Source organism: Gopherus evgoodei, chromosome 9, assembly GCF_007399415.2.
Source record: "Gopherus evgoodei ecotype Sinaloan lineage chromosome 9, rGopEvg1_v1.p, whole genome shotgun sequence".
Classification (NCBI taxonomy): Eukaryota; Metazoa; Chordata; order Testudines; family Testudinidae; genus Gopherus; species Gopherus evgoodei.
The window spans coordinates 64,375,689-64,519,074 of record NC_044330.1 but is presented as its reverse complement, the minus strand read 5'-3'; the positions used below and the strand labels follow the sequence as shown (position 1 = coordinate 64,519,074).

The window sequence follows — 143,386 nt, the reverse complement described above, 5'->3', positions numbered from 1 at the left end:
GTGCATTTCCATAAACAGGGATGTGGTACAGCCCTGTAGGCAAAAAGCAACTGCTGCAACACTAGGTTCCAATCATTGGAGTATTCATTTACAAATTTACGTATCATGGCCCCCAAAGTTTCATTAAACCTCTCCACCAGGCCATTGGTTTGATGGTGGTAAGGGGTGGCAACCAAGTGATTCACTCCATGAGCTTCCCACAGATCTTTCATGGTCTCTGCCTGGAAATTAGTTCCTGAATCTGTAAGGATATCAGAGGGCCAACCTACCCTGGCAAAAATGTCTCTTAAGGCCTGGCACACACTTTTAGCCCTGGTTTTGCTTAGAGCTACTGCTTCCGGCCATCGGGTAGCAAAGTCCACGAAAGTCAGTAAGTACTGCTTTCCTCTGGGGGTCTTTTTTGGGAAAGGACCCAGAATATCCACAGTTATTCGCTGAAATGGGACCTCAATTATGGGGAGTGGCTGGAGAGGGGCTTTGACCTGGAGTTGGGGCTTTCCCACTATTTGGCATACCTCACAAGACCGGACATAATTAGCAACGTCTTTGCCCATTCCCTCCCAGTGGAAGGACTTCCCCAACCTGTCTTTGTTTCTGTTCACCCTAGCATGGCCACTGGGATGGTCATGGGCTAAGTTTAAGAGTTTTCCCCTATATTTAATTGGAACTACCAACTGTTTTTGAGGATGCCAGTCTTCCTGGTATCCACCAGAAAGAGTTTCCTTGTATAAAAGTCCTTGTTCTACAACAAACCGGGATCGATTAGAAGAGCTGAGAGGTGGTGGGGTGCTCCGTGCTGCCGCCCAAGCTTTCTGAAGGCTGTCATCTGCTTCCTGCTCAGTCTGGAACTGTTCCCTTGAGGCTGGAGACAGCAGTTCCTCCTTACACTGTGGACTTGGGCTTGGTCCCTCTGGAAGCGATGTAGGTGATGGGGTTGTGTTTGTTGATGGTGAACCACTTTCCACTGGTGCACTATGTGATATTTCAGGCTCTGGCTGAGCCTCTTGGGTATGGTTGTCTGCTGCTTCTGCCAGTTCAGGCCCACTGGCGCCCTCAGGCATTGGGGTTGAAGATGGGTTTGCAAGCTCTGGCGTCAGTGCTGGCCGCTTTTCCAGTTCCTGGTCTGGGACTGGAGGCACTGTGGCTGTTTCAGTTGTTGGCATGGGATCCGGGTCCACTACCTCTGTCTGGGTCTCTGATAACACAGACAGGGCCCCTGTGGATGGCTCAGGAACAGGAATGGGTCTGGAAGCTTGCCTGGTTTGGCTATGTGTAACCGTTCCCACTCTCTTGGCCCGCTTCACTTGGTTGGCCAAGTCTTCCCCTAGCAGCATGGGGATGGGATAATTGTCATAGACTGCAAAAGTCCACATTCCTGACCAGCCTTTGTACTGGACAGGCAGTTCAGCCATAGGCAAGTCTACAGCTTGTGACATGAAGGGGTAAACTGTCAATTGGGCCTCTGGGTTGATTAATTTGGGGTCGATGAAGGATTGGTGAATAGCTGATACTTGTGCCCCCGTGTCTCTCCACGCAGTAACCTTCTTTCTGCCCACTCTCAAAATTTCCCTTCGCTCCAAGGGTATTTGAGAGGCATCTGGGCCTGGGGATCTTTGATGTGATGGTGTAATGAACTGTACTCAGTTGGGGTTCTTGGGGCAATTGGCCTTTATATGTCCCAGTTCGTTACATTTAAAACATCGCCCAGCTGACTGGTCACTGGGCCGAGGTGGGTTGCTGGAGATTGGTGAGGTGGGACAATAGGGTGTCTGGCGCTTTCCTTGGGTTGTAGGTGGGGTCTTGGGTTGCCCTAGGTGATAGGGTTTATTTTCGGTTTGCCCCCTGTGATATTCTCTCCCCTTGCTAGTAGCTTTTTTCTTTTCTGCCACTTCCATCCATTTGGCTCCAATCTCCCCGCCTCAGTTACAGTTTTGGGTTTCCCATCTAGGATGTACCTTTCTGTTTCCTCAGGAACACCCTCTAAGAACTGTTCCATTTGCATTAGGAGGGACAGCTCTTCCAGAGATTTAACATTTGCTCCTGATATCCAGGCATTCCAATTCTTTCCAACGTGATAGGCATGTCGGGTAAATGACACATCTGGTTTCCACCTTAGGGCTCTGACCGCCGATGGGCATGCTCAGGTGTTAGCCACATTCTGATTCTGGCCTTGGTTTGAAAAAGTTCATTTTTTTGTCCTTCCAGACCCAGGAACATGATACAGTTCTGCAATGACCTAGAATCCTACTTTTGCCATCTCCGACTCAAAGAATACTTCCAACACACTTCTGAACAACACACTAACCCACAGAATCCTTCCTACCAAAGCTATAATAAAAAGGATTCTGCATGGACTCCTCCTGAGGGTCAAAACAATAGACTGGACTTCTACATAGATTGCTTCCGTCAACGTGCACAAGCTGAAATTGTGGAAAAGCAGCATCACTTGCCCCATAACCTAAGCCGTGCTGAACACAATGCCATCAACAGCCTCAGGAACAACTCTGACATCGTAATCAAGCAGGCTGACAAAGGAGGTGCTGTCGTCATCATGAACAGGTCGTAATATTAACAAGAGGCTGCTAGGCAGCTCTCTAACTCCACATTCTACAAGCCATTACCCTCTGATCCCACTGAGGATTACCAAAAGAAACTACATCATCTGTTCAAAAAACTCCCTGAGAAAGCACAGGAACAGATCTGTGCAGACACATGCCTAGAACCCTGACCAGGTGTATTCTATTTGCTACCCAAGATCCATAAACCTGGAAATCCTGGACGCCCCATCATCTCAAGCATTGGTACCTTAACAGCAGGATTGTCTGGCATGTGGACTCTCTGCTCAGGCCTTATGCTACCAGCACTCCCAGCTATCTTCAAGACACCACTGACTTCCTGAGGAAACTACAATCCATCAGTGATCTTCCAGAAAACACCATCTTGGCCACTATGGAGATAGAAGCCCTCTACACCAATATTCCACACAAAGATGGATTACAAACCATCAAGAATAATATCCCTGATAATATCACAGCTAACCTAGTGGCTGAACTTTGTGATTTTGTCCTCATTCACAACTATTTCACATTTGGGGACAATATATACCTTCTAGTCAGTAGCACTGCTATGGGTACCCTCATGGCCCCACTGTATGCCAACATCTTTATGGCTGACTTAGAACAACGCTTCCTTAGCTCTCGTTCCCTAACACCCCTACTCTATTTGCGCTACATTGATGACATCTTCATCATCTGGACTTATGGAAAAGAAGCCCTCGAGGAATTCCACTATGATTTTAACAATTTCCATCCCACCATCAACCTCAGCCTAAATCAATCCACACAAGCGGTCCATTTCCTAAACACTACTGTACTAATAAGTGATGGTCACATAAACACCACCCTATACCGGAAACCCACTGACTGCTATACTTACCTACATGCCTCCAGCTTCCATCCAGGACACACCACACGATCCATTGTCTACAGTCGAGCTCTAAGATACAATCGTATTTGCTTCAGTCTCTCAAACAGAGATAAATACCTACAAGTTCTCTATCAAGCATTCTTAAAATTACAATACCCACCTGCTGAAGTAAAAAAACAGATTGACAGAGCCAGAAGCCACCTACTACAGGACAGGCCCAACAAAGAAAATAACAGAACGCCACTAGCTGTCACCTACAGCCCCCAACTAAAACCTCTTCAGCGCATCATCAAGGATCTACAACCTATCCTTAAAGATGATCCCTAACTCTCACAGATCCTGGGAGACAGGCCAGTCCTCGCTTATAGACAGCCTCCCAACCTGAAACAAATACTCACCAGCAGCTGCACACCATACAACATAAACATTAACTTAGGAACCTATCCTTGCAACAAAGCCTGATGCTAGCTCTGTCCACATATCGATTCAAGTGACACCATCATAGGACCTAATCACATCAGCCATGCCATCAGGGGTTCGTTCACGTGCACATCTACCAAAGTGATATATGCCATCATGTGCCAGCAATGCCCTTCTGCCATGTACATTGGCCAAACTGGACGGTCTCTTTGCAAAAGAATAAATGGACACAAATCTGACATCAGGAATCATAACATTCAAAAACCAGTGGGAGAACACTTCAACCTCTCTAACCACTCAGTGACAGACTTGAAGGTGGCAGTTTTGCAACAAAAAAAACTTCAAAAACAGACTCCAAAGAGAGACTGCTGAACTCGAATTAATATGCAAATTAGACACAATTAACTCAGGCCTTAACAGAGACTGGGAATGGCTGGATCATTACACTAATTGAATCTATTTCCCTATGTTAAGTTCTCCTCATACCTTCTATAGGTCATCTTAATTATCACTTCAAAAGTTTTTTTTCCCCTGCTGATGATAGCTCATCTCAATTATAGACTCATAGACTCATAGACTTTAGGGTCAGAAGGGTCCAATATGATAATCTAGTCTGATCTCCTGCACAAAGCAGGCCACAGAATCCTACCCATCCACTTCTATAACAAACACCTAACCTATGTCTGAGTTATTGAAGTCTTCAAATTGTGGTTTGAAGACCTCAAGCTGCAGAGAATCCACGAGCAAGTGACCCATGCCTCTTTTAGAGGTGCACGATGGATGCGTCTCTAAATTCCTGTGGAATGGATCCCTGCTCCCAGAAGGACTGAAACGGCTCAGTGAGTTTCCGTAGCAGCATGGGTCCACCGACTTTGTACACTTCTGCTGGTACGGCATCTGACCCTGGAGTTTTGCCACTTGACAGCTGGTTGATGGCTTTCTTCACTTCGTCCTCTTCTGGTGAAGCATCCATGGAGTCATTGACTGTAACCTGGGGCATCTTGTCAATGGCCTCATCATTGATGACTGAGGGGCAGCTGAGAACTGCTTCAAAATGTTCAGCCCATCTCTGGAGAATCTGCGGCTTTTCTGTAAGGAGCACAGTGCCATCAGAGTTCAGAAGGGGAAAGCTCCCAGAAGACTGTGGACCATAGAGTGTATTGAGGGCTTCATAGAACTGCTCATAGTCGTTTCTGTCTGCGTAGGCCTGTATTTCATCTGCTTTGGTGCTCAGCCACAAGTCCTGCATTTTGTGCAGTCGGTTCTGTACTGTTCTGCGAGCGTTGATAAAGGCGGTCTTCTTTGCCACTGAGGATGGATCGTTCTGATATGCACGATGCAGGCGGTGCTTCTCAGCAAGTAAGGCTTGGATTTCTGCATCATTTTCATCAAACCAGTCTTGCCACCTGCATGTGGAGGACCCCAGTACTTTCGATGGAGCTGTATGGACAGCGTTGCGGAATCGCTCCCAATCTTTCTCAGCGTCATCCTCAATATGAAGATCAGGAAGCTCATTCTCTAGGTCTTCTGCTAGATTTTCAGTGATGCGGCTGTTCTTCAGCTTCGACACGTTGATCCTTAAGAGAGCCTTACAGCCTTGTGGTCGTCTCTTCAGTATGATACAGAGCTTCATTTTAGATACTATGAGCCTGTGATCCATCCAACAGTCAGCATCACACATAGCTTTTGTAACCCTGACATTTTGTCTGTCCCTTTTCCTGATGATGACATGGTCGATCAGATGCCAGTGCTTGGAACGGGGATGCATCCACAAAGCCCTGTTACGAGTAGGGAGGCGGAAGACCATATTGGTGATCAGAAGGTCATGTGCTGCACAAGTTTTCAGCAGTAACAGGCCATTGCTGTTATATTTTTCCACTCCATTTTTTCCAATGACTCCTTCCCAGGCTGCGGCATCGCATCCGACTCTTGCATTAAAATCGTCAAGCAGGATCAGCTTGTCTGTGCAGTGCACTGATGATAGCAGAGCATCTAGTTCTTCATAGAATTTATCCTTCACATACTCTGGGTTGGTCACTGTGGGAGCGTATGCGCTGATTGAAGTAGCTTGTTTTCCTTTTTGAAGTGGAAGCTACATTGTCATGAGACGATCATTCACACCCTTGGGAGGACTGGCAAGTTTCCCAACAAGATGATTCTTGATGGTGAAGCCAACTCCAGATTCGCGATGCTCATCACCACTGCAGCCACTCCAGAAGAATGTATAGCCTCCGCCTGACTCGGACAGCAGTCCTTCATTAGCAAGGCGAGTTTTGCTAAGGGCTGCAATGTCAATGTTGTAGCGTGCGAGCTCTCTGGCAACAAGTGCTGTTCTCCTCTCCGGTCTGTTTGTTGTGATGTTGTCCAGTAGCGTGTGCACATTCCATGTGCCAATGGTGATCGGTGTCACTCTAAGTTTTGTTTTTGTTCAACTGCTTTTATAGGATCCTCGCCAGCTGCGCTATGCTAACCAAGATAAGGTGAAGCAGGCAATGTTTAGGACACCTTTTCTAGCCTCCTCCTCATTTTATGGAGGTGAGCAGTGCAATCTTGAATAGGGCTGCTCAGTCGCTCAAGAAGACGCCAAGCTCTACTGCTGCTTCGGTCAGTGAGGAACGACCATTATACCTGAGCCGACTGTGTGCAGGTCTGTGGCTACAGCTCCCAGTGTATCCACACCTTCTGCTTCATCACTCGCCCAGCGCTACAGGACTTGATATGATGTGATATGATATGATGTCGAGACTTGCGTGTAAATTGGATTAAAGTGAAGGAGAGTTGTGTGACGTCAACCTCACTCTCTCTTCCAAGTTTCTATCTGTATCCAGTGGCAGGACAAGAGTCAAGATGGCTGGAGACAGGGCAGGGTGCGGTGGATGACCAGGACGCCTACGTGGCTTGTCATGCTCTTGAGCGTTCCACAACGCTTGCTATCACTGCCTTCCTGACCATTGAACCAGGTTTCCTCAGTCAGCCGGATCTAGCCTTCGCATGCAATGGGTAGACAGGCCCTAACTCACTGAGGGTCTCAGACTCATCGGCTACCCTCACCTGGTTTAGCCCGTCAGTCGAGATTGTTTCTGGGATGTGGCCGCTGTCTCATGCTGACAGCTACTTGGAGCCACAGGTGAGAGCTGGGTGTCAAGTGGGGACCAAAGTGGATGAGCTACTCCTAGGAATATGACTGCTCCCCTATCAGAGGTACTACCCCTCCCTGACAACCCCATACACCCCCATTATTGACATAATCTGTAACTGTATAGATCACCATTGTGACCACTGTTCTATATTTGCAGCCAATATTGTAAAAAGGTTGTCATGTAAGGGGTCTATGGAGAGGTTATGATTGGCTGATTATAACGATGCTATCTCTAGATGCGTATCATTTTTGTAGTTGAAGTTATGAATATTGACACTATGCTGTCTGTGTTTCAAACTTGTGCTATGCTTCCGGGGAACACCTGTCATAAACAGATAGTTAAGGGTTAATGTCTCTTTTACCTGTAAAGGGTTAACAAACGGAACCAAACACATGACCAGGGGACCAATCAGGAGACAAGATACTTTCAAATCTCGGTGGAGGAAAGCCTTTGTTTGTGTTTTTTGGGTTTTGCTTTGTTCTCTCTGGGCTCTGAAAGTGACCACACGTACCTACAGGCTCTCTAATCTTCTATTCCAATTTTGTGAGTATAGAAGGGCGGTATAGTCTTTTTATTTGTTTTCCTTTATTTGCAAATGTGTAGTTTGCTGGAAGTATTTTTAAATTGTACTCTGCTGGGGGGGGGGGAAGGCTTCTTTCTAGTTTCTATAAGCTGAAAGACCCTGTAACTTTTTACCATCTAAATTGCAGAGAGAAACTTTTACCTTTTTTCTTTATTTTTATTAAAAGCTTTGCTTTAAGACCTGTCTGATTTTTTTCTCCTAGTTAAGGCTCAAAGGAACTGAGTCTGTGTACACCAGGGCATTGGTGGGGAGAAGAGAAAGAGAGCAGGGGGGAGAAGGGAAAAGTGAATTTCCTCTTTGTTTTAAATTCATGGAGTTTGAATCTGGATTGGCTCTGAGTGAAGGGAAAAGAGGAGGGGGGAAGGTATCATTCCTCTGTGTGGTGATTCAAGGAGGCTGAATCACGGTGATCTCCTAGTGTACCCAGGGTGGAAAGGAGCTGGGAGGAAGAAAGGAGGGGGAAAGGAAATGGTTTATTCCCCTTTGTTGTGAGACTCAAAGAATTTGGGTCTTGGGGTCCCCAGGGAAGGTTTTGGGGGAGACCAGAGTTTATCAGGCACTCTACTCTAAGTCCTGATTGGTGGCAGAACTAAAGGATCTAAGCTGGTAATTAAGCTTAGGGGAATTCATGCTAGTACCCATATTTTTGACGCTAAGGTTCAGAATTGGGAATTATATTATGACAACACCCCAGAGAAGTTGGTGTCAGTTCTGCCTAGCTTGCTTGATGCCCCATTAAAGGACCATCAGCTATACAATCAACCCATCGAGAGAAGGCAGATACGCCTTGTGACTCAGCAAGGTATGCAGGGACCTGCTTATGGACAGAACTCTAAGGTTTTTCTATACCATGTGCTGGATAGAGTGTCCTTGGGACAAAGAAAGCAAAGACCACATGGCAAGAGACTATAAAAGGCTCATGCCTTGTCTCCATTACTGCTTCATTCCCCTGGAGGGACTTTGCTACAAACTGAAGCTCTCTACAAAGGACTGAATGACCCATCTCAGCATTGGATGGACTCCAGAGACTTGATTTGAACCTGCAGAGTTTGCAGCGGAAGCTGTGCGGCTCTGTTCACGATGGCCAAGAAACGTCAGGTAATTGTTGCCCTCTGTAACTTCCGTGGGAGCCCAGCACAGACAATCTGGAGAAAGCAGTGGAAGCTATGCGGCTCTGTTCGCTGTGGCTGAGAAACAGAAAATGGTTAGCTGAAAGAGTAGATAGAAAGAGGTGAGGACATTCGAAGTGTATTCAACATATCAGGAGACAGGCAGTGCACCGTGCTTCACTGCCTGCTGGCAGCATGGTGTCTGCCGTAGCTTTCATGGAGGGAGGAATGAGTGACAGCACACATCCAGAAACATCCCTGAGAATATTTTTGCCCTATCATGCACTGGAGCTTAACCCACAATTCCAATGGGTGGCAGAGACTGTGGGAACTGTGGGATGGCTACTACAGTGCAATGCTAGCCTCGGTATTGTGGACGAACTCCCCCGAATTCATGTGCTTTAGTGGGGACACATAATGTCGAATGTATGAACTCAATTCAGGAAATTTGAATAAAATAACGTCAAATTAATTTCGTACTGTAGATGTACCCTTAGAGCTCTCAGCACCAGCTGCCTTTGCTCTAGAGCCCAGAGCAGGAAAGGTGTGCTGGGCTCCAGCCTGGGACTCTTCCTCCCTCCTGCCTAGCCCTGACTATGAAGCCTGGCCCTGATACTCCTTCCTTTAAGTGCCATGTGGGCAAGAGGAAGAGCATGGCAGCTGCAGGTACAAGGACCAAATTGTGAGCATCACGTGAAGCAGCAAGAAACACAACCATCAGATCAACCCACATGAATCACTGGCCAGACTGATAAATGCTAGGGCTCCAGCCTATTGAACAGCTAGACCAAAGCCCTAGCAGGTGTCAGTCACCCAGCAGGAAGGAGAAAACTTATTCTGGTGCACCTAGGAACAGGGAAATCAAGCATACTTAGCTCCAAGGCTTTACAGCAAGCCAGCACAGCCCCAGGAAGTCCCACTGAGATTTGAACTCAGATTGCAGGATTCAGATCCCTGAGTACTGCCCATTACACCATGGAGCTACAGTGACTGCAAGACTCCTCTGCGACCCTCAGCTGGTTGGTTTGCACTCTGCTCTCATTATTTCCCCCTCAGGACTCTCTCTCCTTCTGCATCTCTGCTGCTCTCCTCCCCTAGACATTGAACCCAGCCCTTGCTGCTGCCAACACCAACTGGCAGAAGGGCCTATAAGTCCCCTGCCTGAGGGGAGGCCAATGCATATGGTTGGCCATAAGCAATATGATATTTTCTATCTTATTCTCTATCCCTTTCTTAATGATTTCCAAGATTCTCTTTGCTTTTTTGACCGTCGCTGCACACTGAGTTTTCAGAGAACTATCCGCAGTGACTCCAAGATCTCTCTTGAGTGGCAACAACTATTTTTGGCCTGGTCATTTTATATGTATAGTTGGGATTATGTTTTCCAGAGTGCATCACTTTGCATTTATCAACAAATCTGCCATTTTGTTGCCCTTTCACCCAGTTTTGTGAGCTCTTTTTGTAACTCTTTGCAGGCTACTTTGGACTTAACTTTCCTGAGTAGTTTTGGAGCATCTGCAAACTTAGCCAACTTGCTGTTTACCCCTTTTTCCAGATCATTTATGAATATGTTGAATAGTACTTGTCCCAGACCCCCTGGGGGACACCACTATTTACCTCTCTCCATTTTGAAAACTGACCATTTATTCCTACCTTTTACCCAGTTATTTATCCATGAGAGGACCTTCCCTCTCATCCCATGAGAGTGTAATAGAGCAGAATAGGGCTTCCTTGGGAGGGGGAGTGAATTGACAATATATCAGGGGGTTGTGCACATTTATTGTCCTGGTGAAAAAGTGTGTCTGATACTCAGTCTTTACTGCTCCTGCCAGCTGTGACTACTGAGGACATTTTCCTTCTCCACTCCAGGTCTCTCTTCTGCTAGATTCTCAAAAAGTCAGGTTGCCCTGCAGACTATGGCAGAGCAGTTTGGTAATAGGCTGCAGGACTCACCACATAAGAATGAAGCTGCTGTAGCACCTTGACTGACCATGGGCCAAATCCTGCAGCCCTGGCAGCCCAGGATAACCTCTCACTGATGACAATGGTTATTGAGCCTTTGTAACTAGCTGCTGGTACCTGTGGTTTCAGATATTAATTAAAATGGTGGCAAACACAGCTGCTGCAGTCCCATCACCACAGCTGGAAGGGAGAAGAGGAAAAACTCCCTAAAGTGCTGGGAGCAGCACTGAGAAAAGGAAGTTTGTCAGTGAGATCAGTAGCAATAACTATGAAATGAAGGAGTGCTTTCTCCTCTGTGCTGACATGGTTAAATTGTGTTACCTTACTGTGAGATAAAGCTTTAAAATATCCTGCCCTAATTTCAGGATGGGTCTGTAACCATAATTGGTGTCTGTGGGAAGTAGCCTCTAGATAGTGATCTTTAGGCAGAACTGGCTGAAGAGCCTTCCTACTCACCAGGAGATCCTGGCTTGACCTGCTAGTTCTTCCTTGCTGAACCTAGTTTGTCTGTTAGGCTCTTTTTTTTTTTTTAATTTCTTCTCATGAAAAGAAAAGACCTCACTGCACAATCTTTGTAAGTGCTTGTTCAAGACACAGAGAACCTTCCTTGCAGCTAAGTCTTGGAAACTGTTAAGTGGTAAATCTGGAGCTGATGGAAAGGTTACCATGACTCAGAGTTGAGCTGAAGTTGCTGTGTTTGAAAAACAGAGCACTAATCAGTATCTGATCACAGCAGCTGATGGGAGAAGCACATGTTAGAAGCCCTCTGTCAGCTCAGCTTTGGCTTTCTGTGTACTGAGCCAGCCTGCTCAAGGTCTGCAAGTTTTGAGGGAAATCGGGAACATTTTTACTTTGGAATTTGAAGGTGATTTCTGGGACCATCAAGTGGAATGGTTGCAAATAAGTTCTTGGGGCAGTCACCATGGCTTAACTGGCTAAAGCACCTGTCTTGTAAACAGGAGATTGTGGGTTCAGTTTCCTGTGGTGCCTTGTTTTATAGCTTTTATCTTCTCTGCTCACATTTTCCTGTGTCTTCCTCGGAAACAGAAGAGACCTCCCTTGACAATCCAAGTAATTGCTTGTGAAGGAAAAGGCTTCTTTCCAGCAAAGCGTCGGAGAGAATCAAATCCTCAGTCTGGAGTTGATGAGAAGGCTATTGGCATTGGCAAGGAGGATGCTTTGATAGCAATTGCTGTGAAAAAGAGCCTGTGTCATGCGTCCATGCAGTTCACTGGGGATATCTATGCACAGAGTCCATTCTAGAGGGCTCTCTGCAGGGCTTGCAGGAAATGGAGAATTACTGTCCTTTCACCATTCATGTTATTATTGACAAAAAATGGAGCAGTTAGTGGAGAAGTCCCAGAGCGTGGCACCATGGCAGAGCTTGCCAAGAGAGCTGCTGGATAAAAAGCAGATTCAGGATCCAGCATCCAATGCTGCCTTGCTGAACATATGTCCTCTTGTCCCCTTTTGGTCAATCTTTTTTGTTAATGGAGAAGCCCAACTGGCTAGCTACACAAATGCTTGCAAAAGAAACGGGTCTTTTTGCTGACAACTATCAAAAGGAGGCTTTGGATAAACATGGAAACAAGGTCAAGGTCACTGTAACTCATCTTGCACGTGCAGCTGTTGAAGCTACAAGGCAGAGCACTAAGCACAGTATTACCACGGCTGGTCACAGCAGGGTCTCTTTGTGGTGGGATCGGCGGGGTACAATCCCAAACTGTGGAACTGCTCTGTCCTCTTCTCTCTCCAGCCTGGGCTGTGTCTTACAATGCTGCACTAGTAACAAGCAGCAAACCCCCTCCATGTGCTGTGATCACTCAGCCAACAACCTGCAGCAATGCACCCAACTAAGTTGCATGAATGCTCTATAAGCCACTCCTCAATTATACATAGAGAGACACCAGCATATCTCCCCAGCCCTCAGCCTTGCACCTCAGAAATGTACCATCTTATACTGCCCAAAACCTCTTGAAAAGTGCAAGCTCATTAATTAATTCACCACTTCCTCAAAAAGAAAGTGAACATGAACCAGCCTTTTTAATCTGAGCAGCTTTCCCAAGAACTTTGGACAATTTCACAAGTAAGTATAAAACATTAAAACAAGTTTATTAACTACAGAAAGATAGATTTTAAGTGATTATAAATGTTAGGCAGAGAGGTCACAGTTGGTTACATAACAAATGAAAATAGAATCCCAGTGTGTCATTCTATACCTTTAGGGGAGTGGGCTGTAATCCCCATATTCCTCATTTTCATATAATTGTGATCTTACACATAGAGTATGACTTGTAAGGTATCAGGGGAAAGGATATGATCTGCTGAAAGTCATTTCTCTACCCATATACGTATACCATTCATGCACATGAAGTTACGAGAATTGTACAGTATGGTTGTCACTATGCTGTAAATTGGGGGAATGAGCCATCACCTGCATGAGGCCACACACAGGGAATTGCTCAACCTTGCTTGGAGAGACGCAGTGATGCTCACCTGACTGTGAAGAGGGCCACAAAGCCAATGGGGAAGAAGGGACATGATAAAAGGAGAAACATTCTTTATGCTTTATCTCTCTCTTCTGCCTCCACCTACAGACACCACCACACCAAGCGACTGAAGCGCTGATCAAAGGGGAGAGCCTGGCTGAAAAGCAACCAGCCAGCCTGTGGGGAGAAGCATCTAGGTTTGTAAGGGCATTGAAAGAGTTAAGATCAGCTTAGAACGTGTTTTGCTTTTGTTTCACAAAAACAGCTAGGAGTCCGGTGACACCTTAAGGACTAACAGATTCATTTGGGCATAAGCGTTCATGGATCAAAAGTTCACTTCCCCAGATGCATGGGGTGAGAATTGCAGATAGAGACATAGATATATATTGGAACATGACATGAAGGGAGTTACCTTACAAGGGGAGAACAAGTGTTGAAGGCCAATTCAGTCAGGGTGGATGTGGTTCACTCCCAATAATTGATGGGGAGGTGTCAATACCAAGAGTGGGGAAATTGCTTTTGTAGTGAGCCAGCCATTCCCAGTCCCTGTTCAAGCTCAAGTTAATTGTGTTAAGTTTGCAAATAAATCGTAACTCTGCAGATTCTCTTTGAAGTCTGTTTTTGAAAGGCTCCTTTTAAATGGTAATGAATGTGAATATGTGAATGTGTTAGTGAATGTGCATCTGTGCAAGTCCCATATGATCTAGTGGCCAGGGTTCCTGGTTTTCATGCAAGTGGGCTGGGTTCAATTCCCAGTGTGGGAATAGCCCAGAGTTTTTGCTCAGAGGGGAGGCAGGAAATGAAAGGAATGAGATGGGATCCTGGCAGCAGGGGAGTTGGACAGTGTTCGGAGGTGATCTGAGAAGTGGGGGTGGGAGCAGTAGCGTAGCTGGCAGTATTCAGCAGAAGCAGCCACTTCCTGACAGGCGTGGAAGCGGCACCTGCTGGCCGGCACTGCCCACCACATGGCCGGAGGAGCCGCAGGGCAGCAGGCTGGCATGGAAGCCACGTCTGCCGTCCAGCACTGCCCGCCACACGGCCGGAGGAGCCGCAGGGCAGCAGGCTGGCATGGAAGCTGCGCATGCCTGCTGGTGCAGGCACAGGCAAGCAATGGGACAGAAGCCGGGAACAGGCAGCAGCGCAATAGGGAAGGTGTGTGTGGGGTGTCTGGTCTGAGGGTGTGGCCAGAGGAGGAGACAAGGGGAGGTGCCTTTTTTATGTTTTTTGCTCCCCCTATGCTGAAAACCTGGCTATGCCACTGGGTGGGGGGCAGAGGTCTGAGGGAAGATCAGGGAAGGAACCCAGCTGGGTGGGAAGTTGACACTCTGGAGAGCACAGTTCTGGCATGGAGAGTGGGAAGACTGACTCTGTCCTTCTAAACTCACCACTGGCAGACTCGGCAGGACTGGAAGAATTACGTGTTTGTTGGTAAATGTCAATTTCTGTGTAAACACACAGCCCAAGGGCAAAATATTTCCATCGATAATAATCAAAATTGACAGATGGGCAAAGTAAGAAACATGCTGCTTGAGAACGTGTCCTGTTCTAATCCTATGGGGTCCCTTCTGCCTTAGGCACCACCATGTGGGCATTTCATTTCCCTCCCCATTTTCACACAGAGACACAATTTCCTTTTCATGGATCCATGAACAGCAAAACCTCCCTATGTCTCTTGTCTGAGCCAGGGCATTCGATTCCATTGAAACCTTCTCTCCTGGCAATGGTCAAACAGAGGGAATGCGTCCACCTTCCTCCCCTGTCAGTGAGATATTCCCTCTCCTCTTCACGCTGCTGTTGTTATTCCATGAGTCATCAAAGATTGAATAAAAAGCTGAGTTTGCTCCAGGGTGAGGAAAGAAAGGAGCCACCAACTCCCTGAAAAATCTCAGTGCCCAGAGAAAACCTGCCCCTGTTATTGGACTCACAGAGGTGCTGGCGATACGACGGGAAAAGAAACTGTCTGAATTGTCAAGACAGGGAATGAACAATCTACAGTGACATCATTAACCACAAACACACTTTAATCATGCTCCAGCCAGTAGGGAAATGGGCAGGAATTTTTGCTGTTCAGCCATGGCCACATGTACAGAGCTGCACAGCAGTGACTGTGCTGGGGAAGCTGGTCTGAGCAAACTATTGGAAATGACCCTTCAGTGAGAACAGAGCCATAGTGTAGAAAAGCCCCTATGTTAAGTGGTTGTGACTGAGGGCTTAGCAAGCTGGGCTAGAAAACCATGGGGGTCTTTCTGTGGAGGTTTGATTCTTCACAGCTAGGCAAGGCTGGTGTGTGGTGTCTCCATGGCTGCACTTTCAGTGTCTGATCACCCACAGTGCCTCAGGCAGCCAAGTCTAGACGTATTCAGAGACTAAAGACAAGTCAACATTTCAAACAGTGAGTCTATGTTGCTGCAGCTCAGTAATGGAGATGGTCTGTGCCAGGGTTTCTCAAACTTCCTTTCACTGCAACCCTCTTCTGCTAAAAAACTTACTGCATAGCCCTGGAAAGAGGGACCAAGCACCAAGCCCCTCCAAACTGGGGGTGGGGTGGGCAGGGAGCCAAAGCCTGAGCCCCGCCCCTGTTGGGGGAAGGCAAAACCAAAGCTTGAGGGATTCAGCCCTGGGTGGTGGGGCTCAGATTTTTGGTTTCAGCCTCAGGCCCAAACAAGTCTAACGCCAGCCGTGGTGACCCCATTAAAACAGGGTCACGACCCACTTTGGGGTCCTGACCCACAGCTTGAGAACCACTGCTCTATGCTGAGGGGAGAGAGGTTTCCTGTGGGTGTAGTCAATCTACTTCCCAGGAGGTGGCAGCTATGTCAGTAGGAGAAGCTATATCAGTGGGTTTGCAAGCTGTGGTGTTTACCACATTTATGAAGTTTAATCAAACCCCATTTTTAAAACCACCTGTGGTCTGCAAACAGCAAAGGAGCTGATGAAGCAGGGTCTGTCCGTCAAAGTCCTGGAGATCATGATTCCATTCTGTTGTGATAGGAGTATAGCTCAGTGGTAGAGTGGTTAACTGCAGATCAAGTGGCCCTTGGTTGGAGCCAAGTGCCCTATTATAACCTTCTTTCATTTAAAAAAAAAAGAAAAACATTTTTATTTCCATTCTCCATTATGTTCAGGAGCTCCACTATACAGGGGTGCTTAATATGAATGTAAACACTGAAGATTTCACTGTCCAAATGCATAAAAACCTAGCAAACCTGTCCATCAGCTGAAATCACTTTCAATCCTCTAAGTGTCTAGTTTATGTTTTCACCAATTAAACAAAGGTATCAAAGGAATGTACATTTGCAGATCCCTCTTCTCCAGGGCTGTGGTGTGCAGAAGACCAAGAATCACATCCAGTTGGGATTCAGGAGTCTGATAAGTAAAGGCAACTTGGTGCAGGCTAAAGTCACCAGCACTTTGGCTCCTTCACATTCAGCCAGCAGCTGGGCCCCCAGGACAAGGCATGAGAAGAAGACAGTGGATGTGAGCAGGAAAATAGCCACCAAGGAGCTGGCTAAAGCTGTCAAGATCCCCAGGAAGGTCACCATGGCCATCTCTAGAATGTGGTTGTGGAGATTAATGGAAGGAGGAGGCACACGTCAGAGCCCTAGGGGGGCTCCCGTCAGAGCCTTAGTGTGATTCTGGGTGATTGCTACTTCCCACTACCCAACACAGATGGAATGAGGTTGAGTAGTGTTTGCAAAAGAGAAATTAAACAACTAATTATTCCTCCAGTTTTTAATGACTTACGACTATAAAGGCAACACAGACAGAAGAAGAAAAACAGAATTAAAGACCAACACTGAGTGAGGATTAATACAAATGGCAAGTTAAACTGGAAACAAGCACAAGTCCAAGTAATATTATGCATTAACTGCCTGTTCCTATAAGTGCACATATAAAAGGTAAATAATATTGAAAATAGTCACAAGCACATGCAACGTTACTATTACTGATTGCCCAGCAACTTTACATGTACTGTAACCACCCCCAACAAATACAATTCTATATGTAATACTAATACACTGATTCACTATATTTTACTAATCTTAACTTACCTATAACCTTATATAACAACTTATAAACTTTGATTTATTTTTATGATGAACTTGATGGTAACTTATACTGAAGACAATCACAGCGACTTGTAAAGCTATTATGGTTTATAAACTACTAGCTTCACCAGTGAAGGACATAAATCAACACCATGCAGAGGTCAAGCAGAGATTTATTACACACAGTGCTGGTGGAGTGTCACCTTGCTTGTTAGGCTCAGAGACACTGTCAATCAATTGATTAAAATAGAATATATAGATTTTCCATGGGCAGGGGAAAGTAATGGGTAGGCAGTTCTACACCCCAGGATAAGTTTTGCAGCAAGACAAGATAAGCACATTAGCCAGTGGTTAACAGGTTACATAATGTCTCCGCCCATGGTCTCAAGTTAGCAAGTTAACATTTAATGAATACTTTGATAAAATGTTATTAGTATAAAATATCTATGTTGAATTCTGATTTGGGGTCCACAGGAATGGAGCAACTCCTTTGAGTGTCCAACAGGTACATTCCTAGGGGTTAAAGCAAAGAAACAGTGAAAGTATATGACAATAAAGATTGTTTTCTGTGTATCTAAAGACAAGGCATTGGTCCCTAGGAAGGGAGGTGGAAGGATGCCATATCTAATATCGACATGCCAACTTCTCATAAACTCAAGGTTGGATCTGTGGGAAGAATGTTCCCTACAGAAGAAACTGACACAGTAGGAACAGGGATTCTTTATTCAATCTGCAACTCTGAATAAGACACAATTCTTTAGTTCTTAGCTCCAACACCTGGCAATTTGCTGACCAGGCCTATCTTAGCAAGCAAGGCTTTCTGTTTACCCCAGCTTTCTCTTAGCTGATGACGATTTGCTAGGCCTCTGGTCCCTTGACCATACTCTCATCCACAGCTGGGATGGGTCATTCAGTTCTTTGTATAGAGCTTCAGTTTGTAGCAAAGTCCCTCCAGAGGAATGAAGCAGGATTGAAGACAAGATGGAGATGAGACATCAGCCCTTTATAGTCTCTTGCCATGTGGTCTTTGCTTTTTTTGTCCCGTGGCATAGAAAAAACTGAGTTCTGTCCATAGGCAGGTCCTGCATACTTTGCTGAGGCACAAGGCATATCTACGTTCTCTCAATGGGTCGATTGTATAGCTGGTGGTCCTTAATGGGCCATCAAGCAGGCTAGGCAGAATTGATAGCAACTTGTCTGGCTGGGGTGTTCCCCGGAAGCATAGCACAAGTTTGAAATATGGACAGCATAGAGCCAATTTTCATAACGTCAACTACAAGAATGATACATATCTAGAAATAGCATCATTATAATCAGCCAATCAGAACCTCTCCATACACCCCTTACAAGACAACCTTTCTACCATATTGACTGCAAATATAGAACAGTGGTGGTAATGGTGATCTATACAGTTACAGATTATGTCAATAAGGTCACAGGAAGTGGCACGGTATAAGTGAGACTGATACTGGAATACTGCCTCCAGTTTTGGTGTCCTCATTTGAAAAAGATGTTGTGAAATTGGAGCTGGGACAGTAAAGAGCCACCAAATGTTCTGAGGACTGGAGAAAAATGCCTTCTAGTGAGCTACTGAAAGAGCTCAACCTGTTTAGCTTATCAAAAGAAGATTGAAAGGTGACTTCACTGAAGTGTTGAAGAGCCTTAATGGAGAGAAAATAATGGGTATGAGAGGTCTCTTTAATCTAGCAGAGAAAGGCATAACAAGAGCCAATGACTGGAAGGTGAAAAGAGACAAATTCATATTACAAATAAGACACAAATAGTCAACAGAGAGGATGATTCACCACAGAAACAAGTTACCAAGGAAAGTGGTGGATTTGCCATCTCCTGGTGTCATTTAATGAAAATTAGATACCTTTGTGGAAAGTGTTTGCTCCAAAAGTAGCTATTGTGTCATACAGGAGGCCTGTGATATGCAGTGGGTCAGATTAGATACTCTAATGGTCTCTTCTGGCCATAAAATTGACTAATTTCTGAAAAACTGAGTGTAGCATTGGGATCAGCATCTGATGTGTTACTGTCTAGCCTGCTTGCTTCCTAGAAAGAACGCTCCTTGAGTGGGGTGATCCACAGGGAATAGCTCAAACCTCCAAAGTGCCTGGCCAGGGGCAGGACATTAGCACAGCAAGGGAGGGATGTGGCAGTGACATCACAAAGGCCTTTTGCAGGACCTCAGACTATTGGTCAAAGGTGGTGTGGAAGTGGTGACCTCACATACAGATGCTGACATCAGCCAGGCAGGATAGGGGCGAGGGGTCGGGGAAACCTCAGAGACCCCTGTGGCTTTGCTTCAGCAAGTCTCCTTCTCCAGGTCTCTCTTTGAGGACTGAGAGAGTATTCGGGTTCATGTACTTGAGCGCCAGGAGGAACCTTTTTTGAGTTTTCCCCTTCCCTTTTAGAGATTTTACTAGAAAACAGCCGTCCCTGTTTAGAAGGTAAGAGCCTCCTCGAGGTTTGAAACCTGTTCAGTCTGATCCATTTGATGACAGTTGAATTCTAGGCATGGAAAACATGAGCTTAAGGAGGCCAAATTTTATTCTGCACCTGGGATTTTGTCCCATAGAATCACTGGGGACATTAGAGTTTGCCCTTTTTGTTTCACCTTTTCCTCCATCAATTCCTCCATCCCTTCTCTTTGTCTTTTCCTTCTTTTGTCCTTTCCCTTGTTCCCCTCCCTGTCCCTTTCCCTTGTTCCCCTCCCAACAGCAGGAGCGAGGTGTGTGTCTGTGTTGCGGGGGAGTGCTCTGCAGCTCCCACTGTGGGAGGTCCACCCAAAAATGTGAGGCTGAAATAGTGCTCAGGCAGTGATCCCACCAGTGACCTGGGCCATCCTTTGGGCTCTTACTGACAGGGAGGAGACTCAGCTCATTGTTCTTCTCTTTTGAAACCAAGTAAATAAGTTATAACCAGTCATATGTTTGATGAATTTTGCTGCTTCTCTGCATTAATTTTCTCTGAGCAGTTCATGATTCTTTCTAATATTGCAGTTCTCCTAAAATACTTGCTGAATAATTACTGTGCACTGTTGTTGGTCTGGAGCTCATCTGAGAGCACTTTATTCAGGTCATTCAGTGTCTGAAATTCAAGATCTGATGGTTAGTTTGAAAATCAGGGCTTTTGGGTCCTATTCCCAACTCTGCCACTGGCTGGCTGTGTGACCTAAGACAAGTCAATTCTCCTTTCTCAGCCTTAGCTTCTCCCTCCTTCAAGTATGGATAATAATGATCTGCTCCTACCTACCTCAACACACTGACCCCTCCCCAACACACACACTGTCTCTCCCCACACACAAACACACTCTCTACCCCACCACGCACACAGAAGTTGAATAGCAGCTGGCAATCTAGTAGGATGCCCATAGAACAATGGGATAGAGAAACCTGCATCATGTGATGCTGTACCAGCCTGTGAGGCATTGCAAACCCTTCCCAAAGCACCCTGCAGCCAGTTGAACAGTGAGATAGTTACCCACAGTGCACTGCACTCTGTGGCCATCCGAGAGCTGCTAACGTGGATGTGCTCTGGTGACACAAAGGGCATAGGGTGGACATTCAATAGCTGTTTAATTAAAACACTTTAACTAAAGCAGCAATGTGAGGGGGTTGGTGGCTCCTTTCTTTCCTCACCCTGGAGTAAGCTCAGCTTTTTATTCCATCCTTGATGTTTCATGGAATAACAACAAACAACTGAAGAAAGACGTGGACAGGGTGGGTCTCAAGGGAGGGGCAGAAGTTCGAGCAGTGGGCAGGGCAGGTCTTACGGGAGGTGTCTGTCATAAACAGATAAGTAAGAGTTAATAGAACAAAACTGCTTCATATCTCTCTTGCCTGGAAAGGGTTAACAAGAACAGTGAGCCTGGCTGTCACCTGACCAGAGGACCAATCAGAGGACAGGATACTTTCAAATCTTGAGGGAGGGAAGTTTTTGTGCTGTGCTGTTAGTTTTGGTTGTTGGTCACTCTGGGGGCTCAGAGGGATCAGACAGTGCAACCAGGTTTCTCTCCAATCTCTCCAATACAGGCTCTTATAAGGTCAGACTAGTGAGTACTAGGTAGATAAGGCGAGTTAGGCTTATGTTGTTTTTCTTTATTTGCAAATGTGTATTTGGCTGAAAGGAGTTCAAATTGGTATTTTGCTGAAAAGATTTTAATTTGTACTTGTATACTTAGGCTGGGAGGGTGTTCCCAGTGTCTATAGCTGAAAGACTCTGTACCTATTCCATTTTTTTTTAATTTACAAAGATAATTTTTACTGTTTTTTCTTTCTTTAATTAAAAGCTTTTCTTGTTTAAGAACCTGATTTTTTTTTTTTTTTTTTTTTTTTGGTGTGAGACCGCAGGGGACTGGGTCTGGATTCACCAGGGAATTGGTGGGGAGAAAGGAGGGAAGAGGGAGAGAGAGGCTGATTTCTCTCTGTGCCAGGATTACTTTCTCTCAGGAAGAGTCTGGGAGGGGGAAAGAGAAGGAGGGAGGAAGGTGAATTGTCCTCTCTGTTTTGTGATTCAAGGAGTTTGACTCACACAGTGATCTTCCAGGGTAACCCAGGGAGGGGAAGCCTGGGAGAGGCAATGGTGAGGGAAAGGGTTTACTTTCCTTGTGTTAAGATCCAGAGGGACTGGGTCTTGGGGGTCCCCGGGCAAGGTTTTGGGGGGACCAGAGTGTACCAGGCACTGGAATTCCTGGTTGGTGGCAGCACTACAGGTTCTAAGCTGGTAATTGAGCTTAGAGGAATTCATGCTGGTAGCCCATCTTTTGGACGCTAAGGTTCAGAGTTGGGAATTGTACCATGACAGAGTCAGAGAGGTGGGTGCAGTGGGCAGGGGAGGTCTCGGGGGAGGGGCAGAGAGGTGAGAGAAGTGGGCAGGATGGGTCTCAGGGGAGGGGCACAGACATGCAAGTAGTGGGTAGGGAGGGGCAGAGAGGTGCGAGTGGTGAACAGGGTGGGTCTCAAGGGTGGGGCAGGGAGGTGTGTATTGTGGGCAGGGTGGGTTGCAGGGACGGGTCAGAGAGGTGTGGCTGGTGGTTAGTGGGCAGACTTTGTTGTAGGGGGTGGAGAGGCATAAGCAGCAGGCAGAAAGGCCTTTTGGTAGGGGATGGAGAGATGCGAGGTGGCTTTGGAGGAGGAGAGGAGCGAGTGAAAGGTGGACCGGCAGGCCTCAGCCAAAGAGGAAGAGCGGGAGTGGGAAGTGGCCAAACAGGAGCAAGGGGGGAGCACAGGTGGGGCCTTAGAGAGAGGAGAAAGAGTGGAGGGGGGGCAATGCTATGGTCTGAGCACTAATGCCCCCCCACTTCTAGGGAGCTTCCAGTGATCATGCTCAGCATCCCCAAATGCAAGAGTCATGGGCCACCTATTCTCTGGATCTTCACTAACCAAGCCCCTCCCCAAGCTATGTTGATGGGAGTAGCCCTTCTGTTGACACAGCGCTATCTACACCAGATTAAGGTTGACATAACTGCATTGCTTAGGGAGGTAAATTTTTCACACTCCTGAGTAATATAGTTACACTGATCTAATTTTGTAGTGTAGACCTGTCCAAAGAACCTTGGGAGTAAACCTTCACCTGCTCCTCTGCTTTACAGAATCCAAACACAAGCAAAGCTTGTCAGGCCCAGATGGAGGTTGGCAGAGAGCCAGGTGTGTGCAGAAACAAGCCTTTCAGCAACTGTAGGCACTGTGGCTTAGCTGGCTAAGACCACTGTTGTGTAAACAGGAGATCCTGGGTTCAAGTTCCAGTGGTACCTTACTGAGTTGCTTTTGGGGCACTTGCTACAGGCTGCTGTCAGAGGATAAGATTCAGAGCTAGATGGATCTGTGGTCTAGCCCAGTGTGGTTTTTCTTATGGTTTAAATTACACTCACAGGCACTGATAATAGAGTTACTGAAAGTTTGGGAGTTAGGAGCGGGTAGGTCAGTGGTCCAGTCCACTCACAGCTGTCCCCCTCTCTTTGGGACAGGGGCAGGTCTGAGCTCTCACACCAAATGCTCATTGTGGCTACCAGAATCTGTGAGCAGCTTGTTTAGTTTATGCCGAGGGTTGAGTCCTGCTTTGTGCACCGTGTGTGAGAATGAAAATCCTACACCGCCCTTGGAAATAAAAAAAGCAGCAGGACGTGTTATTGTCCCTGCCCCAAAGCAGACAGACCAATGGAGAAATGCCACGAGTCCAGGGTAATACTTCACTGCGGTTTTACCATTTCCACTTGCTAAACTCCCTCCAAAACTTCTGGGCTCCTAGAGCAGGGTACTGAACCTGAACCGAGACACGGACACTGCAACTTTACTCCAGGCCAAGCTGCGTGATCCTGATTAATATGACATGGGCCAGCCAAGGATGTTCATTGAACTGGAGACATAGCCTAATGTTATGTCTACACTGTGATTAAAACACCCAGGGCACCTGTCTCAAAGCCCAGGTAAGTTGACTCAGGCTTATGGGACTTGGGCTGCAAGACTATAAAATTACAGTGCAGACATATGGACTTCAGTCCAATCTCTGAGACCCCACAAGGGGTGAGGGTTTCTGAATCCAGGCTTCAGTGTGAACACAAATATCTACACCACAGTTTTTAGCCCCTCAGCTTTAGCTCCATGAGCCCATGTTAGATGACCCAGGCCAGCCCTGCTGCCATTTTTATCCCAGGAGAGATGGACTCTAAGGATACGTCTCCATTGCAATGGAAGCCCAGGTGTGGCACGATGTGCTCAAAGCAGCACCTGGAAGCCCCATATTCACCACTCTCATATAATGATGACATGGTTTGTACAAAGTCTGCCTTGTGAGGTATCATTTCAAAAGTCTTGATCTGTTGAACATTAATATCTTGTTGCATTGTGTGGGAAGTTATGAAGTTTTGCTCTCTGTGCGTTACTGAAATATGTTATGAGGTTGGGAAATGCCCCCCACCAGCCTTTCGGGTGCAAAAATGGAGGAGCCAGACTCACTGCTGGCCCATTAAAGGGATTCACACTCCCAAGAACTATCCCAGGAACCGTATACAATGCAGACTTCACCGATATAGCACAGCAACAATGGACACTGCTTGACTCACATGGTAGTAAAGGAGCTTTCTAGCAAGCTGGAAGAAACTATGAAAGAGGAGTAGAGACATCATGACTTGGCCTCTCTCCTCAGCCACTCAACAGCTGGAAAAACATCTGGAGGACAAAGACTGGACTGAACTGACTCAGAAATCAGAAGAGAATAATAATAATACATTCAAATCAAAGTCCCCAAACAGACTAGTATTGGTTTTTCAGCAGAAAAATTTCAGTTTGGGGAATTTTGTTTTCTCAGTCAGACTTTGTCAAGGGAAGCAGGGAGAAAATGTTTGAGTTGCCTCCTTCAGAACAGCGTGGCCTAGACACTATCTCTGGTTCACTGTTGTGGCCTTGTTCAGGATGGGGGTATTTTAATTATTTGGGGAGGTCCCAGGGTGTTTGGGGGAGATTATGGGGTTGTTACCTTTTGAGATAAAAACTAAGAAATACAGGACTAGAGAATTTTTTAAGAAAACTGGGATTTAGATATTTTATTTAAAGCAAGAGGGGTTGGAGTTTCTGACAAGGCTTTTGTTAGCAAGAAGCAACATTTTTTGGTCTGTCATTGTGCCAAATGGGAGATGGTTGTTTATAAAGGCAGGGTGAAGATTAAATGCATCCAGTGAGGATGAGATTTGAACCCACAAGTGCAGAGCACGATTGATTAGTACTCCATCACCTTAACCACTCAGTCACCTCACCTGAGCTATCAGGAAAGGGACAGGAGGTGTAATCTAAGGCCAGCAGAGTTAGGGACAATATGGACTTTTTAAATATTAAGCAGAAGCAGGGTCTGAATGAGCACTCCCCTCACGTCTAGAGAGGAGATGTGGGAAAGACCTCAGGAACAGACTGTGTTTGCATAGACACACCTACTCTGCCTAGCTATGCAGCATGATGGGGCCATTTCCCCAAAATGACCAGTTTTAGCTGGTGGCGGGTTACAAATCACTTTAGGATTGAGTGGAATGAAATGTTATTATTCTTCCTGCATGAGTGAAGGGCAGCAGAACATAACTAGTCAGTCCTGATGGAGGAGTAGGTGGGTGAGGAATAGCTTTTATTGGACTGCAGAGGAGTGATTGAGAAAGTCACCCTAAACCACTGGTCCCCAAACATTTCACACTGTGCCCTCTTATCCATGGCTGTAGACCCTTGGAAGCCACAGTCAAAAACCGAGGCTGGGAGTGGGGCTGTTGCTTGCTGAAAAGAGGGTGCAGACAGGGGTAAGGAGGTCAAGGCCAAGCTGGGAGCCAGAGGCCCAGGTTGAGGGTGGGGTTGGGGAAGAGCTGGGACAGAGTGGGGCTGAGTGGTGCTACCTCAATGGGGGCTGGCTCAGGTCCTAAGGTGCTCCCATGAATGTTCCTCTGTGGCCTCCTAGGAGTCATGCCCCATATTTTGGGGACCATTGAACCCTACTTGCTAATCAGGAGCTAGTGATGCCAAAGCCTAGGGAAATGGAGAACAAGTGCGGGGCCCCCAGCACTGGAACCATGTGAAGGGGCTGCAGGAGAGGGGCAATGGCTGGTGGCACAGGGAATTAAGGGCTAAGTGGGAACAGGAAGGGGTAGGAGTTAGGGGTGAAGGAGGTGCAAGGTGTGGAAGTGCAGGAGCTAGCAGTAAAGGGGAAGTGGGGATCATCCAGGGGCAATGGGGAAGTGCCAAAATACAAGCTTTGCCCAGGGCACCATTTCCCCTAATGCTGGTCTGAGCAAACAATTGGAAATGACCATTCAGTGAGAACAGAACCATAGTGTAGAAAAGCCCCTTTGTTAAGTGGTTGTGGCTGAGTGCTTACGGAGCTGGGTTAGAAAGCAGCAGGCATCTTTCTGTGGAGGTTTGATTCTTGCCTGCTAGGCAAGGCTGGCATGTGGTGTCTTCATGGCTATACTTTCAGTGTCTGATCACCCAGGGAGCCAAGTCTAGACATATTCAGAGGCTCTATGCCAGGGTTTCTTAAAGTTCCTTTCACTACAATCCTCTTCTGCCCAAAAAAAAACTTAGTACATGGCCCTGGAAAGAGAGACCAAGCCCCTCCAGTTAGTTAAACAAAAGTTAAAAGGTACAGTGACTAAAGTGAAATCCCTGCAGGCTGCATGGGTGCTTTTTAAAGACACCATAAAAGAGGCCTAACTTCAATGTATACCCCAAATTAAGAAACACAGTAAAAGAACTGAAAAAGAGCCACCGTGGCTTAACAACCATGTAAAAGAAGCAGTGAGAGAGAAAAAGATGTCCTTTAAAAAGTGGAAGTCAAATCCTAGTGAGGCAAATAGAAGGGAGCATAAATGCTGCCAAATTAAGTGCAAGAGTGTAATAAGAAAAGCCAAAGAGGAGTTTGAAGAACGGCTAGCCAAAAACTCCAAAGATAATAACAAAATGTTTTTTAAGTAAATCAGAAGCACGAAGACTGCTAAACAACAAGTGGGGTTCCTTGATGATCGAGATACAAATGGAGCGCTTAAAGATGATAAAGTCATTGCGGAGAAACTAAATGGATTCTTTGCTTCAGTCTTCACGGCTGAGGATGTTAGGGAGATTCTCAAACTTGAGCCGGCTTTTGTAGGTGACAAATCTGAGGAACTGTCACAGATTGAAGTGTCACTAGAGGAGGTTTTGGAATTAATTGATAAACTCAACATTAACAAGTCACCGGGACAGATGGCATTCACCCAAGAGTTCTGCAAGAACTCAGACTTGAAGTTGTGAAACTATTAACTAAGGTTTGTAACCTGTCCTTTAAATCGGCTTCGGTGCCCAATGACTGGAAGTTAGCTAATGTAACGCCAATATTTAAAAAAGGGCTCTAGAGGTGATCCCGGCAATTACAGACCGGTAAGTCTAATGTCGGTACCAGGCAAATTAGTCGAAACAATAGTTAAGAATAAAATTGTCAGACACATAGAAAAACATAAACTGTTGAGCAATATTCAGCATGGTTTCTGTAAAGGGAAATCCTGTCTTACTAATCTATTAGAGTTCTTTGAAGGGGTCAACAAACATGTGGACAAAGGGATCCAGTGGTTATAGCATACTTAGATTTCCAGAAAGCCTTTGACAAGATCCCTCACCAAAGGCTCTTACATAAATTAAGCTGTCATGGGATAAAAGGAAAGGTCCTTTCATGGATTGAGAACTGGTTAAAACACAGGGAACAAGGGGTAGGGATTAATGGTAAATTCTCAGAATGGAGATGGATAACTAGTGGTGTTACCCAACGGTCAGTCCGAGGACCAATCCTATTCAATTTATTCATAAATGATCTGGAGAAAGGGGTAAACAGTGTGGTGGCAAAGTTTGCAGATGATACTAAACTGCTCAAGATAGTTAAGAACAAAGCAGATTGTGAAGAACTTAAAAAAGATTAAACAAAACTAAGTGATTGGTAACAAAATGGCAAATAAAATTTAATGTGGATAAATGTAAAGTAATGCACATTGGAAAATATAACCCTAACTATACATGCAATATGATGGGGCCTAATTTAGCTACAACGAGTCAGGAAAAAGATCTTGGAGTCATCATGGATAGTTCTCTGAAGATGTCCACGCAGTGTGCAGAGGCAGTCAAAAAAGCAAACAGGATGTTAGGAATAATTAAAAAGGGGATAGAGAATAAGACTGAGAATATATTATTGCCCTTATATAAATCCATGGTACCCCCCACATCTCGAATACTGTGTACAGATGTGGTCTCCTCACCTCAAAAAAGATATTTTAGCACTAGAAAAGGTTCAGAAAAGGGCAACTAAAATGATTAGGGGTTTGGAGAGGGTCCCATGTGAGGAAAGATTAAAGAGGCTAGGACTCTTCAGCTTGGAAAAGAGGAAACTAAGGGGAGATATGATAGAGATATATAAAATCATGAGTGATGTTGAGAAAGTGGATAAGGAAAAGTTATTTTCTTATTCTCATAATACAAGAACTAGGGGTCACCAAATGAAATTAATAGGGAGCAGGTTTAAAACAAATAAAAGGAAGTTCTTCTTCACACAGTGCACAGTCAGCTTGTGGAACTCCTTGCCTGAGGAGGTTGTGAAGGCTAGGACTATAACAGCGATTAAAAGAAAACTGGATAAATTCATGGAGGTTAAGTCCATAAATGGCTATTAGCCAGGATGGGTAAGGAGTGGTGTCCTTAGCCTTTGTTTGTCAGAGGGTGGAGATGGATGGCAGGAGAGAGATCACTTGATCATTGCCTGTTAGGTTCAATCCCTCTGGGGCACCTGGCATTGGCCACTGTTGGCAGACAGATACTGAGCTAGATGGACCTTTGGTCTGACCCATTACGGCTGCTCTTATGTTCTCCACACTGAGCAGAGGGAGGAGAGACAAAGCCTGAGCCCTGCCCCAGTTGGGAGAGGGCAAAACCAGAGCTTGAGGGATTCAGCCCTGGGTGGTGGGGATCAGACTTTTGGCTTCAGTCCCAGGCCCCAACAAGTCTAATGCCAGCCCTGGCAACCCCATTTAAACAGGGCTATGACCCACTTTGGGATCCTGATTCACAGTTTGAGAACCACCGCTCTATGCTGATGGCAGATAGTTTTCCTGTGGGTGTAGTTAATCCACTTCCCAAGAGGTGACAGCTATGTCAGTGGTGTGAAAGCTGGCTGACCCCCCTTAATAGATTACAAAAGGCCAGTAGGTGGGGGGGGGGGGAAGTAAGTACTGCTCATGGACACAGTAACTTGCATTTTTGCACTATCTCTTTTCCTCTGCCTCAAGGCAGGAAGATCCTGCTCCTAACCAGATAGTTCTACTTAGATAAGGGAAACATGAGACTTTACACTTACCAATCAAGTATTAACACGCAAGGGTCTTTGTCTGAATGTGTATAAAAGGTTTGTGAAATTTGTGTAAGACAGAGTTTTTTGTACCAAGGTACAGGCTCTCCTTTTTCTGCAGAATAAAGCATTTTTCCTTATCCCTGTCAGGCTGTTAATTGGCTCTCAGCTAGGCAGACCCGATATTTCGGTAACAGTGGGAGAAGCTATATCAGTGGGTGTGCAAGCTGTGGTGTTCACCACATTTAAGAAATTTAATGAAACCCCATTTTTAAAACCACCGGTGGTCTAGGAATGGCAAAGGAGCTTGATGAAGCAGGGTCTGTCCTTCAAAGTCCTGGAGATCACAATTCTATACTCCTGTTGTCATAAGGGTATAGCTCAGTAATAGCATGCTTAACTACAGCTCAAGTGGCCCTTGGTTCAAACCCAAGTGTTCTTTTAAAAAAAGGAAAACATTTTCATTTCCATTCTCCATTATGTTCAGGAGCTCCACTATACAGGGATGCTTGAAATGGATGTAAACACTGAAGATTTCACTGTCCAAATGCATAAAAACCTAGAAAAGCTGTCCATCAGCTGAAATCAGTTCCAATCCTCTAAGTGTCTAGTTTATGTTTTCATCAATTAAACAAAGGTATCATATAAATGTACATTTGCAGATCCCTCTTCTCCAGGAGCTGTGCTATGCAGAAGAACAAGAACCACATCCAGCTGCAGTTCAGGACTCTGATGACCAAAGAGCCAACAAATGTTCTGAGGGCTGGAGAAAAATGCCTTCTAGTGAACTATTGAATGAGCTCAGCCGGTTTCGCTTATCAAAAGAAGATTGAAAGGTGACTTCACTGAAGTCTTCAAGGGCCTTAATGGAGAGAAACGATTGTGTATTAAAGGGCTCTTTAATCTAGCAGAGAAAGGCATAACAAGACCCAATGGCTGGAAGGTGAAAAGAGACAAATTCATATTACAAATAAGACACAAATATTCAACAGCGAGGATGATTCACCGCAGGAACAATGTACCAAGGAAAGCAATGGATTCTCCATCTCCTGATGTCATTTAATGAAGACTAGATGCCTTTCTGGAATGTGTTTGCCCCAAAAGTAGCTATCGTGTGACACAGGAGGCCTGTGATATGCAGGGGGTCAGATTAGATGTTCAAATGGTGTCTTCTGGATATAAAGTTGACTAATTTCTGAAAAACTGAGTGTAGGATTGGGAGCAGTGTCTGATATTTTCCTGTCTAGCCGGCTTGCTTTCTAGAATGAATGTTCCTTGAGTGGGGTGACCCACAGGGAGTAGCTCAAACCTCCATAGTGCCTGGCCAGGGGCAGAACATTAACCAAGCAAGGGAGGGGTGTGGCAGTAACATCACAAAGGCCTTTTGCAGGACCTCATACTATTGGTTAAAGGTGGTGGGGAGGTGGTGACCTCACAGAGAGATGCTGATATCAGCCAGGCAGGACAAGGACAAGGGGCCAGGGAAACCTCAGAGACCCCTGTGGCTTTGCTTCAGCAAGTCTCCTTCTTGAGGTCTCTCTTTGAGGAATGAGAGAGTATTCGGGTTCACGTACTTGAGCGCCAGGAGGAACCTCTTTCAAATTTTCCCCTTCCCTTTTCCTGATTTTACTAGGAAACAACTGTCCCTGTTTGGAAAGTAAGAGCCTCAGCGAGGTTTGAAACTGTTCAGTCTGATCCTTCTGATGACAGTTGAATTCTAGGCATGGAAAACACGAGCTTAAGGAGGCCGAATTTTATTCTGCACCTGGGATTTTGTCCCTTAAAATCACTGGGGACATTAGGGTTTGTCCTTTTTGTTTCACCTTTTCCTTCATCCCTCCCTCCCTCCTTTCTCTTTGTCTCTTGCTTCTTTTGTCCTTTCGTCTGTTCCTCTCCCAACACCAGGAGGGAGGTGTGTGTGTGTGTGTGTGTGTGTGTGTGTGTGTGTGTGTGTGTGTGTGTGTGTGTGTGTGTGTGTGTGTGTGTGTGTTGCAGGGGAGTGCTCAGCAGCTCCCACTGTGGGAGGTCCACCCAAAAATGTGGAGCTGAAATAATGCTCGGGCAGTGATCCCCACCCGTGACCTAGGCCATCCTTTCGACTCTCTGGTGAGAACCCTCAGCCTCCCGTCCTCAGTCTCTACCCTGATTGGCTGAGCAAGGGGTTATTGACAGGGAGGAGGCTCAGGTCCTTGTTGTTCTCTTTGAAGACTGAGTAAATAAGTCATAACCAGTCAAATGTTTGATGAATTTTGCTGCTTGTCTGCATTAATTGTCTCTGAGCAGTTCATGATTCTCTCTAACATTGCAGTTCTCCTCAAATACTTGCTGAATAATTACTGTGCACTGTTTTTGGTCTGGAGCTCATCTGAGAGCACTTTGTTCAGGTCATTCAACGTCTGAAATTCAAGATCTGATGGTTAGTTTGAAAATCAGGGCTCTTGGATCCTATTCTCAACCCTGCCACTGGCTGGCTGTGTGACCTAAGACAAGTCAATTCTCCTTTCTCAGCCTTAGCTTCTCCCTCTTTCAAGTAGGGATAAGAATGATCCTCTTCTACCTACCTCACGGTGGGTGGAGGATGGGGATCCATTATAGAATGTCATTAGGAGTAGTGCGTAATATGATGTGTCCTATTACATTTTCTCAGAGCTGATTATGACATAATAGAATAACTGAAAAAGTCTTTTTTGTTTGTATTTTTTTATTTTGAAATTAAGAGCAGCAATGACTTAGCTCAGACCGAAGCATCTTATCTAATTTTTGAGATCTAAGGGTATGTCTACACTACGGGATTATTCTGATTTTACATGAACCGGTTTTGTAAAACAGATTGTATAAAGTCGAGTGCACATGGCCACACTAAGCACATTAATTCAGCGGTGTGCATCCATGGTCCAAGGTTAGCGTCAATTTCTGCAGCATTGCACTATGGGTAGCTATTCTGTAGCTATCCCATAGTTCCTGCAGTCTCCCTCGCCCCTGGGAATTCTGGGTTGAGATCCCAGTGCCTGATGGGGCAAAAATCATTGGTGCGGGTGGTTCTGGGTAAATGTCATCACTCATTCCTTCCTGTGGAAAAACAATGGCAGACAATCATTTTGTGCCGTTTTTCCCTTGATTGCCCTGGCAGACGCCATAGCACGGCAACCATGGTGCCCGTTCAGCGGTTTTTGTTTTACTGTCACTGTATGTGTACTGGATGCCGCTAACAGAGGCATTACTGCAGTGCTACACAGCAGCATTTGTTTGCTTTTGCATGGTAGCAGAGATGGTTACCAGTTGTTTTGTGCTATCTGCTGTTGTTGTTAATTAGCAGTAAGATGATGGTTATCGGTCATTTTGTACTGTCTGCTGCTATCATGGGTGCTCCTAGCTGGGGGCACAAAGGCAAAAGTGGGGATGATTCCCTGAGTCAATTTCTCCTTTATGGTTTCTAAAAATAGTCAGTCCTGCCTAAAATATGGGGTAATTGTATTAGAAAACTGGTGTATCAGAGAGCACAGCTGCTTTGTGTCAGATCCTGCAAAAAATGAGGAGCTGCATGCCGTTCATGGGGGGTACCCCTATAACAAACCCACCCATTGCTTCCCTTCTCCCCCAACCTTCCTGGGCTACTGTGGCAGTGTCCCCTCCATTTGTGTCATGAAGTTATAAAGAATGTAGGAATAAGAAACAGTGACTTGTTAGTGAGATAAAATGAGAGGGAGGCAGCCTCCCGCTGCTATGACAGTCCAGGCAGGACATTAAGCGGTGCAGAGGAGAGGAGCCCAGCATCCCACTGCTATGATAGTCCAGGGAATACAGAATCTTTTCTTTACACAGGAAAGGAAAGGGGCTGATGGAGCTCAGGCCCCAGTTGCTATGATGAGGACAGTTACCAGCTGTTGTGTGCCATCTACTGGGAATGACCAGAAATCTTTCCTATTTTTACCCAGGCACCCCTGGCCAACCTCACCTGAGACCAACCAGAAGCACTCACAGGCTGATGGTGATAATGGATAGCAGTCATATTGTACCATCTGCCACCAGGGAGAGGAGAGGAGCAGACACTGTTCTTTACTACCACAGCATCGCGTCTACCAGCAGCATGTAGTAGACATAGGGTGACATTGAAAAAAAGTCAAGATACGATTTCTTTCCCTTTTCTTTCACGTGGGGGGGGAGGGAGTAAATTGACGAGCTATACCCTGAACCACACCGGACAATGTGTTTGAACCTACAGGCACTGGGAGCTCAGCCAAGAATGCAAATACTTTTCGGAGATTGCTGTGGACTGTGGGATAGCTGGAGTCCTCAGTACCCCTTCCCTCCCTCCATGAGTGTCCATTTGATTCTTTGGCTTTCCATTACACTTGTCACGCAGCACTGTGTAGCCTGGAGATTTTTTTCAAAAGCTTTGGCATTTCGTCTTCTGTAATGGAGCACTACTAGAACAGATTCATATCCTCATACAGGGATCAGATCCAGTATCTCCCGTACGGTCCACGCTGGAGCTCTTTTTGGATTTGGGACTGCATCACCACCCGTGCTGATCAGAGCTCCACACTGGGCAAACAGGAAATGAAATTCAAAAGTTTGCGGGGCTTTTCCTGTTTACCTGGCCACTGCATCCGAGATCAGATTGCTGTCCAGAGTGGTCACAGTGGTGCACTGTGGGATACCGCACAGAGGCCAATACCGTCGATTTGCAGCCACACTAACTCTAATTCGATATGGTAATACCGATTTCAGCACTACTCCTCTCGTTGAGGAGAAGTACAGAAACCGATTTAAAGAGCCCTTTATATTGATACAAAGGGCCTCGTAGTGTGGACGGGTGTGCCGTTAAATTGGTTTAACACTGCTAAAATCGGTTTAAATACGTAGTGTAGACCAGGCCTAAGTTTCTCCCCTTTGTGTGCGAAGAGACAATTTATGACACTCTGACAAACAGGAGATGCTTTTGTTTTGCAACAAAATATTTTTGCAAAGAACTTTCATCTCACTTGTTTTAATTTCGAGAAACAAACTGGTTTAGTCTGAAGGGGATTTTCTGACAGAAATGGTTTCAATGAAATTTCCCCACCATCTTGATTCCTGGGCTCTATCCCTGCCTCTGGGGGGTTTGCTGTTTGTTAGAACAGGAGTCAGAACTGGTGGCTTCTCTTTCTGGCTCTGCCACCGCCTTACTGTGTAGGCCCTTGGGTAGGTCACTTCCCTTCTCTGGACCTCATACTCCTCCCTATCTGTCCAATGGGAACAGGGACAATTCTCGAACTCTGGGCAGTCGTGAGCCTGAGTGAGATAAGGGGCATTAAAGCCCTCTGTGAAGGAGAAAGGGGAGTTTCAGGGTGTTTAGCACCAAGGAATTCTAAAGTTTGCTAAAATGTCTAATCTGTGGAAACAAGAAATGGTTGGGGCCAAACTTTTTAACCACTGCCTTTTTTAAAGCCCATTCAGAGATGTGAGTCTCTGTCTCTTAGGTACCTGGGGTTCTTTGCCAGCAGGAGAGAAGAGGTTCATGCCTCTGTTTTTGTGGCCTTAACAAACCAGGTGTTGTGCCCCAGTTCTCGTCTGAGATCCCTGAAAAAGAACATCTTCCCATCCATGAACAAGACAGGAGCTATCTTTAAAAGGGGAACAAAGAGATACCTGGGACTTGCAGACTAGCTAGCCTCACTTCCACAGTTGGAGAGATACTGGAATACATTCTTAAACACTCAGTTTGTCAGCAGCACCTACAGGATACTTTGGTTCTTAGGACTAGTGAGCATAGATTTGTCAAGAATAAATCATTCCAAACCAATCCTTTTTCCTTCTTTGGCAGTGTTCAGGGCCTAGTGGAGGTGGATAAACAGTAGATGGGATCTAGCTCGGTGTTACTAAGGCTTTTGACAGAGTCCCTTAGGACAGTCTCACAAGCAAATGAGGGAAATGAGGTCTAGATGCATTCAGTGTGATGTGGGTGCAGAGCTGGTTGAAAGCCCAAATTCCAAGAGCCCTTCTCCATGTTTGGCTATCCAATAGAGAGGGTGTACCTGTTGGATTCGGCAGGGATCAGTCCGGGGTCTGGTACTATTCAATACTTTCATTACTGATTTGGAAGATGGAATGGAGAGCATGCTTCTAAAATTTGCAAATGTCACCAAGCACTTTGGAGCACAGGATTGGAATTCAAAACGCCTTTAACAAATTGGAGAATTGGTCTTCTTGAGCCAAACTCCATGGCTGGGCCCCTCTCTCTAGACTGGGATGAAGTGAAACCCCAGAGCCAAACACTCCTCTTCCTGGATGGTGCGCTCTGCCGTTGGATGGTCAGATGCTGCTTAGCACTGTCACAGCAGCATTGGCTGGGGGATTCTCCCAGCACTTTCCAATAGCGGGAAAGTGTTAAATCCCCAGCAATGGAACTCAGGAGTCTTGACTCCCAGTCCCCTGGTCCAGTGACTCCAGCGGAGCACAATCCCTCTCAAAGGCAGGGGGAGCGGCCATGAGGGCCTGCTTGTGATTGCCAGCTGTGGGAGGGAGTGTGCAGCACTGGTTAGCGAAGGGGCCTGGAAAAAAGGACTGCTGGGTCCCATCCATCCTTCTGACACTTGGTGTGACCCTAAGCCAGTAGCTTCCCCTCCCCAGGCCTGTTTCTCATCAGTAGGATTGAGGTTGCAGTTCCGACAGCCTAGGGGGGTTGGGAGGCTTCAGGAATGTGTGCAAAGTGCTGGGATTTCAGGATCCTGGAGGGGCTGTCACCCCCGCACTAGGGTGACGTTCTGCACCCCCTGCAGATGGCCACGTTTCTCCTTTCCCTGGCAATAAGACAGACTCTTGTTTTCCCAGTCAGCTGATCACCCAGTGTCATCACTCTGCCTGCTGGCTGGGCAGGGTAACTCCTCAGGTCACCACCCCCTTCTCCAGCCTGCCTTGGGCTTGGAGAGTGAGGAAAAGGGCGAGAGATGACACTGAACATCCTCCATCCATCGCTCCGTCACCAAAGCAAGTGAGTGGCATTAGGGTTCCTCGATGGCATTCCCTGTCTGTCTGGGGAGAGGCAGAAAGAGGGGAAGAGAATTTCTCCCAAAGGACATTGGATTTTCAAACAGCCCCCAGGAGTCTCTCACTCTCAGACCGGGGAGGGGCTTCTCCAGAGCCATTTCCAGTGTGTATGGCAAGGTCCCAGCAATGGGGCTCCCAGCCCTTCCCTTGTGGGAGACTGTTCCCCAGGCTGAGAGTCTCTGAGCTGGGAAATGAGGGAGTCTTTTCCTTGCTATGCCTAGGGACTTTGAAGTGGGGAATGGTTTCCCAGGAGAAGTCCAGACTCCTAGGTTCTGTTCCTTCTCTAGCCTGAGCGAGGGGAGGGGGAGGTGTGAGTGTGTCCAGGGCTGGCAGGAGGGAACTGCTTGTCCAAAGTGACCAATGATCTTTGTGACTGATCCCAGTGCTCAGAAAGGACAAGACTCCCCGGTTCTTGCAGCCCCAGTGATGAGGAGGGGGAACGTTGAGGGGGAGCAGATCATGCAATGAACTTCTGCCAGTGTGTGTAGCCTGCACTCCCTACACCCCTGTGAGGGGAGGAGGAGCTGCTCTGGCTGGGGCAGGGATGGGGAGGGACCAAACAGGCTGGTTAGTGAGAGGCTGCCTTGACCCCAGACTCACGCCTGCTTCCCGCTCGGTTCCAGGATGGCCAGGCTCCTGAGGATGTTCAGGAAGAAGGCTCTGCAGGTGGCCCGAAAGCCTTAGGGAAGCAGCTGCCATCTTCCCCAGGAGCGGGGAAGGAGCTCCCAGCCGGGCCAGGAGGTGGAAGTGCCCAGCCTTCTGCAAGAGGAAACCTGCTCCCGGCGCAGGCACCGAGGTGGGAGAGGCACCGGCCAGGCCAAAATGGAGCTGGGCCAGGATGTGGCTGGGCAGGCAGGACTCAGCCCAGGAGCAGAAATGGGCAGGGTGGCTCCGGGGCTTGTTGTGTGGGCAGCAGTGGCCCCAGGAGCCCAGCACTGATTTCCAGCAGGAGGCATCACCCTGCCCAGTCAGTGGGGACCTTCCAGTCTTCCCAGGATAGGATGTGGAGGATCACTCTGCCAGCCCCAGCAGCTCGACCCGCTCCCTATGGGACAGCAGCGTGGCCAACAAACGCTTCTGCTTTGTTCCAGGTGAGGAGCCAGGCTGGGCTCAGGGAGGGGTCAGGAGGGGGCTGTGAACACCCCAGGCCCAGGCCCTCGAGCAATGCTATGGGGGTGGGTCCCCAGCTCAGGCGTCTGGCCTGAGCCACTGAACCCAGTGACACTAGGTGCTGCTACTTTAGTTCTTAGTGCTCCATTGGGCGGGGGGTGGGAGGCACCTCACAGGGAGTCTAGGACAGTGTGGAGGGGTCTCTTTGCTATGGACTCCTGAAAGAGTTGAGGGCTGGCGACACTGAGGCTACTTGGAATCAAATACATTTGAGATACAAGTACATAGCCCATATTCAGAACTTCAAATACAAAAATGGTACACACATACAGCTGGCATAATTATAACCAGCAAATCATAACCTTGTCATAGATGCCTCACATGCCAACCTTTGTACAATATTTGCTGCACATATATAACAGTGGTGGCAACAATGATCTCTATGGTCCCAGTTCATATTAATAACGTCACAGAAGGCTATAGAGAAGTGGGAGGGAGGCTTCTTCCAGCCGGCGTGTCTCGTCTGTTTCTCCCCTGCTGCTTGGGCCGAGGTGGGAAGGGAGTGAAACGTGCCAGGCTGAAGGTTTTGCACTCGGCCTTGAGGATTAAGCCCGACCCCCCGGCATGGCTAGGTCGGGGTTGTCCTGGGCTCTGTGGGGGGAGGGCTCAGCTGGGAGAAGGGGCAGACAAGGGGATTTTGTCTCTGATAGATAAGGACTTTGTCAGTGGGAAGCTGTAGGTCATGTGCTGGGGGTGACAGTGGGCTCTGAGCTGGGGCAGCAGCAGCAGGAGAGCAACGTGTGTGTGTGTGTGGGGGGGTGGAATTCACTTGGTAAAAATGAACCTGCCATGCTGCCTCCTCTGCTGCAGCAAAAGCCTCTCGTTTATCTCCTCAACTCCCCTCCATGAAAATCTCCACCCTTCCCCTGGCACTGAGAGACTCCTTCACTCCCATGGAGATTTGTAATTGTTCTGACTCTTCCTTGGCCTTGTCCAAATAGTTTTCCCAGAAAAATGATCAAGGACATTTCAAATGAAAAAACAAAACAAACCAGAGAAACCCCCACCACACAGTTTGGGTCTGAATTTTTCTACTGAAATTTGAAGACAATAAAACTCATCCCTCTGTTGGCCAGAAACCAAAGCTAGACCTCCCCCACTGTAGCTGTGACTTCTGCTACCAAACCACCAATGCTCTGACTCCTCTTGTGAGACATTTCTCTGCACAATACTGCTGCTAATCCAGTTACTGACTCCAGGAAACATTTTCCTTAGCCTGGTTCAGTGTGTCACTGGTTTCTCTAGCAAAGATCAGTCCCTGGCCCTGTGGTCCAGACATCCTCATTCACATCAAGCTTCTAGTTAAGAATCATTTCCCATTCCCGCTCTTTGGAAAGGGAGACTTTTAAATGCACTCTCTGTGCGACTGCACATGGCTAAGCAAAGAGAACAAACCCAAATCCTGCTTTGGGAGCCAGGTTTGCGGTGCGAATTCTGTAGTTCAGATGACTTCAAGCCTGGAGACTGTGATTCTTTAACAGTTTCTCTGGCAGTGGGGCAATTTTGTGCTTGCAGCTGTGATGGCTGAGTGGTTAAGGCGTTGGAGTTAAAATCCAATAGGGTTCCCCTGCGCAGGTTTGAATCCTGCTCACAGCAAGGCCTGTGTTTTAGCCAGTCTCTCACCCGGGCAATACCTCTGTAGAACCCCGAGACACACTCAATTCTCTCCCCACTCCAAGTAAATCCTGTTCTGCTCCTTTCATAGAGATCCCTGGGACACCAGCTCATGCTGTGTCCCTGAGGTGTCAGGCACACTCTCAGCACCTGAAGCCTTTGCCACTCACCTGGTGTCCCATAGATTAGCCATAGCCCTGGTTCTGCTCCTCTCTCTAGAGTGTGAAAGGAGCCAAGTCAGCGACCCCATGGGAACTATGGGGCTGCAGAACCAACAGAGAAAAAATAGGTGCTCAGCACCCACTGGCAGTCAGCTTCCCCCACCCCCACTACAGGCCTTGCTGACAAGGTCCTCCTCTTCCCCTTCAGCACCTCCCACTTGCCAGTGATCAGCTGTTCAGTGGAGTGCAGGAGGCACTGGGTGGGGAGGGTTAGGAGCAGGGACTGGAAGATGTGGGGGAGGGAGAGGAAGGAGCAGACTGGGAAGAGATGGGACAGGGGTGGAGGCTTGGGGGAAGGGGTGGGGTGGGGTGGGGTGGGGGCAGGGCCTGGGGAGGAAAGGGGAGATTTGTCCCAGACCCTGGATCCCTTTAGGGCCGACCCTGAAGAGAAATGCTGACTATCACAGTGACAATTAAACTGACCAGCATTGTGGGGGAGACAGAGGGAGATCCGCACTCATCAGGTCTGTTCTCTCCCCCAAGGTGAGCCAGACACTGCTCTCTCCTGGCTGTCTCTAGCAGCTGGACTCCAAGGAGCCATTTCCCCACAAAGAAGTGCATTGAGTGCCCCTGTGGTGCTGGGGGGGTGGGGCTGGCACTGCTGCTGCCTGTGGGGCTGGCAGGGGGGCTGATGTCTTCACAGACTCTCTGCTGCCGAGCCGGAGGGGGCACTTGGGACCTTACCAGACTGGCTCAGAGAAGATGGGCGGTTGACAGAGCAATACAGATGCTCTTCAGAGCACGGAGGAGCATCTACACATGCAGCCAGGCAATGAGCATTTCCCACAGCCTGGAGCCAAGAGAGAGGCAGCAGCTGCTGTTCCAGCTCCTCGGGGACAGGCCCTGTCAGTCAACAACCACGTCTTACTCAGCACAGTTAAGAGTGTCGGGTTCCTGTGGTGGGGGTGTTGAGCAGCCGTTCGTTTTCCTGTTCGCACTTTTCTGCAGTGTTAAAATCGGGGAGGGGAGGCAGAAGCCTCACTTCCCTCCCAAAATGATGCCCAGTGGGGGAAACCAGGACAACAGAGTGGGACGGCAAGTGGTGGCCAGACTGTCACTGCCAGGGTCTAGTCTAGCTCAGGGTCCAGCTCAACTTCCCTCCCTGTGCCACTGGCCCCCAGTCTCTTTCCACCACTAGGTCAAACCAGGCACTAGGGCAGGAAGAGGGTGAGGAAGCAAGTCAAGCTGAGCAAGGCAGGCAAAAGCAGTCTTGTCTTCATGGGCCGCTCACAATGACATCCTTTTTGAGTGCAACTGCTGCAAAAACCTCCTGGAAAGAGAAGCAGCAGGCCAAAATCACCCCATAAAGTAGCTCAGTTGGGAGAGCTTTAGACTGAAGATCTAAAGCTCTTTGGTTCAAGCCCAGGCTTTAGTAGGCCCTTTTATCTCTCTTTGTGCAGGCGTGGCTTGTTTTCTGGGAGCACAGGGGTCCATGCACCCAAGGTGAGTCCCTGAGCTTTAGCTTTGCAGTAGGAAAAGATACTGTGGGCTTCTGCCCCTAGTTGCCTGGCCTGACCTTTAACAATGAGGGACAGGAGCTGTCTCTCCTACATGAGCTATTGGTGGACCCAATATGGCAGGAAGAGAGTGAAGCAGGGTGCCCCTCAGGAATGGTGCCAGAGGGCTGCTGGGCATTGACAGGCAGGAATAGGGGATGAAAACTCCTCTGTGAATCTGAGTGAGGCCAGTGCCCTGGAAGGGGCATCTGTGAAAATGGCTGTGTGGAAGGTGGAAGGGATTTGGGGGCCCAGAAGGAGGGGCTTGATGTTCAGTTCCTTGGAGCAGCTGGACTTGGACATGGTGGGTGTTCAGGAAATGCACATTAACAACTCTAAGGTAGCTTGATGGGCATAGGGTGATTGGTGGAAGAGCCCATCTCTCTGGTCCTCCAGACCAGTGAAGAATGATGGGGTTAGAGTCTTGTTCTTCACATTCATGGTGTGAGTACAGAAGGGGCTGGAGCTCCGACCAGGAGGGCATTACTGCTGGGCTTTGTGCTCTGCAGCACTGGTTATGGCTATATTAGTGTGTATGGTCCCCAGTTAAGGCACAAAAGGAAAGTTCTATGGAAGGAGATGGCTCCTTTCCTCTAGACCTCACAGTGTTTGGTGTCGGGGGTAGGGGCAGGATTTCAATTGTTGCACCTGCCTGAGGACTGCTGGTCCTGTTTTCCCAACCATCAGAGGAAACTCTTCTATGATGAGCACTACCTGGCACAGGTCTGTAGCGAGGTCGGCTTAGAGAACGTGTTTCTCTGTAGTGAAACCAGTGGAGGGCAAGCGGTAGCCTCCTATTGCTCTGACCCGAGCTCACACCAGCCACAGAGGGGATACATCTTTCTGCGGGGAAGCCCAGGAGTCACACTGACCGGATTTACATGAAGGAGAGCATATCCACAGCCCAGTGTAGGGTAATGCTAATGGACTGTTCGGATCACGCAGCTCTCACCATGCGATCAATGTGGGTGTAAGAGGAGTCAGGATGAGCTCTACCCTGACATCTGGTGGTGAATTATGGGGGGTGTGGAAAGGAATTTCAGGTATTTGGATTGGCACACCCACCCCACCTAGCATAGCCCACGGCAGCCTGGGATGGTTATTTTGACAGTTCTGGGATCCCCAATTTCTTTGTTATTAGGGCAGGAGAAATAAAGTGTTGTCACCCTGATTATGTGAATGAGGAACTATGAAACTGCTTTATGACAGAGATGTCTCACCATCAAATAAGTAGCACTTGCTAAACAAGGGACTTGGGTACCCAAACCCAGTGAAATGAGAGTGAGGGGTCTGTCTGTGCCCTTCCTTCTGGGCTACCAATTGTGCATTCTTTTCTCTCTTTATTATTGAAGAGCCGAACTAATTTTGAATCTATTAGGATTCTATCTAGAAATTGCTGAGCTGAATTCATGTTGGGCCAATGGTGCACCAGCACTGGAGCTACCCTACTACGAGGTGAAATCACTAAAAGCGCTAAGCTTACTGAGCTGAGATCACTGAGTGCTGTGTTAACTAGTGGGGGAGCCTCATAGATCTGTCACTAAGTGGCTGGCAGAGCAGAGCATGTTGGAGCAGCCCATGGAACAGTGAGTGGAGTGGAACGGTTTGTAGGAGCATCTCACGGGTTGGCTGGAGGAGCAGCACAGCTGGTGGAGTGGAGCTGGTCGTGGTGGAGGCTACAGCAGAACTCCAGGGAAAGGCGGAGCAGTTGGCCCTGGACCACATAAGATGCCCCTTAACACCCTGGGTTTACCCCCCCCCCCACCATTTCCACCAAGGGTGTGGGGGGGTAAAACTCTGCAGATAAACTTTTGAACTCTGGGGTGGCACTGACCAGAGACTTTCAGGTTGTTGGACTTTGGAGTAATTGGACTTAAGACCCTAAGGGGGAAAGGACATTGCCAAACGTACTGGGAGGTGGGTTTTTTGCTTATGGTTTGTGTTATAATCCTGTTTGTGGTGTTTCTCCAACGTGATGCCACATTGTTTCCCTCCTTTATTAAAAGGATTTTGCTACACTCAGACTCTGTGCTTGGGAGTGGGAAAGTATTGCCTCCTAGAGGTGCCTGGGGGGGTGGGGGTTAGTAATTGTCCCAGGTCACTGGGTGGGGACTCGAGCCAGTTTTCCATTGTGTTGTTGATATGGAACCCCTGGATACTGAACCTGGCCCTTGTTGCTGCCAACTCAGAGGGGCAGAAGGGTTACATGGGCAATTCCCTGACCCATGGCAGAAGATATTGGAAGCTGAACATCCAGATCTTGCAAGATAAAGGAGCAGGGGGGTGAGGCCTGGCGGTATTGGCAGAATGGGAAAGTATCAGAGAGTTCTATGGCAACCAGGGGGATTGGTGGGAGTTGGTGAGGGAGGAGTTGGCAGCTTTGTTTCAGCAGTCGGGGAAACACCACAACATTAAAGAAACCAATGGTGCCAAGTTCTGCAGCATCATCTGTGAGATTTCCACAAGAGCATCCAGGCTGAAGAACCAGTCAGTGCGTGACTGTAAGACCGGATCAAGCAACAGCTGCCCGAGTTCCAAGAGACGAGGCTGCAGCTGGCTGATTTGAGTGGAAGCACTGAGTGAAGGGAGAGGTGGCCTCCCCTGACATTTTTGCAGCCTGCAGGGAATGGAGACAAAGCAGGGAGATGCAGGGACTCAGGGTAGGACCCCTCAGATCTGATAGTGCAGGACTATAGTCACTGGCTGGAGGAGGAGAGAGAGTCCTGCGAGAGGAAGCCACTGCTGGAAAGCAATAAGTGCAGAGTGCAAACCAGCCAGCTGAGAGTCACAGGGGTCTAGAAAATGAAATAGCAGTAGGTCCCATGGTGTAACAGGCAGCACTCAGGACTTTGACTCCTGGTATCTGAGTTCAAATGTCAGTGAGACCTCCTGTAGATATGTTAGTTTGCTGCAAAGCCTTGCGGCTCAATGTGTTTGGCTACCCTCATGCTGGGTGACTGATGCCCACTGGAGATAGGTCTTTGGTCTGGCTGGTTCAATGGTCGGGTGGCTATAGGCTGGAGTCTCAGAACTTAACACTCTGGCTAGAGATTCCTGCGGGTTGACGATATGGTTGTTTCTCACTGCTTCACCTGAAGTCCCCAACTTTGGTCCCTGCAACTGCCACACTCTTCCTCTTGCCCACATGGCATTTAAAGGAAGGAGTGCCAGGACCAGGCTTCATAGTCAGGGCTAGGCAAGAGGGAGGAAGAGTCTCAGGCTGGAGCCCAGCACTCCTCTCCTCCTCTGGGCACCTAAAGCAGAGGTGGCTGGTGCTCACAGCTCCAAGGGAAGGCTTAAAAGCCACAGATCAACCGAGGGCAGGGCAAGAGAGGGGAGAACCATGCCTATGTGTGGCCAGCAGACAGCCACAGAGACACTTGGCCAGCCTGCTCCCTGCTCCCTGCCATGCCGAACCCACACTTAAGGACACCCACAGACCAGCATTCATTCTGCGACCAGCTTCACAAGGTGGTTGGAAAGCAGGTGGGGCCTCTGACCGTTCCCATTCAAGGGGCTCCTTTTGGCAGTTGGGCAGGAGATATTTCCCCCAAGAGGCTTTTTCCCAGCTGCTGAGAAGCACAGAAGTACCCGGTGTTAGCTCTTGCACTGAAAAGGGTTAATATGTTTAGGCGGCCTGGCTAGCTCAGCTGGCAGCACCTCTGGCTCTTACTCTGAAGGTTGAAGTTACAATTCCCTGTCTGGGTGCTTGAGGCTCCTCTTCAACAATACAACACATAATCTGCTTAATCCCCCTACCCAGTAACCTGGGGAAAGTAGCCCTGGCCACTGGGTGCCTCTAAGAGGCGATACTCTCCCCATTCACAACCATTGAGTGTAGAAAAGAAACTTTAATAAAAAGGAGGAAAATCACCTTGTATTAACTTGGGAAAACACCACAATCAGGATTCATAACACAACACTAAGAGCAAAACACCCGTCCCACAGCATACTGGGCAGTGGCCTTTTGCCTTGGACTCTTAAATCCAGACACCAAAAGCTCTTTGGGTGTGCCCCTTCTTTCACTGCACCTCACCCACAGCTGCTGTCCTGGGTCAGTGAAAATGCAGAGTTCACCTCTCACCTCCTGGGGGAAAAGCCCCTTTCTCCCTCCGCTGTCTGGCCACATTGCCGGCCACTTGCCGTTCCACCCTTTCACCACTCTGCTGGCCACCCTCTCTCCTCTGGGATGTCTTGTGGTCCCACCAGGAGCAGCACAGGCTCACTAAAAGTAGCGGCCACCAGAGCCCAAACAGTAGCTCCATCCCTTCCACTCGCAGACACCCCTGCACCACCCCTTCTCCTCAAGGCCCTGCTCCTGTGCTGCCTCTTCCCCCAAGACCGTGCCTCCCGCTCACTGCTCTCTACCCCCTCGCCCTTACAGTCATTACAAAGTGGTAAGGCAGAGCCCTCCCATTTTTAAAAGCCCTGGGATGTTGTTCCCCCCATGTTCAGGCACCCTTGGTGCCCTGCATTTCACGCAGCTCTCACTGATTTCAGCTGTTAGTGAGGGAGCCTCACTGCTAGCGCAGACTCGGCAGTTTCTTGCATGAGAGACACTGTCCCAAAGCAGGACTAATGCTTAGACCTGGTTATCAGTGATTTCAGATCTGTTGGTCTGTGGCAAGACTCTGCAGTGAGTCTCAGTCAGCTCTGTTATTACACAGGGAAGAACAAAAGGGTCAAATGGTGCTTGGAACCCTTAAGAAGAATCCATCCCACCAAGTGCCAACACTTGTCGCTACCTGCTCTCAACCCCACTGAGAATGTTTTGGGGTCACTCCTCGCCCTTATCAACCTAGGGATTTTAGAAAAGCACAATTAAGAGGTGCTCCAGTGGTGCAATTGGTTAGCGCCTATGTCCTAAACAGATGGTTAAGGGTTAATGTCTCTTTTACCTGTAAAGGGTTAAGAAGCTCAGTGAACCTGGATGACACCTGACCAGAGGACCAATGGGGGGACAAGGTACTTTCAAATCTTGGTGGAGGAAGTCTTTGTTTGTGCTGCTTTTTTTGTTCATTGTTCGCTCTTGGGGCTAAGAGGGACCAGACGTACACCCAGACTTTCCCAATCTTTCTGAATCAGCTTTTCATGTTTCAAAATTGTAAGTATAGCCAGGCAAGGTGGATCAGTCTTATGTTTGTTTTCTTTCAACTTGTGAATGTTTTTCCTTTTGCTGGAAGGATTTTTACCTTTGTTTGCTGTAACTCTGAATCTAAGGCTGCAGGGAGGGTGGGGAGAGGTCCCTTTAGTCTATATGAATCTGAATGCCCTGTAAGTATTTTCCATCCTGATTTTACAGAGATAAATTTTACCTTTTCTTTCTTTAATTAAAAGCTTTCTTTTTAAGAACCTGATTGATTTTCCTTGTTTTAGAATCCAAAGGATTGAGTCTAAACTCACCAGGGATTGGTGGGGGGAAAAGGAAGGAGGGAGGGTTAATTCCTCGTTTGTTTAAGATCCAAGGCATTTGGATCGGTGTGAAGCTTCCCAAGGCAACCCAGGGAGGGGAAAGTCTTGTGGGGTGGGGAAAGGAGGGGGGATGGTTTATTTCTCCTTGTTTTAAGACCCAAGGGGTTTGGGTCTTGGGTTCCCCAGGGAAGGTTTTGGGGGAACAGAAGTGTGCCAAACATGATATTTTTGGCTGGTGGCAGTGTACCACATTTAAGCTAGTAATTAAGCTTAAAAGTGATCATGCAGGTCCCCACTTTTTGGATGCTAAAGTTCAAAGTGGGGGAAAAAACCTTGAGAGCCTAGTACTATTAGGGCAGTGCTGAGAGGAGCTATGTTGAGGTTGTGAGTTTAAGCCTCACCTGGAGCCCTGGTTTTCATTAACCAAGTGGCATCACCCGCTCATTTGGCCCTGTGGAATGTAGAATTCCAGCCCTGGGACACTGAGGAGGAGAGCAGCCAAAAATGTCCCCTTCAACTATTACCTCCTCTCCAGAGCACAGGACAGAATCTACAATCCTTTCTCCCTCACCAGCTCCTGTGCCAGGATCCCTCAAGGAGAGCCTGGAGTCCTGCCCATGGCATCTGTACTATTGATAAAGACTAAGTGACAGGGACAAAACACTCAAATCCCGCCTGGTGTGGGGAGCCAGGTTTGCTCTTCAAATTCTGTCATTGGTACATTTCCAGGCCTGGGAATGTCCCACAACAGCATTTAATGGGAAGCTGCCTGCAGAACAGTGACACTGCACAGAGCTCCTGTAGGGGAGGAGTGGGAATTAGTAACATTTGGAGGATCGTTTGGGATATGAGCCTTTGCTGACAAGGTTTGTCTCTGTTCATATTTCACCTTCAGGTGTTATGTTGAGGGATCTTTAGTATATTTCTGTGAGGTTAATAACTATCTCAACTTTATTTACTCAATTTAAAAATAGGTCTCACTTGATTTTTGCGTCTCCCTGTGAAACTACAACTGACACGTGTGGCTTGCTACAGGGGGTCATGATGTTAAAGTTGGGGAATTCAGTTTCTGTACTTCTGGGGGAGGTGTTGCTTTTTTACAGCTGACTCACTGCCAGGCATACCAGGCTGTTAGCTGCACCCACTGTCCTTGCCAGAGGCCCCTGCTGAACCCTGGGCGGCTGCACTGCCGTGCCGGGGTGACTCTGCAGGGGGAGAAGCTGCTGTGGAGCAATGTAGAGCAGGTGCAGGAAGGAGACGGGGTCACTTCACATTCTGAACTGCACAATTTTCCAGATTTGGGAATGGAATCATAGATTCATAGACTAAAGGTCAGAAGGGACCATTATGATCATCTAGTCTGACCTATTGCACAATGCAGGCCACAGAATCTCCCCCACTCACTCCTGTAACAAACCCCTGACCTATGTCTGAGCTATTGAAGTCCTCAAATTGTGATTTAAAGACCTCAAGGTGTAGGGAATCCTCCAGCAAGTGATCCAAGCCCCACGCTGCAGAGGAAGGCAAATGTCTGAGAAGAATCCTAAGGGGAAGGTGAATGCAGGGCTATGACACTGGAGATGCCTAGACCTCCAATGGGGGCAGCATGGAAATTAATAATGGGATGATCATTTGCCAAATTAGCCACCACTGACAAGATTTGTCTCTGTTCCAATTTCACGCTATGGTGTTAGTTAGAGGAATCAGTACAGATTTTTACTATATAAATTAAACACTTAATTTTATTTAACCAAGCCAAAAACTTAGTGTCACTTATTTTTTCTCTGTCCTAGCAAGTATGAATTGAATTTTGTGACTTTCTGGAAAGTGCAGCGAGAGTAAATGTGGGGAATTCAGCTTCTGTGTTTGTGAGTTGATGTTTTTCTTTCACAGGTCAGTAGCTGCATTGAAATACCAAGAGGGAAATAAGGGCTGATGTACGCTGGGCACTTAACTGGCAGAGTGATGTCTCTCAGGGTGTGAAATTCCCCCCCAAACCCAGAGAGTTAAGGTGACCTAAGCCCTGCTTAGATAGTGCTAAAGAAAAGGAAGAATTGTTCTGTCAACGTAGCTATTACAGGAATGAGAAAAACCCTCCAGTCGCTGTCTGCTCCAGAGTGCTATAGCAGCGCCACAGCAGCATTTTAAGTATAGACAGAGTAAAACTAGATCTGGCTCCAGTTCACACTGTGAATGATCAGGTATTAAGACTACAATAATAACAATAACAGCAGCACAGTGCTTGCATAGCTGGCAGGATTTGAACCTGTGCAGGGAGACCCCAATAGATTTCTAGCTCATTGCCTCAACCACTCAACCACAACTACTTGACATACACCTTTTTCACTACACAATGATTCTGTTCTCACTGAATTGTCACTTCCAATTGTTTGCTCAGACCAGCTTCCCCAGCACACTGATGGCTGTGCATCAGTGTAAGTGTGTCCTTGGCTGAACAGCAAGAATTCCTGCCCATTTCCCTTCTGGCTGGAGCACAATGAGAGTGTGTTTGTGTGAACGACATTGCTGTAGATTGTTGTTCATTCCCCACTCTGACAATTCAGACAGTCCTTTTACTAGTCAAATCTCCAGCACATCATTTCAATAGCAGGGGACAGGATTTCTCTGGGTCACTGAAATATTTCAGGGAACTGGTGCATGATCTCAGCCTTGTATTCCACTCTTGATGTTTCATGGACTAACAGCAGCAGCAGAAAGAAAGAACTGAGCCAATATCTCCCTGGCAGGGATGCAGGTGCCACGTCCCCTCTGTCTGCCCATTGCCATTGCAGGAGAGAAGGGTTCACCGGAATCGAATGCCCTGGTTCAGAAAAGAGACACAGAAAGATTTTGCTGTTCATGGATCTGTGCAAAGGAAATTTTGTCTCTGTGAAACTGAGGTCGGAAATGAAACATCCATATGGTGGCCCAATGCTCTAGGGAATGTGGGTGAAGGACTCGGGCTGAGAAATGATTTAACAGGGGTTTGTTTCAATTTATTGCTCTGATTAAAAGCTATGGCTAAAAGGCAGCCATTGCTGTTAGTACTTGTACCTGTGTAGGGACACCCCAGTGGGTGTCAAGTCCATTGTCTTCACCAGAGGCTGTTGATTATTTTATGAAGGTACAAATTTCTTGGTCAAGGCCTAGACGCCAGAAAAAACAATACACTGCTGATAAGAAGAAATACATGAAAAGATTTTGCAGCCACCATGGGCATAACTATGATGTGTTGTGTTTCACTCTTTATATCTGACACCACTTACTTTCCCTTTAGCCTTGTAGTTGACCAAGGGCAAAGCTAAACATCTCCTCAGATGCCAGAGAGTGTCTATGTTCATTCCTGCGAGCTACACAGGGGGTTGATGTTGCTGCTTTCAATTCTCTGGCTCTGCCGGGATAAGGAACAATTCAGGCTGACACTGAACTGAAGGAGGAAGATCAGTTTTTGACAGGGAGAGGGACGCCTCCTCTTAAAGGTGTTTGTCTGGCTGGCAGTCCTGGTTCCCAAATCTTGCCATGGGGCTCCAGCAGTTTTGGGACTGGGTCACTCCCTTGGCCCCACCTGCCACCCCCAGGCGCTCCAGCAGTGCAGCAGAACTGAGCAACATCTGCCTGCTTGCTCCAGTGGCTGCCGGCCCCTCCCAAAGTCTGCACGCCCTCCTTCCACACAGCCCAGCCCCCCAACTCCTTCCCAGAGCCTGCACGCCCATCCCTCCTCCTGTTCCCCCTATCCCCTGCCCCAGCCCAGAGCCTACACCCAGCACCCAAACTCCCAGAGCCATAACAAGGAATTCTTGTGCCTGAGGCAAGGGCCGGCTCCAGGCTCTTTGACGGCAGGTCCCTGAGTCCCTGTCGGAGGGAAGGACCTGCTGCCCAATTGCCGCAGCCGCTTCATTCATCCTTCGGCGGCAATTCGGCAGTGAGTCCCTGAGTCCCTCTCAGAGAGAAGGACCCACTGCTGAATTGCTGCCGAAGAAGCAGCAGCGGTAGAGCTGCCACCGAAGCGCCGCTGATCGTGATAGAGCTGCGCCCCTCCACTTTGCACGCCCAAGGCTAGTGCCTCATTTGCCTCGCCCTTGTTACAGTGCTGCAAGCTCCATCCCAGAGCCTGCACCCCAGAACCCCTCCGCCACCCAAACTCCCTCCCACAGCCTGCACCCCAGAACCCCTCCCCCACCCAAACTCCCTCCCACAGCCTGCACCCCAGAACCCCTCCCCCACCCAAACTCCCTCCCAGAACCTGCACCCCTGAATCCCTCCCCTACCCAAACTCCATCCCAGAGCCTGCACCCCAGAACCCCTCCCCCACCCAAACTCCCTCCCAGAGACTAGCCTCCCCCTCCCCCACCCAAACTCCTTCCCAGAGACCAGCCTCTCACCCATCCCCCACCCAAACTCCTTCCCAGAGACCAGCCTCTCACCTCTCCCCCACCCAAACTCCTTCCCAGAGACCAGCCTCACCCCTCCCCCACCCAAACTCCCTCCCAGAGCCTGCACCCCTGAACCCCTCCCCCACCCAAACTCCATCCCAGAGCCTGCACCCCAGAACCGCTCCCCCACCCAAACTCTTTCCCAGAGACCAGCCTGTCACCCCTCCCCCACCCAAAGTCCATCCCACAGCCTGCACCCCAGAACCTCTCCCCCACCCAAACTCCTTCCCAGAGACCAGCCTCTCATCCTTTCTGCACCCAAACTCCCCCCAGAGCCTGCATCCCTCCTGCACCCCAGTCCCTAGCCCCAGCCCAGGTCCTGCACCCTAGACCTCCTCCCCACACCCAACCTCCCTCCCAGAGCCTTAGGCAGGTGAGAGGCAGAGTTTTGAGGGGTGGGTTCTGGACAGTATGAGTGACATTATCGGCCCACTAGGAGGATTGGAGGACTGGCACTGCCCTAAGGTAAACTGAAGTTGAGACCCTGCTTTAAGGGATTGGAGCAATGCTGGAGAGACTGACAGGCAGGGAGCTGGGGAGCCGTGTGTGCTCCAAGGAGAGTTGTTGTTGTGCTCTGGTGACACAGAGCGGGGGTGGGGAGTTTGTAAGCTGTGGTGTTTGTATAGAGAAAGTTTAGTAACCCCTGGGTTCAAAACTGTTCCTGCTCTGGGCTATACATGACACTCTTTGTTGTGAGTATAGATCAGTAGGTGAATGTTTCCCTGCAGGATAATAGGCTCCTAGTTCCAATCCAAGAGATTCCCTTGAAAAACTTTTTCAAATGAAAATCGATTTCCAGACCCATCTCCAGTATGTTCAGGAGTTTGCTGAATGGGGGCGGAGGGCTTGAAATGAATTTAAACACTCAGTATTTTCCTGTGCAAATGAATAAAGACCTAGCAGAGCTGCCCAGCAGCTGAAATCAGTTCCAGTCCTCGGCGTCTCTAAGAGGGACACTCTGTATCTGAGGCTTGTGGGACACCTCTGTGGTGATGACAAGTGAAAAAATGCTGGATTCAATGAAAGATGAGACCATAGGAGGGGAAAGTGAACGGCAGCACCACACAGGGTCATAACACTGGGACACGGGGCTTCACTGTCACTGCCACTGTGTTTTCCATCATTTATATCCTAAGGAACACACCCTCCCCCCCAATACACTGTCACACACAACCTTCTCCCCTGGAGCCCAATCCAACCCTCCCCCTCTCCCACACACACTCCATGGGACACAGCCTCTTGGTGACTCACTCAGATGGGGCTTGTCTCTGCATCTGCCCAATAAGGGAGCAGAGAGCCGAAAGGGCCACAGGAGACCAATGGAAATAGGTAGGAATAGAAAAGACTTCCCCTCCCTTGAGTCCCGTTAATCTCACTCGTGGGACGTTCCAGCACCGGGTGGGCCTCAAAGCACCAACCTTCCCCTCAGCAATGGAAGGGGGAAACCAGCTCCATCACACAGAAAGAGGCTCCCTGCCTCTGCTGCTGCCATCCTGCAGCCTTAAATATCAATTTGTTTTAGCTAATGCAACCCTCCCACCCCTCTAATCCATCCATGAAACAGGACAACAAAGCACTGAATGTGCAATGGGTTAGTGCACAGCATTTGCAAAGCAGTGCTGAGTGGAGTGAGGTTGAGAGCTCAAACCTCATGTAAAGCACTACTTTTCTTTAAGCAAATGGCTTCTGCCAATCATTTTGCCCTGCAGAAAATACAATTCCAGCTCAGAAGACACCAAGGTCCCCTTGCTCTACAGAGAGCAGGGCAGATTCCACAGATCTACCAGGCTTTGTGCTCCACCAGCCACCTGTGTCAGGAGAGGTCAAGCAGAGCCCAGAGCACTGCCCCTGACTCCCCCTCAATCTTTGCTCCCCAAACCACCTTTGTGCTCACCCTCTTTGCTGTGAGACTCAAACCCTGCCTGGATTTCTGTATGTTGGTGTGTTTTTTGCCTGTCGTGTTGATGTGCATGTGAGTCCTGTGTGATTTTGGTGGATGCCTGGCATAGTTTTGTGTGCGCTGGTGTGTGTATGATTTTTGCATACAGATTGTTTTTTCCTAAGTATTCTTTTGGTATGTGGTTTTTGTGCTTTCTTGTTGTGTGCTTTTGCTGTACTTTTTGGTGTGGATTTGTTCTTTCTATGTTTTGTGTGGCTTTCCCTTATGTGTGTATGGCTCTGTGTGCTGTGTGGGTTTGTGTGTGTGTGTGAGGGGTTGTTTATGTCCATGTGGGCCTGTGCAGTCTGGGGAAGGGGCACCGGGCACCTGGAAAGAGACACTGGAGAGAGGCTGTCGGAGGCTGACTGGGTGCTTGGGCTGTTTGTCAGGTTGGGTTTGGAACCAGGTCTTGGAACTTTTCTTTTCTGGAAATGTTGCTGTCCTCACCCTAGAGCTCACACTGGTGGCTCTTGTTATCTAGAGGTGGGAGGGGAAGGGACCGAAAGAGGAATTGAGGTGCAGGGTGGGTGCTGCAGTGGTTGGTGGTTGCTGGTGGGAGTGACATGAGCTGCTTGAGAAGAGGGGTGGTACCAGCTATTGTCGGTCTGCCTTGTGTTTTCTGACAGACTCGTATCCTATTGGGTGGTCACTAGGTGACATTGTCTGACAACGATGCTGAGTGGAGCCATCAGGGCCTTGTGCGCTCAGAGTGCGGCATACACCCGAGAGAAGCAGATCAAGGCCAGGCCGCCGCCAGTTCCCGCTTCCAGGAGGAGGAACTGAGACTGCAGGAGCGGTGCCGCCTCCTGCCTAGTGAGAAGGTGCAGCCTTGGGTGTGTTCACAGGGCGCATCCGCTTGCATGCAATGCTGTTTTCTGTCTGTCACGAGGTGACAGTTTCTCACCAGCTGGCAGCCAATGGGCTGTCGCTGGGTGATGGTTGGTGCCCAAGCTGGCAGCCAATAGGCTGTCACTGCCTGGGGTGGTGCTGCTGTTGGCCAGGGCTGGATGGGGAGTTGGGATCTGGGTCAGGGGGTGCCTGGCTCAGAGCTGGGGGTCAGGCAGGGCTGTCCTTATTCTTTTAGTAACCAATGTTTTTACATACCCTTTTTACCCTTGGTAATTTCACTTTGTACTTTAATTTTTTTTATGTCCATCCTTTTATTCCCACCAACAGATAAACCTCGTGTCTCATGCATATTTTGCCTTTATATGTGCCCTTACAACCTAAAGATGTTTCCCTGTTAACAGACGGGCATTTCTTGACCTCTGCCCTTCTGCAACATCGGTTTCTGTAAATACATTTAAAATGCTTGTTAATCCTTTTCTGCCTAATGCAGTATTTTCTTTTTTGTAACACAATACACAACAATGCTAACAACAAGACAAACAACACAAGCCAAATTGCAAAACATAAAACACAAAACACAATCTTTGGTGCGACAGTAGATCCATGGTCTTCTGGGTTGCTCTTCAGCTGGTACCAGCTTTTCCTGATTTTCTAAAAGACAAAAAGAACGTGTTTCTACCCCTTCTAGGGTGGCAAAGTATTGCTTAAAATAGCCCTTCCTTTTACAAATATCCTTGCTGATTGCAAGCAAAACAGAGGAATTACCTCCACACTTCCTTGTGGTTTTGTTCTATAGGCAGGCCAGGTTTCAATGGCTCCCACCTTTTAAGGGTTTAGGGGAAATTATCCCACTGGTCAGTTATTACATTCATGAGGTGGTGTGCCTCAGTTTTTCTTCTTATGTAGCAGACCAAGTTTGTAATGTTTTTTTCTGCTGTGCTAAGCTTTAGGTTTATGGGAATAGCTGAGAAGCATCATTACCATCTGACCTTAAAGTTTTTTTCCCCAAATCATACACACTATATATTGTTACAGGGGTACTTATTAACATTAAAGTTATCCCAATGTTTAATATTAATGTCAAATCTATTAAAAGTATCAGGTTATACCCAGTGGTGAGCTGGAGCTGGTTCTCACCAGTTCACAGGAACTGGTTGTTAAATTTAGAAGTCCTTTTAGAACCGGTTGTTCCAGGACAACTGGTTCTATAAGGGCTTTATTTAACAGAAGCTCTGGCACTCCAGCTCAGCCCCAGCTCACTTCCTCCTCCTCTCCTGAATGCTCTGCCCCCCTTCTCCTTCCCCTCCCCTGCTTCTCGCAAATCAGATGTTCACAGGAAGCCTGAAACAAGCAGCAGGTGCAGGTAAGCTGGGCCACGGGGGGAGCAGAGGTGCAGCCGGCTTAGCAGCTCCCTCCAGCCTTGTGCCCCTGGCAGAGTGCCCCAGCCCAAGCCCAGTCCTGGCCCAGCCGAGTACCCCTGGCTCTGGCCCAGTGGCTATCTGCGGCACCGGTGTTGGGTCCCAGCCCCAAGGCTCCAGCCCAGCCCGGCCCCCATGGCACCGGCGCTGGGGCTGGCCCCGTGGTTGCAGCTCCTGGCCTGGCCCGGCTCATGCCCTGCGGCGCCGGTGCTGGGTCCTGGCCCTGTAGCTCTGGCCTGACCCCTGTGGCACCAATGCTGGGTCCCGACCCTGCGGCTTTGGCCCAGCCCAGCCCCCACTGCGCTGGTGCTGGTCCTTGCCCTGCAATTGCGGCTCCTGGCCTGGTCCGGCTCAGGCCCCGCAGCACCAATGCTGGTGCTGATCCCGGCCAAACGGCTCCAGGCAGTGTGGTAAGGGGGCAGGGAGAGGGAGAGGGTGTAGGAAGAGGGCAGGGGAGTTTGGGGGTTGTGGGGGGGTGGATGGGGTGGGGCGGTCAGAAGGCAGGAAACAGGGGGATTGAATGGTGGCAAGGGTCCTGGTGGGGGCAGTCAGGAAGGAGCAGGGATTGGATGGGGTGTGGGGGGCAGTCATGGGCAGGGATTCCATGGGTGGTCAGGGGACAAGGAGAAGGGGTGGTTGGATGGGACAGAAGTCCTGGGGGGCAATCAGGAATGAGAGGCGTGGTTGGATGGGGCAGCAGGGGGTAGTCAGGGGATAGGGAAGGGAGATGGATGGGGCAGAGGTCCCAGGGGGCATCAAGGAACGTGGGGGGTTGGATGGGGTAGAAGTCCGGGGGAGTGGCCAGGACCCCCTTGTGGGGAGAGGAGGAGGAGGGAACCTGTTGTTAATATTTTGTCAGTTCATCACTGGTTATACCAACCCTTTTCTTTAGGCAATTTGGTTTTGGGGCCAGTGTGTTCAATGTTCTCTTGAAATTTTGCACAGGCTTTTTAATTTATAGGGATAGTTGGGATTATATTTTCCAATGTGCATTACTTTGCACTTATCAGCACCGACGTTCATCTGCCATTTGGTTGTCCCATCACCCAGTTTTGTGAGATCTCTTTATGGCTCTTTGCAGTCTGCCTGGGACTTAACTATCTTGAGCAATTTTGTATCCTCTGCAAATTTTGCCACCTCACTGTTTACCCCTTTCCCCAGATCATTTACGAATGAGTTGAAGAGTACTGCTTCCAGTACAGACACCTGAGGATAAGAGAAGGAAGATCCTCTTCTGACACTGGCAGACCAGGGGCCAGCTCATGCCACGGTCCCTAGGCCTTACTGAAAAGTGACAAACGCAGGGCTGGAAACTAGTCTTGCTCACCTGTTTGTTAGTGTTGTTAAAACAGGCCTTAGATTTATAAAATGTGTTTAGTGTTCAGAGTATATGACAAGCTCATGAGTTGCTGCATGCATTATTCTCTCCTATAATAGCTGTAGCCCATGTTGTAAGGTAATATATAAGCGTTGGCACTAAAGCTGTAACCCCCCTTGCTGCCACCCCGCCAGCAGTTGGGAGAGAAGCATTACCAAGTGTGAAATGCGAGTTCACCAGAAGACGTGTCATCTCCTTTCCAACAAGAGAAGGCCCTGACTGAGACATCAGACAAACCACTGCAGATCATCCCTGGACAAAAGAATTGGTTGATTGCTCTCCCTCACACACCCACGAGGGGGCAGAGACCTGCACAAACACTTGCCCCCATCAGTTTGAGCTCTGGGGGAATGGAATAAAACTCCCTTTCAGGAAGAAACTGTTGTCCCCCCGATGCTGCTTGGACTTCACGCCTTAGACGGCATGCCTTGTAAGCATAAGCAAGGGATCCAGGCTATTTGGCTAGGGTTAGCCCTAAAGGACATACAGAGCTTGCGTGTTACAGCAGCTTCTACTACACCTGGGTGGCAAGATAGAGTCAGGGTGCCCAAGGGGGCTGTCTGTGACTCCATGTTAAGGCTGTTCTAGTGCCTGAGGAAATCACACTTGATACTTGGTGGGTGAGATCAAAGTGTGGCCGTGGAGCCCACGGCCTGCCAGCCCCAGGAGCCGGGGGCTCCTGCTCTCTGGGGCTCTGGCTGCACTAGAAAGGTAAGTTTCTAGCTTGCCTGGTTCAGAAAACTGGAAGGGAAAGAAAGAGAACCCACATTACATTGTTTAAAAAAGAATCCTCATGATTTGTAAGCCACTGTTGTGATTTGGGGGTTTTCCAATAGTGAGGGTGGCAACAATGAAAAGTTAAGGGTTATTATTTAGCATTTAGATTACAGTAGGTTTGGGGGAAAAAATCAGGATTGGGGCCCCTGTGTGCCAGGTGCAGCACGACACCTAGTGCCTTGTCTTGATCTTACGAACCAAGATACATAGAATGTAGGCTGGGTGGGGAGAAGTCTGTGTAACTCATGCAGTTGTTGATATACACGTAACCTCAAATATTACTAACCCCCCCCAAAAAAAAAACAAAAACAAAAAAACCCAACCATCTCCCCAACAGACCCAGAGTCTGGAAAGCATTTGTCCCTCATACTGTTGAAAAGACTCACAGCAAAAAGGGAGGAGTCCAGCTTCTTAAATAATTCTCTAGCAAGACAAAGTAGAGCCTCTCACATTTAGAGAATCATGAAACACTTCCAAGAAATTGTAACTGTATTGTTTATCATAAAGAAACAAAAACACTAAAGACACCAGATTTTTCTGTTACTTCAAAAAAAATGTGCTTGAAAGAAATACCATTACAGTTCAACTTTTACTCTGTTTTTCACACCAGAAGGTTCTCCCCTAAAGAAGATACAACTTTCCTGGAGACATTGCAATACCAGGTCAATGCACAGAGCAGACAAAGCAAGTTTCTGTTCTAACCCCACCCCATTTCAAAAATCAAGCTAATATACAGTCCTCACATCAAGGACATACCAGATATTAAACTAAGAAGACCAGACACAACACTTTGATATTAGCTCTAAGGAGCCAAAAAGCAATACTGACACTCTACCCCACACACACACACACCCCTGCACCCACCCATTTCTACCTCACCAGGATGAGCTCCCAGAAATGCAAGAAACACCATAATTAGGGAACTCTACATGAGAATCATTTCCCCGGAATGACTCCAGTAGAAGAATTCAAAGCAAGAACCCTTAACACACAATTCTGTTCAAAGACAGGCAAGTCTTGCAGATGCCTTCCTCTCGCTGGTTTCTCCTCTATACTCCTCATTTCCATAAAGCCACCCACTGACCTGTGACTACCAATCTCTCACTGATAACTTTTACAGCAAACCAGGGCAAAGAAAGCCTATGCAAGCGCTATTCTGCAGCCCCGATGCTCTTTTCTGCTCCTTCCCACACAACCATCTCAAGCATACAGTCAATTGCATCAAAGCAATTCCTCACTATTTGGGGCATTGGTGCCCCTTAGTCCCTCTGAGGTGATCGGCTGGTTCCTTCTGGCCTTAAATGCTAGGGATCTGACTAAAAGGGCCACAACCTTCCTTCTCTTCTGCTCCTATGAACTATCCCTCCTCTGGGCAAAACGTTTACCGTTTCCTAAGTTAAAACACTGGTGTTCTCCCAACAGGAAAGGGATGGACAATTTCTCTTCTGTGGGGAGACGAGGGAAACCACGCAAACTCCTTCTGGAAGGTATATTAAGGAGGGCGGGGTAAGAACCCTCATGGACTAGATTAAGAAAGCAGCTCTTTAACTGACCTTCCAACAATGACTAACTAAAATCTGCAAGAGCAGCCTTTCAACTCAGGGGCCCAATAATAAGCTGTTGCTAATAACTAACCGAAGAGTTATAAATGACTCCAAACCATACACTCTTAGGACAAACCAAACGTTAACACAAACAACAACGTGTTCTTCTTCGAGTGATTGCTCACATCCATTCCAGTTAGGTGTGCGCGCCGCGCGTGCACGTTTGTCGGAAACTTTTTACCCTAGCAACTCCAGTGGGCCGGCAGGTTGCCCCCTGGAGTGGCGCCGCCATGGCGCCCAATATATATCCCTGCCGGCCCGCCCGCTCCTCAGTTCCTTCTTACCGCCGTGTCGGTCGTTGGAACTGTGGAGCGCGGCATAGCTGTCCTCCACGTCCCTAGCTCTCCTAGTTATCTATCGTTATCTATCGTTATCTCTAGTTTCATTATAGTTGTTAATTAGTTTGTTAAGTTGATAGTTAAGTTAATTAGTTGTAAAGTACTTCTTCGCCGGGGGCTTAGCCCTTCCCAGCACCCGGCACCGGGCTCATGCCTGGTTCGCCGGGCTTCAAGCAGTGTGCGGCCTGCAAGAAGCCCATGCCTACCAGCGATCCCCACGAAGCGTGCCTGAAGTGCCTCGGGGAATCGCACAGATCCGACAAGTGCCGCATCTGTAAGGCCTTTAAGCCGAGGACAAAGAAGGAGAGGGATCAAAGGCTCCGAACTCTCCTAATGGAGGCGGCACTTGACCCGACGGCTTCGCAGGCCGTGGTATCGGCACCGGCACCGGATCGCTCCGGCACCGAGAAGACTCCTCGGCACCGACCCTCTCCGGCACTGGAGCCAGAGCCAAGGCCGTCGAAGTCTAATACTCCGGCCAGGCAGACCCGGCTAGAGCGCCCGGCCTCGACATCGGCCGCGGCGCCGCCGGCACCGTCAGCACCGTTGACTCCGGGCCCGGCGGGTCCGTTGAGTCCGGTGCCGCCGAGCTCCCCCATGAGATCTGGGGTTGAGATAGTGGTCCCGTCCACACTGGAGACCTTCGCCTCGGCTCGGGACCTTATTGCCCTGACTGAGCCTACTCGGCTGCCACCCCCGGTACCTCCGGTGCGGGTCGTGTCCAGAGGCAAGCCCATGATGTCGGCACCGCCCAGAGACAGTCGTTCCCGATCCAGGTCCCGACGTCTTGGGCGCTCCAGGTCCCGACGCCGCTCGCAGTCCCGGCACCGCTCCCCTCAGCGGTACCGGTCGCACTCGCGGCACCGGTCGGCATCGAGACGGTCGCGGTCAGGCTCCAGTCGACACCGGCACCGCGACTCCAGGAGCAGGTCCCGACGCTACTCGCCGCACCGGTCGACCTCCCGGCACCGAGCTGGTGGCAGGTCCCGGTCCCGGTCTCGCTCGACCTCCCGGCACCGAGCTGGTGGCAGGTCCCGGTCGACCTCCCAGCACCGAGCTGGTAGCAGGTCCCGGCACCGAAGCGGCGCCCGGCACCGAAGCGGCGCCCGGCACCGATCAGGATCACGGCACCGTGACAGATCCCGGTCCCGGTCCCGATCCCGGCACCGATATGACTCCCGGCACCGGTCCCCGGCACTGAGACGATCCTCCGTGCCGGCCCGCGCAGACCCGTACCATCCAGAGTCGGCCCCACCGTGGCCCTCGAGACAGCCGTCCGTATCCTCCCAGACGGACAGCGGCTATGCGCTGGGCACCGACCGGCAGGCGGCGCTGTTTGGTGATCCGCCGCTGCAGGACCAAGGCCCACAACAGTGGGGATTCTGGACACCCTGGGCGTACCATCAGGCCCAGGGCCCCCAGCAGCTCCCTGCTAGGCCGGCGACTGCGGAGCGTAGGGCCCCGGAAGCCTCGTTGTCTCGCCCCCCTCCCTCCCCGGAAGGGGAGGAAGGGTCCAAGCAGCAGGACTCCGCTGTGGCTCCGGAGGCAGAGGCGAGGGCTGAGGAAGACCCTCAGTTAGACACTCTCGTGCCGAGGGTCTCATCATCCTCCTCCCCAGATGAGGCGGTGGCGGGTACCTCCTCCAACAGTCCCCCCCCGCTGGATCTCAGGGCTCACCAAGACCTCCTCAGGCGATTGGCTCAAAATCTGAGTCTGCAGGCGGAGGAGGTCTCGGAGATAGAGGATCCAATTGTAACCATCATCTCTTCTGATGCTCCCACCAGGGTCGCCCTGCCCTTTATACGAACCATCCAGGCCAACGCCAACACCATCTGGCAGTCTCCGGCCTCCATCCCTCCGACAGCAAAAGGCGTCGAGAGGAAGTACATGGCCCCTTCTAGGGGATACGAATATCTCCATGTACACCCGACTCCGTGTTCACTGGTGGTTCAATCAGTGAACGATAGGGAGCGTCATGGCCAGGAGGCTCCAGCCCCCAAATCAAGAGAGGCCAGGCGGATGGACCTCCTTGGCCGTAAGGTGTATTCGGCTGGGGCGCTGCAGCTCAGGGTCTCCAACCAGCAGGCCCTGCTGAGCAGATATGCCTTTGATTCCTGGGTGGCAGTGGACAAATTTAAGGAGCTGCTGCCACAGGATGCTCGCCAAGAGTTTACGGCCATCTTGGACGAAGGCAAGAAGGTCGCACGCACGGCCTTGCAAGCCTCCTTGGACGCTGCGGACTTGGCTGCCCGTACCCTTGCGTCAGGAGTTACGATGCGTCGCATCTCCTGGCTGCAGATTTCCGGCCTTCCGCCGGAGCTACAGCATACTATACAGGACCTTCCTTTCGAAGCCCAGGGCCTGTTTTCTGACAAAACAGACCCGAGACTCAAGAGTCTGAAAGATAACCGAGTCGTTATGCGGTCCCTCGGGATGCACACTCCCGTGACACAGCGTAGACCCTTCCGGCCGCAACAACAACAACAACAACAACGCAGGCCGTTTTCCCAGTTCCGCCAGCGGCAGGACCTTTACAGGCGCCGCGGCAGGAACGGGAGGCGCAGGCAGTCGGGGAACCAAGGGGGGCAGAACCAAGGCTCCTCAAAACCCCCGCCTGGTCCTAAGCCTTCATTTTGAAGGTGCGCTCGAGGGCGCAGTAACAGTTTCCCCTATGGATCCTTCCCCCCCGTTTTCCAACCGCCTTTCGTTTTTCCTCCCGGCGTGGTCCCAAATAACATCGGACCGCTGGGTCTTAAGCGTGGTGCAGACGGGATACCGCCTGCAGTTTGTTTCGTTTTCTCCTTCCCGCCCTCCTTCCTCGTCCCTCTTCAGGGACCCCTCTCACGAGCAATTCCTTCGGCAGGAGGTGCAGACGCTCCTCAGCAAAGGAGCTATAGAGGCGGTTCCGGAAAACGAGAAAGGCAAGGGATTTTATTCCCGCTACTTTCTGATCCCCAAGGCCAAGGGGGGCCTCAGGCCTATCCTCGACCTGCGAGAGCTCAACAAATACCTCGTGAAGTTGAAGTTCCGCATGATATCCCTGGGGACCATTATTCCATCCCTGGATCCGGGAGACTGGTACGCCGCCCTCGACATGCAGGACGCGTATTTCCACATTGCCATTTGGCCGTGCCACAGACGCTTTCTCCGCTTCGTTGTGGGGGCTCTTCATTATCAATTTGCAGTCCTCCTGTTCGGCCTGTCCACGGCCCCGAGGGTGTTTACAAAATGCATGGCAGTTGTCGTGGCGCATCTTCGGCGCAACCGTGTCCACGTGTTCCCTTATCTGGACGATTGGTTGATTCGGGGCACGTCGGAACAGCAGGTGAACAGCCATGTCCGCGTGATCACCGGCATGTTTGCGAGTCTGGGCCTCTTGATAAACACAGACAAGTCCACCCTGAGGCCCACTCAGAAGGTGGAATTTATCGGGGCCGTCCTGGACGCCACTGTGGGCAGGGCCTCGCTGCCTCTGCAGCGGTTCCAGACCATGGCGGCGATCGTTCAACGCTTGCGGTCAGCCCCGTTGACGTCAGTGAGGACATGTCTAACCCTGTTAGGCCACATGGCGGCGTGCACCTTTGTGACCGACTACGCTCGGCTCCGCATGAGGCCTCTCCAGCTGTGGCTTATCAGTCATTACAGGCCGGCAAGGCAACCGTTAGACATGTTAATCACAATCCCCCAGAAGGTCTTAGATTCCCTCGGCTGGTGGTTGGACCAGTCCGTATTGTGTGCGGGTCTTCCCTTTCACCCGTCTCAGCCCTCGGTATCCCTGACAACGGATGCCTCAGATCTAGGCTGGGGGGCCCACCTAGGGACCCTGCGGACGCAGGGCCTGTGGTCCCAGGAGGAGGTGGGGCTACACATCAACATGAGGGAGTTGAGAGCGGTCCGCCTTGCTTGCCAAACGTTTTGTCATCAGCTTCAGGGTCGTTGTGTAGCCGTGTTCACGGACAACACGACGACCATGTATTATATCAACAAACAGGGCGGCACCAGGTCCTCCTCCCTGTGCCTCGAGGCGATACGACTCTGGGACTTTTGCGTAGCCCACTCCATTCACCTCAGGGCTTCCTTCCTTCCCGGAGTACGGAACACGCTGGCGGATCGATTGAGCAGATCCTTCCTGTCACACGAGTGGTCCCTTCGCCCGGACGTCGCTCTCTCCATTTTCCGGAGGTGGGGTTATCCCCGGGTGGACCTCTTTGCGTCCAAGGGGAACAGGAAGTGCCAAGCGTTCTGCTCCTTTCAGGGCAGGGAGCCGGGGTCGATAGCGGATGCCTTCCTCATCCAGTGGTCGACCCACCTGTACTATGCGTTTCCTCCGTTCCCTCTGGTTCACAAGGTCCTCCTGAAGGTGCGCAGAGACAGGGCTCGTGTGATCATGGTGGCCCCGGCATGGCCCAGACAGCACTGGTACACCATGCTGCTGGACTTGGCCGTAGCCGACCCAGTTCCCCTGCCCCTTCATCCGGACCTGATTACCCAGGACCACGGGTCTCTCTGTCACCCAGACCTGCAGTCGCTGCACCTAGCGGCGTGGCTCCTGCGTGGCTAACTGGTTCCGAGCTGCGCTGCTCCACGCCTGTGAGAGAGGTGCTCTTGAGCAGCAGGAAACTGTCCACAAGAGCCACATATTCGGCGAAATGGAAACGCTTCTCCTGTTGGTGCGTAGAGAGAAATCTCCGCCCTATGGAAGTTTCGGTAACCGAAATCTTAGACTATGTTTGGTCCCTCAAAGAGCAAGGTCTGGCCTTATCGTCGTTGCGAGTCCATCTAGCAGCTATCTCCACCTTTCACCCGGGTGCGGACGGTCGCTCCGTTTTTTCTCACCCGACGGTGTCGAGATTCCTTAAAGGGCTGGAACGGTTATTCCCTAACGTCCGTCCCCCTGCTCCAACCTGGGATCTTAACCTGGTGTTGTCCCGGCTCATGGGGCCCCCCTTTGAGCCGTTAGCTACTTGCTCCCTGCTTTACCTCTCTTGGAAGGCTGCCTTTCTAGTAGCTATCACCTCAGCTAGACGGGTGTCGGAACTCCGAGCCCTTGTGGTAGACCCCCCATACACGGTCTTCCACAAAGACAAGGTGCAGCTTAGACCACACCCTGCCTTTCTACCCAAGGTGGTCTCAGCCTTCCACGTCAACCAAGAGATTTTCCTCCCGGTTTTTTTCCCAAAACCTCACTCCTCAGGCAGGGAGCAGCAGCTCCACTCGCTGGATGTCCGTAGAGCTCTCGCGTTCTACATAGAGAGGACCAAACCCTTCCGCAAATCCCCCCAGCTTTTCGTGGCGGTAGCGGACCGTATGAAAGGGCTTCCTATCTCCTCCCAGAGGTTATCCTCGTGGGTTACGTCCTGTATCAGGACCTGTTATGACTTGGCCCATGTCCCTACGGGCCGTGTGACTGCGCATTCTACCAGGGCGCAGGCGTCGTCGCTGGCTTTCCTTGCCCGTGTGCCCATCCAGGAAATCTGTCGGGCAGCGACCTGGTCATCGGTCCACACCTTTGCTTCCCACTACGCCCTGGTACAGCAGTCGAGAGAGGATGCGGCCTTCGGAACTGCAGTGCTCCATGCCGCGACTTCTCACTCCGACCCCACCGCCTAGGTATGGCTTGGGAGTCACCTAACTGGAATGGATGTGAGCAATCACTCGAAGAAGAAAAGACGGTTACTCACCTTTGTAACTGTTGTTCTTCGAGATGTGTTGCTCACATCCATTCCACACCCGCCCTCCTTCCCCACTGTCGGAGTAGCCGGCAAGAAGGAACTGAGGAGCGGGCGGGCCGGCAGGGATATATATTGGGCGCCATGGCGGCGCCACTCCAGGGGGCGACCTGCCGGCCCACTGGAGTTGCTAGGGTAAAAAGTTTCCGACGAACGTGCACGCGCGGCGCGCACACCTAACTGGAATGGATGTGAGCAACACATCTCGAAGAACAACAGTTACAAAGGTGAGTAACCGTCTTTTTCTCTGCTGCTCTTCAACCGTGGTAACCAAAAACTTACAAAACCAAAGAGCCAGTGGAATACCCATCACAAAACAGTCCCCTGCTAGCTAAGAAGCCATCTCACTAACACGCTGAGCTCAAAACAAAAAAAAAGAGCAGAAAACCCCAAACAGTAATTTCCAGAACTGTGAGTTGTTTTCATATACTAATAGAAAAGCTTGAGCTATTGACACCAGCTCAGGTAACACCCTCCTGTTTTTTTTCACAACAGGGAACAGCTTCACCAAAGCAAAGCCTCAAAAAATTGGATACAAACTCATAAATGTTCCTTTCTATAGAAATCATTAATAAAAGGCAAAAGATTTATACAAACTGAAGAGAAAGCAGAGTACATAGAACACCTGGCAGAGGCGCTGCTGGGGTAACCGCCTATGCTACCAAAAGTCAGGGTGACTACTCTCACAGCCCACTAAACCGCGAGCTTTTAGAGGAAATGGAATTGAACAGATTGACAGTCCGAGTTGGATCATGGGAACCGGGGACACTGGGAGAAAAACCGGCCCCTTGACCAGGGACTCGCTTGGCTGCGCGCAATGCACTGTGGGTATGCAAATAGGATGCTCCGGCCCTCTCCAGCACTCAAAGGAGTCTTTTCTTCGGGCTGCCTCTACTCCATCCCCAGCTGGGCGTAGATTGGGATGTGGCAGGGGTGGGGAAGCTGCTGTTCTGAGACAGTCCCGCTGATGCCCAGGTGCATGGAGGACGGAGCCTGGACGAGAAGCCAGAGGGCACTTGGCCCACAGCTAAAATCCGGAGCAAAAGCACACACTTTGCAAAGGAACAGGAGCCGGGATCTTGGACGTGAGATTCTATCTGCCGGTCGGGGTGCGACCCCGCGTTGTACCTGCTGCTTGGTCTGCCTCTGCTGCAAAGTAGCTCGCCTCAGATTCTTGGGGTTCGCTGAGCTGCAGCTCACCTTGATACATGGGAACAGCTTAAAATCCTGGAATATCAGGGTTGGAAGGGACCTCAGGAGGTCATCTAGTCCAACCCAATTCCCAACTAAATCATCCCAGACAGGGCTTTGTCAAGCCTGACCTTAAAAACCTCTAAGGAAGGAGATTCCACCACTTCCCTAGGGAACCCATTCCAGTGCTTCACCACTCTCCTAGTGAAAAAGTGTTTTCCTAATATCCAACTTAAACCTTCCCCACCGCAATTTGAGACCATTGCTCCTTGTTCTGTCATCTGGTACCACTGAGAACAGTCTAGATCCATCCTCTTTGGAACCCCCTTTCAGGTAGTTGAAAGCAGCGATCAAATCCCCCCTCATTCTTCTCTTCTGCAGACTAAACAATCCCAGTTCCCTCAGCCTCTCCTCATAAGTCATGTCTTCCAACCCCTAATCATGAGATCAGGGCTGCCTCTACATTTTTTGACGCCCCAAGCAAAAAAAATGTTGGCTGCCCCCCGTCCCAGCCCTGGGGTCCCCCCACACCCACCTGCTGTCCCAGCGCTGGGCTTCCCCCTTTCCTCCCCACCAGTGCCCTCCCCCCAACCCGCTGCTGCCTCAGCCCTGGGCTCCCCCCCGCACCAGTGCCCCACCCACTTCCTGCCGCCCCAGCCCTGGGCTCTCCCTCCCTCCACCTGCACCCTCCTTCCGCCACAGCCCTGGGTCACTGGTAACTCACTCCCAGGGCAGGTCATTCAGCAGGAATTTTGGATGTGCAAAAACACACACAGGATTGGTTCCCATATGGTTATAGAAGTGCAGTAAAGTGGAACAATTTTCAGCTTGTGTGATCGGAAGATATCTGGATGCATATTATAAGACTGTCCTCCATAAATGAGGAAAAGTTGAGGTGCCTTTATTATTCTTTTGTTCCACTCTTTCTTTCTATGGGGAATTTGCCAATGCAATATCACTGTCCTCCTTTTAAACAAACAAAAAAAGGCAATGGCTGTTGAAAATAGCAATTCCAGCCCTAATAACCACTGGGAAGCATTTCTTGCTCAATTTCAACCTACTTTTTCTACAGCAAGTTACAGTGGATCAGTATATTTGATTTGGGAGAAATGAAGTACCAATTGCCCAAAATGAGCTTGAGCACTTCTGAATTTTGAGGTGTTCAAATCTGGAAGGCAGGTGCTGGGTGTGTGTGGAGGGAGGTGGGGGGGCTGTGGGCTCTGCAGGGGAGAACGGCAGCATGTATGCAGCAGCGTGTCTGTGCACCACCATTACCATGCAAGGGGAAAGCCGATACAAATTACCGGAGCCCGATGGTCCAGAATAGGGTCCAGGGCCTGGTTTCCCTGGCTTCATTGCCCTGTTTAGCTGGTCCACCTTGCTGGGGGGCCTGAAAAAAATTTTCACCAGGGCCTGAACCCACTTTCAGTGGCCCTGTGGGTATGGGGGGCCTTGCCCCCCTCCACGGAGCATGGGGGTGCCAATAGGCACCTATGCATGGTCCCCCCAAGCAGGGCCAGGATGGAAATAGGGGGCCTGTGCCCCCAACATGGAGAATCTGGGGTGCAACCTTACTTAATGGGTCAGTCTGTCCTTTCTCTGACTCTCCCATTCCAGCTTCAACTAGCGCTTGTGGTTCATTCATTCCTTTTCATTCCTTTCCTTCTCTAGCTTGTATGCTCTTGCTTTCTTTCCTTCTTTTTCTATTTTTTTCTCTTCCTTTATTTCGTTCTCTGCCTTTCATGTTCTTTTCGCTCTCGCTCTCTCACTGGTTATTTTTTTCACTCACTCTTTTTCCTCACTCCCTTCCAAGCCAAGCAGGTTCTCCTCACACACACATTTTGACAGGTTTTCCTCCTGATCACTGAGTGGATTAAGCATGTCTTCAGTGGGGGTTTGGCATGCCAGAGAGCAGGGAGCAGGCTGGCCGGGTGTCTTTGTGGCTGTCTGCTGGCCACACATAAGCATGGTCCTCCCCTCCTCTTGCCCTTCCCTCAGTTGCTCTGTAGCTTTTAAGCATTCCCTTGGAGCTGTCAGCAACAGCCGCCTCTGCTCTAGGTGCCCAGAGCATGAAAGGTGTGTTGGGCTCCAGCCTGGTACTCTTCCTCTGTCCTGCCAAGCCCTGACTATCAAGCCTGGCCCTGGCACTTATTCCTTCAAGTGCCATGTGGACAAGAGGGAACATGTGGCTGCAAGCAAAATGGCAGAACTTGGGGACATCAGGTGAAGCTGTGAGAATCCCAAGCATCTGGTCAAACCACAGGACTGCAGGTTTCAGCAACCAGGGTAGCAAGTTCTACAGCCCCAACCTATTGTGGCCATCATGACCAGGCCCTAGTGGGCAAGTCACCCAGGAGGGGAAAGATTTGCTCTTGCACAGCTGGAGACAAGGAAGTTGAGCATTGTGAGCTCTAGGGGTTTGCCACAAGGTCCCACTGCAATTTGAACTCAGATTGCAGGATTCAGAGTCCTGAGTGCTGCTCATTACACCATGGGACCAGCTTGTGCTGCTGTCTCTGCACATTGGTGACCCTCACGGGGCCGGCTCCTGTAAGGGACTGTTGGCCCCTTATTAAAGCTCAGTGGCTTTTTCCCCAGTACCAGTAGAGGGGAGAAGGATCAATGGGAAATCAGGACCCTAAGACTAACAGTCCCCGGGGCAATGGGGAGAGCAGGGCGGCTCTACAGTTTTCGCCGCCCCAAGCAGCGTGCCGAATTGCCTCCGTGGGCGGCAGGGCAGTCCGTGTGCCCTTAGGGCACCAGGCGTATTTCCGAGGCGGTGGCAATTTGGCGGCAGCTTCTATGTTTAGCTGAAGCCGCCGTGAAAACACTCCTGCCACCCTAAGGGCACACAGACTACCCCCGCCGCCCGCGGTGGCAATTCGGCATGCTGCTTGGGGAAAAACAAGGGGGACTGCCGCCCCTTGCAGATTGCCGCCCCAAGCACCAGCTTAGAATGCTGGTGCCTGGAGCCGGTCCTGGGGGAGAGGCCAAAGCTCCAAAGTTAGCCGGACTGACAAGCCAGGCAGTGTAATGAGGGAGTCACCAGGCCAGGGGATCCCATTATCTGTGTGAGCTGGAACTACCCTGGGCCAGAGTGGGACTCAGCTAAGGAGAAAGCAGGAGCCCGAGAAGAGCCGGGGAGCAGAGCTGTGCCAGCCAGGGAGAACCAGAGCAGATCCATGCTGTCAACTGAGCCAGAGCAGCATGAGCCATAGAAGCTGCCCAGGAAGCAGATCTGTGCTGGGAGAAAAGCTGCAAGAAGCAAAGCCAGAGAGGCCAGAGGAGCAGCCCGAGGAGCTGGAGGCAGAGTCGCAGCAGCACTGGGGCTGGAGGTGAGTGCAGTGAGCAGCTTGGGAGAGTCAGAGGGACCCTGGACAGAAGGCCCAGAACAAAGAGATGCCACCAGTCAAGAGGCCTTACAGGCCAGACTTTTGGGGGTGGGGGGAATCATATCCCCTACATGGGGGCTGACACTGAGAACAAGAGTCCTGTCACCTAGAGCATGTGGCCACTGCCAGAGCAAGTGTCCAGCCTGTGGTGTCCCTGTAGCACAGCCAGGGCCTGGGAAGGAGGCCTGGGACATGTGAGGGAGGGACTGTGACCTGCCCTGACACTCCAGAGAAGCTGGTTGTGATCTCCCTGCACCACAGAACAGGGTGACGTGTTTTCCTTTAATCTTTCCTTTTATTTTACATTAATTGCTGGGTAATAAATTGTATTTGCTTGAAGCGATGCAATACAATGATTAGTGCCCAGAGTGGAGAGAGTACCCCACAGTGGGGCACTGTAGCCCTGTTCAAGTGAGTGTGATGAGATTGGGGGTCAAGCCCCCAGGATTCCTGGGCCCAGCCTTGTTGGGGTTTTGAGGACTCTGCCACACATGAGAATAGAAAGAGCATCCTCGGGGTCAGGCAGGCCTCTGGGTAAGAGGGTTGGGACTCAGATCCTTTCTCTGGCAAGTTTCACCAGGGTCGTGTATAAACCACAGGAGTTTGCCACAATAGCCAGACCAGAACCCCTGTACACTTGCCCTCTGTACTCATTGCTTCTCTGTCTCTCTTCCCCTCATCTCTGCTGCTGTCCCTCTAAGCTTTCTCAGCATCTGGCCCCACAGCGCTTCCTGCCAGCCAGAGACTGCATGTTTTAGGCCTGTTCCTGTGGATGTGGCCTCTCTCCTGATTTCTGAGGAGAGGAACCTTTCCAGGAAATGGCCATGGATTCCGGGCATCTGCATGTGGCTGGTGGACAGCAGCAGGAATCATTTGGCTCCTGGCACACAAGGCCACTTAAAAAGCTGAGTGCCCAAATAGGGGCTTGAATCCTGAACCCTCAGAGTAGGAGCCTGATGCTCTATCAACTGAGCTACCTGAGACCATCTGCACCATTCACCCCAAGAGCAAGGAGGTAGGCAAAAGAGAGGCAAAAAAAGTCCCAGGAACCCCTCCACTATTTCTGCACATCCACTGCCTGTCAGCAGGATTCCTTCTCCTCATCCCTCCTGTGCCTCAGTGTGACTAAATATCCACACCTAGACAGCCGGTCCATCCGCTGCACCCCATCCCCCATGCCTTAGCCTCCCTGCCAAAGCCGTGCACCTGGCTCCATAGAATTAAGTCTCATGTGTCACTGGGAACTCTACTTCTTGTGCCCAGAAAGTCTCGGCCCCCCTCAGTGGAAGATCTGAGAAACACAATGTCCACCTTTTCCAAAGAAATGATTGGTGGGATTTGTTCTCATGTGGCCTAATGGATAAGGTGTCTGAGTGTAGATCAGAAAATTGAGTGTTTGAGTCCCTTGGTGGCTGTGTTTCTGCAGTTTTGCCATTGTGCTGAATGTCCTGCTCCCTTCAGGGCTGGAACTTCTTCTTGGCTGCTCAGGCCAATGCTCTGGCTTCAGCTAGAGCCCTGGGAAGGAGTTGGGGGGTGGGTGTCACAAAGGCTGGGACATGAGCCCCAAGTGTTTCCAGTCTAGTCTTTGCCATTCCTGACTTGCCAAAGAAAATGGGCGGCTGCCCGGGCTGGCACGTGTGCCTGTCCCTGTGCTGGAGGGTACTTGCTACATAGCGTCTTCAGAGCCTGGGTGTTTCTCTGCTTCTCGCCAGCTGGCGAAAAGCCTCTTGGGGTAAAATCTCCTGCCCCACTGCAAAAGTGAGCACCTTGAGTGGGACCAGTCAGAGGCCTCACCATGGGGGCTGGCCCTGATCTCCTCCCATCTTGTGACGTTGGCCACAGAGCATCAGCAGCTGCCCTGCAAGTTGGTGACCTTCAGTGGGTGTTTGGCCTGGCAGGGAGCAGCCTGGCTGGGTGTTTTTGTGGCTGTCTGAAGGCCACACCTAGGCATGGTCCTGCCCTCCTCTAGCCCTGACCTCAGTTGCTCTGTGGCTTTTAAGCCTTCCCTTGGAGCTATCAGCACCAGCTGCCTCTGCTCTAGGTGCCCAGAGGAGGAGAGGTGCATTGGGTCACTTTTAGAGATGCCCCTTCCCTGGTACTGCCCTTGCTCAGCTGTGCAGAGGAGTTTTCATCCCCAATCCCTGCCTGTCACTGCCCAGCAGCCCTCTGGCACCATTCCTGAGGGTCACCCTGCCTTGCTCTCTTCCTGCCATGTTGGGAAAGACAGCTCTCATCTCTCATCATTAAAGATCAGGTGGGCCAACTAGGGACAGAAGCCCATTCTATGTTTTCCTACTGCCCAAGCTCAGGAACTCACCTTGGGTGCAGGCACTGCTGTGCTCCCAGAAAACAAGCCATCCCTGCCCAAAGACAGATAACAAGGCCTACTAAAACCCAGGATTGAAACATGGACCTTTAGACCTTCAGTCTAATGCTCTCCCAACTGAGCTACTTTAGCAGCTGCATAATAGAGTTTCGGCCGGTTGCTTCTCTGTCTGGGATGTTTTTGTCAGCAGTTGCACACAAAAAGGACAGGAAAACAAATGGCTGCTCACACCCCCACTGTGGGAAACCGATGCTGTTAGCTGTGGTGAGTAAGAAGTGGCTGTTGGCTGACAGGGCCTGTCCCTCAGGAGCTGGAACAGCAGCTACCACTTTCCCCTTGACTCCAGGCTGTGGGAAATGCTCATTGCCTGGCTGTATGGGCGGATGCTGCTCCGTGCCCTGGAGAGCATCTGTATTGCTCTGTCAACCCCCCGTCTTCACTGAGTCAGTCTGGTAAGGTCCCAAGTGCCCCCTCCGGCTCGGCAGCTGAGAGTCTGTGCAGACATCAGCCCCCCTGCCAACCCCACAGGCAGCAGCAGCACCAGCCACCCAGCACCACGGGAGCACTCAATGCACTTCCTGTGGGGAAATGGCTCCTTGGCGTCCAGCTGCTAGAGTGAGAGCCAGGAGAGAGCAGCGTCTGGCTCACCTTGGGGGAGAGAAGAGACTTGATCTCCCTCAGTCTCCCCCGCAAGGCTGGTCAGTTGTATTTTCACTGTGATAGTCAGTGCTTCCCTTCAGGGCCGGCCCTAGAGGGGTCTGGGATAAATCCCCACTTTCCTTCCCAGGCCCTGCCCCCACTTCACTCCTTCCCCCAAGCCCTCACCTCATCTTGTCCCATCTCTTCCCATCCTACACCTTCCTGCCCCATTCCTCTCCCTCTCCCACCGCTTCCCATCCCTGCTCCTTCCCCTCCCCGCCTAGTGCCTCCTTCACCCCACTGAACAGCTGATCAATGGCAAGTGGGAGATGCTTAAGGGGAAGAGGAGGAGCTTGTCAGCAAGGCCTGTAGTGGGAGGGGGAGCTGGCTGCCAGTGGGTGCTGAGCACCTATTTTTTCTCTGTTGGTTCTGCAGCCCCATAGCTCCCATGGAGTCGCTGACTTGACGCCTTTCACATGCTAGAGAGAGGAGCAGAACCAGGGTTATGGCTGATCTATGGGGCACCAGGTGAGTGGCAGAGGCTTCAGGTGCTGAGAGTTTGCCTGACACCTCAGGGACACAGTGTGATGTGGTGTCCCAGGCATCTCTATGAAAGGAGCAGAACAGGATTTACTTGGGGTGGGGAGAGAATTGAGAATGTCTCATGGGGTTGTACAGAGGCATTGCCTGGGTGAGAGACTGGCTAAAACACAGACCATGATGTGAGCAGGATTCCAACCTGTGCAGGGTGACCTTATTTGATTTCAACTCCAATGCCTTAACCACTCGGCCATCACAGCTGTGAGCATAAAACTGCCCCACTGCCAGAGAAACTGGTAAAGAATCACAATGTCCAGGCGTGAAGTCATCTAAACTACAGAATTCCCACTGCAAACCTGGCTCCCAAAGCACAGGGGGATTTGGGTTCGTTCTCTTTGCTTAGCTATGTGCAGTCGCACAGAGAGCGCGTTTAAAAGTCTCCCCTCCCACAGAGCGGGAATGGGAAATGATTCTCAACTTGAGGCCTGATGTAGAGTGATCAGGGACTAGCCTTTGCTAGAGAAACCACTGTCAAGTTTTAGCCAGTTAGGACAAGTCAGCAAATAAGAACAACCTCAGGTATCAGCAACTACTACAGGTAGCAAAGTCCTACAGGGAGCAGTTTCTGGCCCTTCACCTGCACAGCTCTGCTCCCCGCTCTTCTCAGGTTCCTGCTCTCTCCTTAGCTCTGCCCCAGGCAGTTCCAGCTCACATGGAGGATGGGACTCCCTGGCCTGGTGACTCTCTCATTACACTGCCTGGCCTGTCAGTGCAGCTAACTTGGAGCTTTGGCCTCTCCCCATTGTCCCTGGGGACTGTCAGTCTCAGGGTCCTGATTTCCCATTGATCCTTCCCCCTTCTATTGGTGCTGAGAACTAGCCAACCAACGCCCCCCCCCCGCCATACATATACCAAATTTTAGTAAAGGGCCAAGAGCCCCCTTACACAAGCCAGTCCCATGAGGGTCACGAATGTGCAGAGAAGGCAGCACGAGCTGGTCCCATGGTGTAATGGGCAGCATTCAGGACTCTGAGTCTTGCAGTCTGAGTTCAAATCTCAGTGGGACCTTGTGTTGGCTTGTGGTAAACCCCTGGAGCTCAAAGTACTCAACTCTTCTGTCTACAGTTGTACCAGTCTCTCCCTTCCTGCTGGGTGACTCACACCTCCTAGAGCCAGGTCTTTGGCTGGGATGGCCACAATGGGTTAGGGCTCTAGAACTAGCTGCCCTGGCGGTTGGGGTTCTTGCTGCTTCACCTGATGTCCACAAGCTTGGCCCTTGTGCTTCCCATCACACTTTTCCTTGGGCCCACATGGCAGTTGGAGAAAGGAGTGCCAGGGCTGGGATTAATAATCAGGGCTTGGCAGGAGGGAGGAAGAGTCCCAGGCTTTAGCCCCACACACCTTCCCTCCTCTGGGCACCTAGAGCAGAGGAGGACCAGTTCTATCTGCTGGATACCTCAGCAGAGTAGAAGGTGAGTTCATGTAAATACAGTCTGGTCCCAAAGCCCCCCCTGAACCCTGCTCATCACTAGCTGTCAGGGGAGAGCTCATTCACACCTCACTTAAAAATCATCACAGCACCTCAGTACACTACTACAGCACCTTAATCGGTTACATCAGAGAGGAGCTGCAGTGGGATGCCTGTGCCTTTAAGAGCCCAGCCCTGAGAAGCCCATCCTGAGAGTTGCTGCCTGTGGCAGGGGAAATAGAAAAGCCTCTCTGCTCCCCCCGCCCCCCGTTTGCAAACACTGGAGTCTCAGCCCCCCGGGGTAACTGTTACCTCTCTGCCTCTGCCTGTGCCGGGTTTAACCCTCTGGCAGTGCCTCATCCCTGGGCTTAACTCCGGCTCCTTCCCCCCTCCCTGATTTTGCCCTTAAGCCCCTCTCCTAACTCTGCCTCCAGCTGCTTGACCCCCCCGACCAACCCATTTCCACGTGCTGCTCAGACCCTGGCTACCCCTCCTCTGATTTGCTCCCCTTTGCCTCTTTTTAATCCCTGTAAAAAGTAGGGGGTGCTGGGTCCCGTTCTTGGCAGAAGGGCACTGGGTGCCTGGCCCCTGCCTGCCCAATGCTCAAAGTGCCCCCCACGATCTTGCGAATGTTTGCTGAGTGCTGCAGGGTCACCTGCAGTGGGGAGAGAGATGCGGTTAGGGGGTGATGTAGCCAAGGATACCTCACCCAACACTGAGATGCGGCCACCTCTGAGGTGGGTTGCAGAAGTCAGCAAATTAATTTGGAACAGGAAACGCACTGAAAGGACCGAAGCAGCTGCAGGAGGTGGAGAAAAAGCAGGATGCCTGGATCCCAGCCCTGCCCCTCCCCCACTCTATCCCCTAACCTCCACTCTTCTCCCAGATTTGGGGGGAAGAACCCAAGAGTCTTGATTCCCAGCCTTGCCCAACCCCATATTTTGATATGTCTCCATCCAATAGCTGCCCCCCCAACTTGCAGGGCAGCACCACAGGGCACACCAGGGATCTGCCTGTTTGCACAGGATGGGAGACACCAGTGTCCCAGGATGGGGAGAGACAAAGCTAAGGGAGAAGCAGGCAGCAGACAGCCTCCATGGCAGAGAAAGAAGTTCTAGGGGGTTCCATGCTGCAAGGAGTGAGGGAGGTTGGCAGGGAATGGAAGGATCTTCCCTCACAGCAGGTGCGTCTGTCTCCCCTCCCCCACAATTCCTTCCCAGCCCTACCCCGGCCCAGGCTAATCACAACCCAGCTACCAGGGTTAAATTTGGCCTGGATTCCCCAGCTGCTGGGGGAGGGGCATGGGGCGGGGAGCATGAGCCTCTACACTCCCTTCCCCCGACACAGTTGCATGGGCACTGACCAAAGGAGCCTGCAGCACTGCTGCTTAGAGGAAACTGAGGCACCAGCCAGTGACAGACATATTATGGCTCTCCTCATCCTCATCCTCTTTTCCATATGCAACCCCGGGGGGGGGGTAAACTCAGAGCAGTTGCATAGTTAACCTGTGGAACTCCTTGCCAGCGGATGTTGTGAAGACCAAGACTATAATAGGGTTTAAAAAAGAACTAGATAAGTTTACAGTGGCTAGGTACATCAAGGGCTATTAGCCAGGGTGGGCAGGGATGGTGCCTGTAGCCTCTGTTTGCCAGAAGCTGGGAATGGGCGGCAGGGGATGGATCACTTGATAATTCCCTGCTCTGTTCATTCCCTCTGGGGCACCTGGCACTGGCCACTGTCAGAAGACAGGAGGATACTGGGCTAGATGGACTTTGCGTCTGAAGCAGCCTGGCCTTTCTTATGTCTCCCTTGGAGCAGCAGTGACTCCCAGTGGGCAGTCAGAGTAATGCATAGAAGGTGTTTTCCTTGGCGCAGCAGTGACACCCAGTGGCCAATCAGGGTAACACACAGAGCATGTTTCCCTTGGAGCAGCAGTGACACCTCGTGGTCATTCAGGGTAATGCACAGAGCATGTTTCCCTCGATACAGCAGTGACACCCAGTGGTCAGGTGGCGTAATGCACAGCGTGTGTCTGTCTTCTGGGCGCAGTGACACCCACGGACCAGTCACGGTAACGCACACAGTGTGTATCTCGTCAATCTGGGTAATGCACAGAGCGTGTTTCCCATGGAGCAGCAGTGACACCCAGTGACCAGCAGGGGTGGCATCAGACTCTTCTCGTTTGGTGGGGGACTGAGGTGGGCTACACAAAAAAAATTGGGAGGCTGTGCCCCCCATCACCTGGCCCCTCCCATGCCTCTGCTCCTTCTCAGTTAAAGGCCAGGCTCATCTCCTCCCCCTCAGCCAGGGTTTACAGCAATACAGCCTTTATTAAAATAAAATAGTGAACAGGGTTTACTTTAAATAAGCTAAATCTGTCCAAATTTTAGTATTAAATCCAAAGTTCTTAATGATCCCATCAACAACCAAAACCTAAATGAAAAATTGAAACCAAAAACAATGCTTAATTTAAAACCCAAACATTAAGAAAAACTTTGTTTTTAAAAATAAAAATAACAAATACCATAAATTAATAATTTCAACATTTTATAAAAAAGGTGTGCTACAGCAGGATGATAAAATAACATCAAATAAATAAGCCTAAACACTAAAACCTCCTATAAAGGAATTGAATCCTTGAATACCGGCCAAATCTGTATAAAATATGCCGAACTATGTCAAAACTGGGGTTGTAGGTCAGCCATTCGAATCCAGCAAATGTCAATTAAAAGCTCCATTCCAACTAAAAAACCAAAACACCCCAATAAACCAAAACGGTCACAGCCTGAAACAAACCTACCCAGAAGCAAAATTAAACCTGTGCCAACGTTGGAACAAACGATGTAAATGTCTAATTCTAACTTGTTTCTCCCAGGAGGAAAGTGTTTTGCACCCCAGGAACCAGGCTGTCACTGCAGCTTTCCTTTCACTAAATAAGATTTTTACCAAATATAAATTGCCCTCAAATTTCTCTAAGAGAAATTGAAGTTGTATCTTTGCACTAATATCCCAAGTGTGCAAGTCCATCCCCTCAGAGCAGCCCCACACCCTTAGCCCAGGGGAGAAGCCCAACTGATTTGTGCATTTGTAACCTTGGGGCCTGAAGCTGATGAGAGAAAGGGAAGTGAGCCATCTTGGAGCTTTCTGAAACCACCTGCTGGGAGGACAGGGAATTGACTGACCGACGTCCTAGCTAATTTTGACCTTGTTCTCCACCAGCAGGCTCCATTGGATAGCTTGGGAGTGACTTGACCATGGCAGCACCCTATTTACATATTAAAAGCTGGCATTTTGGGGCCATTGGGGTGAAATGTGGGTACTTTTGGGGTTGGGACCCACATGCGAAGGGATGTGGACAAATTGGAGAGAGTCCAGCGGCGGGCAATACAAATGATTAGGGGGCTGGGGCACATGACTTACAAGGACCTACAGGTCATATCCTGTATGTTAAGCTAAGGCAAAGTGAGCATATCTATATTGTGACCTTTTATTCAGAAAGGAAAATTGACCTTTATCTTGTTACTTAAATAGATAAGTGCCCACGCCTGTTTGAGACAATTACCTAGACCAATCGACAATGGAGAATGGCATAGAGTTTTTTCAGTATTATACCCAGAGGCTTAACAGGTACACCACAAGGGAACTTATGTGCATATGTACATGTCATCAACACGCACAAACGTACTAGCCTGTGAAATAAGCATACCCTAATGTTTTGTGGGTGAGGAATGAAATATGGGCATAAGAGGAAGGATTTCTGGCACTTGTGCCCTATAAAAGAGGTAACCCACCTCGCTAGAGCACTTCACTCTATCATTCTGACTTACTCCCTCTACTCTCTCTCTATCTACTAGCAGTAGGCTGTACTCGTTCTTAAACTTTAAGTTTCAAGGGAACTAGGCTAAGCTCTGTTTCCCTAAGTTTTTATTCTTTGTTTATTGGTTTTGATTTTAAGTTTAACTTAGTCAAGTAAACCCTAATAACATTAGCTTTTTCTAAGCACTGCATCTTTCACTCAAGAATTGAGAAACCTGAACTGCAAGGCTGGTCCTGTGTCTCTTACCACCAGGTTATCAAGGAAGGGTGTGAATACATTAACCAAAACTTTATTGCATATAATGCCCTATGTATCTTTTGAATAGCAGTAATGCAACTGTAACTTTGTAACTCAATTAAATTAAATAAAATATAAGCTAATAAATTAAATTTTCATCATATTATCCAAATTAATATTATTAGTACACCCTAAATCAGGCTACATGGGACAGAGAGTTGGAGTGCAAGGGGATGAAGGCACTGGCCCTGGGGGTGCAGGCTCTAGGGTGGGGTTAGAATGAGAGGTTCAGGGTGCAGTAGAGGGCTCAGGGTTAGGGCAGAGAATTGGGCTGTCAGGGCTCTGGAACGAGACCAAGAAAAAGAGAACTGAAGTGAAAAAGGGAGATCAGGCTAGAGCAGAAAGTGGTGGGGGAAGAGAGAAGTTTGAGCTGTAGGGGGGAAGAAAAAACTCCCCCTATCTTCCCCTCATCAGGGTATCTAAGAACCAGGTGAGAGATCTCTCCCCCACTGTAACAGAAACTCCAAGAAATCTGGGCTGAAAGAGAAACTTCTCTCTTCAGCAGCTCCAGCTGGGCTACAGACATTTTGCCTCCACAGATCTAGTGTTCTTGGCCTGGGACAGGGAAGGGGCTCCTCTCCTCTCCATTTGGGACATGGCGAGAAGAGAGATGTGACAGGGCTTTACGAGAAATCATTATTTGCCTGATTCATGTGCCAGTCCTAGTCCTTGATGACCCAAACAAACCATTTATCCTGCATGCTGATGCCAGTTTGGAGGGTCTGGGAGCAGTCCCGTACCAGGAAGTGGATGGCAAATGTAAATCTGTAGCCTTTGCCAGCTGAGGACTGTCTGATAGCGAAACTCACTATCCCATCCACCAGCTGCAGTTCTTGGCCTTGAAATGGGCCATCACTGAGAAATTTGGAGACTACTTGTCTGGTGCTCAGTTTCAGGTATGGACAGAGAATAATCCACTGACTTATGTGTTAACAAGGGCTAAGCTGGATGCTACAGGGCAGAGATGGGTGGCTACTTTTGCTAGCTGTGACTTCAGCATTCAACACCAATGAGTTGGTATAACAGGGAGTGTGATTTACCAGGACCATCAGTTCTTGGCTGGGGGCAGGATGTAAGCAGGGTCAAAATGAACTCTATCCTGACATCTGTTGGTGATGTGTTGTAAAGGCCTTTTGTTGCTGATGTGCATGGTCACACCCACCCCGCATTGCATGATGGGAGTGCTTGTCCAAATGGTCATTTCAGCTGTTGTGAGATCCCCAATCTCTTTCTTATTAGGGCAGGAATAATAAAGTGCAGTTATCCTGGTGATATGAATCAAGGACAGTAGAACAGTCCTTAGCAGTTCATGCTTTTGGGAGTCACCTGAACCTACATATATCTCATTAGGCAAGGAACATGGGTTCCAAAGCACAGTCAATTAAGAGAAATTGAAAGTGAATAGACTTTTGTGGGACATGCCCCATTTCTGCAACCAACATTTGCTATCTCATTCCATAACACCACATGCAGAGCAACCCTTTACCTCTCAGGACCGAAATATACTGTGAAAACAATCTAATGGTATAAGCTTAAGATGAGTGACTTCAGCGTTGAAGCACTAACAACAATTCTAAGAGATTCAAAAATGCTTCAGTCTTTACACACCAGGGACAGCAGCAAGGAAATCAGCAGGAACAAACACAAACAAGCAAGAACCAAACAAACATCCATTCCTACTTCGCACAGCTTTTGGCATTTGGAACCCATACCCCTTAATGGTGAGTATTTTTCAGCTGAAGGTCAAGTGCTCAGGCCTTTAAATGTCATCTTAATAAAATGTTGAAATTTGTTTGAGATCCCAGCTCCTGTTCCTTTGCAAGGCATGTGCCTTTGCTCTGGGTTTTAGTCTGCTAAGACAGCGGGGTGGGGGGTGTGCAATTGAGCCAGGGGCATTTGCCTGCTGCAGACATGGCTGAACCTCATCCCCTACAAGCTGAAGGCTTAACTGAAAAAAGTTTAAGAAGTGCTCCCGTCTCTGGCACTCGGCTACCCAGCTCCCAATGGGGTCTAAACCCCAAATAGATCCCTTTTACCCTGTAGAAGCTATAAAATCCTGTGACCAGGGCAGCTGCCTAGCAGCTGGTGCATCTGCCTGCCAGCATGAGAGCTCTTAAGGCACTAATCCAGATAGAGGTGACTGGGTGGTGGGGGAATGAAGGGTGGTGCAGCGTAAGCATGCTGGGCCCATAACCCATAGGTCAATGGATCAAAGCTATTCTCTTTTCCCTCTGGGCCTTCAAGTGACCAAAACCCTCTGGCTTGCTGGCCCAGCTCTGTCTGCTATGCGCCTGGGCAGCAGCAGGATAGTCTCAAGAGAGCAGCTCCCACCCCCTACCCTAATTTTATGAGGCCATTATCTCTTGTAGTGGAAAGAAAGTAGAATTGTGGCTGGACTTTTGCTATTCCTGTTCAGGGAGTCAGTGGCTGTGAGGCAGGGGAAGTGTTATCTCTTCTGCATTGATGCTGCAATTTTTTGTTGTGCCCTTTCTCCCGCCCTTCAAAGCAGGCAGGCAGGCTTGGTGGCTTGATGAGGTGGGTCAAGCCTGGTTTCTTTTGGCAGACACCTGGTTGAGAACTGGTGCTGTATGGTCTTGTCTTAACTGACCAACCCTAGTGTCTGTTGTCTCATCTCATACTTTGGAAGCCTTTTATTTACCCCTTTCCACTGCAAAAACTGACTATTTAGTCCTACTCTTTCTTTCCAAGCTGCTAACCAGTTACTGATCCATGAGAGGGCCCAAGCCATCTGGAGTAGCTTGTGACTGCGAGTTGCAACCTCAGGGCAGACTGTTAAGAAGTAGGGCCAAATCGGTTGTGTGTTCTAGACTTACATTTCACCAAGTGTCAGATTCGGGATGACGTCCCTTTTATGACTTTTTAAAGCAAACTTGCTATTTTTGCATCATTTAAGCGTTCTATGCAGAGAAATGTTTTTATTAACAAGAAATGAAATGTAAAAGCAGCAAAGAATCCTGTGGCACCTTATAGACTAACAGACGTTTTGGAGCATGAGGATTCTTTGCTGCTTTTACAGATCCAGACTAACACGGCTACCCTCTGATATAAGAAATGAAATGTTTTTATTAACCTGAATGTTAAATCATTTTAACATTGGCTGGAATCACAATGTTAAATTAGTTCTTATGACTTTAATAACTGATACTTCCTCTATCTCTGGACTAGCTATTAAACTGATTTTTGGATTAGGGAGATGGAATAGCAGCTTCCTCCATCCGTTGCACACATCACCCTGTTATTGTGGCACTGAACCCCCAGGAGCGGTGGACCTCCCTATGGGGAGAATATCATGGCTGAAGAGCAGCGAAGAAAAGTGGTGTTGTCTGTGTTCCCGTTTGGTTTGTACTGAGTATGGTTTTGAGTCGTTTGTAACTCTTTTGTCAGTTATTAGTAACATCTTATTATTAGGCCTCTGAGTTGAAAGGCTGCTCTTGCAGGTTTTACTTTGTCGTTGTTTGTAGGTCAAACAGCCGCTTTCTTAGGCCTGGTCTACACTACACTTTTAAATCGAATTTAGCAGCATTAAAATGAATTAACCCTGCACCCATCCACACAATAAAGCCCTTTATATTGATATATATAACCCTAACCCTAGCTCCAGGGGCCCTACCCATGGGGCCCTTAACCCTAGATAATGGGGCCCCACTCCTGGAAACCCAGCTATTCCACAGTCCCAGCAGTCTTCGAAAAGCATTTGCATTCTTGGAAGAGCTCCAAATGCCTGAAAGGTCAAACACATTTTCCTGGGTGTTTCAGGGGCCCCTGGAGCTAGGGTTGGGGGTCCAATGGGTAGGGCCACTGTGTCATAAACAGATAGCTAAGGGTTAATGTCTCTTTCACCTGAAACACCTGACCAGAGAACCAATCAGGAAACCGGATTTTTTCAACTTTGGGTGGAGGGAAGTGTGTCTCTGAGTCTTTTGTCTGTCTGCCTGTTTCCTCTGAGCTTTGGAGAAGTAGTTCTATTTTCTAGTCTTCTGTTTCTAAGTGTAAGGACAAAGAGATCAGATAGTAAGTTCTATGGTTTCTTTTCTTTGGTATTTGCATGAATATAAGTGCTGAAGTGCTTTGATTGGTATTCTTTTTAAATAAGGCTGTTTATTCAATATTCTTTTAAGCAATTGACCCTGTGTTGTATCATCTTAATACAGAGAGAACATTTGTAATTTTTCTTTCTTTTTATATAAAGCTTTCTTTTAAGACCTGTTGGAGTTTTTCTTTACTTCAGGAAAATTGAGTCTGTACTCACCAGGGAATTGGTGGGAGGAAGAAATCAAGGGGAGAGCGGGGTGTTGGATTGCTAGCCTGATTTGGCATTTCCTCTGGGTGAAGAGGAAAGTGCTTTTGTTCCAGGATTGGGAACGGAGAGGGGGAATCACTCTGCGTAGTTTCACAGAGCTTGTGTCTGTGTATCTCTCCAGGAGCATCTGGAGGGGGGAAGGGAAAAAGGATTATTTCCCTTTGTTGTGAGACTCAAGGGATTTGGGTCTTGGGGTCCCCAGGGAAGGTTTTTCAGGGGGACCAGAGTGCCCCAAAACACTCTAATTTTTTGGGTGGTGGCAGCAGGTACCAGGTCCAAGCTGGTAACTAAGCTTGGAGGTTTTCATGCTAACCCCCATATTTTGGACGCTAAGGTCCAAATCTGGGAATAAGGTTAGAACATGGTGTAGCAGCGGCGGGATATAGACAGAATCCAGAAGCCAGTAGGAATATTATATTTTTCTTTTCTCTGCTAAGGGCTTTTTAGCAGAGAGAAACAGTTTGGTTTTAAAAGGGAACCAGAGAGAATTTTTTTTTTCTGCTCTCTAGCAGTTTGTGGTTTGCATGTTAAGCGAGAAGACTGTTAAGGGTCTTTTGTCATGCAATAGCCCTCCCATTAGGAGGCAAGTAGCAGCACTTATATGCATGCAAATAAAGTGGTTTTTCTGGTTTCCCTTCATTGAACATTAGCTAGAGAGAGAAAGGGAAAAAAAAGCACTGTTGCTAGGCAGACTTCAGGAGGCAACAGAGCCTGCAGTTCAAAAGAGAAACACCGGAGGGCACCCCAACACAAGAAAACAGGAACCATGACTTCTAAGGCAAGGATTGACGCCGAAGAACAAATCAAAGACGCTGAACACAGGCGACAGATGGAGATGAAAGAAAAGGAAGAAAGCCTCAAACTGGCAGCCTTCCAAAGAGAACAGGCAGCCCAAGAGGCAGCACACAAAAGAAAACTAGAAGAAGAAGAGGTGGCCCACCGCCGAGAAATGGAAAAGCACCAAAAAGAAATGGAAAAGCACCAAAAAGAAATGGAAAAACAACAAAAAGAGAATGAAGAGAAGGAAAAACAGAGAAAACATGAACTGGAGATGGCAAAAGCTGGGCTGCATGTGCCAGCCAACCCTAACAACCCGGCGCCAATTATTGCTCCCCAGCACAGGAAATTTCCCACCTACAAGGCAGGTGATGACACCGAGGCCTTCTTGGAAAATTTTGAAAGAGCCTGTCTTGGGTACAGCATCCCCGAAGACCAGTACATGGTAGAATTAAGGCCACACCTCAGTGGACCTTTAGCAGAGGTGGCAGCTGAAATGCCCAAGCCGCAAATGAATGACTATAAACTTTTTCAAACCAAGGCCAGATACAGGATGGGGATAACCCCAGATCATGCCCGTCGGCGCTTCAGAACCCAAAAATGGAAACCAGAGGTGTCATTTCCCAAACACGCCTACTACATTGCAAAAAACTATGAGGCCTGGTTAACAGGAAACAACATTCAAACCTTGGAAGAAGTGAACCTCCTCATACAAATGGAGCAGTTCTTGGATGGTGTTCCTGAAGACATCACACGGTACATACAAGATAGAAATCCCAAAACTATCGCTGAGGCGGGGGAGATTGGAGCCAAATGGATGGAACTGGCAGAAAGCAAAAAAACTACTGTCAAGGGGAACGATTACCCCAGGGGGCACACAGACCATAAACCCTACAACCGAGGACAGCCAAAGACCCTCCATACCACCCAAGTAAAGCCACAGATACCCTACTCTTCAACCTCACCAGTCTCCAGTAACTCACCTCGGCCCAGTGACCCATCAGATGGAAGATGCTTTAAGTGTAATGAACCAGGACATATCAAGGCCAACTGTCCCAAGAACACCATGCGAGTGCAATTCATTACACCACCATCACACCAAAGATCCCCAGGCCCGGATGCCTCTCAAATACCCTTGGAGCGAAGGGAAAACTTGAGAGTGGGCGGAAAGAAGGTTACTGCGTGGAGAGACACGGGGGCACAAGTGTCAGCTATCCACCAATCCTTCGTTGACCCCAAATTCATCAACCCAAAGGCCAAAGTTACAATTTACCCCTTCATGTCACAAGCTGTAGACTTGCCTACAGCTGAACTGCCTGTCCAGTACAAAGGCTGGTCAGGAATGTGGACTTTTGCAGTCTATGACAATTATCCTATCCCCATGCTACTGGGGGAAGACTTGGCCAACCAGGTGAGGCGGGCCAAGAGAGTGGGAATGGTTACCCGTAGCCAAACCAGGCAAGCTTCCAGACCCATTCCTGTTCCTGAGCCGTCCACAGAGGCCCCGTCTGTATTACCAGAGACCCAGACAGAGGTAGTGGACCCGGATTCCATGCCTACCACTGAAACAGCCACAGCATCTCCAGTCCCAGGCCCGGAACTGGAACCGCAACCAGCACCAGCAAGTGCAACCACATCTTCAAACTCAACGCCACAGGGCGCCAGCAAGCCAGAACTGGCAGAAGCAAAAGACAGCCATACCCAAAAGGCTCAGCCAGAGCCTGAAATACCCTCAGGTGCACCAGCGGAGAGCGGTTCACCAGCAACGGAAACAACCCCATCACCTACATCGCTTCCAGAGGGACCAAGCCCAAGTCCCCAGTCTGAGGAAGAACTGGTGACCCCAGCCTCAAGGGAACAGTTCCAGGCTGAGCAGGAAGCAGATGACAGCCTTCAGAAAGCGTGGGCGGCGGCACGGAGCACCCCACCGCCTCTCAGCTCTTCTAATCGATCCCGGTTTGTTATAGACCAAGGACTTTTATACAAGGAAATTCTTTCTGGTGGACACCGGGAAGAATGGCAGCCGCAAAAACAGTTGGTGGTTCCAACTAAGTACCGGGGGAAGCTCTTAAGCTTAGCCCATGATCATCCCAGTGGCCATGCTGGGGTGAACAGAACCAAGGACCGGTTGGGGAAGTCCTTCCACTGGGAGGGGATGGGCAAGGACGTTGCCAAGTATGTCCGGTCTTGTGAGGTATGCCAAAAAGTGGGAAAGCCTCAAGACCAGGTCAAGGCCCCTCTCCAGCCACTCCCCATAATTGAGGTCCCATTTCAGCGAGTAGCTGTGGATATTCTGGGCCCTTTCCCAAAAAAGACGCCCAGAGGAAAGCAGTACGTACTGACTTTAGTGGACTTTGCTACCCGATGGCCAGAAGCAGTAGCTCTAGGCAACACCAGGGCTAACACTGTGTGCCTGGCCCTAACAGACATCTTTGCCAGGGTAGGTTGGCCCTCTGACATCCTTACAGATTCAGGGTCTAATTTCCTGGCAGGGACCATGGAAAAACTGTGGGAAACTCATGGGGTGAATCACTTGGTTGCCACCCCGTACCACCATCAAACCAATGGCCTGGTGGAAAGGTTCAATGGAACTTTGGGGGCCATGATAAGAAAATTCATCAACGAATTCTCCAATAATTGGGACCTAGTGTTGCAGCAGTTGCTGTTTGCCTACAGGGCTGTACCACATCCCAGTTTAGGGTTTTCACCATTTGAACTTGTGTATGGTCACGAGGTTAAGGGGCCATTACAGTTGGTGAAGCAGCAATGGGAGGGGTTTACGCCTTCTCCAGGAACTAACATTCTGGACTTTGTAAGCAACCTACAAAGCACCCTCCGACACTCTTTAGCCCTTGCTAGAGAGAACCTAAAGGATGCTCAAGAAGAGCAAAAGGCCTGGTATGACAGACATGCCAGAGAACGTTCCTTCAAGGTAGGAGACCAGGTTATGGTCTTGAAGGCGCAACAGGCCCATAAGATGGAAGCATCATGGGAAGGGCCATTCACGGTCCAAGAGCGCCTGGGAGCTGTAAACTACCTCATAGCATTTCCAAATTCCTCACTAAAGCCTAAAGTGTACCATGTTAATTCTCTCAAGCCTTTCTATTCCAGAGACTTACAGGTTTGTCAGTTTACAGTCCAGGGAGATGATGCTGAGTGGCCTGACGGTGTCTACTACGACGGAAAAAAAGACGGTGGCGTGGAAGAGGTAAACCTCTCAACCACCCTGGAACGTCTGCAGCGGCAACAAATCAAGGAGCTGTGCACTAGCTTCGCCCCATTGTTCTCAGCCACCCCAGGACGGACTGAACGGGCATACCACTCCATTGATACAGGTAATGCTCACCCAATCAGAACCCCACCCTACCGGGTGTCTCCTCATGCCCAAGCTGCTATAGAACGGGAGATCCAGAACATGCTACAGATGGGTATAATCCGCCCATCTACCAGTGCATGGGCATCTCCAGTGGTTCTGGTACCCAAACCAGATGGGGAAATACGCTTTTGCGTGGACTACCATAAGCTGAATGCTGTAACTCGTCCGGACAACTATCCGATGCCACGTACTGCTGAGCTATTGGAAAAGTTGGGACGTGCCCAGTTCATCTCTACAATAGACTTAACCAAGGGGTACTGGCAAGTACCGCTAGATGAACCTGCCAAGGAGAGGTCAGCATTCGTCACCCATGCGGGGGTGTATGAATTCAATGTCCTTCCTTTCGGCCTTCCAAATGCACCCGCCACCTTCCAGAGGCTGGTAGATGGTCTACTAGCTGGACTGGGAGAATTTGCAGTTGCCTACCTCGATGATGTGGCCATTTTTTCAGACTCCTGGCCCGAACACCTACTCCACCTGGAAAAGGTCTTTGAGCGCATCAGGCAGGCAGGACTAACTGTTAAGGCCAAAAAGTGTCAAATAGGCCAAAACAGAGTGACTTACCTGGGGCACCAGGTGGGTCGAGGAACCATAAACCCCCTACAGGCCAAGGTGGATGCTATCCAAAAGTGGCCTGTCCCAAGGTCAAAGAAACAGGTCCAATCCTTCTTAGGCTTGGCCGGATACTACAGGCGATTTGTACCACACTACAGCCAAATCGCTGCCCCATTAACCGACCTAACCAAAAAGACCCAGCCAAATGCCGTTAAGTGGACTAATGAGTGTCAAGAGGCCTTTACCCAGCTTAAGGCAATGCTCATGTCTGACCCTGTGCTCAGGGCCCCGGACTTTAACAAGCCATTCCTAGTAACCACAGATGCATCTGAGCGTGGTATAGGAGCAGTGCTCATGCAGGAAGCAACAGATCACAACTTCCATCCTGTCGTGTTTCTCAGCAAGAAACTGTCTGAGAGGGAAAGTCACTGGTCAGTCAGTGAAAAGGAATGCTATACCATTGTGTACGCCCTGGAAAAGCTACGCCCATATGTTTGGGGACGGCGGTTCCAACTACAAACTGACCATGCTGCACTAAAGTGGCTTCATACTGCCAAGGGGAACAACAAGAAACTTCTTCGGTGGAGTTTAGCTCTCCAAGATTTTGATTTTGAAATTCAACACATCACAGGAGCTTCTAACAAAGTTGCTGATGCACTCTCCTGTGAGAGTTTCCCAGAATCCAGTAGTTAAAAAGTGTTCTTAAAATGTAAAAGTCTGTTAGTTATATACTTAGTAGTATATGTAAAGGTGCATGTGTTGTATTAATCTGTTTATTTTCAAGTTCTAGAAGGAAATTGCCGCCAGTGAGCTTCCCCACTGTCTGCAATTTGGGGGGCGTGTCATAAACAGATAGCTAAGGGTTAATGTCTCTTTCACCTGAAACACCTGACCAGAGAACCAATCAGGAAACCGGATTTTTTCAACTTTGGGTGGAGGGAAGTGTGTCTCTGAGTCTTTTGTCTGTCTGCCTGTTTCCTCTGAGCTTTGGAGAAGTAGTTCTATTTTCTAGTCTTCTGTTTCTAAGTGTAAGGACAAAGAGATCAGATAGTAAGTTCTATGGTTTCTTTTCTTTGGTATTTGCATGAATATAAGTGCTGAAGTGCTTTGATTGGTATTCTTTTTAAATAAGGCTGTTTATTCAATATTCTTTTAAGCAATTGACCCTGTGTTGTATCATCTTAATACAGAGAGAACATTTGTAATTTTTCTTTCTTTTTATATAAAGCTTTCTTTTAAGACCTGTTGGAGTTTTTCTTTACTTCAGGAAAATTGAGTCTGTACTCACCAGGGAATTGGTGGGAGGAAGAAATCAAGGGGAGAGCGGGGTGTTGGATTGCTAGCCTGATTTGGCATTTCCTCTGGGTGAAGAGGAAAGTGCTTTTGTTCCAGGATTGGGAACGGAGAGGGGGAATCACTCTGCGTAGTTTCACAGAGCTTGTGTCTGTGTATCTCTCCAGGAGCATCTGGAGGGGGGAAGGGAAAAAGGATTATTTCCCTTTGTTGTGAGACTCAAGGGATTTGGGTCTTGGGGTCCCCAGGGAAGGTTTTTCAGGGGGACCAGAGTGCCCCAAAACACTCTAATTTTTTGGGTGGTGGCAGCAGGTACCAGGTCCAAGCTGGTAACTAAGCTTGGAGGTTTTCATGCTAACCCCCATATTTTGGACGCTAAGGTCCAAATCTGGGAATAAGGTTATGTCACACTGGAGGTAGGGTTAGGGGCCCTACAGGTTGGGCCCCTGGAGCTAGCGTTTGGGGCCTCACAGGTAGATCCCCTGGAGCTAGGGTTAGGGGTCCAACGGGAAGGGCCAATGGAGCTAGGATTAGGACTCACACGGGTAGGCTCCTGGAGCTAGAGTTAGTGGCCCCACGCATAAGGTTCCTGGAGCTTTGGTTAGGGGCCCCACGGGAAGGGCCTCTGGAGCTAGGGTTAGGGGCCCCACGGGTAGGGCCCCTGGAGGTAGGGTTAGGGGCCCCATGCGTAAGACCCCTGTAGCTAGGGTTAGGTGCCCCACAGGTTGGGCCCTTGGAGGTAGGGTTAGTTGCCCCAGGGATGTGGCCCCTGGAGCTAGGGTAAGGGTTCCCAGGGGTGGAGCCCCTGGAGCTAGTGTAAGAGTTTCCAGGGGTGGGGCCCCATTATCTAGGGTTAAGGGCCTCATGGGTAGGGCCCCTGGAGCTAAGGTAAGGGCCACACGGGCAGAGCCCATGGAGCTATGGTTAGGGGCCGAATGGGTAGGGCCCCTGGAGCTAGGATTAGGAGCCTCAGGGATGGGACCCCTGAAGCTAGGGTTAGGGGTTCCGGGGTGGGGCTCCTGGAGCGAGGGTTAGGAGACCAACGGGTATGGCCCCTGGAGCTAGGGTTAGGGGACCAAAGGGTAGGGCCCCTGGAGCTAGGGCTAGGGGTCCCAGGGGTGGGGCCCCTGGTACTAGGTTTAAGGGTCCCACGGGTAGGGCCCATGGAGCTAAAGTTAGGGGCCTCATGGGCAGGGCCTCTGGATCTAGGGTAATTCTTCCCAGTGGTGGGGTTTGGAGCCCAGGGATGGGGCCCCTGGAGCTAGTGCTAGGGGTCCCAGGGGTAGGGCCCCTGAAGCTAGGGTTACGGGTCCCAGGGGTAGGTCCCCTGCAGTTAGGGTTTGGAGCCCCAGGAATGGGGCCCATGGAGCTAGGGTTAGGGGTCCCAGAAGTGGGGCCCCTGGAACTAGGGTTAGGGGCCCGACAGGTAGGGCCCTTGAAGGTAGGATTAGGTGTCCCAGGGTAAGGCCCCTGGAGCTAGAGTTAGGGGTCCCACGGGTAGGTCCACTGGAGATAGGGTTAGGGGTGCAACGAGCAGGGACCCTGGAGCTAGGGTTTGGGCTCCCACAGGTAGGGCCTCTGGTGCTAGGGATAGGGGCCTCACGGATAGGGCCCCTGGAGCTTGGGTTAGGGATCTCATGGGAAGGGTCTCTGAAGCTAGGGCTAGGCGCCCCACGGATAGGGCTCCTGGAGCTAGGGTTAAGGGCCCCATGGGTAGGGACCCAGGAGCTAGGGTTAGAGGCCCCAGGGGAAGGATCCCCTTGAGCTAGGGATAGGGACCTCACACGTAGGGCCCCTGAAGCTAGGGTTAGGGGCCCCAGGGGTTGAGACCCTGGAGGTAGGGTTAGGGGCCCCAGGGATGTGGTCCCTGGAGCTAGGGTTAGGGATTCCAGGGGTGAGGCCTCTGGAGCTAGGTTTAGGGGCCTCAGGGGTACACCCCCTGGAGCTAGGGTTAGGGGTCCCACGGGTAGGGCCTCTGGAACTTGTGTTAGGGGCCCAACGGGTAAGGTCCCTGGAAGTAGGGATAGGGGACCCAGGGATAGGGCCGCTGGAGCTATGGTTAGGGGAACAATTTGTAGGGACCCTGGAGCTAGGGTTAGGGACCCCACAGGTAGGGCTCCTGGAGCAAGGGTAAGGGTCCTCACGGGGAGGGCACCTGGAGCTAAGTTTGTTGGCCTCAGGAATGCATCCCCTGTAGCTGGGGTTCGGGGTTCCAGGGATGAGGACTCTTGAGCTAGGTTTAGGGACACCATGGGGAGAGCCCCTGGAGCTAGGGTTAGGAGCCTCAGGGGTAGGGAAGTTGGAGCTAGGGTTATGGGTCCCAAGGGTGGGGCCCCTGGAACTAATGTTTTGGGCCCCAGGGAAAGGACCCCTGAATCTAGGGATAGGGGCCCCACTGGAAAGGCCCCTGGACCTAGGGTTAGGCGCCACATAGTTAAGGCCCCTGGAACGAGGATTAGGGGTACCACGGGTAGAGCTCCTTGAGATATGGTTGGGGCCCCATGGGTAGGGCCACTACTCTCCAGCCTGCCTTGGGCTTGGAGAGTGAGGAGAAGGGTGAGGGATGACACTGAACATCCTCCATCCATCGCTCCATCACCAGAGTAAGTGAGTGACATTAGGGTTGCTCGGTGGCATCCCCTGTCTGTCTGGGGAGAGGCAGAAAGAGAGGGAAAGAATCTCTCCCAAAGGAGATTGGATTTGCAAACAGCCCCCAGGAACATCTCATTCTCAGACTGGGGAGGGGCTTCTCCAGAGCCATCTCCAGTGTGTTCTGCAAGGTCCCAGCAATGGGGCCCCCAGCAATTCCCTTGTGGGAGACTGTTCCCCAGGCTGAGAGTCTCTGAGCTGGGCCAGACCCGGAGAGCTGCTGAGCATGGAAATCAATGGGAAATGAGGGGGTCTTGGCCTTGCTATGCCTAGGGACATTGAAGTGGGGAATGGTTTCCCAGGAGAAGTCCCAACTCCTGGGTTCTGTTCCTTCTCTAGCCTGAGGGGGCTAGGGGGGGAGTGAATGTGTCCTGGGCTGGCAGGAGGGAGCTGCTTGTCCAAAGCAACCGATGGTCTTTGTGACTGACCCCAGTGCTCAAAAAGGACGAGACTCCCTGGTTCTTGCAGCCCCAGGAATGAGGAGGGGGAACGTTGAGGGGGAGCAGATCATGCAATGAACTCCTGCCAGTGTGTGTAGCCTGGTCTCCCTGCACCCCTGTGCGGGGAGGAGGAGCTGCTCTGGTTGGGGCAGGGATTGGGAGGGACCAAACAGGCTGGTTAGTGAGAGGCTGCCTTGAACCCAGACTGATGCCTGCTCCCCGCTCGGTTCCAGGATGGCCAGGCTCCTGAGGATGTTCAGGAAGAAGGCTCTGCAGGTGGCCCCAGAGCCTGTGGGAAGCAGCTGCCATCTTCCCCAGGAGCAGAGCGGCCCCTCCATCCCCACTGGAGGGAAGGAGCTCCTGGCCGGGCCAGAAGGTGGAAGTGCCCAGCCTTCTGGAAGAGAAAACCTGCTCCAGGCGCAGGCGCCAAGGTGGGAGAGGCACCAGCCAGGCCAAAATGGAGCTGGGTCAGGATGCGACTGGGCAGGCAGGACTCAGCTCAGGAACAGAACCAGCTAAGGTGGCTCCGGGCCTTGTTGTGTGGGAAACAGGAGCCTCAGGAGCCCAGCCCCGATTTCCAGCAGGAGGCATCACCCTGCCCAGTCAGTGGGGACCTTCCAGCCTTCCCAGGGGAGGAGGTGGAGGATCCCTCTCCCAGCCCCAGCAGCTCTGCCCGCTCCCCATGGGACAGCAGCAGCGCCTGGGACTCGGACAGCAGCATGGCCGATGGACGCTTTGGCCTTGTTCCAAGTGAGGAGCCAGGCTGGGCTCAGGGAGGGGTGAGGAGGGGACTGTGAACACCCCAGGCCCAGGCCCTCAAACAGTGTTATGGAGGCAGCTCAGACGTCTGGACTGAGCCACTGAAACCCACTGACACTAGATGCTGCCACTTTAATCCTTGGTGCTCCATTGCGCTTGGGGTGGGAAGCACCTCCCAGGGAGTCCAGGACAGTGTGGGGGGTCTCTTTGCTATGGAATCCTGAAGGAGTTGGGGGCTGATGACACTGAGGGTACTTGGAATCAAATACATTTGAGATACAAGTACACAGCCCATATTCAGAACTTCAAAAACAAAAATGATACACACATACAGCCAGCATAATTATAACCAGCAAATCATAACTTTGTCATAGACACCACACACCCCAACCTTTGCACAATATTTGCTGTACATATATAATAGTGGTGGCAACAATGATCTCTGTGGTCCCAGTTCATATTAATAATGTCACAGAAGGCTATAGAGAAGTGGGATGGAGTCATCTTCCAGCCGGTGTGTCTCGTCCGTTTCTCCCCTGCCACTTGGGTCGAGGTGGGAAGGGAGCGAAACATGCCTGGCTGAAAGTTTTGCGCTCGGCCTTGAAGATTAAGCCCGAACCCCCATCATGGCTAGGTCGGAGTTGTCCTGGGCTCTGTGGGGGGAGGGCTCAGCTGGGATAAGGGGATTTTGTCTCTGATATATAAGGGCTTTGTCAGTGGGAAGCTGTAGGTCACATGCGGTGGGTGACAGTGGGCTTTGAGCTGGGGCAGCAGCAGCAGCAGGGGAGCAATGTGTGTGTGGCGGGGTGGGGGTTCACTTGGTAAAAATGAACCTGCCAAGCCGCTCCCTCCGCTGGAGCAAAAGTCTCTCATTTATCTTCTCAACTCCCCTCCATGAAAATCTCCACCCCTCCCCTGGCACTGAGAGACCCCCTCACTCCTATGGAGATTTGTAATTGTATGGACTCTTCCTTGGCCTTCTCCAAATAGTTTTCCCAGAAAAATGATCAAGGACATTTCAAATGCGAAAAACAAACCAAATCAGAGAAACCCCCACCACACACAGTTTGGGTCTGAATTTTTCTACTGAAATTTGGAGACAATAAAACTCATCCTTTTGTTGGACAGAAACCAAATCTAGACCTCCCCCACTGTAGCTGTGACTTCTGCTACCGAACCACCAATGCTCTTACTCCTCTTGTGAAACATTTCTCTGCACAATACTGCCGCTAATCCAGTTACTGACTCCAGGAAACATTTTCCTTAGCCTGGTTCTGTGTGTCACTGGTTTCTCTAGCAAAGATCAGTCCCTGGCCTTATGGTCCAAACATCCTTATTTACATCAAGCTTCAAGTTGAGAATCATTTCCCATTCTCACTCTGTGGGAGGGGAGACCTTTAAACACGCTCTCTGTATGACTGCACATGGCTAAGCAAAGAGAACGAACCCCAAATCCCCCCTGTGCTCTGGGAGCCGGGTTTATGGTGGGAATTCTGTAGTTTGGGTGACTTCAAGGCTGGACATTGTGATTCTTTACCAGTTTCTCTGCAACTGGGGCATTTTTGTGCTTACAGCTGTGATGGCTGAGTGGTTAAGGTGTTGGAGTTGAAATCCAATAGGGTTCCCCTGTGCAGGTTTGAATCTTGCTCACAGTGAGGCCTGCATTTTAGCCAGTCTCTCACCCAGGCAATACCTCCGTACACCCCCCTGAGACACTCTCAATTCTTTCCCCACCCCAAGTAAATCCTGTTCTGCTCCTTTCATAGAGATCCCTGGGACGCCACCTCACACTGTGTCCCTGAGAGGCCAGGCAAACTCTCAGCACCTGACACCTCTGCCACTCACCTAGTGCCCCATAGATCAGCCATAGCCCTGGTTCTGCTCCTCTCTCTAGAGTGCTAAAGAAGCCAAGTTAGCAACTCCATGGGAGCTCTGGGGCTGGAGAACCAACAGAGAAAAAATAGGTGCTCAGCACCCAATGGCAGCCAACTCCCCACCACCACCACTACAGGCCTTGCTGACAAAGTCCTCCTCTTCCCCTTCAGCACCTCCACTTGCCAGTGATCAGCTGTTCAATGGGGTTCAGGAGGTGCTGGGTGGGGGGGTGAGGAGCAGGGACAGGAAAAGGTGGGAGAGGTAGAGGAATGTTGCAAGCCGGGAAGAGATGGGACAAGGGTGGGGGCTTGGGGGAAGGCGTGGAGTGGGGGCAGGGCCTGAGGAGGAAAGGGGGGATTTGTCCCAGACCCCAGATCCCTCTAGGGCCAGCCCTAAAGCGAAATGCTGAGTATCAAAGTGACAATAAAACTGACCAGCATTGCAGGGGAGACAGAGGGAGATCTGCACTCATCAGGTCTCTTCTCTCCCCCAAGGTGAGCCAGACACTTCTCTCTCCTGGCTCTCACTCTAGCAGCTGGATGCCAAGGAGCCATTTCCCCACAGGAAGTGCATTGAGTGCCCCTGTGGAGCTGGAGGGCTGGCGCTGCTGCTGCTTGTGGGGCTGGTAGGGGGGCTGATGTCTGCACAGACTCTCAGCTGCCGAGCCAAAGGGTGCACTTGGGATCTTACCAGACTGGCTCAGTGAAGATGGGAGGTTGACAGAGCAATACAGACGCTCTCCAGAGCACGGAGCAGCATCCGCCCATACAGCCAGGCAATGAGCATTTCCCACAGCCTGGAGCTGAGGGGGAGGCGGCAGCTGCTGTTCCAGCTCCTCGGGGACAGGCCATGTCAGCCAACAGACACTTCTTACTCACCACAGCTAAGGGCATCAGGTTCCTCCGGTGGGGATGTGGAGCAGCCGTTCGTTTTCCTGCTCGCACTCTTCTGCCATGTGAAAATCGGGGAGGGGAAGCAGAAGCCCCACTTCCCTCCCGAAATGACGTCCAGTGAGGGAAGCCAGGACAACAGGGTGGGGTGGCAAATAGTGGCCAGACTCTCACCGCCAGGGTCTAGTCTAGCTCAGAGTCCAGCTCAACTTCCTCCCCACGCCAGTGGCCCCCAGTCCCTTTCCACCACCAGGTCAACCCGGACAGTAGGGCAGGAACAGGGTGAGGAAGCAAGTCGAGCCGAGCAAGGCAGGCAAAAGCGAGTCTTGTCTTCATGGGCTGCTCACAATGATGTCCTTTTTGTGTGCAACTGCTGCAAAAACATCCTGAACAGAGAAGCAACAGGCCAAAATAAACCCATATGGCTGCCAAAGTAGCTCAGTTAGGTAAGCATTCAACTGAAGAGCTAAAGGTCCATGGACCACTCCCAGGCTTCGGCAGGTTCTTTCATCCTCTTTGTGCAGGGGCAGCTTGTTTTCTGGCAGCACAGTGACGCCTGCATCCAAAGTGAGCAGGGCTGGCCTGGGGCAAAGCAGTTTTGGGGGCCCATTCCATTAAAAAAGTTGCAATAATGTATTCTCATGGGGCCCCTGCAGGGCCTGGGGCAAATTGCCCCACTTGCCTCCCCTGTGAGTGGCACTGAAGGTGAGTCTCTGATCTTAGGCTTTGCAGTAGGAAAACATAGAATGGGCTTCTGCCGCTAGTTGGCCCACGTGACCTTTAACAATGTGAGCTGTCTTTCCCAACATGACAGGAAGAGAGCAAGGCAGGGTGACCCTCAGGAATGGTGCCAGAGGGCTGTTGGGCAGTGACAGGGAGGGATTGGGGATGAAAACTCCTCTGTGCAGCTGAGCAAGGGCAGTACGAGGGAAGGGGCATCTGTGAAAATGATTGTGTGGAAGGTGGCAGGGATTTGGGGGCCCAGCAGGAGGTGCTTGATGCTCATTGCCTTGGAGCAGCTGGACTTGGACATGGTAGGTGTTCAGGAAATGCATATTAACAACTCTAGGGTAGCTCAATAGGCAGAGGGTGATTGGAGGAAGGGCCTCCTGGCCAGGGAAGAATGATGGGACTGGAGTCTTGTTTTTCACATTCGCGGTGCGAGTGCAGAAGGTGGTGGAGCTCCGACCAGGGACGGCATTACTGGTAGACTTTGTGCTCTGTGGCACTGGTTACTGCTATATTAGTGTGTATGGTCCCCAGTTAAGGCATGAGAGGGAAGATCAAAGGCTCCCTTCCTCTGAACTGCATGATGTTTGTTGTTGGGAGGAGGATTTTAATTGTGTCAGCCGGCCTGAGGACCTCTGGTCCCGTTTTTTCGACCATCAGAGGAAACATTTTTACAATGAGCACTACCTGGCACAGGTCTGAAGTGAGGTCAGCTTAGAGGAGCTCACTCCAGCCACAGAGGAGGTTCACCTTTCTGCGGGGACAGACCAGGACTCGCATTGACCGGATTTATGCTTAGCTTTTGTGTCTTTAGCATGTTGCTTTTCAGATTCTTTCTTGGCCTGGCTTGTTACACTTTGACACTTAACAGGCCAGAGTTTGTGCACCTTCCTATTATCCTCACTAGGATTTGATTTTCAAATTTTGAGGGATGACTTTTTGCCTCTAAAAGCCTCCATTACTTGGCCTTTTACCTAGAGTGGCTTTCTGCTGGTCCTCCTATTGTCGTTTCTGATTTAGGGCAAACGTTTCATCTGAGCCTCTAATTGCAGTGTTTTTAAATGGTCTGCATGCTGCTTGCAGGGACCTAACACTTGTGACAGCAGCTCCTTTTAACACCCCTCTAACCATCTATACTTATGCGATAGGTGGACTTTAGGTCTTTAACTTTGAGCGGTAGCTGAGAAGATGGTAAATCGGACAGAAACCCGTTTGACAAACCTCTTCATTTCCTTGTTATTTCCTGACTTCTTCATTCATCGCCTTTTCCTTATTTCCTGGCTGAGGCGACAGCCTGCCAGGGAGCTCCCCGGCACCTCTGGCTGCCTGGGCTGAAGGCAAGAGGCAGGTCTGGAAGTGGCGAGGGCCTCCTGTCCCAGCCTGGGGCCGCAGTACTTTCTCATCCCTTTTCTCACCCGCACCAGCAGGCGGCTGCTGCGGGAGAACATGAGGGAGGCTCTCGGGATGCCAGGCAGTTCTGTGTGTGTGGCTGTCAGAGGAAACAGCCGAGGCTCCCAACTTGACCTGCCATTGACTCGCGTGGCTCTGCGCTCCGTCACCTGAGGTGGTTCAGGCTGTGGATGTGACTCAGGCTTGGGCAGCATGGCCGTGCTTTCCTGACAAGGCATGAGGCAGGCCAAGGGCTTTTCACAGCATACAGGAAGTGGGAGGGAGGCATCTTTGCGCCTTCGTGTCTCGTCCTTTTCTCCCTTGCTCCTTGGGCAGAGGCGGGAGGAAGTGAAATGCTCCTGGCTGAAGGTTCTGCGCTCGGCTTTGAGGATTAAGCCGGAGCCTCCAGCACAGCTGCCAGGAGATGGGCTTTTGCAGCAAGACCCCCACACTCTTGTAGGCAGCAGGTGAACCTTTGATTCAAGGTGGCAAAAGGGGAACATCACGGCTCCTAACAGACCTTGAGGAGCCCACGAGGAGCCTTCAGTGGCATCCCTGGGGGAGCATAAACCCCCCTCCTTTCCATTAACAGCTGAACTCACTGACCCATGATACCACAGACACATCTACTAGCAGCTGGTTTGCCAGGGCCGCTGCCAAGCACCCTGCAGCGCTTCCTGCCAGTGCCAGAGCTCACCAGGCACTAGCCTGGAGCCAGGACCTCTAGGCGCTGCTGAAGAAAAGCCAGCAGAGTGTCACAGTGGAAGCGTCCTGTGCCCATAACACAGAGATCAATCAATCAAAACCCTTTTCTACTGCCTCTGGGCCTCCTTCTTCTTACAGTGGGCCCTAAAGTGAGGGGGTGGCTGGCACAGCGCCAAGAGTCTAACCTGTGAGGCAGGAGGTGGCTGATGCCTGCAACAGAGCTCCCAGAAGTTATTAAGGGACAGAGACTCCTCAATGCCCTTAGTAACAAGGGTTTGGGGTACACAGAGGCCAGTAAGGGGGTTACTATGTCTGCCCTGTAATCCTGGGTGTCAAGTCACTGTGCAGCTTTGATCTAGAGCTCGGACCAGCAGCCCACAACCTTCCGCTGGGTCTGCCCCACCTGGTTCCTCCTTACAGGCCGACCTTACCACCCTTCCAGCCCCGGATACGCCCCCTAGTCATCCTACTGCCACTCAGAGCCACAGACGTGGAGGTGTGACTCTAGGGTGGAGTTCTTCTCTAAAGATGGTTGGAGAAAGGTGGTGCTCAGCTCCTGCCCAGTTGCCTCGCTGCCAGGGGATGCAGACATTTCTATAAGGTGCAGAAAGGGCTATTTGGTGTTGAAGCAAATGCGAGGAATGTGCATTTCTGAGAGGGAATTTTCATCTCTTCAGCAGCTGCATAGCAAAGCCCTAATGGATAAAGTATTTGCTTCCAAAGCTATAGATTGCTGGTTTGAGTCCCATGTGGGGTGAAAATCTACTTTCTTTCTGTATATTGCAAGGAAACCTTGGCCTTATTTTCAACAAGTAAGATGGGAGATGTTTGAGCACAAAGTCCTGGATCTTGGGAAGAATCACCAAGGACATTAGAAGGCTCAGTCTAGTGATCTAATGGATGTAACCACACCCCTCCATCCCAGGGCAGTCCCATCTGAGAACCAGGATCCATGGAGCAACATTTCCCTCCTGCCCTGACAGATGGGCTATGCAGATGATGGTGGAGGGCAGCGAGAGAGGAGGTTGCACTAGTGCTGTGTGGGCTGTTCTGCACCAAGGATAAATGGAGGGGGTCATGCAGCCTGTGCCTGACACTCCACAGTGCTACATTCGCTCTGGGAACAAGTCAAATCCTGCACCAAGGGTGGTGAATTCCCATGTGAGCACACAGTGCCCCTGTCCACCACACATGCTGCACATGCATCAACTGCACTGAAAGAGACACAAACTGCACACTGAGGAGACAGTTGGTTTGTTTCCAGGTTGCTTTTATTTCCAAAGGTGCTGAAGTGTGATCTCTCTTCTTTTTCCGTGGGCAGAAATGCAATGGAGAATACTCTCACATCCCTGAGCTGCCAGGTGACAGTGGGCAGGAAGAAAACTCACTGCAATGAAATTTAAGAAACATTCATTAAAAATTTAACAATGAAAAGTAATTAAATAAAAAAAAATCCAATGGACACACATGCTGGTGGCTTCTTCTCACCCCAGAAAGTGAGGGGCAGGGAGTGTGTGAAAGGCAGGTGGTTAAGTCTGAGGGAGCATATTCATACTTCATATAAGTTAAACAAATTATAGCAGCCAGCTACAAAATACTCCACTTGGTAACATCAATACAGAATATATCAATCTACAAGCAATACAGCCATACACAACTAAGACAGGCTTTCCACTTAATACCAGAGTTCCCACAGCCAAATAGCTGGAAGTGCCTTCACAGTCACTGCTAAATGAAACAATATTGTGCAGAACCAAGAGCAGCCCTGCTGTGCCGTTAGGAAGGCCTGCAGGAAACTCAGTAAATCAGTCTATGATTCTGTGCTTCTACTCAGTGGTTACCAAGTGTGATCAATGAAAGGGGTTGGGGGCAGGTAGCTCCCTTGATTGGACACCCAGCCAGCAGTAGCTATAAAATCCCTCTGAGGCCTTGTCTACACTATGACTTTAGGTTGAATTTAGCAGCGTTACCTCAGTTTTACTCTGGACCCATCCACAAGACAAAGCCCTTTTTTTCAACTTAAAGGGCTCTTTAAATTGATTTCTTTACTCCATCTCCGACGAGGGGATTAGCACTGAAATCGGCCTTGCCGGGTTGAATTTAGGGTAATGTGGACGCAACTCAATGGTACTGGCCTCCGGAAGCTATCCCAGAGTGCTCCATTGTGACCATTCTGGACAGCGTTCTCAACTCAGATGCACTGGCCAGGTAGACAGGAAAAGGCCCACGAACTTTTGAAATTCATTTCTTGTTTGACAGCGTGGCGAGCGGATCAGCACAGGTGACCATGCAGAGCACATCAGCATGATGTGCACATTGCCGGGGCACATTGCCCAGCCCGTATTTTGTGGTGACCTGAGGAGTTACCCTGTCTAGCCAGCAGGCAGAGTGATGACACTGGGCGATCGGCTGGCTGAGAAAACAAGAGTCTGTCTTATTGCCAAGGAAAGGAGAAACTTGGCCATCAACAGGGGGTGCAGAACATCACCCTAGTGCGGGGTGACAGTGCCTCCGGGATCCTGAAATCCCAGCACTTTACACATCTTCCTGGAGCCTTGCAACCCCCCTGGGCTGTTGGAACTGCGCCCCCAACCCTACTGATGAGAAACAGGTCTGAGGAGGGGAAGCTACTGGCTCAGGGTCACACCATGTGTCAGAAGGATGGATGGGACCCAGCAGTCCTTCTTTCCAGGTCCCTTCACTAACCACTGCTGCACACTCCCTCTGGGGTTTCACTTCATCCCAGTCTAGAGAGACGGGCCCAGCCACGGACTTTGGCTCAAGAAGACCAATTCTCCAATTTGTTAAGGGCGTTTTGAATTCCAATCTTGTGCTCCAAAGTGCTTGGTGTCATCTGCAAATTTTAGAAGCATGCTCTCCACTCCATTTTCCAAATCAGTAATGAAAATATTGAATAATACCGGACCCCGGACTAATCCCTGCCGAACCCAACAGGTACACCCTCTCTGTTGGACAGCCAAACATGGAGAAAGGCTCTTGGAGTCTGGGCTTTCAACCAGCTCCGCACCCACATCACACTGAATGTGTCTAGACCACATTTCCCTTGTTTTCTTGTGAGACTGTCTTACGGGATTGTGTCAAAAGTCTTAGTAACACCGAGATAGATCCCATCTAATGTTTACTCACCTCCACTAGGCCCAGAACCCTGCCAAAGAAGGAAAGAGGATTGGTTTGGAATGATCTGTTCTTGACAAATCCATGCTCACTCATCCTAAGAACCAAGGTATCCTGTAGGTGCCGCTGACAAACTGATTGTTTAAGAATGTATTCCAGTATCTCTCCAGCTATGTAAGTGAGGCTAGCCAGTCTGTAAGTCTCAGGGGTCTCTTTGTTCCCCTTTTAAAGATAGCTCCTGTCTTGTTCATGGATGGGAAGATGTTCTTTTTCAGGGATCTCAGACGAGAACTGAGGCACAACACCTGGTTTGTTAAGGCCACAAAAACAGAGGCAGGAACCTCTTCTCTCCTGCTGGCAAAGAACCCCAGGTACTTAAGAGACAGGGGCTCACATTCCTGAATAGGCTTTTAAAAAGGCAGTGGTTAAAAAGTTTGGCCCTGACCATTTCTTGTTTCCACAGACTAGATATTTTAGCAAACTTTAGAATTCCTTGATGCTAAACACCGTGAAACTCCCCTTTCTCCTTTACAGAGGGCTTTAAATCCCCTTATCTCACTCAGGCTCACGACTGCCCAGAGTTTGAGAATTGTCCCTGTTCCCATTGGACAGATGAGAAGGAGCCTGAGGTCCAGAGAAGGGAAGCGACCTACCGAAGGACCTACACAGCAAGGTGGTGGCAGAGCCAGAAAGAGAAGCCACCAGTCCTGACTCCTGTTCTAACAAACAGCAACCCTCCCCCCGCAAAGGGAAGGATAGAGCCCAGGAATCAAGATAGTGGGGAAATTTCATTGAAACCATTTCAGTCAGAAAATCCCCTTCAGACTAAACCAGTTTGTTTCTCAAAATCAAAACAAGTGGTATGAAAGTTCTTTGCAAAAATATTTTGTTGTAAAACAAAAGCAGCTACTGTTTGTCAGAGGCCTGGTCTACACTACATGTTTAAACCGATTTTAGCAGTGTTAAACCGATTTAATGCTGTACCTGTCCATACTGCGAGGCCCTTATATCGATATAAAGGGCTCCTTATATTGGTTTCTGTACTCCTCCCCAACAAGAGGAGTAGCACTAAAATCGGTATTACCATATCGAATTAGGGTTAGTGTGGCTGGAAATCGACAGTATTGGCCCCCGGGCTATATCCCACAGTGCACAACTATGACCACTCTGGACAGCAATCTCAGCTCGAATGCAGTGGCCAGGTAAACAGGAAAACCCCCGTGAAATTTTGATTTTAATTTCCTGTTTGCCCAGCATGGAGCTCTGATCAGCACAGGTGACAATGCAGTCCCAAATCCAAAAAGAGCTCCAGCGTGGACCATACGGGAGATACTGAATCTGATTGCTGTATGGGGAAACAAATCTGTTCTATCAGAGCTCCATTACAGAAGACGAAATGCCAAAGCGTTTGAAAAAAAGTGCTACACAGTGCTGCGTGACAAGCGTAACAGGAAGCCAGAGACTCAAACGGACGCTCATGGAGTGAGGGAGGGGGTACTGAGTACTCCATCTATCCCACAGTCCACAGCAGTCTCCAAAAAGTATTTGCATTCTTGGCTGAGCTCCCAATGCCTGTAGGGTCAAACACATTGTCCGGCGTGGTTCAGGGAATAGCTCATCAATTTACTCTCCCCCCCCCAAGTGAAAGAAAAGGGAAAGAAATCGTTTCTTGTCTTTTTTCAATGTCACCCTATGTCTACTGAATGCTGCTGGTAGATGCGATGCTGCAGCAATGAAGAGCAGTATCTGCTTCTCTCTCATCTGTGGTGGTAGATGATACAATATGACTGATATCTGTTGCCACTATCAGCCTGTGAGTGCTCCTGGCTTGCCTCAGGTGAGGTTGGCTATAGGTTCCTGGGTAAAAATAGGTATGATACCTGGTCATTCCCAGTAGATGAGACAAAATGATTGGTAATTGTTGTCATCATAGTAACTGGGAGCTGAGCTCTATCAGTCCCCTCCATTTCCTGTGTAAAGAAAAGCTTCTATACTGCCTGGGCTATCATAGCAGCGGGATGCTGGGCTCCTCTTCTCCACACGGCTTAATGTCCTGCCTGGACTGTCATTGCTGTGGGAGGCTGCCTCCCCCTCATTTTATCTCACTAACAAGTCACTGTTTCTTATTCCTACATTCTTTATAACTTCATGACACAAATGGAGGGGACACTGCCATAGTAGCCCAGGAAGATTGGGGGAGGAGGGAAGCAACGGGTGGGGTTGTTGCAGTGGCACCCCCCATGAATGGCATGTAGCTCATCATTTCTGCAGGATCTGACACAAAGCAGCTGTACTCTCTGATACACTGCTTCTCTAATGCACTTGCCCCAAATTCTAGGCAGGACTGACTCTATTTTTAAAAACCATAAAGGAGGGATTGACTCAGGAAGTTTTGCTTTTGTGCCCCCAGCTGACCTCAGCCAAGAGTACCCACGAGAGCAGCAGACAGCACAGATAACCATCATCTCATTACCAAATTACCCTAACAATAGATAGTACAGAACAACTGGTAAGCATTTCTGCTATCATGCAAAGGCAAATGAATGGTGCTGTGTAGCGCTGGAGTATCGCCTCTGTCCATGGCATCCAGTACACATATGGTGACTGTAAAAAAAAAAAAAAGCTGAACAGGCTCCGTGGTTGCCATGCTATGGTGTCTGCCAGGGCAATCCAGGGAAAAAGGGTGTGAAATGATTGTCTGCCGTTGCTTTCCCGGAGGAAGGAATGACTGACGACATTTACCCAGAACCACCCGCAACAATGATTTTTGCCCCATCAACCACTGGGCTCTCAACTCAGAATTCTAAGGGGTGGGGGAGACTACAGGAACTATGGGATAGCTATGGAATAGCTACCCACAGTGCAACGCTCCGGAAATCGATGCTAGCCTCGGACCATGGATGCACACCACCGAATTAATGTGCTTAGTGTGGCCGCGTGCACTTGACTTTATACAATCTGTTTTATAAAACCGGTTTATGTAAAATCGGAATTATCCTGTAGTGTAGACGTACCCAGAGTGTGTTAAATTGTCTCATTGCAAACAAAGAGGAGACACTTAGATCTCAAAAATTAGATAAGATGCTTCAGTCTGAGCTATGTTGTTGCTGCTCTTAATTTCAAAATAAAAAAATACAAATAAAATAGACTATTTCAGCTATTCTATTATGTCATAATCTGCTCTGAGTAAACATGATAGGACATCTCATATTACACACTACTCCTAGTGACACTCTTCAATGGATCCCTATCCTCCACCCACAGTGAGGTAGGTAGGAGCAGATCATTAGTATCCCTACTTGAAAGAGGAAGAAGCTAAGGCTGAGAAAGGAGATTGACTTGTCTTAGGTTACACAGCCAGCCAGTGGCAGAGTTGGGAATAGGAGCAAAGAGCTCTGATTTTCAAACTAACCATCAGATCTTGAATTTCAAACACTGAATGACTTGAGTAAAGTGTTCTCAAAGGAGCTCCAGACCAACAACAGTGCACAGTAATTATTCAGCAAGTATTTGAGGAGAACTGCAATGTTAGAGAGAACCATGAACTGCTCAGAGACAATTAATGCAGAAAGCAGCAAAATTTGTCAAATGTATGACTGGTTATGACTTATTTACTTGGTTTTAAAAGAGAAGAACAAGGACCTGAGTCTCCTCCCTGTCAATAACTCCCTGCTCAGCCAATCAGGGTAGAGACTGAGGACGGGAGGCTGAGAGTTCTCATAAGAAAGCCCAAAGGATGGCCCAGGTCACTAGTTGGGTCACTGCCAGAACACTATTTCAGCCTCACATTTTTGGGTGGACCTCCCACAGTGGGAGCTGCCGAGTACTCCCCTGCCACACACACACACACACACACACACACCTCCTGGTGTTGGGAGAAGAACAGGAGAAAGAAGAAAAGAAGCAAGAGACAAAGAGAAAGGAGGGAGGGAGGGATGGAGGAAAAGGTGAAACAAAAGGGACAAACTCTAATGTCCCCAGTGTTTCTAAGGAACAAAATCCCAGGGGCAGAATAAAATTCTGCCTCCTTAAGCTCGTGTTTTCCATGCCTAGAATTCAACTGTCACCAGATGGATCAGACTGTATAGGTTTCAAAGCTCGAGAAGGCTCTTACCTTCTAAAGAGAGACAGTTGTTTTCTAGTAAAATCAGGAAAAGGGAAGGGGAAAACTCGAAAGAGATTCCTCCTGGCTCTCACGTACATGAAGCTGAATACTCTCTCAGTCCTCAAAGAGAGACCTGGAGAAGGAGACTTGCTGAAGCAAAGCCACAGGGGTCTCAGAGGTTTCCCTGGCTCCTCGCCCCTGTCCTGCCTGGCTGATGTCAGCATGTCTCTGTGAGGTCACCACCTCCCCACCACCTTTGACCAATAGTCTGAGGTCCTGCAAAAGGCCTTTGTGATGTCACTATCACACCCCTCCTTTGCTGTGCTAATGTCCTGCCCCTGGCCAGGCACTTTGGAATTTTGAGTTACTCCCTGTGGATCACCCCACTCAAGGAGCATTCATTCTAGGCAGCAAGCCCGCTAGACAGGAAAACATCAGATGCTGCTCCCAATGCTACACTCAGTTTTTCAGATATTAGTCGACTTTATGGCCAGAAGAGTCCATTAAAGCATCTAGTCTGACCCCCTGCATATCACAGGCCTCCTGTGTGACACAATAGCTACTTTTGGGGCAAATACCTTCTGGAAAGGCATCTAGTCTTCATTAAATGACATCAGGAGATGGAGAATCCATTGCTTTCCTTGGTACATTGTTCCTGCGGTGAATCATCCTCGCTGTTGAATATTTGTGTCTTATTTGTAATATGAATTTGTCTCTTTTCACCTTCCAGCCACTGGGTCTTGTTATGCCTTTCTCTGCTAGATTAAAGAGCCCTTTCATATCCAATCTTTTCCCTCCATTAAGACCATTCAACGCTTCAATGAAGTCACCTTTCAATCTTCTTTTGATAAGCTAAATAGGTTGAGCTCGTTCAATAGCTCACTTGAAAGTATTTTTCTCCAACCCTCAGAATATTTGTTGGCTCTTTGGTCATCAAACTCCTGAACTGCAGCTGGATGTGATTCTTGTTCTTCTGCACAGCACAGCTCCTGGAGAAGCGGGATCTGCAAATGTACATTCATATGATACCTTTGTTTAATTGATGAAAACATAAACTAGACACTTAGAGGACTGGAACTAATTTCAGTTGATGGACAGCTTTGCTAGGTTTTTATGCATTTGGACAGCAAAATGTTGAGTATTTACATTCATTTCAAGCATCCCTCTATAGTGGAGCTCCTGAACATAATGAAGAATGGGAATGAAAATGTTTTCCTTTTTTTTAAAAAAAAAGAAAGAAGGTTATAAGAGAACACAGGGTTTTCAACCAAGGACCAATTGAGGTGCAAGCAAGTTCTCTACTACCAAGCTATACACCTATGATAACAGGAGTATAGAATTGTGATCTACAGGACTTTGAAGGACAGACCCTGCTTCATCGAGCTCCTTTGCCATTCCCAGACCACAGGTGGTTTTTAAATGGGGTTTTATTAAACTTCTTAAATGTGGTAAACACCACAGCTTGCACATCCACCAATATAGCTTCTCCCACTGACATAGCTGCCATCTCTTGGGGAATTGGATTAACTACATCCACAGGAAAACTCTCTCCCATCAGCATAGAGCGGTGGTTCTCAAACTACGAGTCAGGACCCCAAAGTAGGTCATAACCCTGCTTTAATGGGGTCACCAGGGCTGGCATTTGACTCATTGGGTCCCGGGGCTGAAGCCAAAAGTCTGAGCCCCGCCACCCAGGGCTGAATCCCTTAAGCTCTAGTTTTTGCCCTCCCTCAGCTGGGGCTGGGCTTAGTCTCCCCTGCCTCTACCCAGTGGGGAGAGGCTTGGTCCCTTTTTCCAGGGCTATGTAGTAAGTGTTTTTTTGGCAGAAGGGGGTTGTAGTGAAAGGAAGTTTGAGAAACCCTGGCATAGAGCCTCTGAATATGTCTAGACTTGGCTCCCTGTGGCACATTGGGTGATCAGACACTGAAAGTACAGCCATGAAGACGCCACACACCAACCTTGCCTAGCAGGCGAAAATCAAACCTCCACAGAAAGATACCCTGTGCTTTTTAACCCATCTCCCTAAGCACTCAGCCACAACCACTTAACAAAGGGGCTGTTCTACACTATGGTTCTGGTCTCACTGAAGGGTCATTTCCAATTGTTTGCTCAGACCAGCATTAGGGGAAATGGTGCCCTGGGCAAAGCTTGTACTTTGGCACTTCCCCATTGCCCCTGGATGATCCCCACTCCTCCTTTACCGCTAGCTCCTGCACTCCCAACCCTTGCACCTCCTTGCCCCTTAACTCTTGCCCCCACCTGTGCTGCCTTTGCCATTAACTCAGTGTGCCACCAGCCATTGCCCCTCTCCTGCAGCCCCTTCACATGGTTCCAGTGCTGGGGGCCCCACACTTGTTTTCCCTTTCCCTGGGCTTTGGCATCACTAGCCCTTGATTAGTGAGTAGGATTCAGTGGTCCCCAAAATGTGGGGCATGACTTCTAAGAAGCCACAGAGGAACTTTCATGGGGGCATCTCAGGGCCTGAGCCAGCCCCCATTGAGGTAGCACCACTCAGCCCCACTCTGTCCCAGCTCTTCCCCAACCCCACCCTCAGCCTGGGCCTCTGACTCCCAGCTTGGCCTCGACCCCCTTACCCTTGTCTGCACCCTTCTCCCCAGCAAGCAACAGCCCCACTCCCAGCCTCAGTTGTTGACTGTGGCTTCCGAGGGTCCACAGCCATGCATAAGACGGCACAGTGTGAAATATTTGGGGACCACTGTTTTAGGATGATGTTCTCAATCACTTATATGCAGCCCAATAAAGGCTATTCCTCACGCATCTACCCCTCCATCAGGACCGACTAGGTATGTTCTGCTACTCTTCACTCATGCAGGAAGGATAATAACATTTCATTCCACTCGATCCTGAAGTGATTTGTAACCAGCCAAAACCGGTCATTTTAGGAAAGTGGCCCCATCATGCTGTATTGCTAGGCAGAGTAGGTGTGTCTATGCAAACACGGTCTGTTCCTGAAGTCCTTCCCCCAGCTCCTCACTAGATGTGAGGAGGAAGCTCAATCAGCCCCTGCTTCAGCTTAATATTTAAAAAGTCCATATTGTCCCTATCTCTGCTGGCCCTAGATTTCTCCTACTGTCTCTTTTGTGACAGCTCAGATGAGATGACCAAGTGGTTAAAGTGATAGACTTCTAATGTGTTGTTCTCTGCAGGCATGGGTTCAAATCTCCTTCTTTTTGGATGCATTTAGTTTTCACTCCTCCTTTATAGACAACCATCTCCCCCTTTGGTACAATGACAAACCAAACAATGTTGCTTCCTGCAAACAAAAACCTGCTTAGAAACTCAGACCCCCCCCCCGCGATTTTAATAAAATGTCTAAAATCCAGATTTCTAAAAAAAAAAAAAAAGAAAAAGAAAAAAAATCTCTAGTCCTGTATTTCTTAGTTTTTGTCTCTAAAGGTAACATCCTCATCATCTTCCCCAAACACTCTGGGAGCTGCCAAATTGTTAAAATACCCTCAACTCAAGCAAAGCCAGAACAGTGAACCAGAGCTAGTGTCTAGGCCAAGCTTTTCTGAAGGAGGCAACTCAAACATTATCTCCCTGCTTCCCTTGGCAAGCTCTGACTGAGAAAACAAAATTCCCCAAACTGAAAAATGTTGCTGAAAAACCAATACTAGTCTGTTTGGGGACTTTGGTTTGAAAGTATTATTATTATTCTCTTCTGATTTCTGAATCAGTTCAGTCTTTGTCCTCCAGGTATGTTTCCAGCTGTTGAGTTGTGGGGAAGAGAGGCCAAGTCATGATGACCCTTCCTCTCTTGCTAAGAAGCTGCTTTGCTACGATGTGAGTCAAGCAGTGTCCATTGTCTCTGTGCTATCTTGGAGAAGCCTGCGTTGTACACGGTACCTGGGATAGTCCTTGGGAGTGTGGATACCTTGAATGGGACAGCAGCGAGTCTGGTTCTTTCCTTGTTGCACCTGAAAGGCTGGTGGGGGGTATTTCTCAACTTCATAACATATCTCAGTAATGCACACAGAGCAAAACTTCATAACTTCCCAACCAATGCGAGCACACACAGTCCAACAAGATATTAATGTACAACAGATCAAGACTTTTGAAATGATACCTCACCAGGCAGACTTTGTACAAACCATGTCATCATTATATGACAGTGGTGAATATGGGGCTTCCAGGTGCTGCTCTGAGCACAGCATGCCACACCTGGGCTTCCATTGCAATGGAGACGTACCCTTAGAGTCCATCTCTCTTAGGATAAAGATGGCAGCAGGGCTGACCTGGGTCATCTGACTTGGGATCCTGGATGTAAAGCTGAAGGGCTAAAAACTGTGGTGCAGATATTTGTGTTCACGGTGAAGCCTGGGTTCAGAAACCCTCGACCCTTATGGGGCCTCAGAGGTTGGGCTCAAGCCCATATGTCTGCATTGTAATTTTATAGAGGTTGGGAGAGAGTTTAGGAAGTGGAAATGGTAAAACCACATTGAGGGGACTGGACCACTGACCTATCAGCGCTCAACATCCAAACTTTCAGTCACTCTATTATCAGTGCCTTTGAGTGTAATTTAATCAGTAGGTCCATCTAGCTCTGAATTTTGTCTTCTGACAGTAGCCAATACCAGGTGCCCCAAAAGCCACACTTTTGCCCAGGCACCACTAGGAGTTGAACTCAAGAACTTCTGTTTACAAAGCAGGTATTTTAACCTACTAAGCCATGTTGCCTACTGGAATTTAGTGCATCATATCTGCCCATACCTGACTCTCTGACAAGTCCCACTGGGCCCTGACAAGCATTGCTCATGTTTGGCTTCTATAAAGCAAAGGAGCAGGTGAAGTTTTGCTCCCAAGGTATGTGTATGATTCTTTGGACAGGTCAACACTATAAAATTAGGTTGGTGTAATTATATTACTTAGGCTGGCAATGCAGTTATATCAACCTAATCCCAGTGTAGATAGCGACTCAGCTGTTAGAACTTTCTGGAGCTATGAAAGGGAAGGGGCCCAGCCTCTGTAGCAGGAATGCAGGGCTGATGAGTTCACGGCAGACATTATGGGATGCTGGTGGAGGCCAGTCATGGTGATATAATGACCAGCAGCATTTACACTGACAATTTGTTGCTTTAAGTTTACTGCAAAAAGCTCTAGGCCTCTCGTCGAGGTGGTGTTATTTTGTCACAAAAACAGGGCACTTTTGTCACCAGATGTGGCATTGCAGTGTGTACACCAGCCACAGCCTGCCAACTGAGGGAGCATTGTGTGTTTTTCACACACCTGAGCAATATAATGATGCTGAAGTAACTTTGTAGTGCAGACCTGGCCCAAGATTCACACACACACACAACTTGCAAGGAAAACGTCACCTGCTCCTCTGCTTTGCAGAATCCAAACACATGCAAAGCTTGTCAGGCCCTGATGGGGATGGCAGAGAGTCAAGTGTGAGCAGACAGTGTGTTTTAGCCACAGGCAGGTACCATGGCTTAGCTGGCTAAAGTAGTTGCCTTGTAAACAGGAGAGCCTGGGTTCACCTCCCAATGATGCCTTGTTGAGTAACTCCTGGAGCACCTGGTATTGGCTACTGTCAGAGGACAAAACACAGAGCTACATGGACTTTTGCTCCAGCCCAGTATGGCTGTTCTTATGGTTTAAATTACACTCACAGGCACTGACAATAGAGTTACTGAAAGTTTGGGAGTTAAGAGCTGATAGGTCAGTGTTCCAGGCTCCTTGCAGATGACCTCATCCCTCTGGGACACAGACAGGCCTGGGCTCTCAGACCAAATGGCTCATTGTGGCTGCCGGAATCTGTAGGCAGCTCATTTAGTTTCCACCCAGGATTGAGTCCTGCTTCATCCACCGTGTGTGAGAATGAAAATCCTAAACTGCCCTTTAAAATAACAAATGCAGCAGGACCTGTTCTTGTCCCTGCCCCAAAGCAGACAGACCAATGGAGAAATGCCATGAGTCCATGGTAATACTCCACTGCCATTTTACATTTTTTGCTTGCTAAACTCCCTTCCAACCTTGTGAGGTCCAGAACCCGGTGTTGAGCCTGAGCTGAGATGTCTACTCTGCAAATTTACCACCCCACAGCCCAAGCCCCGGGAGCCTGAGCTGGCATGCGACAGCCGTGGGTGTTTCATTGTAGTGTGGACATAGCCTAGCGTTATGTCTACACTGCCATTAACACACCCAAGTCACTATTCTCAAACCCTGGGTCAGTTGATTCAGGCTTGTGGGGCTTGTGCTGCGGGGTTATAAAATTACAGTGTACACACTTGGGCTTGAGCCCACGCTCTGAGACCCCACGAGGGGTGAGGGTCTCCGAACCTGGGCTCCAGTCTGAGCCCCAGGAATCCAAATCAGATCATCCCAGCCAGACAGGCCATAGGGATTTTATCACAATATAGATGCACTCTCAGGGCATGTCTACATTGCAACGTAAGCCCAGGTTTAGCAGAAGTCATGTCAGCAGCCCCAACACATAAACATAAACCATGAGGAAAAGACCCACCCCCAAATAAGCTGAGCAGTATCCTTCCCCCTACAGTTCATAAGTCCAACAACCAAAAGTCCTTTAACATGAGCCATCCCCTCTCTGTACCCCACTCACAGCTGTCATCCTTAGTCAGTGCAAGCCCAGAGGTGCCTCTGTACTGTTCACTTGCCATCCTGGGTGGAAAAGGGGGAAAATAAGAAGGCACCATACTCACTATGTTGCCTAGGGACTCACTCATCGCTCCACAGCCACCCTGTCTTAAAGTTGGTCTAATACCATTTTAGTATTGGGACCCAGACCCCAGCCCACTTGGCTTTGGAACCTCTGTCCACTGCCTAGCAAGTACTATTGAATTGAGGGTGAGTCCGCCATTTGAGGTCTGCCGAGGCCAGTTGTGCTGCCCTCCATTCACACAACAAAAATAACAACCCTTTATTTCTCCTGCCCCTATAACATGCAGACTGGGAATCCAACACCAGCCAAAAGTGATCATTTCGGCAAGCAAACCAACATATTTCCAACATACTGTAAAATCCACATGCAGACTCATACACGAAACCTTTCAAGAAAATCTTCCTGAGGGGGTCTGAAGCACCTGCTGCTGGAGGGAAGGCAGGAGCTGTGGATTGGGACTGAGGAGCAGTGTGAGGAAACGGGACCTGTGGGTTGGGATTCAGGGGCACTGGGAATAGGAGGGGCCTGTGGGTTGGGACAGAGAAGGGTGAAGAGGAGTAGGCTCTGGTTGGGAGTGAGGAGCAGTGTGCATAGGAGGGACTGAAGGTTGGGATTGAGGGGCACTGGGAAAAAAGGGGACATGGGTTTGGGCTGAAGAACATCCTCATTTGGGGATTCAGCAGGACAGAGGAAGGCAGCAGATGATTCTAATTTCTTAGGGATATTCTGTGTGTTTGTACGTGTGTGTGGGCAGGGAAGGAACATTCTATATGCCCAGAGGCCTTTATTCCTCCAGGCTGCAAGGACAGAGGGGCTGTCAGAAAGTTGCCCCTTCAAACCCACACACAAAAAGGCCCTTCTGAGGAAAGGGAAAATCCTGAAGAGAAAAAGTACCATCAAAGAGGACTGCAGAAAGAAAGTTTAAGATCTTGGTAAGTAGTTTATCACCTGACCAGGGATGTGAACCTTGCACTCTCAGATTAAAAGCCTGATGTTCTACCAACTGAGCTGCCAGCAGACAACTGCAACTTAGTGCAGAGGAAAAGCTTGTAAAGAAAACAAGAGCAAGAAACAATAGGAGAAACTTGCTGCTCTCTCTGGCCTGGTCAACACTACGAGTTTATATTGAATTTAGCAGCCTTAAATCGCATTAACCCTGCATCCATCCACACAAAAAAGCCCTTTATATTGATATAAAGGGCTCTTAATTCCAATATCTGAACTCCTCCTCGATGAGGGAAGTAGTGCTGAAATCGGTATTGCCACGTCAGATTAGGGTTAGTGTGGCTGCAATTCGACGGTATTGGCCTCCGGGCACTATCCCACAGTGCACCATTGTAACCACTCTGGACAGCAATCTGAACTTGGATGCACTGGCCAGGTAGACAGGAAAAGACCCACAAACTTTTGAATTTCATTTCCTGTTTGCCCAGCGTGGAGCGCCAATCAGCACAGGTGACCATGCAGTCCCAGAATCAAAAAAGAGCTCCAGCATGGACCGTATGGGAGATACTGAAACTAAGGCTTTTTCTCAGCTCATTTCACCACCCTCTATCCTGCTGGGGTTGAGTTTATTGCAGATGTTACCCAAAATTGGGCCAGCTTGTAAGCGTAGGGAGGACTAATGACCCACCAGAGTTTGGCAGAAAGCAGCAGGTTCATTATACTGACAGCTAAGCTCAAAAGAAGAAGAGGGGGGGAGTGTCACACTCACACTTGCATACTCTTTTTCCCAAGACAGACACAACACTGGAGATGTCAGGATTCTGCAAGGTAAGTGTCCCACAGCGCAGCTATGGACGGTGCGATGAAGGCAAGCCTTCCTGAGGCACAATGAAATACAACACAGAGAACCACTGGCCAGGCGGTCAGGCAAAGGGCATTCGCTGGAGGTACAAGCTTGTGAGTGCTCACCTGAGCACATGGCCCCTTCCCCTTTTAAGGACCTGCACCCAATGGTCTGTGACTAGAGATGACTTGGCTGCATCTGGTTGGTCACACTCCACCTTGGGCAGTGGCCATGCTCTGGTTTTGTGAGTGTGGCCTAATTAGAGTCCCAGACACCTTATCTACCTGGAAGTTCTTCTGCTCTTTAACCAGCCCATTCATCCCTCGAGTAGTCCAGGAGGGTGCAGGAGGGGTAAAGCCATTTCACAGGCATTCAGAGAGGGAGAGGAGACAAAAATGGGAGCAGGGGAAGTATAACAGACCCTCTGAGCATAGAAATCACTGCTGCTCCTACAACAGGAGGGACAGGCTAGTAGAAGGTGGGAAATTTAATCCATTATGGTTTTGCCTGGTTTCAAACCACAGGCCTTTTGCATGTGAGGCAAACATAAGAACCACTACACTACAAAAACTCTACAGCAAGGTTCTGCCCCTCCCTTCATAAGAAAGACCATACTGGGTCAGACCAAAGGTGCATCCAACCCCGCATCCTATCTGCCAACAGTGGCCAATGCCAGGTGCCCCAGAGGGACTGAACCTAACACTTCCACCCTCGGACAAAGAGAGGCTAGGGATCCCATTCCTTACCCATCTTGGCTAATAACCATCCATTAATTTATCTGCAAAAAGAAACAGGAGTACTTGTGGCACCTTAGAAACTAACAAATTTATTTGAGCATAAGCTTTCCTGGATGCATGCAGTGGAAAATACAGTAGGAAGGGATATATATATATAGAGAGAGAGAGAGAGAGAGAGAACATGAAAAAAATGGGTGTTGACATATACTCTATAAAGAAAGTGATCAGTTAAGGAGAGCTATTATCAGCAAGAGAAAAACACCTTTTTGCAGCGATAGGATGGTCCGTTTCCAACAGTTAACAAGAAGGTGTGAGTAACAGTAGGGGGAAAATAGTTTTACTTTGTGTAATGACCCATCTGCTCCCAGTCTTTATTCAAGCCTAATTTAATGGTGTCCAGTTTGCAAATTAATACCAATTCAGCAGTCTCTTGTTGGAGTCTGTTTTTGAAGGTTTTTTGTTCTAATATTGCAACTTTTAGGTTTGTAATCGAGTGACCAGGGAGATTGAAGTGTTCTCCGACTGGCTTTTGAATGTTATAACTCTTGACATCTGATTTGTGTCCATTTATTCTTTTATGCAGACACTGTCTGGGTTGGCCAATGAAGGAAGGGGCTGGATTCAATGGTTCCTTCCAGTTCTAGGAGATAGGGTACATCCATTATCTTTCTTTTTTTTCTTACTGCACATCAGACCCAGGACTTGCACCCAGCAGTTCTTAGGGCCGTGGGACAGAACTGAACTTCACTGGCAGCAGTGAGGGAGAATGGTTGGGAATGAACTGTCTGGGGAATATTTTAATCCTTATCTAATTTTCAGAGGATTAAATCAATGCAGCTTCCACTTCTCCATCTCTCCCAAGGAAATAACGTTTCTGTGTGAAGTACCCAAACCTTTTAACAATAAGAAGTGAAATGAAATGGCCACATGATGGCAACAGAATCTAAGAAATTTGTTAGTCTCTGGGGTGCCACACGTACTCCTGTTCTTTTTGAGGACACAGACTAACACAGCTACTCCATTGAAACCTAAGAGATGAGAAGCCATGTTCTTGTTCAATGTGCATTGAAGCTGAAAAGGGAGATGCTTTCTCTTTGAGGCCCCCACTTTAATCCACTAGACACCCCTTTCCTCCCACAGCCAAGAATAGAACCCCACAGTCATGCTAGTAGCACCCTCTGACCCTACAATGAAAGAGAAATGCTGAGACCCCTGTGCTGTCCCATCAGGTCCTTGCCTGCACTATCATTGAAACCCAATGAGGTTTCCTTGAGCAGTTTTGACTCACTCCCAGAAAGGGTACAATTTTAGGAGCAGGTTCCAAATAGTGCAATTAACCAGCCAGAAAGGGCAGCAGGTGTCAGTGTAGCAGCCATTGAAATAACTCTGCACTTACTTAGATGCAGACATAACGAGCTCTCTGGTTGGTAAACTTACAGAGACTCTGCTCCTGCTCATGAACTAGCAGCCCATGACCTCTAAACAGCTGCCATTTGAATGCATCTGAAAGTTATAAGGAACAATGATCTGTGTTAAAGGAAGGTTGCCATTTATGAGAGCCCCAATTGATACCATGTGCACAAAGAGAGGTTTGAATGTGTAACAGGGAGTTTGGGAAATCCTGGTTATTTTAGTTTTGTAACAGGCTCCTGTCCACCTCCAATAGAGTTTTCAGTCCCAATGACAACTTACTTACCAAAATTAATACAGACTAGTCCATTCCTCCCAAGTGGATGTGGTTCTTGTTCTTCTGCACATTGTAGCCCATGGAGGCTAAGGACCTGCAAATGTGTTTTCACATGCCTTTGTTTAATTGACGAAAACAAACCTAGACACTTGGAGGATTGGAAGTGATTTCAGCAGAGGGACATGTTTGCTAGGCTTTTATGTATTTGCATAGGAAAGCATGAAGTGTATCCATTCATTTCAGGGACCCCTATTCAGTGGAGTTTCTGAATATACTGGAAATGAAATTATTTTTAATGAAGGAGCAGGTTTGTAAAGGGGCTCTTGGATTTGAATTAAGGACCACTTGATTTACAGCCAAACACTACACCACTGAGCTATACTCCCCTAACATTTACAAAGGCAAGTCAGTGATCTTAAGGATTTTGAAGGATGGGCTCTGCCTCAGAGAGCTCCTTTTCTATTCCCAGACCACAGGGCTTTTAAAAATGGGGTTTGATTAAACTTTATATATATGTGTAGACACCACAGCTTGCACATACACCAGCATAGCTTCCCCCACTGACATAGCTACCACCTCTTGGGGAGATGGGTTAACTACACGGACGGGACAGCTCTCTCCCCTCCACTTAGAGCATCTTCATTATTTATAAATAGGTGGGAAATGACCTCCTAAATGGCCAGGAACCAATTTATCAAATATTGCTGTGTCTGCATTCAATATGGGAAACACTGCTCTACAGCCAAAATGCTTCTGAAATAAATGTAGTCAAACTTTACTAATTCTGGGTCACTGAGAACGAAAATGATGCTTAAAATTGTTGATTGGCTCTAGTTTTCAAGATATGCTATTGGGTCAGTATATACGACCCTTGACTTGGGAGTGGCGGAGGATAAGTGAGTTATAAAGAGAAGGGATCTCAATTTAAACCAGAAATGATTAAAATACATCTTTGACTGGATCAATGAATAAATCTATGACTGGGTTTGGGCAGTACTTGCTTTTTAGGCAAAACAATGAATGCTGCAATCTGAAGCTGGTATTGCATCATACATGATATGAATTGCATCATGTTATTCCTAGAAGTCATGGATGATGCAATCATAACGAAGCTTACATCATTCTGCTGAACAAATTGCCCTATATCAGCTCTAGAAATCACACAGTGTCGTGCTCTCTTATTTCTCAGTGTTTGATTTTGCAAAGCGACATATTTCTGTTTAGCCAAAATGAGCAGAGATGCCTCGTACCTGTGTGAACAGTGCAGATAACTTCTGCTATGTTTGTGGTGAAGTGACTTTTGCATCACAAAAGAGCAGTCTAACCACTATGGTTAAGAAAGCCTATTACCTTTATTTTGGCTGCAAAATTGGAGATCAGGACAAGAGGTGGGCCCCACACATATGCTGCAACACTTGTGCAGCAAATCTTCACCAGTGGTTGAACAGGAAAAGGAAATCTATGCCTTTTGCAGTGCCAATGATTTGGAGACAGCCAACAGATCATACCAGCAATTGTTACTTCTGCATGGTGCCTCCAATTGGGAAAGGTGTGTCAAAGAAGAAAAAGTGGACTGTGCATTATCCAAACATTCCATACTCCCAGTACTCCACGGAGAAGGACTGCCAGTTCCTGATGCACCAGAATCCTTCTCACTTGAGTCAGACAAGAAAGAGGATGAAACTTCTGGTCCTGAACCATCAATGTCACAGGACCCACATTTTCTCCCATCCTCCTCCTCTGAACCACACATCATAACACAAGGTGAATTGAATGACCTTGTCAGGGATTTGGAACTACCCAAGAGGAAGGCAGAGCTATTGGGCTCCAGACTACAGCAGTGGAATCTCCTGGCAGGCTATCAGGGGAAATGGAGCCCATCAATGCTTGCAGACTATTGCTGGACAATGACAAGAGATGCTCCACTTAATGAATACAAGAGACAAGCCAAGAAACGCCGAGTAGACACTGAATAGGACTAAACTATGTACAGAACAGTTTTTTGCCTTTTGTTTCCTAATAAATTTTATTTATATAACCCTTTTGCTGATTTTTAAAGTGTTACATAAACAGGACAGGTGAAATATTAGCATGTAAAGCAACCATAAACACATGAAAAGACCTAGGTTTACAAATTATGATTAAAACTCTACTATCTACACAATATACATAAACATAAAATGTAAAAACATAAATATCTTAGAAACAGTAACCAATCAGTGTTTTAATCGTCATATTTGAATTCAGCACATCAAAATACATAATAAATATCACATTTTATCTCTGAAGCAGACGACTTCTCAAAAATTGTAGACCAGTGTAACTGGTCATATTGGGCTGGATTAGTAGGAGCATTGCAAGCAGATCGAGGGAAGTGATTATTCCCCTCTATTCAGCACTGGTGGGGCCACATCTGGAGCATTGCATCCAGTTTTCACGCTCCCTCTCCCCACTACAGAAACAAATTGGAGAGAGTCTAGGGGAGGGCAATAAAAAATAATTAGGGGGCAGAGGACTTAGGAGAAGAGGCTGAGGGCAAGGTCACTCAGTGGGGTGGCAGGTGGGGCAATTTGCCCCAGGCCCTGCAGGGGCCCCCATGAGAATATAGTATTCTAGAATATTGCAACTTTTTTTTATGGAAGGGGCCCCTGAAAATGTTTTGCCCCAGACCCCCTGAATCCTGTGGGCGGCCCTGTCCAGACCATGGTGCTATTTCCTCACTCCACCCCCTTCCCTCATTCTCCTCCCTTTGAGGCCCTACCTGTGCTCTGCCCTCACTCCCATTTGTCCACTTCCCACCCCTGCTCTTCCTTTCTGGCTGAGGCCTGCTGGTCCACCTTTCGCTTGCTCCTCTCCTCCCGCAAGGCCTCCTCGCACCTCTCCATCCCCTACCCCAAGGTCTGCCTGCTGTTCACACCTCTCTGTCCCCTCCCGTGAGACCTGCCCTGTCCACACCTCTCTGAGCCCTCCCCTGAGACCCTCCTGCCCACACTTCTCTGTCCCCTCCCTCGAGACCCACCTTGTCCATCGCCCACACCTCTCTGCCTCCTCCCTGAGACCCACCCTGCCCATCGCTCACACCTCTCTGACCCTCCCGTGAGATCTGCCCTGCCCACTGCTTGTACCTCTCTGACCCTTCCCCTGAGACCTGCCCTGCCCACTGCTTGTACCTCTCTGACCCTTCCCGTGAGACCTGCCCTGCCCACCACGCACATCTCTCTGCCCCCTTCCCTGGCCTGACCTGCCCACCACCCACATCTCCCCATCATTAACCACAAACACACTCTCCTCATGCTCCAGCGAGAAGGGAAGGGAGCAGGAATTCTTGCTGTTCAGCCATGGACACACTTACACAATGGCACAGCAGTGTGTGCGTTGTGGAAGCTGGTCTGAGGAAACAACTAGAACTGATCACTCAATGAGAACAGAACTAGAGTGTAGTGAGAGCAACACATTGTGGAAGAAGGGAAAGAATTGACAAGGATTTGTAGGGGATCTTAATGCATGTCAGTCTGTTAGCAAGAGTTAGGCCAGCTGTAACCCTAATGACGTGAGATTTTTATAAGTGAGATAGTGTGAGGCGAGTAGGAATGAACTGCATGAGAAGTTATCACGACCTTGCACTGATAATCAAATACATAGACTGGCGCCCAGAAGTGAGGAAAATAAGATAGCAGGATAGCCCACGTATAAACAAAATGCAGCTGTTGCTCATTATTGTCTGTATTATTGCTTGTTGTTGTCTGTAACAAAGGTATAAATGCTTGCTGGAATTGTTTACCTGTTGAGAGACCTGTCCGGGACTGGGGTGACCCAGTGTCCTAGGGCATTCCCTCCCTCTATTGCAATTGCTGGAGAAATAATAAAGTATTTGATTTTGCTGCACCCAAACAAAAAAGCAAGAACTGCATTTTTCTCCAACAACATTGCACAAGTAGTTGTGGCCGAGTGGTTAAGGTGATGGGCTCAAAATCTGTTGTGGTCTCCCTGTGCTGGTTCAAATTCTGCTGACTACAGAGGAAGTTGTGGCCCTTTAATTTCAATGAAGCTGGGTCTTGTCTCACTCTTAAGCTATGTCTACATGAAAGATTAAATGTGGCCTGAGTTCAAGTGTTTTAATTGAACAGCTGTTGCATGTCCACCCTGTGCCCCTGTGTCACCAGAGCACATCCATGCTGGCATCTCTTGGATTGGCATGGAGAGCAGTGCACTGTGGGTAGCTATCCCACTGTGTAACTGGCTCCAGGGTGCTTTGGGAAGAGTTTGCAATGCCTCACGGGCTGGTACAGCTTCTCATGATACAGATTTCTATCCCATTGTTGCATGGGCATCCTACTAGATTGCCAGCTGCTTTTCAACTGCAATGTGCATGGTGGGGTAGGAACGTGTGTGTGGAGGGGGGAGAGACAGTGTGTGCATTCCGGAAGAGTGAGTGTGTTGGCACACTGTCTCTAAGTTCAGACAGCTGCTGGAAACAACCAGTCCTGAGGCAGAGGACAGGCCTGACGTCAGCCCCCTTCTCTCACTGGATCAGCTCAGCACAGCAGTTTCTGTCACATACACACACATGCACACACTGCTGCCTGCTTAGCTCTGTGTCAGGGGTTCTGGAACAGGGAATTTAGAGGGCCATGGCCCCGCCACTCTTTACTGGCTGTTAGGACAAATGATGGGGGAGAGGGAAAGGGGGCAGTCTTGGGGGAAAGAGGCATTCTGTGGGTGTGGCCTCAGGGGGAGAGGTGGTGTGAGTGTGGGTCCTTAGGGAAGGGGTGTCATGGGGGTGCCACAGTTCGGACAAGGGTGCCCCCCCCCACTGCAAGGAAGCTTCTGCTGTCCCTGCTCTGTGTTCACAGAGTGGGAGAGAACAGCTACCACGGCAGTGATTTGCTCCCTGGGGCTCCGGCAGAGGGGCTTGGGAGGTGATTTAAAGGGCCCGAGGCTCCGGCCGCTGCAGGGAGCCCTGGGCCCTTTAAATCACCAGCCTGGGGAAGCCTGGCCAGGCTGGCACAGCGTACTAGCTCTTGCCGGTACCCCATACCGTAACATGCCAGCACACTTTCACCTCCAGAAGGTCCTCATGTGGATCAATAACTGGTTAAAAGATAGGAAACAAAGGGTAGGACTAAATGGTCAGTTTTCAGGATGGAAACAGGTAACTAGTCAATATATTCATAAATGATCTGCTAAACAGTGAGCTGACAAAATTTGCAGATGATCCAAAACTACCGGCTTGCTTCCTAGAACAAACGCTCCTTGAGTGGGGTGATCCACAGGGAGTAGCTCAAACCTCCAAAGTGCCTGGCCAGGGGCAGGACATTAGCACAGCAAGGGAGGGGTGTGGCAATGATATCACAAAGGCCTTTTGCAGGACCTCAAACTATTGGTCAAAGGTGGTGGGGAGGTGGTGACCTCACAGAGACATGCTGATGTCAGCCAGGCAGGACAGGGCGATGGGCCAGGGATACCTCAGAGATTCCTGTGGCTTTACTTCAGCAAGTCTCCTTCTCCAGGTCTCTCTTTGAGGACTGAGAGAGTATTCGGGTTCAGGTACATGAGCGCCAGGAGGAATTTCTTTTGAGTTTTCTACTTCCCTTTTCCTGACTTTACTAGAAAACAGCTGTCCCTGTTTAGAAGGTAAGAGCCTCCTCGAGGTTTGAAACCTGTTCAGTCTGATCCATCTGGTGACAGTTGAATTCTAGGCTTGGAAAACACGATCTTAAGGAGGCACAATTTTATTCTACATCTGGGATTTTGATGGTGGCCGACTCCCTGATGCACCTTAGACATACCCTAAAGAGGGTGGTCCCAAGGGAGAGTGTCTGAAGGTTGGATCACCTAACTCCCTGTAAATCCACAACCCAGACCCCTCCCTTGGCACCCTCTCACCAAGCCTTTGCGTGTCACAACTGAGGATGCCAAATTCAGGACGAACTGCTGAGAAATAGGGCAAACACAACAGTCAAGGTTCCTTCCCCACTCTGAACTTTAGGGTACAGATATGGGGACCTGCATGGATGCTTCTAAGCTTAATTACTAGCTTAGATCTGGTATCACTGCCACCATCCAGAATTTTCAGTGTCTGGATCACTCTCTTTCCCCCAAAAACCTTCCCCACCCTGGGTAGCCTTGAGAGATTCCTTCATCAATTCCCTGGTGAGTTCAGCTCCAATCCCTTGGATCTTAAAACAAGGAGAAATTAACCACCCTCCCTCCTTTCTCCCACCAATCCCTGGTGAGTCCAGATCCAATCCTCTTGGATCTAAAAACAAGGAAAAATCAATCAGATATTTAAAAAAAGGCTTTTAATTAAAGAAAAGAAAGGTTAAAAAAACCCTCTGGGAGAGATTAGCATACCAGCTACTCTCACAGACAACAGATTCAAAACACAGAGGATGTTCCTCTGGGCACAAATTTAGTTGCACAAAAAAATACCTAATTTGATTCTATCTCTAACTGCATAAGATAGGTTACAAAGAAATTAGCATAAACCTATTTATTCCTTTCTAAAACTTACTACTCTGATAAGAGGCTTGTTCCTTGATCTTTTTCACTCCGGCTGAAACTGAAACTCTAAACAAAGGAAAAACTTCCCTCCTTCCTTTTGAAACATCTTGTCCCCCCATCGGTCCCTCTGGTCATGTGTTAGCTAGGCTAGGTGAACTTTTTAACCTTTTACAGGTAAAAAAGGCATTAACCCTTAACTATCTGTTTATGACAACAACCCAAAACTGGTGGTTATTCTTTTATAAGTTTCAGAGCAGCAGCCTTGTTAGTCTGTATCCGCAAAAAGAACAGGACTACTTGTGGCACCTAAGAGACTAACAAATGTATTTGAGCGTAGCATGCATCTGATAAAGTGGGCTGTAGCCCACGAAAGCTTATGCTCAAATAAATTTGTTAGTCTCTAAGGTGCCACAAGTACTCCTGTTCTTTTATAAGATAGACCAAACCAACCACTAAAGTAAACTACTGTTTCCCACACTGGCTAACAAGAAAACAAAAAGGCAGTTTTCTCAGGCATTCTGGTTCTTATAACACCATCAAAAACACTGCATTCAGAGATGAGTAGTTCTTTACAACCAGTGTTATTAAATGATAGTTTCTTCTGATCCCAAAGGGCCAGCCACTCCCAGGTCAATATACAACTTAAATCTTACTCAAAAATAATGCTGGTGTCCATTCTTTAGTATCTACTATCTAAAGGTTTATTCATAAAAAGAAAGAAAGGGGAGAGTTAAAATTGGCTAAGGGAATCAATTACATGCAGTAATGGCAAAGTTCTTGGTTCAGGCTTGTAGCAGTGATGAAATAAACTATTGGCTTAAGTCAAGTCTCTGGAGTACATCTACGGCTGGGATGGGTTGTTCAGAGCTTCAGTTTGTAGCAAAGTTCCCCCAGAGGTAAGAAGCAAGATTGAAGACAAAATGGAGGTGTTTCCAGGGCCTTTTATACTTTTGCCATGTGAAGGGCATTCCATTGTTCTTCCTGTGGAAAATTACAGCAACAAAATGGATTTTGGAGTCACATGTGCAAGTCTTGTGTTCATGCCCAATTTCCCTCAGTCACTGCAGGATGCCATTACCTAGATTCCAGACAGTCTACATGATAGACTACATGACAGTCCACTCAGTATAGATGGGCTTTTCCCACGGTCCATTGTCAACCAGGTGTGTCTTGATGAACAACTTAATTTGAACAGTCCCTCCAAGGTGTGCTAGCTAGTTGCCTTGTGGGTGTTACCCTTTTATGCTTATAAGAAGCACACGGGATCTTTTTCAGGGGAAAAGACAATATGCCACATTCATTGGAGCTGAAACAATTAGCATATGCATTCAATCACACACTACACACACACACTGTGCCGCCAGTCGATGTTATAGTTACCAATCTAGAGTCCGGATCAACCTAGTGGCCAGCTAGTTTGTTATGGGTAGGAGGAGCTGGGTTCTGTTGGTTGCAATACAATCCTCTGGGGAAGTCTTGGCAGAATGAACCCAAAGTTTCTGGCAAGGCACCCTGGTTATATACTGATTTTCCTTCATTGGGACCAATGAGTTTTGCACCATCATGTTGTAATGAATTGTTTGACGAGTGCTTGTTTTCTTAAATTGTCCTTTTCGTCCTTCATCTTGATGTTCCATCAAGTAGTTCCTCAGGAAGTTATCCCAACTTGGTTTTGATCACAGCTATTTTGTCCCCACTGATAAGTGCCTTTAAAATCATCAATCAGCCCTCCTCTGGCATTTCAATAGGGGAGTGTTGCAGCCTCCTGGCACCTTTGCATCTGTTGCTGCTTCCTCCCTCGTACATCTGATTCAGCGGTGGCCTTCACACTTATCTCTTAACACACACATTCCTCATTCACACACAAACCAGAATTAATTTACACACAACATTTTGAACAGGAACATCAAATTGAAATGCAAAAGAAAACAACCATGGCATTCTTTTACTTATTTTAAAATGTTAAACCTGCAACAAATTGGTGATCCTCAAAGGTCTTTTACTGCCTTGAAATCAGTCCAGTCACAGATTCTGGCTGATATATCTCTACTCACTGGCCCATTAACCATTTCTTTCTGTTACTCTAAAAGGGTGGCTGGCAGGATGTGATCAGATCATACATCAATACATGTAATACATGCTATATTTTTATTCCTTATCCTTTATTCTAAATGATATAAAATACAAACATAAAATCCCACCACAACCTTTGGGGGAAGATTTTGGGGGAGTTCAGTTCCTGGTTTTTATTTGACCTTTCTCCAGCACTTGTTTTGGTTTGGCCTTCCCCTTTCCATCCCTGTCTGACGTTTCTGTCTCTATCACAGCAGGTGATGCAATGGTGCGAGAAAAAGAGGAGCAGAATTCTCAGCAGGGAAATGTTAAGCAAATGGATTAACACAGAGAATTAGCACAAAGATCGAAAAGGAATGTGTCCAGGAGTCATAAGCAGGAAAAATCCCATGACATTCAGCACAGACCAGAAAGAGAGCAGGTAAAGCAGCCAGGGGAGAAAGTGGGTAAATGTATTGGGGAACTCAGACAGACCTCTAGGAAACCAAAAAACAGCAGGAAATCTTCAGAGGAAAGAGAAAAAATACATGTGCTGAGTGTGGGTCCTTGACTACACTGGGGTGTAAAAAACACCCGCTGAGTGCAGCAAGTTACAGCGCTGTAAAGCGCCAGTGTAAACAGTGCCCCAGCGCTGAGAGCGAGGCTCCCAGCACTGTAAGCTAATCCCCATGGGGAGGTGGAGTACCTGCAGTGCTGGGAGAGCTCTCTCCCAGTGCTGGTGCCACAACCACACTCGCACTTCAACGTGCTGCCACAGGCGCACTCGTGTGGCAGCGCTTTGAAGTTGCAAGTGTAGCAATACCCTGGGAAAAACTTATGTGACTGCTCAACTCATATAAAGCATCAGAGAATCCACACAGGCGAGAGGCCCTATGATTGCTGTGAATGTGGGAAAATCTTCAGTCGTAGCTCACACCTTATTACCCATCGCCGAATCCACACAGGGGAGAGGCCTTATGAATGCAGTGAGTGTGGGAAAACCTTCAATCGCAGTTCAAACCTTATTAACCATCAGACAATCCACACAGGGGAGAGGCCCTATAAATGCTGTGAGTGTGGAAAATGCTTCACTAACACCTCAGTGCTTTCTAAACGTCAGAGAATCCACTCAGGAGAGACGCCCTATGAATACAGTGAATGTGGAAAATGCTTCACTAAGAGCCGAGGCCTTTTGAACATCAGAGAATGCACACAGGGGAGAGGCCCTTTGAATGTCATGAGTGTGGGAAAACCCTACAATCGCCGCTCACACTTTATTACCCATCAGCGAATCCACACAGGGGAGAGGCCCTATAAATGCTGTGAGTATGGAAAATGCTTCACTAACACCTCAGTGCTTTCTAAACATCAGAGAATCCGGAGTGGCCCCATGAATGCCGTGAGTGTGGGAAAAGCTTCTCGTGGCACTCAGCCCATGTTAACCATCAGAGAATCTGCAAGGGAGATAAACACCATAAAACCCTCTAGTGCTATCTATACTTTTTTTTTTAAATATTTTTTTCCTGATTCCGACATAGTAAGTTTTAAAGCTGCTTAAACTGTTTGCAACACCATTATTCCTCAGTTTGTCCAGATGAGTGGCCCATTTTTGCCTTTTGCAGTTTGCCCTGTTTTAAGGTGGGCCCATTTGGCCTTTCTATCAACTCCATTGTCTTGTGAGTAATTCGAGTGTGCCCTTCCTATCAGGAACCAGGGAACATCACATTTATACCATTCTTCCTATTGCAAATTGTGATGGGGCAAGGCCAGATGGCTACAGTAAAGTACTGAGAAACAGGTATGTTAGCCCCAGGCTAAACAAATCCCTAGTACCCTGGTAACCAAATGGCAGTTGCTCCAGGTTAATCAAGGCACCTGGGGCCAATAAAGGTCTCTCTAGAAGGCAGTGGAGATAGCTACTTTAATTAGAACACCTGCAGCCAATCTAGGCAGGTTAATCAGGGCACCTGGGTTTAAAAAGGAGCTCACCCCAGTCAGGCAGGGAGAAGCCAGAGGAGAAGGAGCATGTGTGAGGAGCTGGGAGTGAGAGAGTGTACTGCTGGAAGATTGAGGAGGATAAGCATTATCAGACACCAGGAGGAAGGTCTTGTGGTGAGGATAAAGAAGGTGTTTGGAGGAATCCATGGGGAAGTAGCCCAGGGAGTTGTAGCTGTCATGCAGCTGGTAGAGGAGGCACTATAGACAGCTGCGATCCACAGGGCCCTGGGCTGGAACTCGGAGTAGAGTGCGGGCCCGGGTTCCCCCCAAACCTCTCAACTCCTGATCAGACACAGGAGGAGCTGACCCAGACCGTGGGTTCCACAAGAGGGGAAGATCACTGAGGTGAACAAATCTGCCAATAAGCGCAGGACCCACTAAGGTAGAGGAGGAACTTTGTCACAAAAGTTATTGTTAGTATTAGGCCTGAATAAAGATATTGCAGACAAAACCAGATATACCAACCTGACCAAAGTCAGGCTAACAGAGGTTTGTGGGTAATTCCTGAGTGGAAAACACTGAGCAGCAGCAGCATGTCTCACAAGCGCTGGGAAAAAGTGAGATAAGGGAGAGACTGCATTCCTGGTATAGTACCAACTGTGCTGTGTTAGGAACAGTTCCATTGAAGAACTGATAAGAAATCCCAGCCTCTCTGTTTTCACTGCTTGGTTCAGTTCTCTGTCTGTTTTAACTCCCCTACATTCCTAACTTCTGGTGCTTGCTAAGATATTGTTAATCATCTAATGCTGTAAAACATGTATACTAAAAGTGTCTAGTTTCTAGTTGTTAGAAGAAGGGGGTGGGTTGCTCCAGTGAATAATTTATGATGTGACGGAACTGTCTATATAAGCTTATACTAAGATGTAAAGAGCAGGCTGGTTCTCTCTGGAGATGAGCTGCTCTCTATTGATGCGTGCGCTTGTCAATAAAGAGCTTTTGATCAGACCTTTTTGGTGTTGCCTGTCTCTCTCGCAGTCAGACAACGAACTTTTCCATCTGGGTTAGAGTCCCTGACATTAGTCACCAATGATGCAGATTGTATCATTGCCAGTGTTCTAACATTGCTCTGGGTTGTGCTGAAGAGGAGCAGAGGCAGGGGAAAAGTGTTATTTCAGCTTCTGTGACACTGGAAGGAGATGGGATGGCTCAATGATTCCCTCTTTTCCCATCCCTGCAGAACTGTTACATTTTGTCTGAGCCAGGCAGAGTTTATCTTCATCACATTCTATCCATCCACTTCTCAAAGTGTCCTGTGATGAAGCATTCTCCGTTGTCTGTGCTTGGAGATGATGGTTTGACTTCTTTAATCCTGTATCAGAGTCACTGTGAGTGCAGATGTAAGTGTCAAAGACCTGGAAGTGGAATTCAAAGGGATCCCAAACATAGTGTGATCATTGGGAGTTTATATCCCAGTTTCCATCTATTGATAAAGCCACAACTTCAAGGTAGCTGTTTTGTCCCCCATTATGGGATGCTAGGATACTATGCATGTTGTAAATAACATAACTGACTAGTGAGACAGTGCTGAGTGAAGCAGGTTTGAATGGATCAGAGGAGAATGTGATGGAAGAATCTCTTGTCCTGATTCTGAATAATCAGATGTAACCTGCTCTGGAATTTCACTTGACACTTTCATTGTCATATATTCTGTCTCTCTGTGATGTGGGTTTCTATCTTTCCTGAAGGCTGTTTGGTCACTCAGTTGGCTAATAGTTCAGTTTGATGGGCTGTAGCTCAGATTTATTGGAGAACTTAAGACAAATGACCATTTACTAAAGTCATCATTTCTCACTTCAGCTTTGCTTTTTCCCCACCCCTCCATGATGACATGAGGAAAATTCAAGTGCAGTTCTGACAACAGGGGAGAACTCTCCAATTTATTGGGCATGCTAACAAAGACACAGCAGTGATTTAAAATCTCCACTCAGAAATGGTGAACAGCAGCAGAACCCGAACTAACTGAAGGAAGTGCATATGATCACAGTGTAGTTCAGTTGTTGAAGTCAATATTATCTCAGCTGATCAGGGGATAGAATTCCACATTAGGTGATTTTGAAGTAGGCAAAATGCCCATCAGCCCATGTATTTGGTTCCCATATGATTTGTAGCCCAGGCCCTACAAAAGATCTCTCCTAGCAAATCCTATGGTATGGGGAATGCTGCCCTTCCTGACACAGATGTTGAGGAAATAGAAGTGGTTTTCTTTGTTGTATTTATCCTTTGTAGGTGTTGAAAATGTGTATAAAATCAGTGTTGGAAATCTAATAGCTGCAGAAAAATAGCTATCTTTGAATAGAATCTCCAGCTCTGGTAACAAACAAAGATTATGATCCAGGCCTGTATCCAGTCCCTTGCCTGGAACTGTGCCACCAAATTAAAGAAAAGCTGGGCATGTTTCGGGGAGCCACTGCTCACTAACACAGTTGAAATTTTGAGTGTTTTTTTAAAGGTTCAGAGAATTGTAAATTTACCCTAACCAAGGCCAAGGATTTGGAAAGAACTGGGGTGGAAAGAACACTCATTCAGTTCTTGGTTTCCACCCCAGTAAAGGAAGCTATGATGACCAATGGCCCAAGGAAAATTGTTTGTACAACTCCACTTACTAGTTCAGTGTCACTGATTACAGATCCAAAGTTCAGCCAAGATTAGATTGAGAACAATAACTAGGAGTCTGGACTCAAACATCCAGAGGGCAGCTTAAAAATCATGAGATGTTTAAAAATGCTCCCTTTGAGGATAAGGTTATTACTTTCTTGGTTTTTCTGAGACTCTTGGGCCATGTTTTCTGCCTGAACTTGAAGGCTAAAAATAGACTTTTTAAAATAAACATATTAAAGGGGAGATTTTTGTATCCTCATTGGGCTCCTAGATTGGAGCCTCATTGTGTTGGGCACTGCAGATACTCCATCCAAGAGTGGATGTCCCAGTTGTGCCAAGCACTGCAGAGACCCTGACCAAGGGTGGGGACCCTGATTCTGCCAGGTGTTATCCGAGTAACAAGATACAGATCAACTTTGCTTTCTGAGTAAAAGGTCACAATATAGATATGCTAACTTTGTCTTAGCTTAAAATACAGGATATGGCCTGTAGGTCCTCATAAATCATGTGCCCCAGTCCCCTAATCATTTTTATTGCCCTCTGCTGGACTCTCTCCAATTTGTCCACATTCCTTCGCATGTGGGTCCCAACCCCAAAAGTACCCACATTTCACCCCAATGGCCCCTAATGCCGGCTTTTAAAAGGTATATAGGGTACTGCCATGGTCAAGTCACTCCTGAGCTCTCCAGTGGAGCCTGTTGGCAGAGAACGAGATCAAAATCAGCCAGGACGTTGCTCAGTCAATTCCCTGTGCTCCCAGCAGGTGGTATCAGAAAGCTCCAAGATGGCTCACTTACTTTACTGTCATCAGCTTCAGGCCCCAGGGTTACAAAGGCACAAACCAGTTGGGCTTCTCCCCTGGGCTCAGGGTGTGGGGCTGCTCTGAGGGGATGGACTTGCACACTTGGGATATTACTGCAAAGATACAATTTCATTTTCTCTTAGAGAAATTTGAGGGCAATTTATATTTGGTAAAAATCTTATTTAGTGAAAGGAAAGCTGCAGTGACAGCTGGGTTCCTGGGGTGCAAAATACTTTCCTTCTGGGAGAAACAAGAAGTTAGAATTAGACATTTACATCATTTGTTCCAATGTTGGCACAGGTTTAATTTTGCTTCTGGGTAGGTTTGTTTCAGGCTGTGACCGTTTTGGTTTATTGGGTTGTTCTGTTTCTTTTTAGCTGGAATGGAGCTTTTAATTGACATTTTCTGGATTCGAATGGTTGACCTGCAACACCAATTTTGACATAGTTCTGCATATTTTATACAGATTTGGCCAGTATTCAAGGATTCAATTCCTTTATAGGAGGTTTCAGTGGTCAGGCTTATTTATTTGATGCTATTTTATCATCCTGCTGTAGCACACCTTTTTGATAAAATGTAGAAATTATTAATTTACAGCATTTGTTAGTTTTTATTTTTAAAAACAAAATTTTTCTTAATGTTTGGGTTTTAAATTAAGCATTGTTTTTGGTTTCAATTTTTCATTTATGTTTTGGTTGTTGATGGGACCTTTAAGAACTTTGGATTTAATACTAAAATTTGGACAGATTTAGATTATTTAGAGTAAACCCTGTTTACTATTTTATTTTAATAAAGGTTGTATTGCTGTAAACCCTGGCCAGGGGGAGAGGAGATGAGCCTGGCCTTTAACTGAGAAGGAGCAGAGGCATGAGAGGGGCCAGGTGATGGGGGTCACAGCCCCCAAATTTTTTTGTCTAGCCCACCTCAGTCCCCCACCAAATGAGAAGAGTCTGATGCTACTCCTGCTGGTCATTGGGTGTCACTGCTGCTCCATGGGAAACATGCTCTGTGCATTACCGTGACTGGTCTGTGGGTGTCACTGCTCCTAGAAGGCAGAAACATGCTGTGCATTACTCCACCTGACCACTGAGTGTCACTGCTGTATCAAGGGAAACATGCTCTGTGCATTACCCTGAATGACCACGAGGTGTCACTGCTGCTCCAAGGGAAACATGCTCTGTGTGTTACCCTGATTGGCCACTGGGTGTCACTGCTGCGCCAAGGAAAACACCTTCTATGCATTACTCTGACTGCCCACTGGGTGTCACTGCTGCTCCAAGGGAGACAGAAGAACAGCCAGACTGCTTCAGATGCAAAGTCCATCTAGCCCAGTATCCTCCTGTCTTCTGACAGTGGCCAGTGCCAGGTGCCCCAGAGGGAATGAACAGAGCAGAGAATCATCAAGTGATCCATCCTCTGCCGCCTATTCCCAGCTTCTGGCAAACAGAGGCTACAGGGACCATCCCTGCCCACCCTGGCTAATAGCCCTTGATGGACCTATCCACCGTAAACTTATCTAGTTCTTTTTTGAACCCTGTTATAGTCCTGGCCTTCACAACATCCTCTTGCAAGGAGTTCCACAGGTTAACTGTGCAACTGCCCTGAGTTTATCCCTTCACCTCACCAGGTTGTATATGGAAAAGAGAATGAGGATGAGGAGAGCCATGATGTGCCTGTCACTGGCTGGTGCCTCAGTTTCCTCTAGGCAGCAGTGCTGCAGTTTCCTTTGGTCAGTTCCCATGAAACTGTGTCTGGGGAAGAGGGAGTAGATGCTCATGCTCCCCGGCCCCACGCCCCTCCCCCAGCAGCTGGGGAATCCAGGCCAAATTTAACCCTGGTAGCTGGGAAGGATTAGCCTGGGCTGGGTTAGGGCTGGGAAGGAATTGCAGGGGAGGAAACAGACGCACTTGCTGTGAGGGAAGATCCTTCCATTCCCTGCCAACCTCCCTTACTCCTTACAGCAAGGCATCCCCTAGAACTTCTTTCTCTGTCATGGAGGCTGTCTGCTGCCTGCTTCTCCCTTAGCATCATCTCTCCCCACGCTGGGGCACTGGCATCACCCATCCTGTGCAAACAGGCAGGTCCCTGGTGTGCCCTGTGGTGCTTCCCTGCAATCTGGGGGGGGCAGCTATTGGATGGAGCCATATCGAAATATGGGGGTGGGCAAGGCTGTGGCTCAAGATTCTTGGGTTCTCTCCCCAACTCTGGGAGGAGAGTGGCGGTTAGGGGGTAGAGTTGGGGGGGGCAGGGCTCGGATCCAGGGCTCCTGCTTTTTCTCCACTTCCTGCAGCTGCTTCGGTCCTTTCAGTGCGTTTCCTGTTGCAGATTCATTCGCTGACTTCTGCAACCCACCCCAGAGGTGGCTAGTGTTGGCTAACCTTAGAATTTCAAATGATGATTTGTAAGCGAGGTGTGAATGAGCTCTCTCCCTTGACAGCTAATGATGACCAGGGTTGGGTGGAGGCTTTGGGACCAGACTGTATTTACATGAACTCACCTACTCTGCCGAGGTATCCAGTAGACAGAGCTGGACTGCCTCTGCTCTAGGTGCCCGGAGGAGGGAAGGTGTGTGGGGCTCCAGCCTAGGACTTTTCCTCGCTCTTGCCAAGCCTTGACTATTAATCCCGGCCCTGGCACTCCTTTCTTCAAGTGCCATGTGGGCCAGAGGAAAAGTGTGGTAGGAAGCACAAGGGCCAAACTTGTGGGCACCAGGTGAAGCAGCGAGAATCCCAACCACCAGGTCAAACTGCAGGAATCAGCAACTAGGGTGGCAAGTTTTAGAGACCCAACCCATTGTAGCCATCATGACCAAAGACCTGGCTCCAGTGGGTGAGTCACCAAGCAGGAGGGAAAAGACTCACTCTCATACAACTAGAGACAGGGAAGTTGAAGACTGTGAGCTCCAGGGCTTTACCACAAGCCAGCACCAGGTCCCACTGAGAGCTGAACTCAGATTGCAGGATTCAGTGTTCCAAGTGTTGCCCATTACGCCATGGGACCAACTTGTGCTGCCTTCTCTGGCCATCAGTGACCCTCCTGGGGCTGGCTTGTGTAATGGACTGTTGGCCCTTTACTAAAACTTAGCGTGTGCTGTGGGGGAGAGCGGGAGGGTTGGTTGGCTAGTTCCCAGCACCAATAGAGGTGGGAAATCAGGCCCCAGAGACTGACAGTCGCCGGGGGCAATGGGGGAGGCCTAAGCTCCAAGTTAGCTGGACTGACAGGCCAGGCAATGTAATGAGGGAGTCACCAGGCCAGGGGGTCCCATCCAGTGCCAGCTTTAGGCCAATTCCCCTGATACCTCCAAATTGGTCCCTGCACCTAAGAGGGCCCCATGCTTGCGCCAATAAGGGCCCCATGCCTTAAAGAAGAGAGCCTAATTTTTTAATTTTTACTCACCCGGCAGCGGCTTGGGTCTTAAGTGGCACTTCAGCGGTGGGTCCTTCACTTACCCTGGGTCTTCAGTGGCCTTTTGGTGGCGGGTCCTTCAGTGCCATGGAAGACTTGGAGCGAGTGAAGGACCCACTGCCGAAGTGCTGTTGAAGACCTGGACCACTGCCAGGTATTCGAATTGGGTCCCGCAGTTCCTAAAGCTGGCCCTGGTCCCATCCTCCATGGGAGCGGGAACTGCCTGGGCCAGAGTGGGGTTGAGCTAAGCAGAGAGCAGGAGCCCGAGAAGAGTGGGGAGCAGAGTTGTGCAGATGTAGTGCCAGAAACTGCTCCCTGTAGGACTTTGTTACTGATACCTGAGGTTGTTCTTATGTGCTGACTTTTCCTAATTGGCTAAAACTTGACAGTTGTTTCTCTAGCAAAGGCCAGTCCCTGGCCCCATGGTCCAGACATCCTCATTCACATCAGGCTTCAAGTTGAGAATAATTTCCCATTCCCGCTCTGTGGGAGGGGAGACTTTTAAACGCGCTCTCCGTGTGACTGCACATGGCTAAGCAAAGAGAACAAACCCCCGATCCCCCCTGTGCTTTGGGGGCCAGGTTTGCTGTGGTCTGTAGTTCAGATGCCTTCACTTCTGGGCACTGGGATTATTTACCAGTTTCTGTGACATTGGGGCATAACTGTGCTCACAGCCAAATTAATGTGCTTAGTGTGGCCGTGTGCCCTCAACTTTACACAATCTGTTTCCAAAAATTGGTTTCTGTAAAATCGGAATAATCCCCTAGTGTAGACATACTGTATGTGCCTGAGCATCCACAGTGCGAACTGGAGCCAGATCTCAGTTCACTCTGTCTACACTTCTGTCATAAACAGATAGCTAAGGGTTAATGTCTCTTTCACCTGAAACACCTGACCAGAAAACCAATCAGGAAACCGGATTTTTTTCAACTTTGGGTGGAGGGAAGTGGGTGTCTGAGTCTTTTGTCTGTCTGCCTGTTTCCTCTGAGCTTTGGAGAAGTAGTTCTATTTTCTAGTCTTCTGTTTCTAAGTGTAAGGACAAAGAGATCAGATAGTAAGTTCTATGGTTTCTTTTCTTTGGTATTTGCATGAATATAAGTGCTGGAATGCTTTGATTTGTATTCTTTTTGAATAAGGCTGTTTATTCAATATTCTTTTAAGCAATTGACCCTGTGTTGTATCATCTTAATACAGAGAGAACATTTGTATTTTTTTCTTTCTTTTTATATAAAGTTTTCTTTTAAGACCTGTTGGAGTTTTTCTTTACTTCAGGGAAATTAAGTCTGTACTCACCAGGGAATTGGTGGGAGGAAGAAATCAAGGGGAGAGCTGTGTGTGGGATTGCTAGCCTGATTTGGCATTTCCTCTGGGTGAAGAGGAAAGTGCTTTTGTTCCAGGATTGGGAACGGAGAGGGGGAATCACTCGGCGTAGTTTCACAGAGCTTGTATCTGGGTATCTCTCCAGGAGCATCTGGAGGGGGGAAGGGAAAAAGGATTATTTCCCTTTGTTGTGAGACTCAAGGGATTTGGGTCTTGGGGGTCCCCAGGGAAGGTTTTTCAGTGGGACCAGAGTGCCCCAAAACACTCTAATTTTTGGGTGGTGGCAGCAGGTACCAGGTCCAAGCTGGTAACTAAGCTTGGAGGTTTTCATGCTAACCCCCATATTTTGGACGCTAAGGTCCAAATCTGGGAATAAGGTTATAACATGGTGTAGCAGCGGCGGGATATAGACAGAATCCAGAAGCCAGTAGGAATATTATATTTTTCTTTTCTCTGCTAAGGGCTTTTTAGCAGAGAGAAACAGTTTGGTTTTAAAAGGGAACCAGAGAGAATTTTTTTTTCTGCTCTCTCTAGCAGTTTGTGGTTTGCATGTTAAGCGAGAAGACTGTTGAGGGTCTTTTGTCATGCAATAGCCCTCCCATTAGGAGGCAAGTACCAGCACTTATATGCATGCAGATAAAGTGGTTTTTCTGGTTTCCCTTAATTGAACATTAGCTAGAGAGAGAAAAGGAAAAAAGCACTGTTGCTAGGCAGACTTCAGGAGGCAACAGAGAGCCTGCAGTTCAGAAAATAAACACCGGAGGGCACCCCAACACAAGAAAACAGGAACCATGACTTCTAAGGCAAAGATTGACGCCGAAGAACAAATCAAAGACGCTGAACACAGGCGACAGATGGAGATGAAAGAAAAGGAAGAAAGCCTCAAACTGGCAGCCTTCCAAAGAGAACAGGCAGCCCAAGAGGCAGCACACAAAAGAAAACTAGAAGAAGAAGAGGTGGCCCACCGCCGAGAAATGGAAAAACAACAAAAAGAGAATGAAGAAAAGGAAAAACAGAGAAAACATGAACTGGAGATGGCAAAAGCTGGGCTGCATGTGCCAGCAAACCCTAACAACCCGGCGCCAAGTCTTGCTCCACCGCACAGGAAATTTCCCACCTACAAGGCAGGTGATGACACCGAGGCCTTCTTGGAAAATTTTGAAAGAGCCTGTCTTGGGTACAGCATCCCCGAAGACCAGTACATGGTAGAATTAAGGCCACACCTCAGTGGACCTTTAGCAGAGGTGGCAGCTGAAATGCCCAAGCCGCAAATGAATGACTATAAACTTTTTCAAACCAAGGCCAGATACAGGATGGGGATAACCCCAGATCATGCCCGTCGGTGCTTCAGAACCCAAAAATGGAAACCAGAGGTGTCATTTCCCAAACACGCCTACTACATTGCAAAAAACTATGAGGCCTGGTTAACAGGAAACAACATTCAAACCTTGGAAGAAGTGAACCTCCTCATACAAATGGAGCAGTTCTTGGATGGTGTTCCTGAAGACATCACACGGTACATACAAGATAGAAATCCCAAAACTATCGCTGAGGCGGGGGAGATTGGAGCCAAATGGATGGAACTGGCAGAAAGCAAAAAAGCTACTGTCAAGGGGAACGATTACCCCAGGGGGCACACAGACCATAAACCCTACAACCGAGGACAGCCAAAGACCCTCCATACCACCCAAGTAAAGCCACAGATACCCTACTCTTCAACCTCACCAGTCTCCAGTAACTCACCTCGGCCCAGTGACCCATCAGATGGAAGATGCTTTAAGTGTAATGAACCGGGACATATCAAGGCCAACTGTCCCAAGAACACCATGCGAGTGCAATTCATTACACCACCATCACACCAAAGATCCCCAGGCCCGGATGCCTCTCAAATACCCTTGGAGCGAAGGGAAAATTTGAGAGTGGGCGGAAAGAAGGTTACTGCGTGGAGAGACACGGGGGCACAAGTGTCAGCTATCCACCAATCCTTCGTTGACCCCAAATTCATCAACCCAAAGGCCAAAGTTACAATTTACCCCTTCATGTCACAAGCTGTAGACTTGCCTACAGCTCAACTGCCTGTCCAGTACAAAGGCTGGTCAGGAATGTGGACTTTTGCAGTCTATGACAATTATCCTATCCCCATGCTACTGGGGGAAGACTTGGCCAACCAGGTGAGGCGGGCCAAGAGAGTGGGAATGGTTACCCGTAGCCAAACCAGGCAAGCTTCCAGACCCATTCCTGTTCCTGAGCCGTCCACAGAGGCCCCGTCTGTGTTACCAGAGACCCAGACAGAGGTAGTGGACCCGGATTCCATGCCTACCACTGAAACAGCCACAGCATCTCCAGTCCCAGGCCCGGAACTGGAACAGCAACCAGCACCAGCAAGTGCAACCACATCGTCAAACTCAACGCCAGAGGGCGCCAGCAAGCCAGAACTGGCAGAAGCAAAAGACAGCCATACCCAAAAGGCTCAGCCAGAGCCTGAAATACCCTCAGGTGCACCAGCGGAGAGCGGTTCACCAGCAACGGAAACAACCCCATCACCTACATCGCTTCCAGAGGGACCAAGCCCAAGTCCACAGTCTGAGGAAAAACTGGTGACCCCAGCCTCAAGGGAACAGTTCCAGGCTGAGCAGGAAGCAGATGACAGCCTTCAGAAAGCGTGGGCGGCGGCACGGAGCACCCCACCGCCTCTCAGCTCTTCAAATCGATCCCGGTTTGTTATAGACCAAGGACTTTTATACAAGGAAATTCTTTCTGGTGGACACCGGGAAGAATGGCAGCCGCAAAAACAGTTGGTGGTTCCAACTAAGTACCGGGAGAAGCTCTTAAGCTTAGCCCATGATCATCCCAGTGGCCATGCTGGGGTGAACAGAACCAAGGACCGGTTGGGGAAGTCCTTCCACTGGGAGGGGATGGGCAAGGATGTTGCCAAGTATGTCCGGTCTTGTGAGGTATGCCAAAGAGTAGGTAAGCCTCAAGACCAGGTCAAGGCCCCTCTCCAGCCACTCCCCATAATTGAGGTCCCATTTCAGCGAGTAGCTGTGGATATTCTGGGCCCTTTCCCAAAAAAGACGCCCAGAGGAAAGCAGTATGTACTGACTTTAGTGGACTTTGCTACCCGATGGCCAGAAGCAGTAGCTCTAGGCAACACCAGGGCTAACACTGTATGCCTGGCCCTAACAGACATCTTTGCCAGGGTAGGTTGGCCCTCCGACATCCTTACAGATTCAGGGTCTAATTTCCTGGCAGGGACCATGGAAAAACTGTGGGAAACTCATGGGGTGAATCACTTGGTTGCCACCCCGTACCACCATCAAACCAATGGCCTGGTGGAAAGGTTCAATGGAACTTTGGGGGCCATGATAAGAAAATTCATCAACGAATTCTCCAATAATTGGGACCTAGTGTTGCAGCAGTTGCTGTTTGCCTACAGGGCTGTACCACATCCCAGTTTAGGGTTTTCACCATTTGAACTTGTGTATGGTCACGAGGTTAAGGGGCCATTACAGTTGGTGAAGCAGCAATGGGAGGGGTTTACGCCTTCTCCAGGAACTAACATTCTGGACGTTGTAAGCAACCTACAAAGCACCCTCCGACACTCTTTAGCCCTTGCTAGAGAGAACCTAAAGGATGCTCAAGAAGAGCAAAAGGCCTGGTATGACAGACATGCCAGAGAACGTTCCTTCAAGGTAGGAGACCAGGTTATGGTCTTGAAGGCGCAACAGGCCCATAAGATGGAAGCATCATGGGAAGGGCCATTCACGGTCCAAGAGCGCCTGGGAGCTGTAAACTACCTCATAGCATTTCCCAATTCCTCACTAAAGCCTAAAGTGTACCATGTTAATTCTCTCAAGCCTTTCTATTCCAGAGACTTACAGGTTTGTCAGTTTACAGTCCAGGGAGATGATGCTGAGTGGCCTGACGGTGTCTACTACGACGGGAAAAAAGACGGTGGCGTGGAAGAGGTGAACCTCTCAACCACCCTGGAACGTCTGCAGCGGCAACAAATCAAGGAGCTGTGCACTAGCTTCGCCCCATTGTTCTCAGCCACCCCAGGACGGACTGAACGGGCATACCACTCCATTGATACAGGTAATGCTCACCCAATCAGAACCCCACCCTACCGGGTGTCTCCTCATGCCCAAGCTGCTATAGAACGGGAGATCCAGAACATGCTACAGATGGGTATAATCCGCCCATCTACCAGTGCATGGGCATCTCCAGTGGTTCTGGTACCCAAACCAGATGGGGAAATACGCTTTTGCGTGGACTACCGTAAGCTAAATGCTGTAACTCGTCCGGACAACTATCCAATGCCACGTACCGATGAGTTATTGGAAAAGTTGGGACGTGCCCAGTTCATCTCTACAATAGACTTAACCAAGGGGTACTGGCAAGTACCGCTAGATGAACCTGCCAAGGAGAGGTCAGCATTCGTCACCCATGCGGGGGTGTATGAATTCAATGTCCTTCCTTTCGGCCTTCGAAATGCACCCGCCACCTTCCAGAGGCTGGTAGACGGTCTACTAGCTGGACTGGGAGAATTTGCAGTTGCCTACCTCGATGATGTGGCCATTTTTTCAGACTCCTGGCCCGAACACCTACTACACCTGGAAAAGGTCTTTGAGCGCATCAGGCAGGCAGGACTAACTGTTAAGGCCAAAAAGTGTCAAATAGGCCAAAACAGAGTGACTTACCTGGGGCACCAGGTGGGTCGAGGAACCATAAACCCCCTACAGGCCAAGGTGGATGCTATCCAAAAGTGGCCTGTCCCAAGGTCAAAGAAACAGGTCCAATCCTTCTTAGGCTTGGCCGGATACTACAGGCGATTTGTACCACACTACAGCCAAATCGCTGCCCCATTGACCGACCTGACCAAAAAGACCCAGCCAAATGCCGTTAAGTGGACTGATGAGTGTCAAAAAGCCTTTACCCAACTTAAGGCAACACTCATGTCTGACCCTGTACTCAGGGCCCCGGATTTTGACAAGCCATTCCTAGTAACCACAGATGCATCTGAGCGTGGTATAGGAGCAGTGCTCATGCAGGAAGCAACAGATCACAACTTCCATCCTGTCATGTTTCTCAGCAAGAAACTGTCTGAGAGGGAAAGTCACTGGTCAGTCAGTGAAAAGGAATGCTATGCCATTGTGTACGCCCTGGAAAAGCTACGCCCATATGTTTGGGGACGGCGGTTCCAACTACAAACTGACCATGCTGCACTAAAGTGGCTTCATACTGCCAAGGGGAACAACAAGAAACTTCTTCGGTGGAGTTTAGCTCTCCAAGATTTTGATTTTGAAATTCAACACATCACAGGAGCTTCTAACAAAGTTGCTGATGCACTCTCCCGTGAGAGTTTCCCAGAATCCAGTAGTTAAAAAGTGTTCTTAAAATGTAAAAGTCTGTTAGTTATATACTTAGTAGTATATGTAAAGGTGCATGTGTTGTATTAATCTGTTTATTTTCAAGTTCTAGAAGGAAATTGCCGCCAGTGAGCTTCCCCACTGTCTGCAATTTGGGGGGCATGTCATAAACAGATAGCTAAGGGTTAATGTCTCTTTCACCTGAAACACCTGACCAGAAAACCAATCAGGAAACCGGATTTTTTTCAACTTTGGGTGGAGGGAAGTGGGTGTCTGAGTCTTTTGTCTGTCTGCCTGTTTCCTCTGAGCTTTGGAGAAGTAGTTCTATTTTCTAGTCTTCTGTTTCTAAGTGTAAGGACAAAGAGATCAGATAGTAAGTTCTATGGTTTCTTTTCTTTGGTATTTGCATGAATATAAGTGCTGGAATGCTTTGATTTGTATTCTTTTTGAATAAGGCTGTTTATTCAATATTCTTTTAAGCAATTGACCCTGTGTTGTATCATCTTAATACAGAGAGAACATTTGTATTTTTTTCTTTCTTTTTATATAAAGTTTTCTTTTAAGATCTGTTGGAGTTTTTCTTTACTTCAGGGAAATTAAGTCTGTACTCACCAGGGAATTGGTGGGAGGAAGAAATCAAGGGGAGAGCTGTGTGTGGGATTGCTAGCCTGATTTGGCATTTCCTCTGGGTGAAGAGGAAAGTGCTTTTGTTCCAGGATTGGGAACGGAGAGGGGGAATCACTCGGCGTAGTTTCACAGAGCTTGTATCTGGGTATCTCTCCAGGAGCATCTGGAGGGGGGAAGGGAAAAAGGATTATTTCCCTTTGTTGTGAGACTCAAGGGATTTGGGTCTTGGGGGTCCCCAGGGAAGGTTTTTCAGTGGGACCAGAGTGCCCCAAAACACTCTAATTTTTGGGTGGTGGCAGCAGGTACCAGGTCCAAGCTGGTAACTAAGCTTGGAGGTTTTCATGCTAACCCCCATATTTTGGACGCTAAGGTCCAAATCTGGGAATAAGGTTATAACAACTTCAAACACTGCTGTGGCACTGCTATAGCACTTTGGAGTTGACTGTGACTGGTGGGGTTTTCTCATCCCTGTAATAGCTACATGGGCAGAACAATTCTTCCTTTTCTTTAGCACTATCTAATCAGGGCTTAGGTCACGTTAACTCTATGGGATTGGGAGTGGGGTTCACACCCTGAGAAATGTCGCTCTGCCAGTTCAGTGCCCAGCATACACCAGCCCTTAGATTCCTCTTGGTATTTCAGTGCAGGCACTGACCTGTGAGAGGAAAACATCAGCTCACTAACACAGAGACTGAATTCCTCACATTTAATCTTGCTGCACTTTCCAGAAAGTCACAATATTCAATTCATTCTTGCTAGGACAGACCAAAAAATAAGTGACACTAAGTTTTTGGTTTGATTACATAAAATTAAGTGTTTAATTAATATAGTAAAAATATATCCGGACTCCTCTAAATAACACCACAATGTGAAATAAGAACAGAGAAAAATCTTGTAAGTGAAGACAAGTGAAGTGTCGCAAATGATCTTCCCGGGGGGCACAGATACCTACATCCAGGCTGGAGGGGTCCCTAGGGGCTTAGGGGGTCTGTGGGGGGCACAGCTATGTACGTCCAGGTTGGAGAGGTTCCGGGGAGGATTAGAGGGTTTTGCGGATGGCAGAGATACCTATCTCCAGGCTCTAGGGGTCCCTAGGGGGGCTTAGGGTTTTTTTGGGAAGCACAGACATCTATGTCCAGGTTGAAGTGGTTCCTGTGGGGTTTAGGAGGTTCCTGGGGGGCACAGATACTTAGGTCCATGTTGTAGGGGTCACCAGGTGGATTAGGGGTTTTCTGGGGGGCACAGATACATACCGCTAGGCTGTAGGGATCCCTGGGAGGCTAGAGGGTTTGTGGGGGACAGAGATACCTACATGCTGGCAATAGGGCTTCCAGGGGGAATTAGTGTGTTGGGGGTGCACAGATACCTAGGTCCAGGCTGGAGGGTTTTCGGGCGGGGGGCTTAGGCAGTTTGTGAGGGGCACAGATACCTGCATCCAGGCTGGAGGGGTGCCTGGGGGGCTAAGGAGGTTTCTGGTGGGCACAGATACCTACCTCCAGGCTGGAGGGGTTCCTCAGCACTTAGGGGTTGTGGGGGACACAGATACCTAAGTCCAGGCTGGAGAGGTATGGGGGGTCTTATGGGGTTCGGGGGGGCACAGATACTTATCTCTAGGCTGTAGGGGTCCCTGGTGGGCTTAGAGGGTTTTCGGGGGCCCCAGATACCTAAGTCCATGCTGTAGGCGTCCCTACAGGTGCTTATGGGTTCGTGGGGTGCACAGAAACTTATGTCCAGGCTGGAGTGGTCCCGGGGGGGGTTGGGGTTTCGTGGGGGGCACAGATACGAACCTCCAGGCTGTAGGAGTCCCAGGGGGGCCGTGGGGGTACAGAGACCTACATCTAGGCTGGAGGGGTCCTGGGGGGTATAGGGGGTTTGTGGGGGGCACAGATATCTAGGTCCAGGCTGTCGGTGTCCCGGGGAGATTAGGCGGTTCACTGGGGGCTCAGATACATCCAGGCTGGATGTGACCCGAGGAGCTTAGGGGGTTCGTGGGATGCTCAGACATCTGTGTCCAGGCTGTAGGGATCCCTGGGGGCTTAGGGGGTTCGTGGGGGTCACAGATAGGTACATCCAGGCTGAAGGGGTCGCTAGGGCATTTAGGGGGGTTGTGGGAGCACAGATATCTACGTCCAGGCTAAAGGGGTAATGGAGGTGCTTAGGGGATCAGGGCAGACACAGATACCTACGTCCAGGGTCTAGGGGTCCTGAAGGGATTGGGGGTAGAGGGGGGAACAGATACCTCTGTCCTAGTTGGAAGGGTCCTGGGTGGTTTAGGAGGTTCGTTGGAGTCACAGATACCTACGTCAAGGCTGTAGGGGTTCCTGGGGCGGACTGGAGGGGTCCTGGAAGGCTTAGGAGATTTATGGGGGGCACAGATCCCAACTTCCTGGCTGTAAAGGTCCCTGGGGGGCTTTCCGGGTTCGTGGGGGGCACAGATACCTACATCCAGGCTGTAAGGGTTCCCAGGGGGATTAGGGGGTTTATGGGGGGCACAGATACCAACGTCCTGGCTGTAGATGTTCCTGGGGTGCATAGAGGGACTGTGGTTGTACATAACCCTACATCCAGGCTGTCGGGGTCCCGTGGGGGACTAGGGGGTTCGTGGGGAGCTCAGATACCTACGATCAGCTATTTGCTGGGCAGGCTCCGCTCAACTGCTCTCCTCTCACTGCTCCTGCGGGGGCTGAGTGATTCCCCCCCCAAACAGCCTCAGGGTTCGGGGAGGGAGGTTAGGGGGAGGAGAAGCGATACAATACGG

The 143,386-nt window shown here is 49.0% G+C and overlaps 1 protein-coding gene and 3 non-coding genes across 4 annotated transcripts; 2 read left to right on the top strand and 2 right to left on the bottom strand.

The window, feature by feature from the left end:
• Positions 1 to 38,732: 38,732 nt before the first annotated feature.
• On the top strand, positions 38,733 to 38,814 carry TRNAL-UAA. The gene has a single exon. It is a non-coding gene; the product is annotated as a tRNA-Leu (tRNA).
• An 11,991-nt stretch (positions 38,815 to 50,805) lies between these two features.
• LOC115657023 (zinc finger protein 502-like) lies at positions 50,806 to 126,146 on the top strand. Its single transcript, XM_030574217.1, has 4 exons — positions 50,806 to 50,859; positions 52,987 to 53,166; positions 125,372 to 125,908; positions 126,132 to 126,146. The coding sequence occupies exons 1-4, from the start codon at positions 50,806 to 50,808 to the stop codon at positions 126,144 to 126,146; spliced, it is 786 nt and encodes a 261-aa protein (XP_030430077.1).
• LOC115658134 lies at positions 57,381 to 57,577 on the bottom strand. The gene has a single exon (XR_004002169.1). It is a non-coding gene; the product is annotated as a U2 spliceosomal RNA (small nuclear RNA).
• On the bottom strand, positions 64,927 to 65,042 carry LOC115658139. Its single transcript, XR_004002173.1, has one exon. It is a non-coding gene; the product is annotated as a U5 spliceosomal RNA (small nuclear RNA).
• Positions 126,147 to 143,386: the final 17,240 nt, after the last annotated feature.

Excerpts from the sequence above, each read along its gene's own strand:
- LOC115657023 (XM_030574217.1), top strand. The coding sequence starts at position 50,806 with ATGAGTGACATTATCGGCCCACTAGGAGGATTGGAGGACTGGCACTGC. Across the intron at positions 50,860-52,986 it reads AGGACTGGCACTGCCCTAAG|GTGACATTGTCTGACAACGA; the intron begins GTAAACTGAAGT and ends GGTGGTCACTAG. Across the intron at positions 53,167-125,371 it reads GTGAGAAGGTGCAGCCTTGG|CATCAGAGAATCCACACAGG; the intron begins GTGTGTTCACAG and ends ACTCATATAAAG.